Source organism: Rissa tridactyla, chromosome 8, assembly GCF_028500815.1.
Source record: "Rissa tridactyla isolate bRisTri1 chromosome 8, bRisTri1.patW.cur.20221130, whole genome shotgun sequence".
Taxonomy (NCBI): domain Eukaryota; kingdom Metazoa; phylum Chordata; class Aves; order Charadriiformes; family Laridae; genus Rissa; species Rissa tridactyla.
The window spans coordinates 30,762,386-30,883,740 of NC_071473.1; the positions used below are offsets into that span (position 1 = coordinate 30,762,386).

The 121,355-nt window shown below is 39.7% G+C and overlaps 1 protein-coding gene across 13 annotated transcripts; it reads left to right on the top strand.

The window, feature by feature from the left end:
* Positions 1-26,644: 26,644 nt before the first annotated feature.
* Positions 26,645-90,902, top strand: PTPRC (protein tyrosine phosphatase receptor type C). 13 transcript variants are annotated; one of them, XM_054211980.1, is made up of 33 exons: positions 26,645-26,729; positions 26,815-26,932; positions 60,315-60,410; positions 61,247-61,342; positions 61,705-61,731; positions 62,180-62,317; positions 63,130-63,216; positions 64,588-64,620; positions 65,348-65,563; positions 66,154-66,261; positions 67,111-67,257; positions 68,148-68,291; positions 69,693-69,866; positions 72,681-72,874; positions 75,254-75,314; positions 76,057-76,165; positions 77,379-77,410; positions 78,568-78,683; positions 79,226-79,316; positions 79,409-79,485; positions 79,716-79,752; positions 80,178-80,275; positions 81,245-81,370; positions 83,307-83,464; positions 83,954-84,089; positions 84,769-84,918; positions 85,361-85,451; positions 85,816-85,949; positions 86,859-86,993; positions 87,315-87,437; positions 87,858-88,036; positions 88,708-88,843; positions 89,617-90,902. In XM_054211980.1, exons 2-33 carry the CDS (start codon positions 26,866-26,868, stop codon positions 89,887-89,889), a joined length of 3,789 nt encoding a protein of 1,262 aa, XP_054067955.1. In that variant the 5' UTR covers positions 26,645-26,729; positions 26,815-26,865; the 3' UTR covers positions 89,890-90,902. The 13 variants fall into 13 exon arrangements, with proteins under 13 accessions (XP_054067955.1, XP_054067960.1, XP_054067963.1 ...); XM_054211985.1 differs by lacking the exon at positions 60,315-60,410; XM_054211981.1 differs by lacking the exon at positions 26,645-26,729 and having other exon boundaries at positions 26,748-26,932; positions 69,705-69,866.
* Positions 90,903-121,355: the final 30,453 nt, after the last annotated feature.

The window sequence follows — 121,355 nt, forward strand, 5'->3', positions numbered from 1 at the left end:
TTTGGACAAATGTCTGCTTGCTGTTGCTCAGATTGAGCCTTACCTAGCATGAATATAACAGCTTCTCAATCTGTCTGCCACTGAGCAGCACAGGCAGTGCTGTGGCATCCTTTTATTGTGGTTTAAGTGTGCGCAGGCTCTTCTGCATGTAGGAGGGCAGCAGGCAGAGTTTCCGCTGAAATGTGTTTAAGTTGAAGGTCTCCCGTGCATTGCCTCTGTGGTTGTATTTCCCAAAGCACATGTAGGGTTTTTTTTTTTAATCACTTTTTTATGACAAAAAATATTCTTTCCAAATGAGCTGCTATGACTGCTAAGTAGTACGCTTTGTTCAGGCTACAGCTTCAAAGTGGTGACATTGATTGAATGATAAAGCGTTAAAATCAGCAGCGCGGCAGGCAGGGCAGCTGGCACGGATGCTTCTGTGTGTCAGTGCGTGCCTTTTGTTTTCTTGCTCTAGAAAGGCCTAAGTAAGGAAAAGCAGGGCACACACCTGCATGGCTTCCTGCATCACGATGGGGACCGCTTTTCTCATGAAAATGGAGCACCTTCAAGTGGAGTAAGATCTATCATGTTGCGAAAGAGTAGTGGGCTCCTGTCAGCATTAATGTCAAAAGGTCTTTGTGCATAAATTAAAAATTATGCAGTGAAAACCACCACACATTTCTCAAAATCATGGCATTTCCTCTCTGAGTTCAGAAACCATGTTTGCTTATATAAAAAGAAAAATAGTTATGAACTGTGTACTGAAGTTGTAATTATGTCTGCAACCTAGGGTTCTCGCTACAGCGTTTTCTGACGGTGACGTTCTCTCTCTGTTGACATCAACGCAGTTGACCTCGGCACCCTGAACTTCACCCAGAGGCCCGTATTTTTCAATATGGGAACAAATAGGTAAGAAAAGATGAACAAATATTAAAATATTGCCAGAGGTGGGTTGCTGCCATACTGTCTGGGTGAGCTTATTGACTGCTGGCCAAGTCTGGCGCGTTCAGCTGGCATAGCAGTCTGCCTACCCTATATTGAACACCTACCTGTAAACCAACTCATATTTTTTCCTAAATTTGGCCTGCGTCTAGGTATGAGTAATTATGTTTGTAACTATACTTGGTTTGGCATTCAGAGAAAACCGGTGTATTTAATTTTATTTTCTTCTCTAAAAATCTCTTCAACTCCCAGGAGAAAAATTTAAAAAAAGTATGTATCTTTATGTATCTCCCCCCCCCCCCCCCCCCATATGATAATTCAGGCAAAGTAAATAATAAAAAAAAGTGTGGGGGGAAAAAAGGGCAAAAAAGCGCCACAGTCTCTAAAACTTCCAGGTTAATTTGTAACTTGACCATCAGTATGGTTGTGATGATTTCCTGTTCCCAGTGTATGGTGTGTTCACCCCAGCCAGCATGTAAGTGCCCCCCCCCAGCAGTTTGCTCACTCCCCCACAGGGGCATAGGGGAGATACTCAAAAGAGCAAAAGTGAGAAAACTTGTGGGTCAAGATAAAAACAGTTTAAAAAGCGAGGGGAAGGTGTGGGGGGAGGCAAAGTGATGCCAAGGCAGTTGCTCATCACCTCCCACAGGCAGACCAATGCCCAGTCAGCCTCCAAATAGCGGCTACTTTGGAAAGACCAAAATCCCCGGTTTTATTGCTGAGCCTGGCATTGCGTGGCATGCAATGTCCCGTCGGTCAGTCCGGGTTGCTGTCCTGGCTGTGTCCCCTCCAGCGTCTTGCACCCCCAGCCTGCTCCCTGCCGGGCAGAGTGAGGAGGAGAGAACGCCTTGACACCCTGCAAGGCACTGCTCAGCAACACTTCAAACATCGCTGTGCTATCAACACAATTGTAGTCACAAGACCACAAGGTGTGGGCTGCGATGAAGCAATTAACGCCATCCCAGCCAGACCCGGCACGCGTTGTTTCATTTCAAATTATGTTTCCTCTTTTTTCTTTTCCCAGTGTAGCTACTTGCTACCTTCTTTCCCACCCTTCTGCGCAAAGAGCGTGCCTCTTCCCTTACTACAGCCTCTTGACGGTTTTTAGTGCTGCCGCCTTCCCCAAAAGAAGCTTGCAGCCTCATCAGTGTATGTGTGTGGGGAGGGGAGCGAAGTGGGGAGTCGTGTCAGTGTATTTTGAACGGTGTAGGCTAACCAACAACTCGCAACAACTCACAGCTCAACATTCTCTTGAAGAAAACCGAATGTGGTAGATCAGAAAATTTCAGTGCTGTCTCAAATTAGATTTACCAAGATCAACAAAGATAGCACAAAGAAAATAGTTCAGCTTTGCAGCCCAGGGGAGCCGAACCTGTAGTCCTCTGTGCTGTACCTATGTGCTGCTGCTTTGTATAGAGCTCAAGGTCATTCAACCAATTTGCTGACCTTTGACAAAATCTTAATTTTCTACTCAGTCATTTCATTATATTTCATTCCAGCTCTCAGCAACACTGGCTTAAACTGAAAGTGAATAAAGGGAATAAGAAGAATTTCCTTTCTTCTATAAAAAGCCCCAATACTACAATAGGAAGAAGGAAAGCTTGTTTTTTTTTTTTAGTCCTCATAAACCAAGTGATTATTTGGAAAGGTAAGACACAAAACCTGGGGTGGAAAAATGATGAATACTGGCAATCTGTCTTTCAGACCAGAGCAGACGTTGCCTTAGCTAAGCTAGTCCCTGTAAAATTTCCTGACATTATTCCTGATACAATTATGAAGGTGATGGGCGTGTTTTTCTCCTTATTTTCTGAGACCTGCTTTTGAATTAGTGTTCCTAAAACAAGAAACGCATACTTATGCTAGTACACATGTACATACATAAGCATGTATTTGTGCATTGAGATTTAAAATCTCAATTTCTTCACTTTTCAGTGCCTTCTAGGATTTTTGGTTTAATAAAAAAAAATAGTAGAACTTACCCTCTGTTCATAAAAGAAATCAGAACATTAACTAATTTTAGCCTATTCACCACTTTACATCATGTCGCCGGTATTTCTGTTCTCTGTTTCTCTTGCTCCTCACGTGGCTGCAAGAATAGCAATTCTTGCATGTCAGGCAGTTCCTCATCTTAGAGGGGGAAGGACTTTTCTTGCCAAGCTTTCATGCAGTAAACACACTTTTTTTTTTTTTCTTTCCCTCAGTAACCCATAGGGGTTTGAGTTTTGCTTTGCAGAAAGTAATTCTGCTGGTAAGAATCTCTGTATGTTTTCTGTAAAGGATTTTGTCCCTCTTCCAGGCTTGGAAAAAAGGTTGAAATTCACCATTAGTGTTGTTTTTCTTTCAAACACTTCACTTGCAATTAATTTCAGAGCTTAGCTAAACTAAGGACAGTTACAGCATGTTGAATGTGTTCTGACTTTTAGTGTCAGACTTCTTTAAAAGCTGGTTGATTTATGCTGCTGCGTGCAGGATGTAAAAAATGCCAGCACGTCTGTGCACAGCATGCTTCATGTTTTCCTACCGTGAGGAATTTTACTGCTTTATAGAGCAAGGACGTGTATCTAAGGCCTTCCTGATAGATTATTCTTATATTTTCAGGGCTGCCACTGCAAAAATTGCATCAGATTATTTTCTCTAAGCCAGCTCTGGTGAATATTTTGGGCAATGGCGATGCATCAGATGGCAGACTTGTGAAGGAAAGCATGGGAACCACAATCAGAGAGTTATAGCTAGCTAATGCCTACAGCTGACAGAAGAGCAGCACTGTCCATGGCCGCGGGGCCTCGTACGTTGAACGTGTTCAGAGAAGGGCAATGAAGCTGGTGAGGGGTCTGGAGCACAAGTCTTACGAGGAGCAGCTGAGGGAGCTGAGGTTGTTTAGTCTGGAGAAAAGGAGGCTGAGGGGAGACCTTATCGCTCTCTACAACTGCCTGAAAGAAGGTTGTAGCCGTGTGGGTGGCATTCTCTTCTCCCAGGTAACAAGTGATATGATGAGAGGAAATGGCCTCAAGTTGCACCAGGGGAGGTTTAAACTGGATATTAGGAAAGATTTCTTCACGGAAAGGGTTGTCAAGCATTGGAACAGGCTGCCCAGGGAAGTGGTTGAGTCGCCATCCCTGGAGGCCTTTAAAAGACGTGTAGACGTGATGCTGAGGGACAAGGTTTAGTGATGGACTTGGCAGCGTTAGGTTAACATTTGGACTTGATGACCTTACAGGTCTGTTCCAACCATAACAATTCTATGAAGCTATTGCCACTGGATCCAAAGGCCACCACATAGATTGTCTGCTCTCGGTTAAATGCAGGAGATGACTAGTCTCACAGTAAGGCCCAGCAGAGACCCCCCTTCTCCTTGTGCTACTTGTGCCCATAGGCCACTAGCCCCCTGCTAGTCAGGCATCGAGCTGCCAGGGTAACCCAACAGGGAGGAAGATGTGAGGTGAGGGAGTCAGACAAGGGTTATGGGCCTGGTCTGAGGTAGGGGGATTGGGCTAGGAAGACAAAGCTGGCATGAGGCAGCTGCAGAGCAGTTGGGGCCCTCATAACAAGTTTTCAGAGGAAGGGTGAGGCTCTGCTCTAAACTTTGCTTTTGTCCCAGTGTTTGAGATTGTCCGTTGTGTGGGATGGAAAATAACGGGAGTGGTGATCCAGAGATAGGCCAAAGATGATGTGTATTGTTGTCCTGGAAGTGTCAGAGACTGAAAAGGAACATTTCTATCAGGAGTTGTGCTTTTAACAGTGCATCTTGGAGCAGGGGTCGCCATGGTAGAGCTCCTCGTATGTCTCCCTCGCAGCTCCTGTGTGAAGATGTTGGCTCTGTATTTCTGTGGCTATTGCACAGAAGTTTTATGGGTCAGACTTTGCGTGGGAGATGCAAAGAACAGAGAGGAACAAAGTATTGTACAGTAGGGAACTTTTTGGAAGTTCCTTGTCTATCCACAGGGAGTATTTTCCGGCTCTGTGGAGAACCACAAGATTTCTGGTATCACGCAGCATTTTAAAGGGGAACGTCTGACCACTGATCTCTGCTGTTTTGAAGTCATCACAAGAGAAAGGCAGATTACTTTTTTTTTAAATTATTTATATTTTTTTAATATAAAATGGAACATCATTAACATGCTGTTAATGTTAATATGAAAAGTTTTCTTCAGTAAATATATTGTCAGACAAGCTGCTGGAAACGACAACAGGGACAAAATATTATCAATAATAATTTGATTATTATTGATCAAATTATTATAGGACTGAGCAGATGCCTAATTCATCTTTGAGAAGATGAATTAGGCAGCGGCTGGAGAAAGAATTGGAATTGGACTACTATGAAAGCAGGAAACTATTCTCTGTATTTCTGTATAAGGATATTGTGAATATTTGCATTGGTCTTTTTTGGCACCATGGGTAACAGCAGAAGCAGCATGGATTAAACCTCCTCTCATAGAGCATGGCACAGGCTACAATAGAAGTCTCTCAAAAGGAAAAAAAAAAAATTGCTTTGAAAAACCTCAAAAGATACAGTAAAAAAAGAAGCTTCATGCTTATGGTAAGGTAACCCCTGATAAAAGGCTACGCAATATTGGCTCTCAAAACCCTCTTGAAATTAAATTAAATCTATTGAAATTCTTAGTAAAGACCTAACAAGTACTAGCTTTTATTCTGTCAGCGTGCCCTACTGTTCCTTACAAGCCACCTGAGATCTTCTTTTTAATAGCAGAGGTGATTGTAGAGATGTGTCCTAGAATTCAGAATATTACAGCAGTTCATCTGTCCATTTCCCTTATCCCCCTTTTCTAGGTAGGGCTGAACACCTTATGCCAAAGTACTGAGAATCTCAGAAATTGTTCTTTTTCTGCCTCTTTCTGACCACTTGACTCCTCCTTGCCTTGAGAACAAAATCAACTCAGGCTTTAGGAAACAGCCTGTGATAGTACGGAGAGCACCGCCTTCATTTCGTAGGTGCTGGCAGCTCCCTCTCAACACTGGCTGTTCAGGGCCTTGTGTCCAGTCCGACCTTCCGTCAGGCTTCTGCGCCCACCTGCACGCGTATCACTGCCAGCCCTTTCGCTTGCTGCTGCAGCTGCGTTTCTATGGACCCCACCTGAGAAGGAGGGGGATAGAAAGGGTGATGAAAAGACAAGGCTTTCCCCTTGCGGGGGGGAAGCACTCACCTGTGTGCATCAAATAACAGCATCAAGCTTTTTGGATGTTGTCCAAAGTCACTCTAATAGCAACAGGTTGATATATTTTTATAAGCGTGCATACTATGTCCTATATACTCCATAAAAAAATAAGAATGTGTTATTACACTGGGGACTGTTTTGAAGCAGTACAGGTAGAACACTGTCATTCCTCTGTAACTTCCCAGTATAAATTAGCTCCTCATTGTAATATCTTTGATAGCAGTGTGGTGTTCTGACCCTCTCACGTTTCTGTTTTTGCAGTTCTGCAGTATGTGAAGCGCTTGTTATTGCAGCAGTGATGATACTGAAGAAATAACAAGGCTCTACAGCATAGAAAGTTGTGTCAGTAGGTATGTGAATTAAAGGGTGGGAGGGAAACTGGCGGTAAGAAGTTCAGAAACCTGGTGCTTTACAGTAACTTCAACTTCCTCTATACAAATTTTCGCTGTTTTGAAGTTTGCAGATTAAAAATATAAAGGGAAGACTTGGTTATGGGAACTTTCCCCCTCCCCAGACAGTATCTGATAGGCTTGTTACCAATAAACCAAAGGTTCGTGTGGAAATATACTTACGCCTGTGGCTAGATGTACACTGTGCTGTTACTGGGCTCTCAAATCTTAATAACATTTTAGCAGGTTCCCTTGTCAAAGAATCTGTGTTTACTTCAGAAAACTGACCTGAAAAATAATTTTGCAAGGGGAACCCTCAGACTTCTCTGCAGAAACATGATTTGAGCATATTGAATCCCAGCAGCATTTGAGGGTGAGGATGCTTTAGTTCCTTGTCTACCAGCAGTTTGCTTGAGCTCTGAAGGACGTTAGTGGTGCAGCAAAGAGGCATCCTCAGTCCCCAGAGGTGGGAACTATGGATCCTATGGCATGACAGAACCTCTACCACACAGTCTACAGGCAGCCCATCTGTGTCCTGGCCTAGAGAGGATCCAAAGATAACCTAGTCCTTTCCTGTACTGCAGGATGTCTTTCAGGGTGTCTAACAGCCGCAGGCAGCAATGGGGAACAACCAGTGCACCCATGGTACTTTAATGACTGAAGTTCCATTTCTAGTGTTTGTTCAAGGGATGTCAAATGGGAAGCTGCTGCATACATCTAGTCTCCAAATGCTTCATAGAGCTAGCATTCTCTAGCTTGTACTAATATCCACGTGGGAAAATGGCCAGGCCACAGTATTTCCTCCTATGAAATCACCAGCTAAATGTTTTCAGGCCTATGTTTTTCAGTAATGTTACTAAATCACAGCCTCTGCACAGAAACCTTGAAGTGTCAGACTTTGAAATTTCAGCAAATGTAAGTCTAAGTATTGGGAAATGGCTGGAAGATTTCATTGCATTTACTGCAGTGATTACACAGGCTCTTAATGCCCAGAGTTTTAGTAGAATGTGAGTGGCAGTTGGCACTGTGTTTGGAGGAAACCCTCACATAAAAAGAATGTTTCAAAACAGAAATATTTCAGATTCCCATAAGAATGGAATGGCTGGGGGGAAAAAAGGTAGCTAGGGTCACTCCAGAGTGACATAAATGAAAATCTTTGCCTTACTTTTGAAATCATAAAGTAAAAAATTTCTTCTTCATAGGCTGCTCGTTCCAGAGGTGGGGTTTTTTGTTCTTGTTGTTTGTTTTCTAATGAAATGCCACAAAAATTGAAAGAATTTCTAACAGTTTCAGTATAGAATGTGCCTAGGTCTCTATTAGTGATTGACACTGACTTTAAAGATCATGTTACCTACCTTTCCCTCTACCTACAACTTGATTATTGTCTTGGGCTATTACCTTAGATTATATGCCAGGTTTAAGAGATTAGTTTTGAAAGCCTTTTTTTTTCCTGCTGCATAATTTGGTGTATCTAGAAGTTCCTCTGCTGTTTTTATATTATCATCCATGGTATCATTATTGACAAAATAAAGGCATCAGGAATACTTATATTTTGGAAACAAAATAAATACGGGTAATATTCTTAACTCCAAAACGCCATATCAAATAGGCAAGAAATATCTATCCAAAAATCAAAAGATCAAATTGGAGTTTATGGCAAAAAAGAAATGGAAAACATAGTATTGATCATGGACGACAGGCTTTTCAGGAAAAAAAAAAAAAAACAACAAAAAAATTAAAGTGCCCCAAAGAAACTTCATGCACAATTCTGCAAACTGCTTTCAATTATAGGTCTGTATGCAAATCTATAAACTCTAGATATTAAAAGAAAGCTGTATTCAGTTACTGATTCATAACTATCAGAATTCACCATCCAAGTGTCCACAAGAAGTAATGTCACTTCAGAGTCCTCGCATTTCAGAGCTAACTTGTTAATTATGCAGAGAATAATTAGGAGATACTTATGTATGTAAACTTCTTAGCTATGTAGATATTTGCAACTACAGAAGCTGGGGTTTTTTTCATAGCATTTGTATGCTGGGCATGATGTATAGAAAAATGGATTCTTATATTTTTGTTCTTCAAATACACGACGATTTTAAACAGTATGAAGCGTTGAGCTAGTGTAAACTGACTGATGGTTAGTAATATTTTAAAATTATTTAAGATAGCTTTAAAAATGAATCAAAATTTTAATTAATTAAAAATTCATAGTCACTAAAGGAGGTGAATGGGGATGAATGCTGATATTGGGTAGCCTTACCTTTTTAGGTGTTCTTGCCACGTTGGAAAGCATTGCCAGATTAAAATGTAAAATATATTATTGTGTGCAGGCTGAATGCTACTACCATGTTCATAGCGGGGAGACACTCCCTTGACGATGAAATCTAGAGAGCTGCTGAACAAAAATACCAGACACTTGTACCACACTTTGCAGTGTGGAATTTTCTTCAGTCCTTACAGGCAGCTACAGATCAGGGAAGAATCTTCAGTGGAAATGTGGTGGTTGGTGCGTACACGTGCACACATGTGTTGATGAAGACCTCTACCAGTCCTGCAAAAATAGTTTTAAAGTCTCTCCCTATCTCCCTGAAGCATCCTAGGGCTAATTCCAGAGATAATGAGAAACATAAATGTGGGGTGCAGAAGGCAGAAATATTTATGTATAAATCAGACGGGGGGGTGGGGGGGTGGAGGTGGGGAGGGGGGGAAATGTTTTTTAAAAGAAAAAACAAACATAAATGCAATGATCGCTTTGAATTGCCTAACTAGACACTACTGCTTATCTGTGTCTTTTATCTTTTCTACCCTTCTCTTCCTGAAATCCAGTTTTAATATGTTCACAAAGTTGATTTGAAACATGCCTCAATAAGAGACTACAGTGCACTATCTCGGGGAACTATTACCTAATGATACCAAAGAGTATGTAGGTTTCAATGTGTTATGACTAAAAATAAGAAGGGGTGGGCTTTTTAATCTGGATAGCTATATGCGGAACGAAGTGTGTGTGCCTACATGTGCATATATGTGCCTGTATAGACACATATAGATAGTTATACAAATGTCAGCAATAGTGTGAAAATTTCAAAGCTTCTCAGATACACTGTAATAGATCTCTAGTGTTTATAGGGTGCATTTTAAATGCGGTGTTCCTTTCCATATGGACTGCATTTTCAAGCTCCTTTTCTTTCTACCCTTCACCTCATTGGAGTATTCATTTTCTTTGTGCAGAAGACCAGCAGGAGGTCTGTAAAATGACCTTTTTTTTTTTTTAGTAAGGACTACAGGATTTGGCCTATAGTTTTAGTGTAGATGAAAGAAATAGTGGATTTCTTTGAAAAAACAAGGAAAATCAGGACCGTTTTGTTCAGTACTACACCACTGTTTCCAGTAATTGCCTTGTACAGTTTGCAAGTCTTTCCACTTTATGTAAATACTTTAACTTCTGAAAAAATCCCTTATAGCTGTGAGGTGGGGCCTTTTGAAGGAGGTGTTCTTTTGAAGGTTCGTGGGTCTCTTAAACACACATTTTTTTCTTCAAAGTAAATCTTGTAGACTCCCTGTCACAAATCCTTCTTGTTAGGAATTCTGCTTGAAGAACTGTTTGAATTTCAGTATCAGGTGTTTCAAACAAATACGTCTAATGCCTCAATACATTTTTCTTATGGTCAGTCAGTCGCCCTAAATAAGAAAGAGAACCTCTGATAATTTGAAATCTATTCCTAGCAACCCTTTGAAGAAAAAAAAACACAACCAAAACCCAAACCAATCTGAGGTTTTTATAGTTACTCCTGGAAACTAAGAAAGGGAAAGTAACTGTAAAGTAAACTTTAAATTTTTGAAGTTGTTGAAAACAAAAAAAAACCCAAACAGGCCCACCTTCTCCCCACCGCCATTCTCCCCCCAGATTTCAGAAACCAACTTCTCACCCCTTGGTGAGCACTTGGTGAAACTCTTCTGGTTCAGATTTATGTAATGGTGTTACAGACTAACCTAGGTTAGCAAAGCTCTCAGGACATCATCTGCCTGGTTTCCTTGCTTAGAGCAGGGCTTACTTCAATGTTAGTTGCTCACAGCCTTTTCTAATCCAGTTTTGGCTCTGAGGATGGATGCTCCACAGCTGCTCGGGGCAGCTCATTGCACTGGATGTCTGTCCTTGTGAAATTTTGGTTCTTAATAGAGAGTCATAATTCTGCTCTATGCGATTGGTGCCTGTTCCTTATCTTTTCATTTTGCACCTTTGAGAAGTGTTTGAATCTGTCTTCTCTACAACCACCCACCAGGTAGCTGAAGACAGAGCAATAACATCCCCTGGAGCTTTTTTTTGGTCTAGACTGACAAGCTTACTTTTCTCATTCTCTGCTGCTTCATCATGTGCTCCAAATCCCTATACTTTTATAAATAAGATAAATGAGAGGTGCAAAACTCTGTAGCAGAAAACAATGCAGATAACATATAGGTAGGCTTTTGACTCCTAGATAGAGGAAATAATTCATTACAAGCATGTCTGTCATTATCAGCTTAAGCTGCCAAGTGAATAAGTTGTATTGTAAGTTTTCTATAGTGAAATCCTATTCTAGAAGATTTTATTGTTTGCAGGACAAGGGGTCTGTTTTACACATTATTCAGGAGTGAGGCCATAAGGTTTTAAAGCATTCACCTCTGAATTTCTTTCTGTAGCTAAGAACGGCTATTTTGTTTGATATAATTTTGAAAATTCCAATATGCTATAGTGCAAAGGTTTTGTAGGCTCCAAATACGCAAAGAGAAAAGGAACTTTTAAAGTTGGGTGTGGAGAAAAAGAATATTATAATCTCAAATAAGCCTCATAATAAAAGCTAGAGGTTTTGCTCAGTGTCTCTATGCAGCTGTTGACATAAGGAAGTACATACCTCATCTTGAATTTAAAGCCTTTAGCTATAAGACGATTAAGGGAGCACACAGATTACTTGGAAGCTTGTCTGGTTTATGTGGAATTGTTGCAAGATACTTGCAGCTCAAGGGCACCATCTTGTTGGTTGGAAAACCAGAGGGTGAACTTGTGTCTTGAAGTGCAGCCTTGTTTTTAGGCAGGGTCTCCAGGAAGGAGAATCATAAATCTGGAATGTCATAAAATCTTTTCCCAGCATTCAAGGTCAAGCTATAAATCTAAGTTACCAGGTCTCCTGCTAGATATGTAATTTTTCTGGGTCTTAGAGCTTAAAGCTTCCAAGAAGTGACCCTTTAAATGCTATCAACATTAATTTTAGCGGCAAACGTGAACATTAACCTTGCTGAGCTGGGCAATATGAGTTGCTTAAAACTCATATGACCAAACGTTTTTGTGTAAGATGGAACACAAAACGTGTTCCATGTTACACAAACATAGAGCATGTAAAGGATGCCCTTAGCCTGATAACCCTTCCAGCTAAAAATGACAACTATTTTGCAACTTTGTACATGTGTGCATACTCATGTACATGTTCCTATCTACACCTACATACACACTGAGGATCCTGTGCATCATTGCCCCTATGGAACCCTCCTTTGAACTTCCTAAATACTTTTAGAGCTGAGTGTTGGGCACAATAACCTGACACCTAGATGGAGCTGGACATAGTGAAGCACATTGTACCAGCGTTTGTGCGTTCTCTGCTGAGATTATTACCAGCATCTTGCTTTCATCTGCAGTGTTCTGAGTGATCACCGCTTCTTACTTTATGATCTACTTTTCTCCTCTGTTCTCCTCCTCCCACTTCCTTCCCACACACATTTGCATTTTTCGTCCAGAATGTGTGTGCTGCACAGAGCTGGATCAATCAAAGTGTGCATTCCCCTGAACAGTGGTATGGTTAGGGGACATCCGGTGAAAAAAGACAGACTCTGTCACTGCTTGTCCCCAGCTTAGGAGGAGGACAACATAGATCTCTGCACTAGTAATATAGTACGTCTTCTAAAGATGAAAGTGTTCAAATTATTACGAAGAATGCTGCAGAAATGGCCATAAAGCAACAGCTATGGCTTTCTAAACATAGAAAACCCAACCTCGTGCCTCATTGGCTGGTAAGGAAAGGAGGAAATACTAGCAATTCAGTAAACAATAGGTAGATTGAAATGTACAGTTAAACTACACGCCAAAACACACTGACATAACACACATGCCATCGAACCTACTGCCGAAAAGGGGAATTAGGGAGGGCTATTTAATGGAGCATTTTGTTCCATACAACATGTTCAAGTCCTGTCTTGTCAACTGGAAGCCATCAACAAGCTGAAAGAGCTGAAAGGCAGAGCAAGAGATGTGCCCTCAGCACTTGGACTGGACAGAACTCGGAATTTCTGCACACTTCTGCAACCCCTCCACTGCCCCAGAGCAGGGTTCGTTGGTCCTGTGGGACCTGGGAGTCGGTGTCATGTATGCTTTAGTTCAGTGCAAACTTCAAATCACCCAATGTATCATGGCAAGAGCCAAGAAACCAGCTTATCAATTTAGAAGAACCTGGGGCACTGACTGAAAAAGTTTTGCTGAATCTTTAAAGTAGTCTTCAGATGATAAGAATTTGGGTAGTATTTATCTGTTACTGTATTTTTCTACTTCCAGTAAGAACATGCTGGCTCCTGTGGCACTTCAGATACAGCCAGACTTTGAGAAGGAGCTCGGTACGTCTGATACACTAAATGAAATCTAAGATATTAATTAGATTGTCCCCAAAGGACCAGCCTTTTCGCCCAAACAATCCAAAGGTAAGAAGGCATGCACTGACGTGAAGGTTTCAATATGTTAAGTTGAGGTTGGGGAGCTGGGGGCTGGATATCAACACTGTGTTTTCAGCTCGCAGAATATTTCTTAACTTCAGGAGCCTGGAGTGGGCTGCATCAAAACGCCTTCACTGATCTCCAGAAAGTCTGTCTTCAAAGAGATCTATGAGGAGCAACATGAGTGAAATTGTGGCTTCACCAATGTAGCTTGGATTTTACTTATCTGGAGAAGAAGGTTATATTCAGGCCCTCAGTTGTGTATTTTGCAACTCTGCCCCATTACTGGGCCTTGGTAATTATCGCACAGGAACCAGAAAGTGAAACCAGCTTGGAAAGCTGAGAGCAGCAGCGCTTTACAGGTCAAGCTGAGGCAAAAAGAGAAAGCAGCAGTCAGGAGTTTTTATTGTTTTTCAGTTACATCAACTTCAGTTATAGCTTTTTTTGGGTGTAATAGTCTTCACCTGAGAGTCTTGAAAACACTGCTGCTGATCTTTCATGGCATAATTGACAGTAAAGGCATTAAATGTATCTAAAGTTGCAGTTAAACAAAACTTGCTTCCAATACATAAACTAGTGATAAACACAGCATAAAAACTATTATCAGCAGTAAAGTAGTTTAAGTGGATATTTGCTTGGATTCAAGATAGATAATCTGTTTGACAGGACCTTTAGGTTTTGTTTTTCCTTTTGAGCTTTTACTTCATCGATAAGCAATTTTAAGAGGTTTTGAAGATTGTTGTAGATAGTTATAAAACTGGTTTTACACAATTTAACTATTGTAGATCAGGCAAAGCAAATGATTTTTTTTCCCTTAACTTGAATGGCAATGAAAGCATAAAACACCTTAAAATAGGTAAGTAAGTAAAGGTGCGTGATCTTCAGGGAATTCATGTGGTTGGATGGTTGTACAAAGAATATGTACATTTTCATAGAATCACAGAATGGTTCATGTTGGAAGGGACCTTAAAGATCATCTAGTTCCAACCCCCTGCCATGGGCAGGGACACCTCCCACTAGACCAGGCTGCTCAAAGCCCCATCCAGCCTGGCCTTAAAAACTTCCAGGGATCATTTCAGCCTGCTCAACTTTCCAACACTGACCTAGGACATATATCAAAACCAGACTTTCTCAAAAACACTTTTTCTGCTTCCCGTTACCCCGTGGACCAGAGCAGAGGCCGCTGTGGAAACAGCAGAGAAAAGCTCTTCCCATCTCATTTTGGAACTTCTCTTTTCTCACACTGCTTGTGTTCCTCATGCAGACAAAAGGGAATGAAGACTGAACTCCCCATCTCGCCCCAAACTCGAGGGTTTGATTGGAGCTCGGTTTCCTCAGGACTAGTATTTGGCACTCTCACTGTCCGAATATCGCAGTAGTGTGCAAAAGATATTATTTCCAGCTAGAAGGAAGTGTAAGCCTGACCTTAAACATTTATGTTTTAAGAAGGCGAGCTGTCTGTGAACAGAAGTGAGAAAGTTTAGACGTTGGTAGGTATTTTTTCAGGGTAATATGGGAAACTTGGAGAAAGGAAGGTTCCAAGGGCAAGGAATAGCACAAAGGATTTTCTGGGTCAGAGACAGTGGAGGGGAGGCTGGTCTTATTTTGTTTACTATCATTTTGTCTTTAAATTATGTTCCTGTTTACAGTAGAATTAGTAAAGGAAAATGAACAGATTAATTGCTTTTCTTAGAAAAAGCTTCTTTGTGAATCCATATTTTTCTATAGCGGTTGGTCTCTTCCACCTAAAATGACAGTGTGCTGGATGAGGGGGTAAAATCCGTCACAGAAACTTCACCCCTCCAGAATGAGTCTCCATACGGGGCAACTTGCTGAACATCAGCAAACTGAAAATGAAGGTGTGATGTCAAACTGAAATGAGGTTGATACCTTTCTGACTATACTTGTGTCTGAAGGAAAATCCTTATTTTTTGTTTACCAGTTTACAGGCTTGATAGATCGACTTTGCTCTAGGAACTGGCTACATTTAGCTAAGTTTTTCTTGTTGTGCATAAAAGCCGGTTTTAAATAATGCCTCTGTATTTTAACTCAGAATGTCACAAACTCTAAAGCTGATCTTATGAGAAGAAAAGGACAGACAAAGCCTCTTGCCTAATAATTGTGGCATGGAGTTTCATCTTCTGTGATATTTCCTAACTTACTAAGTATAGGAAATAACACTTGCTATAAGGCAGAAAGAGGATGTGCAAATATTTTTTGCTGATCCGGGGAGGGGGAGAGCACATTACCTCAGTTAGTATGTCAGCCTGAGCTTCATGTGGGAAAAATGAGCTGTTCTTGCTATGCCAGAATTTATATTGCTAATGCTTTATCACTTTTTAAAACAAATTGAAGAAACAATAGTGATACTAGGCCTTTTTTTTTTTTTTTGACAGAGACTAGATTTTTGGCAGCGTACACATGAGCACAAATTATAAAATTAGCTGTTGAGAAATTGTGATATTTCTTTGTGAGACACATGAGAGGGTTTGGGTTTTTTTCCCTGAACTGGAGGAATCTGATACTGTTTTACTCCTGTTGTGATTCAATTGTTTACATACTCTGAGAATTCCAGGTGTTTGGGGAATATTGCAGTGTGATAGACTCTACAAGCTTTCCCTCCTCCCTGTCCTCTTTTGGCTATTTTTGGCTATTCCATTGCATTGTATGCAGTAAACATATTGTTTGTGTTTATAAGGCCCCAGCAATATGTTTCTTGATCTTTTCTGATGCAATTAAAGTAGCCAATTTGTGCTAAATGTCTTTGAGTGTTTAGTACAAAATATCCTACAGTGAAATAGAAATAAGCTATAAAACAAAAGTAACGAAACAAATCTTTTTATTTCAGAGTTTAATTTCCCAGTGCTGCCTTTTCTCTTACCTGTCTTTAAATCGCTCAGCTGTTTCCTTGGCTCTCTGCCACAGTTTGTGTCTCCCACAAGAGCCTACTGATTACCTGGCTATTACTTTAAAAGTATGTATTTCCAATATTTCTGCACCTCTGTTAGCTGACTTTAATTGTGCCCATTATCAAGAAGTGATAGGGGAGCATTTGAAATTGCATAAATGACTTTGTATAATGCTCATTTTAATCCTTTTAATAAAATTGAAATGCTAAATTGAATCTCTCTCTCACTTTTGTTTAGGTTTACCTTCTGCAGTTCTCGTTCAGACTAGACATCTAAAAAGACCAGCCGCGTCCTAACTGCAGATCTTATTTTTCCTGAATAATCTAGCATTGTCTTCAGTTTTTCTCTTCCATTGTGATTTTCAATCTGCAGTAAGCTTTTTCTATGTCCCAGGACAAATAATATTCCTGACTAAAAGAAAGGATAAAATCAGTGTGGTGGTAGCAGAGAAAATGAGAAGGCTGATGGTTTGGTAAATTTGGATTTAACGTAACTACTATTGCAGACAACTAATCAATTTGAAATACTTTGATCGAGAGCTACACATAACATGCAGCAAGTAACCTTCTTTCCATGCTACTGCAGTGCATCTCATGTATTTTTATTTTTTTTTTTACTTCTGCCCCTTCCCCCCTTCCCTCAATTATTACCTGTATTGAGAAAATGATTTTATTTTTAACACTGACTCCTTTTATGTCAGTCAGGCAAGATGGGCGGTAATATCAGATTTTTTCAACACTTTTACTGAAGGAGCAAATAAGCAAGGTACATGGACATACACAAGACTGAATAGAAAGTGTTTCTGGGACAATACTTTAAAAATACTTCAAAAGTGTGTGTCCCAGGATGTGGCTTCATGGGATTTTCAATGTTACAGAAGTCTTCTAATGCAACAGAAATTTCTCATAAAATTTTATCTCCACTTATAGTGAACTATTTCTCAACGTTTCCTTCCAGTTTTGATAACTCTTTTTCTTTAAAGAAGCTTTGAATTTACTGCCTGTGTGAATTACCTTGTTGTGTTTATAGTGTGAGAATAAACAAAGACAACCAATATATCTTTAGACAGACTTTTTTCTGAGTATCAAATAGTGAACTTGCCACGTTTTAAGATGGCTCACAGTGCGTGTGTGTGTGAAACATAAATTGAAGACAGGGAGGGAAACTGAGGGACGTAGTTGTCACATAGACCTGAATGTCCAAGGTAAGTCTGTGGGATCAGTCTGGTTTCCTGTTTCAAATTCAAAGATGCATATTATGAGTTAAGATTATAGAAATCTTCTGGACTGTTTTAGTTTATAGCAGCAGTTTCTTGACAAGCCACTGAGGAAGAAGTAATGCCTGCCACATGCTTATCTTTGGAGACGTCTGTCTAACCCATTTGGACAGCCCCAGAGAGAAAAATCATGTCAAAATGTGGAGAAGATATGGGCTATCAGAAGATGACCGACAGCATCACTGTAAGCAGACCAGCCTTCTAGGTAAATATTTGTGGTTTATACTTGTATATGGATTGCTCATGGCCATTTTTGTGCTTCTATATCATAATGACTGCAATCAGCTGTGGGAATACATTTCCACCCAAAAAATAATCATAGTTTGGATGTTAAGAAAGCATTTCGTATAAAGTTATCTTATATCTTCTTGGAAAAATAAACACAAATACTCTTGGATTTAAGCACTGTCATCTGAGAGATAGCAAAACACCGGGAGAACTTGCAGACCACAGCTAATATGGTATGGCAATGAACCATCCTTGGTGGAAGCAGAACACAGTGCTAGAATCAAACAATTCATAAGTTGACATCACAGAAGATACTCACTTGGGAAAAACCGAAAAATGTACAGAAAATTCGCAGAAAGCAAGATGGTCTACTCATTTACGACACAGACTAACCAGCAGTTAGCTTAGAGCTGTCATATTGTAGAAAGATAGCCCAAAACACAGGTTCAGTAGCCTATCCTGACACTGGTCTTGGCTTGCTTCAGGTAAAGTTGTTTTTAAAAAAAAAAAAAAAAAATTTAAAAAAAATTAAAATCCCCGCCCTATTTGGTTATTTCAAGCACTAGCTTTAGAATAAACAGACATGTCTTCAAGTACGCTACAGACCACTCAGGAAACAACGTTCAAGGGATAAGGGAAGGCCCAGTGAACTGCAATGAGGCACATGAGTGCTATTTTGAAACCAGAATGTAAATACATTGGGAAAGATTGTTTCCGTAGGCATTTTACTTTTTTTTTTTTTTTTTTTCTCTCCCCTCCTGAGTGGGCTCTTTTGTGTTATTACTATTAGTAATTAGCAATAGTAATAGTGGTATTACTATTGCTTTCAGTCATGTTCTGTCAGGCCTTCTACAAATATGGCAGGACTATGGCTTTGGCATCTGTGTGGTGCAGGTAAGACAGCATTTACTACAGTGTGTCATATTGTTGTGTATAATTTTGCATATAATTTGGGAAAATTAACTTGCAGACACGGATTAGCTAATAGGAAGCAATCAGCAAGCAAGTAATCAGTTTCGCTAAAGGCAGGGTAGATTTGGTGAAGGTTATTGGGGGGAACGTGCACAGAGGGAGTTTATTTGACACCTCCAGCTGCGGTACAACTCCCGAGTTTCAGTGTGATTGCGCAGAGCACAGCTCCCTGCCTAACATTCAGCTCCCTGCTTTTTAAAGCTGCGGTTGTTCATTTGCTGAGACAAAGTTATATGAGTGTCTATAAGAAATCTAGAGGTTAGCACTAGTAGAAATGGAAATGGAAAACAAAGGAGAACTGGAGTAAGAGAAGGAAAAATCTGCCATGGTCCATGGGTAGCAAATGTTCAAATAAATGTTTTCCTTCCTTTTAATTTTCCCTTTCAAAATCATAGAATTATAGAATGGTTTGGGTTGCAAGGGACCTTAAAGACCATCTAGTTCCAACCCCCTGCCATGGGCAGGGACACCTCCCACTAGACCAGGCTGCTCAAAGCCCCATCCAGCCTGGCCTTGAACAGTTCCAGGGATGGGGCATCCACAACTTCTCTGGGCAACCTGTTCCAGTGCCTCACCACCCTCACAGGAAAGAATTTCTTACTGCTATCCAATCTAAATCTATCCTCTTTCAGTTTGAAACCATTAATGATGATAATGGATAATGATGATAATGATGATAATGGATGATGAAAGGATGATGGAAGGTTACGATGAAAAGACACTGTGTGTAAAAATGTTTATTTGATGTTTCATCATGTGAAGTGAACACATTCATTATGCAATGTTTGAATGCCGTATATCAGGCTAAATCCTGAGCTGTTCTCAGCATCCTGCACTCACTCAAAACCAGGCGGAGGAGCAGATGTTGAGCACAAATCTGGCTCAGTGCTTATGGGTATGCTACCACTGTCATAAGGGTAGCAAATTCTAAGGGGGCATGTTAAACAGAGCTATTCAAGAACACCCATTTCACAATAACTGTGCCTGGTGTTACCCTGGAATGATTTTATGTGTAAGCAAGAAGTAAGCGTCTGGCACTTCTGAGAGCTTATCATAGACTTACTGCTCATTTTGGGCCAGATTGTGAATAGTGCCTCAGGGATACCAAAATACGATCCCTGTCCTGAGCAGGTACAGCGTAGATCATGCAGGCAGCATATGAAGTGAAGATGTCAAATCATCATCGCCTGGGGGTTGATCGCAGCACAGCAGTATGCCTGCACAAAGAGCCGTATTGTTTACTCTTGACCTTAAAATAATTTGATCCAATATGACATATTAAGTAAAAATGTTTTCTTTCTTCAAGAAATCGTTCTTGGCAATTGCCAACAAGCCTGAAAAAGTATGTGCAAAATAAATTCCTTAGCAAATATTCAACATAAATTTAAGAGCATTATAATATGTATTCTTTAGCATGAACAATGTTTTCACAGTAAGGCTGTCAAGTTAAATTTACAGGATGAAATGCATAATGGAGGTACCTCCCTTGATCTAAACAGAGTTGCCCTTGGGATGAATTTATCCTGTGTCCATTAGTGTTTGCTAAGGTGTGTGCCTTCAGATTCTGTGGAACTGTTTAATTCTGATGTGCAGCCGTGGTGAATATCAGTGTAACTGAGCTGAGCCATAAGAGCTGACTTCTATGCAAGGATAATTATGCAAAACAAGGAAAGTGTGCATAACTTTAAATCCAAGCGATGTATGGAGTGTGTAGAGAATTTTTATTGAATTACATGCTCCGTACTTTATTCTTTCAAGGCCTCTGGACAAAAAGAAAACAAAGGTAGCTTCTTAAGAACGCATTTCTTGAGAAAACTAGTTTATAGAACACTTTGTAAATATGTTAATGCAAAACAGCAATCAGGTTTAGGTACCAGTGGAGAACACCATTTCCTGAATTAAAAAAAACAAAACAAAACAATAAACCTCAAAAAAATGCAACCCAGTTAAAATTCTTTCTGGCGAACACCAAAGTGTCGCTATAATGACTTTGAGAATCAGGACTTGAAAGTTGTGTTGGATGAGGAAGACAAATACCCCATCATTATTTGGCTAAACTGTTAGGGAATGACCATGGTGAAACCAAGAAGCATGAAATCATATGAAGAGAGAGCAAAAAGAGTGTGGTTTCACTGGCATCTTTTGGTCATGGTTCCTATGGCATTGAATGACAGTTTTTGGGTGGCACAGGCCCTGTAGGTGTTAGCGTGCAGGGTAAGCATGGCTATTACTTGATACCTGATGGCAGATACAGGGTCCGATCCTCTGGGGGCAACCCGTAACAATCCAACCTGAGGCACAAATTTATTTGACTTGTGACTGTATGAAAACGCTGCTCATACCCTAGTTAGTGTTACTCTTGCTTTCCCTCCATCTTTCCAGTCTGTTTCTTCCCAGCTCTGTGGTACCAGGCAGAGGTAGGGAACGGTTTTGGGAACGGTTTTGGGAACGCTGTGAGGTGGAAGAGGGGAGTCTCAATGTCTATGTGGATGAACAGTTTGTGCTCTCCCTGCCTCTAGGGTAGATAGTGCTGATTTTTATGGCTGTTCTCTACTTTCCTCTACCCTTCATTGGAATAGGAACCAGCTCCTTGGCTTTTCCCCTGAAGAACAGTAAGGGATTTTTTTAGCTGCATTAGCCTATGATGGAGTTGTTCAAGGGCGGAGGTGTCATGCGTCCGTACTTTCTCACACACACACACAGACAGATGTCACTGTTACTTGGGGGGAGGAAATAAGGCAGGAGTCTGTACTGAAAAGAGCGAGATGCCACACATCCTGAACTGTCCCCCTAGGAAAGCTATTGTAGAGCAAGGAGCTATGGAAAAGTGCTTGTGTTTATCTGGCCTACACGGGTACCTTTTTACTCCCCAGTTGTCGCTCATCCTTCTCTTTTCTTTGATGTATTTGAAAGTGCTGTGACCCTTTTTTGCAGGTTTACCACTTGAGTACAATTGCCTTAATGGGTGACTTCATTCCCTGTGAGCTCCTGCACAAGCAAGTACAGCCCAAGCTGTCCGTTTGGTTTTGTTTGAAAGTCAGTGAAATACTCTGAGAAATGAAATCTGCTTAACCACAGAATCAAGCACGTTCAGATGATTTTTTTCTTTCTCTGCCTTGGTTCTGCCTACACACCGTGATAAGACCTGGCCAAGCAGGACCACCGCTAAGCAAAGCTGCCTTCAGAAGCAAAAAATGTGAAATGCTTTGTGTAGTAGTGTTTGAGGATCACACCATGCCCAGTGCGCTCTTTAATCTGATGCCTTTGTGCAGCACAACTTACAAAACAGAGCTGCAGAAACGCCTTCTGGTAGAAAGGAAGCCGGCAGCGACTGTGGAGGCTATTAGAGATCTTGGTCTTTCTCAGCAAGCTCTAAGATTGTTTGAGATCTGGGCAGAGCTTTTGCACTATTAGGACCAGTCACTAACTAGAGCATTTTTGCCTGATGTGTTATGAGAGATTGCACAGGAGGATGGGCATGTGTAGCGTTTTGAGGATCACAACTCCCTGCTCTGATGCTGCAGTCTCATTAGCAGTGAGAGAACCAGACCTCCCTCCTGGCTTAACCAGGAGAACAGTTGCCTAGGCCCAGACCTAAGACTCAGCCCTGGGAGCAGGAACAGTTGCCCTTCCCCTGTTCAGGGAAACAGTTTAGGGCTGGCACTGAAATGTCCATCTGTGCTGAGCCTCCTCTTTGCATCTAACTCAAGTCACTCTGCCAAGAACAAGGATATGTGGTTAGGAGGGAAATACTTCCCTGCCAGAGGGGGACCCTTGCTTCAAGGGCTTGTATCAAATGCTGTGAGCATTTATTAGACCTGGCCAAGGACACAGAGGTGGGAGAGAAAGAAAACTGGGAATGAGGGTTGATGATATCTTTATCATCATCCCCTTATTCAACAACTATTATTCTCATGTGGGACATCTGGGTCATGTGTAAATCAATGCAAATCAAAAACTGTGGGAATTTTTATTGCTTCTTTCCATAGAATAACTTGATTTTCCTCCCTCCTTACATTATCTATTTCAGAATTCTATTGCAAAGGTAGAGTATCTGAGTATACAGAATCTAATAGTATGTTTCTTTGAGACTCTCACTCTTTCACTCTCACAGTAGAGCCAATCTTTTTTTTGGTGATTGTCAATCAAACCCAGTTATGTATTTTAGAGGTTGAAGCTGAATATAGCCTGCATATATTCCTCTAAACTACTAGCTAGTTCTGAAATGCAATTCATTTTATGTTTCTGTTATTTCTTGTGAGTTTTTCATTTGTTGTTTCCTTTTCCAATTTTTTTTTTTTTAAAAGTTTAGGTCTGGGATGGTTAATTTATCTGCAGATGTATGGTAGCTTCAGCATAGAAATATTTTCAAATGTAATAATTAGTGGTATAACAAACATTTATGTCACAAAACACTTGAAATTAATTAGAATGACTAATTATTTTATGATTATGTTTTCAATGTATTTTCATGCAAATTTATGTGAATTGCTTCATAACGATATTTGCAACTCATCTGGAGCAAGGACATATTGCTTTAATTCTTTCTACTTTGAATTCCCTTTTTTCCTCTATATTTCAAGGGCTCTATTCTATAAATTTTTGGTATGAAGCAGGAGACATCTATTTGTGATCTTTTCCAAAAGTTTCAGATGTAAATTGAAAGGAAAGCTGATTATTATTTGCACTTCATATTTTTAGAAATTTTTTGTAGTAGCGATATAATTGCCCTTTGAGCTGGTGTTTAACTGCACATAATATGGAGATGTTTATGGTAATTTAATAAATGTACCGTGTTGCAAGATAGGTGAATCAGAGAAGGAAAGATTCGTTTCTTACAGTGTTTTTTGTTTTGTGTACTTTGGCTCTTTTGATAACTTACAAAAGTGAGAGACTTCCAAACAGATGGGTAACTTAAGTATCTACACAGATTTTTTAAAACCATTTTAGAAATCCTTAATAGTAAAAATTGATGGTTCTGGCCTTGATTCTTTCCAGCTCAGGGGAAGCATACCACTATAGTCACATACTGACATAATCATTTGGCTGATTGAAAATTAAGGCCGTGTCCTAAGACAGGATTTATTTTAGTAGCCCATTGCTTAATCTGCAAGCAGAGTAAATGAATACCTTCCACTCCCCCAAAAGTGGCGTTTTGGGTTTATCCTTGGGAAGAAGACTGCGGTTTATATTTGGGAAAATACTTCATTTGTTCTAGTAGCCTTAAACACATTTGTGATTAATTCTGTCCGAGCCATGAATAGGAAATAATATGTAGGCTGTTAATACAGCGGTGTAGCCCTAATATATTAATCTATAGAAAGCTGCAGACTGAACCTATGTGATATGGAGCACAATATAAGTTGATGAGTGTAAAATCCAACTATAGCATCTTTAGAGTATCGCTTTCAGCACAGGTCTGAACCACACTGGAACTGAAATTTCCATACTTTGTAGTCTGTTCTTTGGCTTGCTCACAACACAGTGATCTTAGCTAGCAAAACCAAGCAATCTCTCCTTGACAGAAGAATGAAACAGAAAGGCTTATATCCTTTCCATCAGCCAACCCAACACTGTAGTAATTTCTCTTTCAAACCATCTTCTTTTCTTTCTTTTACCGGAGCAACTGCTTTTATGGACCACGCTTTCCACCCAGCAAGTCTGCACCAACCATTTCTTGACCTCCCCCATGGCTGAGAAGAACTAAACTGCCCTCCGTTGTTAACCAGCAGAGCTGAGACTGCTCTGTCAGTTCTGACACTAGCAGAGTATACTGATTCCCTTTGTCTGATTCTGTGTTTTTTGCTTAAATTTGAACTTTCTTTTGAGTAACTTCTAGCTTTGTGTATGTAGTTGACAATTACCTGCTTATTATGAGGGGAGAAATCTTGAGTTTGCTTCTTGTCACACAGTTCCCTGGAAGTTTTTAAGGCCAGGCTGGATGGGGCTTTGAGCAACCTGATCTAGTGGGAGGTGTCCCTGCCCATGGCAGGGGGGTTGGAACTAGATGATCTTTAAGGTCCCTTCCAACCCGAACCATTCTATGATTCCTGCCCCCTTCTTAGGCCAGCTTTGCAGCTGTTTTGAGGACTTTGTGACTAAAATGCACATGGTATCGCGTAGTAAAAATATTGGCTTCTTAATTAGAGTCTTTGAAAAGTCATTGTTTTAGTACCATGATATCCTTTATTTCTTCCTCAGTCATCCATATAGACAAATGTCAAATAGACAGATTACTGAGATTTGTATTTCAAATGCGCTGCAAGCTGATGGAATATTAAAACATCTGAGATTAATCTGAAATCAAAGATGCTATGTAATTTCTGGGAAGGTGTTCTCTCTCAGTTACAGGGTAATGGTTCATTGCCAGAAAATGGCACTGAAATAATTTGCTGATTGAAGGATCTGCTCTCAGAAAGAGATATTTTTCTTCTTAGCAGTTCACTGAGACTTACGATATACGGTTCAGGTCTCTGAATCCTCCATGAATTTCATTTGTAACTTTGGTCCATAATTTTAACAGTTGATGGTTTATGGTTTCTCAACTGTTAAATAAGTATAATAATATTATACCCAAATTGCATGATAGCTAGAGTGTGTGATGTTATCGCTAAATAGTATACATGATATGTTGTAATATTTAAGTGCTATGGAGACTTTGTAGATGTCACACAGCCAGTAAAAGTCCACTGTGCAGGAATTTGTCTTGGGGACACAGCTTGAAAAGTTGAGTGGAGGTTGTATAAAACTGCTGGGGAAGGGCACGTACAAATGGAGCCTGGCTCTTTTTGAGAGCCTTTATGTGAAATTCTCCACAGGATCTCATGCACTCTATTCATCAGAGGGCACACTTCAGCCCTTCTGTTATCCTGGTTTTGTCTTTGGTCTTTGGGACTAAGGTGCTGCAGACGGTGTATGGTTATAGTCCAAATTCAATTTGCGGCAACGCCAGGATGGTGAAGTTATTGTATATCAAAGTTGGAGTCTCTGGAACGTCAGAGTGATATCACTATATCAGTTTTGTTCTGAACACATTAACAGTATAATTATTATTACAGCCAGTTCGTATAGAGGCATACTGCTTAATGGAAGCTAAGATTTTGGCCTGTGTTATAAGACTTAAAGTTAGACTTGTAGAAGCTGTGTTTAATCTCATGAGGAGTTTGATTCACTCACATCATCTGTGAATTATTATGTGAATTTGTGCAACTTTTTCCTGTGTGATGCTTAGAAAGTCTCTGAAAGACTTATGATACAAAGAATAAGCACAAATATATTCTCTTCCCTTCTTTATCTGTCTTGTGACAGGGTTCTGCTGGTTCTTTTAAAACTTTTGAGACCTCCAATAAGAGAAGCAATCCCAACATTTATTCCCTTTGTAATCTACTGTATAATGAACACTTGTTGTCAAGTTGTTGAGTACTGTCTCTGTGCACGCAGCAAGGGAAAATATCTTTAGTGTACCTTGCATCAGCTCCAGGAAAGGGACCACAATCGTCTGGTACTATCATGGTAAAGAATTGCATTGAGCTACCTAACTAGGCACTGAATATTACAGAAAACAGACTGTCTCTATCCATTTGTTATGTATTACTGTCATACCTTGAATAGCATTCTTGCAGAAAGATTCAGAAGTATATCCGATGTTTAAAGGGTTTCCCTTTAATCAGCAGTCACTTCACTTCAGGATGCATCTTTTAATGAAGGCCTGGTTGCCAATATAAGGGTTTTGTTGACTAATGGTTTAGGTTTCTCTTTCTCTCAACAGGAATCTCAAGAAGCATCCATAACACAGAAGTTGGTGCATGTGTGCAATAGAAAGGTGAATACGAAGAGAAAGAATGACTGTTTGTTAAATCCAGTCCTTTGAAAAGTTAAGTCTTGTTGAGCTCCTCAGTAGAAAGAAATGGCTGAAAATGATCTATTTCGTTTGAATTAAGGAAGCTGAGCGTTACTGCAGCAACTTAAGAAAAACCCTCTTGACTTCCTGGAAACTGAAAGAATTTTTTTTGAAGAAGTAGTTGTCTCTGACATCACTAAACTGCATAGCGAGTTTGCGAGTGGTTAGTTCGGGGTAACAGAGGAAGCAACTCCCTCACAGATAAGCAGGCAGTGCAATGTACGTGCCTAGTTATTCTCCTTTTTGGTTCAAGTATTGCTGAGAAATTCTTTTGCAGACAGATAACACTTATTTTGCTTTCCAGAGAGAGACACATGCTGTTTCATAAGGATACGCCTGATTTCCAGAAGTAACCATGTTTTTGTGGCTTAAACTCTTAGCATTTGGTGTTGCATTTCTGAGACAGGATGCTTTTGTCAAAGGTAGGTAGTAATTGATATTTCTTTCTCTCATTTTGATCCTTTAATGTCCTCTGTACAAGTAAAACAAATGAAAAGTTTTGCAAAGTGGAGAAATAACATCTTTGTTGAGAAACTAGAATACAGTTGTATGCGATGGTGTCAGACCTAGATCAGGAAGATTGATGCGTAATGTACACGGCTAAAATGTCTTCCGCACGGTCATACGCGAGAGTTATAGGAACCATTTGAAAAGAAGTATTTGTAGTTGTATTTGAAAAAGAATACACCTGGATCTCTTATGTGAACCTATTCAATACAGTTTTTATGTTTGGTTTCATCTCATGATGCAGTACTCTGTTTTCTGCGTTTAAATCCTTCAAGAAAAAAATCTTTCCATCCATTTCAGCCACTCCCTGATTTCAGAATCTGCTTACAGTTCCTCAAATTTTGATTTTTACTGCAGTGGGGTTATCAAAAAAATCTAAACATCGTAAGTTACCCTCTACAGTTGGGAAATTACTTATTTTATATTAACTTTATAAAATACAAATTATTTATGTTATAAAAACTGCTTCTTAAAGAGCCTTCAAAATTTTTAATTGTCTAATTACCCCACTGCAGGTTAATTTGTTGCTTGACTTTTTTTAATTTTATAAGAGAAAGATAGAGCCCAAGAGGCTGATGTTGCAAAACGTGCTAGATGTGTCAGATAACTTGAGTAGCAAGAAAAGCAATTAATTTTGAGGTAACACTTTATACAAAGACAAAAAAATGGATATATGTTTAAGAAAATATTTTCTTGAAAAGAACATGCAGCATTCTACATATCTGTACTTTCCATCAGTTTAGCTAGCTAATGTAATTTGGGATAGTTAATGGCAGACACAAAAGCTGTTCTCTTAAGTAATGTTCACCCTAAAAAGTCACTTGAAACATATATTCTGAAATGGCAGCAAATTATATGCAGGGCTGAAACCTCTTTTCACATACATTGAATTTATGCATGCTTCTATCATCATGTCACTGTAGTAACTCCAGGTTTACACTGATGTAAGCAAGAAAATGATCTGCCTTTGGTTGATAACCAGCTAAGAAGACCATTTGAAGCCTGAGCATTAGTTCTCTTGTCCTTCAAAGTCTCTGAACAGAGGCAACGCTGAATAAATCTGGTTGGTAGCTGTTGGATATTGTAAGAAAACAAGTGAATGCTATACTGTAGAGGAAAAATCAAAAATCCCTTGCTTTTCCTGTAGGTTTTTTTTTTTTTAATCTGCTGTCCTACTTTCCATTTTTTAAGTCTTTCTGAGACTTCCCACCGCTCCCTTTTCTCCAGAAAGGGCAGGTTACTGTCTGCTCTCTCAGCCACCTCCACAGTCAGTCAATGTGTTAGCTGACAGACAGGGCTGGAAGACAGAAAGAGGCGTAGCAGTATTTTATTTCCAGTAATGGTTATTTTCTGTGTCCACACACAGTCGTCTAGCTCAGGCCAGGTCCTCTCTACATAATTCTACTAAACAGAAAAGCCTCAAGGAAATGATAAGTTTTGACTCCTCTCTAGTACACTTAAAGCAATTGGCAGTCTCGCACTGGAGTATCAAGTACTCAGCCTCACAGCCCTTGTTTTCACTGTGTAGTTTGGCATAGGGATTGATTGCCCTGTCAGGGCGACAGAACCATTGTACTTCATCTTTGCTGTGTAGGTTACTCTACCTCGTAGTCTGCCTGGGCAGCTGGGCAGTCTTCTAGGGAGGAGTTTGTTAATGGAGGAGCAACATTCGGAAAAGGTGGTGTAGGCTTTGGTTTTATGGCAAGAACAATTTTCAGGCACTTGTTAGTAAGTGTTGGGTGGGCTTCGGGATTTGTTTTGTTATTGCTATTATTATTACTATTGTATCTAGTGATTTTGAAGACCTAGCAGGAGAAATTTTAAGGTTGTCTGACTCCCACCACAAGCACAGACATCCTATAAAACATCTGTAATTTCTTGTAATCACCGAGCCACTTTTAAGAGCATCAAACTACGTTAAAACAAACAAAAAAGTTAGGAATATCTAGAGCCTCTACAAAGGCCTTTTCACTATGCAAATCCCCCAAATAAAGGAAATGTATCCAGCTGGTTATCCGGGTAAGAAATAGAAGACTAGTGGTATTTGTGGATGTAGCCATACGCACCAATATATGGTACCAATAAACACCAGACTTGGAGTTCAATCTGTCCTTGTAAACATTCGCAGTTCTGAAATATGCCATTAAATCCATCAGTGTTTTGTGCACTATTTGTTAGTCTTTCATCTCTGCCTACATGGAATAGCTATCTTTACTAAAATCTTTAGTTGCCAGATGTGTGCTTCTTAAAATCTTTAGTGTAAGATTGATAACATAACACCTTCTAATATCCAGGATGACTTCCCAATCAAAAAAGTTATGCTATTATACCTGCTACAATGCATCAATTCCTGTTTGTGGGGAAAAAAACCCACAACCCAGAACAAAACACCCCCCCCAAAACAACTCAATAAAAAAGAAAAAAAAAAAAACACCACCAAAAAAAAACCCCAAGACCCCACCCCGCAAAAAAATAACCCAAAAAACACAACAGGAAAAAACCTTCGCTTCCATTTAGAAAAAAGAAAAAGAAATGCTCGTAGGAAAAGCCCTTTTTTTTCCATGAGATCATTAATTCATGTTCCTTCCCCACCCTCCACAAAAGTATTAGCAATTTGACAGCTTTCAAAAGCCTTCACCCACTTCTGAGCCACTTCCTTTATTTCAGGAAACCAAATAATTGCTTGGTAGTTTGGGGTGTGACTTTTTTATTTTCCAGGTTAAAAGTACCAAGCTTTGGCAGGCACATGAAACCTGATGCCATGCAGTCTCCACGCCCAACAGCTGTGGAGGTTCCCACCTGGAAGTGCTATGTTTTCCTCACACAGCCATCAGCGTCAGTATAGCTCATCCTATGGCTTCGGCTGTCAGTGAAAAGCTTTTTCACAGATTGGTCTATCCCTTTGGAAAGAGTCTGGCAGACCTAGTTTTTAAGTAGCGTAACTTAGCAGTCTCGGCTCGTTCTGTGTGTAGGATGAAGGAGAAAGGGAATTTTTCTGGCAGGAGGATAGGTATTAAGGTAGAAGAAAGTGAACTGAAGGCTTTAGAGTACTGCCTCTGGTGTATTCCTCTTTTGGATGCCCCACTGCAGGTTCTGTTTAGGACCGTATCATATTTTTTTTTTATTTTTTAGTGATGTACTTAAGGCTTTCTGAAATATATACAACGGAGTTCCTGCGCTCAAAGGCCTCTTAATCATTTGAAACAAAGTGCCTGCTTTTCACACCTTGTGCAGTCCCAGTATTTTAACCAAAACCAACTGAGGCAGAGGGTTTGTGTATGGACCTGGCTGCAGGCAGTCCCGCTCGCTGCCTGGGCCGGCCGGACCCACGCCAGTTCTAAACTGGAAGCCGTTCTGTTTCATTTTGGTGGTGTACTTCAGCCACCAGCAGGACACACGTTAATGGGAGCACAGCAGCGCATCAGCGTAGCTACATGATTTCTGGACTACAATTAGCTACTGATTTGGACCAAACGTGTAATTTTCTTCACCCATTCAACTAGATGTGTACAAACATAAGGAGCAGATGGCCAGGTTGCTGATGTGGTATATTGATTGTAACTGCAGGCAGGGCAAGAGACATTGGTTCTGGACTAATGGGTCTTTCCTACATAGAAAAGACATTTGCTAGTCATTCCGTATTCACTCGCATCAGTGTATTAACATACTGAGAATGTTTTACAAGTACGGACCTAAAGCTGTAAAACTGCCATGCAGAGACCAGTTCTAAAGAAAATCCAGCTCTCAGTGGCGTGGTATGTTGGAACCAGTTCCTTTAGTTTTAGTTTTATTTTGGTGAACTGACATTTATATATGTAGGTTCTGAAGCTCAAATCCACAGTGAGTGGGTTAGAAACATTGCACGTATAGTGAGATAAGACAGAAGAAGCCGGGGGAGGACGCAGGATGAAGTGACTTCAAAATGTTCCTAGTATCAGGAATCAAGCTCTGTTTTTCTGACTCCTGTGACCTATCTGCAGAACTGCCCGCCTCCCCGGGAGTGTGTGTATGCATTAAACAAGTAGGCAGTCTACACACTGGAATTATGAATGCATTGTATATAGTGCACGAAAATTGTCCTGTTTTCCTTTCCTGTGCAGCTGCATTGTGGTATACACTGTACCATGCTGGGAGCAAGGAAACGAGAACAGCAGGCCATGAAAATGTTCTGGCCTCTGTTTACGTTCTTGATCTAGTTTTAAGAGTTAATATTCATAAGCATACCTCTGGCCCAGCAGGAAGGCAGAATAAATTAACCCACAACGAGCTCTCTGCTGCCATGGCTTGACTTCCCTTCGTACTCGTTCAACTACCTTGTTTAGAGTTAGCTTGGGTGTCTCTGCGTTACCCCATGTTGTGCCCTGAGCCTTGCCACTGTCGTTGCCCTTTGGGTGGCAGTTCCTCCCGTGCTGCCAGCCCTAGGAGTGAGGACGGGGGAGCTCAGGGCGGTGGGGGCTGCAGACCTGGACCCGAGACAGTGGAGGACTGGGAGGCACTGCAGGAGAGCATCATGTGCTGGGCAAGGCTTGCTAGCGTGAGTTCAGCTCTTTGTGGCTCCTTTCAAACCCTAGGAACAACATGTGCATTGCAGGAATGTGGCAGCTTAGATGGGGCTGTGCTGGACGTCCATGCCCTGCTTGGGACAGACGTGCCCTTGGAGGTGGCTGCTGGGGCCATGACTGCCAGCCCTGCCGGGGACACAGCGATGGTCCCTGAGCTCTGCTGCTTTCTGCACCCTGCAGAGATGTCCGTTGTTCACATTTGTTCATTTATAATCGTACATAACTAGAAATTAAGCAGTTACTTCTTCCAGGTAAAATTAGCAAATGCTGAACATCCAAAACATTTTTGGGGGAGTAGTTTACTCTCTCCAAAGCCCAATTTAGGCCCCGAAGCACTTCTGTGCAAAAAGTGGTAAAAAGCTTTAATGTGGCAAAACTCTGACTTCCTCCTGTAAATATCAAGATTAAAATAACAGATACAGTTGCGAAAGCTGTTTTTTTTCCCCTGAAACTTTACTGTCTCTCAGGCTGTTGTGCTGTGTGTCCTGATGTATTTCCAGGCTGTCCATACACTGGCAAACAGATCTTGTTCACTGCTGTTTCAGTAACTGTTACAGCATTTTATCTATTTCCAGGCTTCTTTCCCTTTCAAGTAAAGCAGTTTGGGGCCTCTAGTGCCAGGATTTTAGAAACTAGCTGTGAGCACTTCAGTGCCAGCTTATATTATCCATAGCGTTGTGTAGCTAACAGGATCCACTTCTCTTATTTTATACCACTACTTTGCAGTACTGCTCTTCCAGTTATTCCCTCTGTGTCAGTGCCGCCTCGGCTAGCCTGCTTGCTTAGGTTTCTATTCTCTAGTTTCAAAGACCCCTCTTACAATCTGTCTGTTCTTCATTCATAATCCCACCGCCCTGCACAGAGCTCTGGAGGTATCTTTTGTTGTGCATGAACGACTTTTTTTGTTGTTGCAAAAATGTGGATTCCATGGAGCAATATTTTTAATTCCCTTTCGAAATAAATTCTTTTCCTAAAACAAAAAATAAAAATAAAAAATACCAAATTATCTGTCTTAAGAGAAAAATGAAGCCATACAATGAAGCTTTGTGTACAACATATAAGGAAATTGCAATCTATTAAATGAAGCATATATGTACTAGATGACCTGGAAGATTTTACACTCTGGGAAATGGAGTACAATACAGAGCCTCAGTTGAGATGGTACAAAAATATAGGGCTAGTAAAGCCTTTCCAGGTAGTCATATACATTGCAGAAGCTGTGAATGAATATTTAAGATAGTATTAGTCCCTGAACTGTTTCTGGATCCTTGGGAGTTAAGACATTTGTAGGTGGAAAAAAGCATAAGATAAATGGCAGAGCAGAGTCGAGCTTCTAGAATAAGATCTAAGAGACGGAGGTCAGCTGCAGTCTAGGCTGTCTCAGAAACTCATGGTGTGAAATGTTAAGTCGTTTTCATTTCTCTAGATCTCAGTTTCGTCATCTGTTAAATTGTTGCAATATGTAGTCATAATCCTTCAAACATTCTGAGGGATGCTTGCTTCTTGCAACCTGTAAAGTACCAGACATTAATCTGAAGAAACTGGTTGTGCATTAGAGTATTTTGAATCGTGTGTCTGAGCAAAGAAAACTAAAAGTATGAAACAAATGACTTGTGCATAAATTACTGCCTTGTTCTCGCTCCTGAAGCACAGGTGTTGTCAATGGGGAGCTGATACCTTGTGCTGAGTAAGAACAACTCATACTGTGCTTAACGTCAGCAAATCTGAAATTCTCTAAAACACGATCACATCAACTGTAGTCTCCATTTTAACCAATTTTGGGTGAGGCACACAAAGAGTGCTGGCAGCTTTTTACTTTCCATGTCTGCAGATGAGATGAGAAGGTGTGCTAAACTGACCATGGCTGCAACAGGCTTCATGTTACAAAGCATCCTCCACACCTAGGGGTAAATATAATAGTGAGCCTCTCTAGTAAATTAGGTGGTTTAGGAGCCTGAGTGGTAGCATTTATAAACATAAACCAACCGTTCTAGAGAAATGCAGGCCAAGTTGATTCTATCAGCACACGATTTAAAAAGTATGCTCGCACATCGAGGGAAAGATAATCAATGTTGCTACTGCAGCAGTTTAGTTAATCTTCTTGAGATAGACCTCAGAGGTCTAAAATGAATGCAGAATCACATACATATACACCTTAGAGACATCTTTTGATTTTAATGAGTTTTGGATAGAGAATCTGGAGGATTTCTTTATTCGTATCACTCTTCCTTGGAAGAATTTAAATGATACTGAAACATATATTTTTAAAATTCTGTGTATTTTTTTTTCACTTGGTCCCTGATGGCAATGAGAGATTGTTGCCCTAGGTCTCTTGTAAGCAATATACAGTTCCCTCATCCCCAAATAATGTGTGTGAGGGTACGTGCTTGTGCCGTGTATCTGAGTGTGTGAGTGGAAGGCTAACTTTCATGATACTTGAGACTGCACAATAAATACACAAAAGTGCTCGGCCTTGTTTGTAGTTTCATTAATGCTTCTGTACTCAACTGTGCTGCCTCAACAGAACTGAAAGACTTTTCTACATCCTCCACACACCTGCAGTCTAGTGTGCTAGTCTGAAGTATGAAATGTGGTTGAGGTTTGAGGGAAAGATATGAAACAGCAGTAAGAAATATGCGTTAGTACAACTTAGTAGCATTTCTGATTTTGCTGTCCTAGTCTGCTAATCAAATGACTTAGAAATAAATGTTTCTGACAGTCACACAATGCACTCACTCACTTTTAGAAAATGTTAGGAATAATAACTGCTTAACCAAGTGTCAGCTTACATACTTGCAGTTCAGAAGGTTTACAGTGGAATGGTGCTGAACACAAGGCAGGCAGCTCAAGGAAATGAACAGGAGAACTATAAAGAGTTGATGTTAATGGATCAAGGTTTTGTTATACGTGGAGGTTTTGTAATACTCGGAGGTGAAACTTTCATAAAATCCAGTAATGTTTGGCCTCCCTAATTTAGCACTTCATGCTTTTCGGAAGGTTGGCCAGTTTGGCCATGAGGATTTAGAAGTGCTAAAATAGGTAAGTGTTAATCTGTAGTAAGATAGTATTTATAGAGGGATACTGTTTATGGAAATCTCGCCTACAGATGCCTTTTGAATCAACACAGGATGTATTAAGTTCATTAGAAATCATAGAAGAGTTCAGGAAGAATTCCAGGATTCGAGGATCAGATTATTTCAAAAGCTAACAAAAAAGTGACGGCTGCATTTTTCTTCCTGCTGCGATCAATGCTAGGCTTAAGGGCCTGCTAAGATGCAGTTTTGCACCACCCTGAATAAACAGACAAGCGTTTGGCGCAGTAACTGGTTCAAGTTTTTGCATTAATGTTGGGAAAACAGCCATTTACAACGTGGAAGTGATTCCGCTCCAGGCGTGTCAACAAGTGTGTCGTCATTGCAGAAGTGTGCCTTAAATGGCAAGGGAAGGATTGCTTGCAAACCACAGCTGCTAAAAACACTCTTCACTGAGCAAGGAAGACATTTTAATAACGCGGAACGTGTCAGATAGGCCATTTTCAGCTGCTCTCTCTGTAGTTGATGCTCTCTGTTTCTCTTCGCAACAGAACTGCTGCTTGCCTAAGTCTCACCTCAGTGGTGACGTCAGTGGAAAGTCTGAAAAGGCTTTCAAGTGTCTTACAGGATTTATTTTATCTTTGTGGGTTTTTTTTTTACTGTATTTTGTTGAATTTTCTTTGGCTTTATAGTAGAACAAGAAAATAAAGTCCACTTTTTTTTTTTTTTTTTTTTTTTAAACTTACTGGGGGTCTTCATCCTGAAAGTTCTGCTTTCCTGTTAGCTGTCCTGAGAGAGCTGTTTGGAGAAGACACCCCCAGTTTTTACTGTAAGCTCCAAAACACTTGAGAATTGTTTTTTCATGGAAGAAAATGATCAGGTTTTCAGAAGACCTCCATGTGTTGGTCACTGAGATGGTGTGAAAAATTGGAGTGTGCAGCCACAAGTTGATCTTTTCTGAAACTTTTTTCTGAAGTTGTGACTACTGAGCACTTGGAAAGTCAGGAAGGAGCTGCTGCTGTGCACGTGTGACTGCCTGACCTGTGTGTACGGTAGGGCTAATGGTCACAGCCATGACCATGCATTCTCATTGGGCCACGTGCTGTACAAACGTAGGATGAAATATGGTCTTGTCCTCAAATGGTTTAGGATCTGACTCTGGACATCACGGATACTTCTTAAAAAGGAACGGTTTAGAGGCAGGAGGAAAGACAGATAAGGCAAAAAGTAATAGTAGCGTGTGTGCCCAGCCAAAGAGCTTGCATAAGCCCCTGTGCTATTTATTTCCTTTTCTGAGAAAGGGACATACAACTTCTTATTCAAAGCAGCATACAGCTGAATAAATTATTCCCTGGATCCAAAATAAACTCTCCTACATAGGTCTGTGTATTGCAGGTCTCACGTTGTGTTCTTATAACTTCTTTACGTGACAACAACTGAGGCACACCTTCCTGGAAGATAACTCTTCATGATAAAACTGCTGCAGGCAAAAACTTACAGTGCTGCAAAGCTCCTCTCTTGCTATATAGAAACAATAAAGAATCAGGTCACATACAAAGGCACTATATTTATTTGCAATGATTATTTTCTCCAGCTGTTTAATCCTTTCATTAACATATTGCATTCTCTCACCAGTGAGTGAAATTCAGTAAACAAACAACAGAATGTGTAGATGATGTGTTACAAACACACGCGCACATTCACTCTGTTGTATGGGAGAGTGTATAATCTCACCCTTCTGATTCTCAATTCTTGTAGCAGAGACTTTATCTTCAGGAGATGAGCTAACATGGACACCATCTGTATATGAAAGAGAGGGACCACATTCTGGTCAGTTCAGTTAAGAAAATTTGTATGTTGTGTTCAGCATTCTCATAAATAGTAATAACAATAACAAATTAATTTTAACCTGTAATTGACCTAAAAATTTATTTGGACTAAAAAAAATAAATCACACTATAACTCTCTTCTCTTGAAAAAAACAAGGAGAAAGAAATACAGAACTTCTATTCAGGATTGCAGAGAATGACATTGTGTTTCCTCAATATCAGACAGCAAACTCTGTAGATGCAAGGTCTGGGAATTGCCTGCAATTAATTCGAGTGTGATCTGGATCCATATTACAGTATAGAAAATTTTTTGAAATATTTATTGAACTCTACAGAAGGATTTTTTTTTTTTCTGGAATTGGTTGTGATTCATTTGCTGAGTTGGAGTTCAGGGTCATGAGGACTTTTGGGTTCTAGATGGCTGCAAGTTTAAAAGAAAAGATTTTGTTGTGAAATGCTAAGGGTTTGGAATGGCTGTATTTTCTATTACAGCAGTTGATTGTAAGATACAGCTGTGAGTAGAGTCTTGAATGAAGCTGACGTATTGTGTAATAACTGTTTAATAATATTGTCTTTTGGTAAAATCTGAGCTCTGGTTTCTCAGCTTGTCCTTGTGTGGCAATGAGCAACCATAGGTAGCAGGAAACAGGTACGTAACTCTACATCCTTTTAAAAAAAATCACTTAAAGTCTTTATGATAGTCTTTGAAAAGCACTGCACTCATTGATAGTGTGATAAATCTTCTAATTTATGTCTGATACCAGAACTTTACAGTGTTAGTGGATGCAATACGTATCTCTCTACTGAAATTTTCTGCAGTTATAAGAATTAACATTCAGAAAGAAATTCTGATCAGATATGAAGCTGACTGAGGGGAGATCAATGTTGTGGGACAGGGAGTTAGGATGTGATGGTACAGCTATTGCTACCCCAGAGCATCAGAGGAAGGATGATGAAACTGGTTTAAGAGAAGAGATTGGATGCTGGGACTGAGATGGCAGCGGGGAAGAGAGCAGCTGAAAGGATGGGAAGAAAGACAGGAAAAACTGATAGGAAGCCTCTACATCTTGCTGCAAAGCCTGAAATAGCAGCCAAAGACCGTGCGTTTCACCACTTCTGTGCTGTCAGCAAATATCTGCAAAACTCATTGATGAAAGTCTTCTGGTGCTGTCCTACACAGAAGATGAAAATGTCGTAATGCTATCAGCACTCCCTTAGCCCCAAGGGGCAGATCCGAGCAACGAATACACGCACCCCAGTCCTGCTGATAAAGCCTGGGGAGAGCAGCACTGTGCCCTCTTGTAGAGTTTCTGTTGGTTTTTTTCTGGAGGATGTTTTTGAAAACTAAGAAATCACATGTGCGGAGTGGCATGAAGGTTATGAAGCTAAGTATCCAATTTTCAGGAAGCAGCTTTGTCTCTACATCTTATAGTAGTTTTTACTGTCACATACCATTTTTCCACTACAGGATTCTCTTCTCTGTGTAGAGAATAAAAATATTTTCAGGGTATTATTATATCTGTGTTTCTCAATGTATAGTTCAGGCCATATTTACAGAATTACTATTCAAAACTTTCTACAGCTAGAAATATTAGTTTCTTCTTAAGTTTTTTGATGATGGTGCTTGTCTTCTGTAGTTAAGTGCTACACACGTACGGATTTTCATATTTGTGATGACAAAATGATCCAAAGAGAAACACAATCTATTGATTCAGAAAGCTTAATCTGAGACAAGCACCATGCTTTTTAAAGCACCCCTTACTTCAGTTAATTTACAGTTTTGAAAGGTCACCACTTTTTCGAATCAGATTGATATAATTAAGATAAGAACTTGCTAAATGAAAACCAATTATTAACAACTGCTGTATAGAAAATTAGTATATGTAGATTTTGTATCATCATCCAAGAACTCTGTGACAAGAGCTGGAATCCTGTTACCTAAACCAGCGTTTTACTATTTATCTGTGAGATCTCCTTTCTTGTGGTCCTCTGCCTCACTAACTCCATGTCAAAAGGTATCTTCACCAGATACTCTGGTGCGTTTCTGTGCTGAGCCAAAAGAGCATTCTATGATCACAGAATGAAAGATCTTGGCGAGTGTTCGTAAGTGTTAGGAAAGGAAAATAACTAGGGCTTTGCACCAGCAACACAAATGGATGTTGGTAGTAAATTTAAGTGAAAAAATATTGTATAGAAGTATGTGACACTTTTTCTCAGGTGTGAGAGATGTTTGGGGAGAAAAAAGAAAGCAGAAAACAGATTTGTTGACTATTTAATCTTTCTATGTTAAGATGTCAAGCAAATTTTGTGTTACTGCTGTAATGCCAAGCTAAGAATTAAATAATAAAAGAAAATGTTTTGGTCTCTTTAGATCACATTAGGATCCCTGCAGCATAAACTGATTTTAGTCTTTCTGATAGCTGCTAGAACTAGGGCAGAGCTTAGCTCTGCTGAGTAGTTGGCCTCTACTGCTGATTTGCCACTTGGTCCCTTGTCTCCTGGCACTAGCTCCAAAGCCAGGGAAGAGCTAGATTTGGGGCCCACAGTAGAAGCAGCTGTGAAATCTGATAAGATTGAAATTCCGAGCACACTTATAGTCATGGAAATAATGTCCTTCATTTTCTTAGTGATTATATCTGATTCATTTTGAGGGAGAAGCACTAACACTCTTGAACTGATTCATCAAGATAGGTAGCATCTTTGTCTCTAGATGAGTATGGAAAATTACCTGACCTTTGATGGATATTTTGATAAAGGCAGACACACGGACTAGGCTGAGTTTCCAGGAAGTGTAGGCAGAATACTATCATTCTTCCACTTATAACAAAGACTAAAGAAAATTCTTAAAGAGGAGAGGGAGGAATTCTTGCTCAGAGAAGTCACTGAGAATATCTCTCTTCTCTAGGGAGTAAGCATATTGTGCAGAACGAATGCGAGGGGAAGAAGCAATGTCTAATTAAGAAAAATACATATTTTTTTTTTTCCAGTCAGGAAGGCATCTCATTCATATCTTAATAATGGTTAGAGCTGCATTACTGAAATGATTGTAGTGTTCCTTCAGAAAATTCTTACCTGGAGAAGCTTTCAAACTCTGTTTGTGAGAGTTTTGCCTGAGAAAAAATAGCTTGCCTTTAAAATAAATGTTACTAAAATTTTACTAGTTTTACTTATTTAAATCTGTGCCTTCAAGAGACCAGAGTTATTCATTAGTTTAAATTTGAGCCAACTTCATTGGGATTCTTTATAGTGAAAGTAAAATACATCACTGTCAGGCTAGACACACACGACTTGATCCCTTAGCCGCTACACAGCCACCGTTCCGGTTTCCCAAACAGTTAATGGGATAACAGTTCTTTGTAGTGTGTGGCGTCTTTGTAGCACCTTTCTAAATGCTGAATGGAATGTACCTGAACCTTGATTATTCCATACACGTCAGCAGAATGGCAGGAGCCTGTATATCCCCTCAGCTAGTTGCAGAAATTCCGGGTTAACCTTCTGCAAAAAGTAGTTGTCATGCTGCCAAAGGGTGGACACAAGAACTGAATCTGATATTCAGCAAAGACTAGTGGAGAAGACATGAGGGAAACCATTAGTCCTTCTTCCTGGGAGAAGATTGGTGTCAGCTTCAAAAGAAAAATTCTGCCTACTTCCAGGCAGGGGTATCAAATTGAAGTACAAATAAAGGGGTTGCTTGGACAGTTGGGTAAGATCAAATGGTGGCACCTTTCAGGTGTTCTGGAGCATAAGCAAGAGTAAATCAAGAGCAGGGAAATGACAATAACGCACTAGTAATTTTGCAGGAGGGGTTGGTACATTTAACAGCTGCATTTAATTTTATGATCAGGAATTACTGTGGTACTGCAGGAGGCAAAGGCAAATGAGAATTAACACGATCAGGACTATAATGATAGGTCTTAGTGAGGCAGATTTCTATAAAAGTTGCCATTTACTATCCTTGTAAAGAAATCCAAACCCAAAATCAAACCAGTTCAGCCTTGCTGGTGATGCAGGTTCCCAATCTATGTCTTGGGTCAGAGCGACACATCTCTTTGGTCCTGTTGCAATCTGCGCACGTATTATAGCGTTTGCGCTGGAGGTGGAAGGTGTTGCAGAGTGCGTGTGGTTGCAGTGTTGGTGCAGTCATAGAGGCAGATGAGAAGCCTCACAACAGGAAATGTGATCATTATGGAAATGATCTGTCACAAAATTCATTGTAATGCCACATTTCAGAACAAAAAGCGCTTCAAAGCTTTTAACTCAAAAACAAACTCAAAACCAAATCCCTATGACTTCTTCTCATACTGAGACAGGAGATTTCGCTCATAATGAAGAACGCTGGGAATGACTGACAGTGTGTGATGCTGAGTATTTGAAGTGTTAGATGTTGGTTTCTTGTTTGCAGATTCCATCCTGAAGCTTCACAATGCAGGTGCTGGAGAAGAAGCCAGTTTGATTGCAAATAGATCCTAGCTTGGTCTCTCTGCTCGTTATCTTTATGGTACACTCACTTTTCATATGCCTGCTGCTGTTATGATATCCAAAAATACTTTCTGAATTTCAGTTCTTTGATTCTTTGCTAAAAATTATTAGATTTAATATTATTTAAGTGTCCAGTGTTTACAGTCTTACTGGTGCAGGTTTTTGATATTGGTTTTGATGTATTTATTAATGTAATTATCCGATTAGTGAACACCAGCCCAGCTCCTGCCTTCTTCATAGATGAAGCCTTGCTACGAGGAAAATAGAGGAAGTCAAAAAGATTCCTTAGAGTTTCTCAATCTGGACAGGAGTTGTCTGCATGCTACAGAAAAAAAAAAAAGGTTTAAACAACAGTAGAGATTCTCCAGGTCTGGGGGATTCATAGGATTCTCTGGAGATGCAAGGGTTGTTCATCTCCTGCAAAACCCAATTCCTGACACTTTCTTGGCTTACAAGGCCAGAGGCATTTCAAGGACGCTTCCAGGTCCATTGCACTAGCTTTGTACTGTTGGCAGACTAGTAATTATTTGGGTTTTTTTTCTTTTTATTTAAAGAAACTGTTTGTATTGACAGGAATCTTTTTCAAAAGCTTAATAATGCAAGCTATGAAATAATAATAATAAAAATCCTTAAAAGTTATATGGTAGATAAGAAATATGATGTCAAATGCCCAGGTGTGAACATCTTTGCCTGGATCCCTACTGCAGGTGGTAATATGCTCTTAAGCTGCCCCGTGCAGCCTTGGCCCTCTGACTGTCCAGGGGGATGTCCTGGCACATGTCGCTGCTCCCTTCCCTCCTGCAGATTTAGGCTTCCTTCGTGTAGCAACCAGAGTATGGAAGATGGAGGTGCGCCACCTTTAGCGTCTGGTATGCTTGATCTGGACCTGTAATCTTGGAAGAATTTTCAGGTTTGTTAGTATAGAGATAATAATCCATTTGTATTGATGCACTAAAGATGAAATCTGAGGCCACTTGGGTATCTCTTATCAACCTGTTAGGCAAAGTATAATTTTTCCAGTGATTGCTCTCCTTACAGCGTCACCACTTTTTATCTAAATACAGACTTAGTTTAATGTCATGTTGTAACTGACACTTTTTTGCAGAGAATATTTTCTCCTTTAAGAAAAGCACAGGTAACAATATGCAGATGTGGTAATTTGTCTTTACCTCTGTCAATTTTAAAGTTGGTCTGAAAAATCCTTCTCCATTTAATTCCCAGTGCTTTGGAAATGCAAGGTAATCGAATTGGTATTCTTCCTTGTGAGGACAAGGGACACATTCATTGAGTCTTACTGCAACTACCAGTAAGTTAGACTGTAAAACCGGCATACGAAGAAATGAAATTAATTCATTCAGTTGTACCAAGCTGCCAGTATACCTAACCAAAGGACTCCTCACACAGTTTTAAGGCATTGGTACAGATTTATCATGAAGACCTCCTGTCATATAACTAGGTATTTGGAGTTAGTCTTATAAAAATCTATGCACACTTAGTATTAGAAAGTGAGAGATGTGAGGATGTTATATAAATGTAATGTCCTGAAAATAAATATGCTATCTTCTAGGTATAATTTAAACAGGCTAGAATTTACATCTCCTCTGAAATCCCCTGTGCTATTTCTGCAGAATAATGTTCTCTGACACGAGTGTTTGGAAGTTAGCTCTAGGAGAAAACATTTTAGAATGAACTGAAAGAAAATATATAAAAAAACCCAAAACCCAAAATGCCAGAACCTGTAGGGAAATTATGTTAACACACTGTGCAAGTGTGTGCCTGAGCCTAAATGGAGAGGGAGCAGTAAAGCCAGAGACAAAAATAAAAGCTGGGTTATGGGTGTTTGTTAAGGTACTAGAGGTGTTCTTCTGAAGCTGGAAATCCACCTGAAGTGCTGCTGACTAAAGTTAATATCAACTGCTGTCCTTACCAAAATGAAGAAGAAATTAATTAAGAAAATAACATAAACCATAATAAACTAACAAATTATTCCAATGTATGAGAAAAGTTATGAATAACTCTGGGTCTGCTCGATTGTTAAAAATAATAGGATCAATCAAACGGAAGACTACATCTGCCTTTTTTACAAAGTTTTCATGCTATTGGCCCTGGAGAGATTCCGCTTCACTGCTTGAAAGTACGAGGCAGTGTTGGAAACCAGGGTTGGCTACGATCTGTCAGTGGTGTGGGAAAGGGGGCACAGTGGTGTAATAGCACATGCCATTTGCCTCTGTGAGCAGTGGGGAAGAGAAGAAATGGGACCCGTTGCCTTTTTTTTTTTTTTTTTCAATGCCAGATTTTCTTTTAGTAAAGAAAAAGCATAAAGTTTGTTTATGTTGTCTTTAGGAAGTAAGCTTCAGAGCCGAATGATGTGGGATTCACCCAAAATTTCCTGAAGGACTAATGAGTATGAGCTTACAACAAAAACAAAAACCAGGTCCCTAAGCATCAGTGGCTAAGGTGGAGGTAGTCAGTGTACTACTGTCAACATCTTTTTAAAGGAGGCTCTTTGGGCTTTAGATAATCAACCTTCAGTAATTAAAGAATACTTGAAATAGCAATAGCAGAACTGTAAAAGGAAAAAGTACGTTGGGTGTTTTTACTGGGCAAATCAGATCATCCTAATCCAGGGCAGCCACTGGATCTCTGTGTACAGTGTAATGCTCATGCAAAATAAACTACAATCTTATTTCTTAGATAATAGCTGTCTCGTACCGTGATGTACCATGAGGCTTGTGTCATTGTAGAGGCTGCTTGTGTAGTGCTTTGTAGCTAAAGAAGAATGCTAAAAATGAAAGATGAGTCATTAGGGCAACTACACCTTCTGATAGTTTACTTTTGCAGAATTCTGTTTTCAAACGATGTAGGCTGAAGTGTTAGTATTTTTCTGCACTTCACCTTACCTCAGTGAGGAAGTTTGCTCACTTGTGGGTTGACAGGCAGCCTTGCCATGGGAACGGGTAGGCTCTTGCTTACAACGCAAACTGAGCGCTGGTTTGCTAAGTACGGACCGGTGCTCTGCAAAATGGAGATAAAATTAAAGCACCCACATCCTGTGACACCACATGGTTCTTGCAGGCTGCCATTTACCAGGAAACTGAAAGAAGTCCATTAATTCCAAACACTGTTAAAACACCAGAATGCTTGAAAAGTTGTGCTTGATTTCCCTTACACTCTGTACAGTTGTACCTAGCCTTGTGAGCTCCGTCTGCTGATGCAACACAGGCTCTTCCTGGGGGTGTCAGAGGAGAAGCAAAAACCAGGTCTGGCTACTCGGCTGCCAGATTAGTTTTGCAGGTGAACATGAGTACATCCCCATAATTTGTAGCTAATGCAACTCTTCTTGTACATCTATAATCATTATTTGCTGATAGTTCCCGTGTCTGTTCTTATCCTTGTTCAAAAAATGCTAAAAATGCTAAATACGCATTAAAAATGTTCAACTGTGTTCTATTTCTAGAACACATATACCTTTCAGTTGAAGTTACAGACTAGGTGGAAATGGACATTTTCTTTTTATTCTTGTGTTTGGCAGGAATAATGGAACTTAATTTTTTATTTATCTTTAACAATAAACTATTAAACGGAGCTGTCTATTTTGGAAATTCTTCTGAAATGAGTAGGTTATCATCTGAAAAGAAACATAAATTTTTATTAAGCTTGCTAGTTTATCTGAAGCCAAACAGTGTTGCCCCAGTGAAATCTGGTCAAGACTAGGAAGATAAACATAGTGTCATGGTCACACATCACGGGCTTGCTGGGCACGCAGATCTAAATTACTGTCTCTGTAGAAGACTGAACCAATCTCTTCGATCTTGTCACCTCTGAATCACAGAAATTCTGATCAATTTGGCAGAGAGATCACAAACTGTCAAGGCATCCCAAAATAGGCAACCTGTTGCCTATTTTTGAATGCCCAGGTTGGCAATTCTGAAGAAACTGCAAGTTCATAGTGAAACTCTGGTGTAAGAACAGGTCAGGGTTGAGGCTATGGATACCGGACACATCTTTTAGATGGGGATATTTGTGCTGTGGAGGCATCATTGGAGTTATGGACCAGTTTCCTGGAGCGTGACATAAGCAGATGCATGATGATAAGATAATGAACAGCACCAGACAGGAAGGGATCAGCCCCTTGAACACAGGACCGTTGCAGTTTAGAGGTAGGCTGCTGAAACTGCTTCAGAAGAAGCAGAGAATCAGGAACTTCTAGCCATCTGGGGGGTTGGCGGGAAGGCAGAAAAAAAAAAAAAGGCAAGAAGTAGCCAATCACATACGTCTTTTGCAATTTCAGTCTTCCCAGCAGAGAGTAGCATTGTCTGGTGCATGTGCAGAAATGGAGTGGAGCCCTGCAGGACCTGCAGCTAGCCCCAAACCCCTCTCTTAGCCCACTGGTGTATCAGCACTGCATCATGAGCTGTTGTAAGTGTCAACAGTAATGCAGAGCCTGGAAGGAACACATGAAGGCATTTTCTTGGACAAAGTTAACTACTAGACACCAACCACATTTAACAACAGTTTTGTTTCTTTTAAGTATTAGAATAATTCTTCTGCCCCTTCCTAGTGAGGTGGTGGATTGCAGTGGGTTTTATTTACTTTATGTGGTATCTCTATATCTCTGTCAAACCAGCATATGAAGAGTAAGCAAAACTTCAGGCTGACTAATGAGTAAATACCAACATTGACTTCTCAATTTTGTCCCCTGAGGTCCAAAGGCAGAACCTTAACAAGACAATGGGAACCCTCCCATGGTTAAGCCACTCAAATCTAAACTGATTTATACTGAAATGGAAGTTTGACCATGTGCCTGATTAACTGTAATGACTCATAGCCAAAAAGGATGTGACTACGGGATACAGCAAAGCAAGACGGAGAACAAGCAGTAGCACAACTAGTTGCAGAAGCAGGATTTTCACAACCACGTTTGGTAGCATAGTGTGAAAGTCCATTAACATGCATTAGGTAAAAGATAGCTTTCATTAGCAACTGCCAATAACTTAAAACTGAAAGACAAAACATGCTTGGTGATTAAGCCATTTTAGCATTGTGTACCTTTGCACAAGTAAAAGCACCTGCACTCCTGGCTGGAGAGCAGATGCTCTGTCAAGAGGCCCACATTCCTCATGTAATGTAGGCCTTTGTTCACATGGAGAAACCCATGGTCAAATAGAGTGTAATTGGCCTGATTTGAGAAGTTCCCCACGATACCAAGTGCAGTGAGATCCCACTCAGCCATCAGCCACTCACCTCTGCAGAGCCAGCTCCTCCTCTACAGCCAGTTTGCCAGTCCCCCATGATGGGGGGTTGAGCAGGGGGATGTCAGCTCATGCAAGAGATGATAGGGACCTCAGTGCCATTTCTTGCAATCTTTGGAGAATGCTTTCATAAAGTTCCATTTCCATTCATCAGAAAACCATATTCCTTTGTGGCAGCTATCTGCCCCAGATATCTGCCAAAATGAATTGACAGCCTTAATTCAATTGTCTTTTATACCATCTGCTGTGGACCTAGAGGATTGGCTACTCATCCCCTAACAGAAACACATAATGTCCTGGGTAGGGAGTTCCATTCCCTGATAACTGTATTCCTTATTTTCTTGAGAGTTCATTAATTTTTGTAAAGATTTTATTTGGCCCTGTCAACTTAAAGAAGGCTGGTGGTTTACTGCCTTATCTTTCACTACACTATTTCAGATTGCTTTACATCATCATCGCTGCAGGTGCTGTTGGTCTATCCTAAATTTCTTTGGGTCTTGGTTATGTAAACGAACATAAAGAACACAATTTATTTCCAAATGGAAAGACAGACATGGCATTGTGTTAACAATGCACAAATGATTGATTTTGCAGCAGGCTTTTCAATGGGCAGAGCATCATGCGTTCTTGACTATGGAATTTCCTACAAAACAACCTTGTTTGTTGGGAGTGGGAACCCAGAAGCCAGAATTTTACTTTTTTATAGATTTTTCCAACTTTCTGGATGTGAGGGTAATCTTGAAAATCACAACTGCAATGCTGCAGCCTCTTTCAGTCTTCGGGTAGAATGGTCTCAATTGCCTTGCTAATGCTGGGCACCATTAGAAATTGTCTTTCATAATTTTAATATGAGTGAAACTGTCTTGAAATTTTCAGTTTGCAGTATGAAGTGTTATTAAAACAGAGAAATTGACATAGAGCTGTGGGTGTTATAGATCCTGCAGGTTTTTGGCCATAGTTCGGTTTGTCCAAGTACTCCTAACAGCATGCATGTTGGTGCAGAGCAGCCCGTGGAAATCCAGGTGATTCCACACTGGAGCTGGTCTACGTGCACAAAGGGGCAGGCAGAGAAGAGGCTCACGTGCCTTCCTGAGCCAGCAGAGCTGAATGCTGAATTAAGCACTGTCAGTCCCCACTTCCTATTTGTAGTTGTTGCTGAAGTGGTATTGGGCATCTGTTACACGCTTACATGCCGGACTCTGTAGCAGTCCTGATTCAGAACGTTATCTTAATTCAAAATATTGGCTTAATTCCTACTGAAGTCAATGATGAATTTGTGTGCAGAAGTGCTTTCTTGAACATCTACCATAACTTTTTATCTTTTTTGTTTTGTTCATATTATTAAATTTGTGTGGCATATGTATGAAATGCTGTATTGGTGCTAAATAATATCTCCAAGTGTATTAATCTACGCAACTGAAAAATTTCTCATATGTTCCCTTAGTTAAATATGAAAGAGCAGTTAATATTACCAGGTCACATGCTTATAAATTAATCAGTATTTCAACCAAATGCTGTTATAGACCTCAAAAGAATAAAATCTTACCCACGTTTGCACATACTGTGTCTTTCTGCTTCAGCTTTTCCATCTGTCCTCACAGAAGACGTTGCACATGGTACTTCTGAACTGCTCTATCTATGTGTATGTGTATATACAAACTGGTACTTGTTTTACAGATCAAACTGGGTTTCTGACTTGCCACTTCCAAGTGGGAGTTGTTCTTGCTATTGTCGTAAGATGTGTAATGCCACTATGTACATCTTTCTTATTATCGGACATCAGAAATGTTTACAGGTCTGCTGAATTTCCTGACTTGTGCACTGCTGTGCCTATATAAAGAGCGCAAAATTATTTGGAGCATGAAATTGGATGTTCTCTTAGCTTTGGCCTGAGGGCTTTCCCTTGGTCCCTATACTTTGAAAGGTCCGTAAAATTCTTTTCCTAAATAAATTCTTTTCTAGCATCTTTATCTAGTATCTTTTATTTTACTTTTCTTTCCCAGAATGCTCACTTAATATTTTTTTAAAATAAAAAGGTATAATGAAAAATGGAAAAAAAAAGGAAAATATTTATGAAATGCTATTGAAAATTGCTTGTCACGTACAAAAGATGGAAGCACAGACTGTTTGTGTTCCTTTTGCCGTGAATTATTTAAAGCGATACTGAAATTAGTCTTGTTCAAATCCTGAGGAACACGAGCTTTAGATTTCTCAGGTTCTTTGCTGGAATATGGGGTACCACAGTCCCTGTGAGCAGAGTGGAGTCCTTCTGTTCGGAGCCTTTATTTTCATCTCCTATGACATTCTGCATATACTGTCTTTCAGAAAAGATTGGTAAGCACAGGATTTAAAGCAAAATCAGATGAACTGTTTTCCTCTCTTTTTGCTTATGATTATCAGATAGATTGTTAGTTAAAGTCTAATCTCACATCTCATGTTTGTTATAAAGAAAATAGCAAATGGAGAAAGAGAAAAAAAGCACGCATTTAAAACGCAGCTAACTGCCCAGAGTTGGGCACAAAAATTGACGATCTGGTTTTCAAAAAAAAAATAAAGAAGGAAAGGGGATTGAGAAACCACTTTCACTCAACATTTTTATTGAATTCAGGAGTTGTGCATGCTCAGCTCTCTTCTGAAATCTGTTCATCGTTGCTTCTGGCATGACATGAAGTACAGATCCCTTCTCGATAGCGTGGGCTCAGCTTCCCTGAAGGGTCAGAGCCCAGGTTTTGCAATCCAGATTTTGAGGTAGCGAGAGGCTTTTGCATGTGCGTGCATGGCATTCCGGGCAGCTCGAGTTCTAGGAGTTTCTCTCTCTGCAGCCCTACAACTGTTCCTGTTTATGCAATCAGACAGATGTGAGTGTTTTTTGGGGTTTTTTAATAGCACTTTCAGATCCCTTGTCTGCAAACTGTAAAATTTTTAATGAATTTCTAATTGCAATATGCCAGTTCAGTAGAATAGTGCCATTACCTCCACTTTGCAGGGGATGTTGCAGAGGCACAGAGATGGAGGTGTGTCCGACCACGCACACACTAGTAAAATGTGGAATCCCTGGGCAGGATTTGGTCACAGTCCCAGCTTCCCTCATGCTGGCCGAGTACAAGATGGATTTCAGGTTATACATCAAATACATAAAATTTTGGTTAATGTAAATACTGGTAGTTTTTGCTTTTTGATAAAAACATGAATGATTCCGTATTCATTTATATAGGAAATATACATAAATAATTTTTAACAGGCAGTTATTCTAAAACATATTGATGCGCTTCACTGAATGATTTACTTTTCCAATTATTTTTGCGTGAGTAATGGTAGTAGAATCTGACCCTTATATGGTGCTTCCTATCAACATTTTGTGTGTACATTTTACTGTGTTTTAAATTGCACCCTAACAATTATACCGTTGATTTAGCTGTTGATCAGTGAATAGTGTTTGTCACAATATTTTATGAACAACAAAAATGTTATTCAGTAGCATTTTTGATGAATGATATTCAATTCTGATCATTTCTGGCCTGAACGTCTGGAGGAAAAAATAAAATAGAATGAGGATAGTAACCAAGTAAAATCATTCTCCCTTGAAACACAAAGAGTTTGCTGGCTGCAGCTGGCAGCCCCGGGAGGGCGAGGAAGCTGCCCAGCAGGCAGAGTTGGTATGGGAACCGTTCTCCACTCAGCTGGCTGATTTTTATTTTTTTTTTTCCCCCTACGTACTCCCTATCCTTTTAAGAAACAGAAGCTAGATGTCTGTCAGCCAGTGCTGGTTAGGATCTTCTCTTAATGCTGGAAGAAATCTGGGTCATGAGAGATGGCTGAGACTAGCAGGATAGTTTAGAGCGATGCTGCTCGGAGATGTGAGGCTGGGACTTTGGCTCATGGAGCGCAGGGACTGCTGAGGGTCCTGTTAAGCTCGGAGCAAGCAGCTGTAGGAACACAAATGACAGATCACTGGAAAACGAAATTTTTGTGGAGGGTTTGCTATAGCCACATCTTTATTCTGATTTGTGCCCCCCTGCTGTGGTTTAAGGGTCTTTCAAAGGCTGGGGCTGTGCAGGCAGAGTAACAGCACAGTAAAAGCCAGCGCTGCGCACTGGAGGTACGGAGCGATGGCACGTGCGTTACTCTGCCGTGGAATAAGGCACCTAGTTTTCTTTAAGGCTGAACTGCACAATCGTCAGGGAATTCAATTAAGCAGTCACGTCATTCTTGTGAGCACATAACGTCAGATCCTCACTCTGACTCCAGTGTGCTCGTCTGAACCACGGGACCTGTTCTCATCACAGACAGCAGCTGACTCCCCCCAGCCCCGGCCTTGGGCTCTGTGACTGGGATGCTCCAGTAGCAGCAAACAGCACTGCAGTCCTCAGGTCACCGCTCCTGTGAGCCACTCGGCATCTCCTGCAAGTGTGAGAAATTCTGTATTCAGGGCAGTATCTGTGATTTTTGCAGCAATGCTGAATTACTGGGAGCTTCACCTTGGTGAGAGGGGAAGAACTGTCCTGTGGGAATGGTGCAGTTACTCCCTGTGCATTCACCTGTGTCACTACACCAGAGGTATTCTGTGACTGCAGCTTTGGGCTGTGTCTGTCCCCAGCCCCTACTGGTGAGGGTCTCGAGAGCCAGGTGCTGTCAGAGCAGTCCCCAGGAACAACCCGCTGCACCTTTGCAGCAGTGCTGAGTGTTGCACTCTGGTGGATCGCTGCTCTGTGGTTCATCATGCTCTGGTCTCTCTGGCATGGTGCCCTTTGCCACCACTCAGCCCTGCTTGGCCTGCCCTCAGCCCTTGGCCAAGGTGAAGTCATGGCACTCCTGTGGCACCTTTATATGTCCTTTTTCATTACAAAAACCCCACCAAACCAAACTGTGATGCATAGAAACCAAAGAAGTGGTTTGTTACGGACTAGCCACTTGTGATAGCGAAAGGATGGATTTGTGAATTTACCCAATGCTAGGTTGTTGTTTGGGGATCCTGTTTGTAACATAGACTTTGTCCACGAATTTGTGAAAGCCTGTCTCAAGTTTTGTGGTTTTCTGTTTAGTTTGTTTTTTAATCTTAGTATTCCCTTTCTAACACTGGAAATGTTGCTGTCCTTTTCTCCATCTTGTCTGACTGAAACTTTTCCAGGCCTAAGTTGTCTCATACAGCATCCATAGAACATAGCACCAAGCAGTTATGGTTAGGATTGAGGAATACTGATATTTCCGCATTATAAATAAAATTAAATTAAGAGGAAGCAGTCTCACCTTGAAAGTCAGGCTTTCATCTAAAACTCCTTACTGGCTCAGAATACAACACGCATCTAAGCTGCCCCCCAAAAAAGAAAAAGATTAAAGGAAATGTTATGGTCTCTTTTCAGAGGCTATGTTTTCTTTCCATTTGGATTGTGCTTTGATCCTATTTTGTAGAAAAGCTAAGTATTTGCAAATCCAGGTGATGTCAGTTGGAGACATAGATGTTCAGAGCACCTGAATATCAACTGTTTATCTCCGTCATCTGCACTCCTCCTTCAGCTCCCCCAGGCCTGTTAGCTACTTTTGTTTAGGTCTTTAACATAGCAGTAGATCAGAGAAAAATATTATTACGAAAATGAAAATCTCATAGACAGATGTCATTTCTTCATAGAAAAAAAAATGTTCATTTCTTTTTAAAAATCACTGCCTGCACCTCTTTGGAAATCACTGATTACAGTCCCCGCTGACATAATGCTCCCAGTAGGTAAAGAGCTGTTGATCTAAAGACTTCATGCTAATAGATCTCTACCAAACAGAAAATATTTCTGATTTCAACAGCCTTTATATTATCAGTGGCTAAAATACTGTTATTCATGCAGTACTAAACTGATTATGGTTTGACATTTGAGCTGATTCCAAGTTGTCTCTGTTTTGCAGAGCAAAGGACCCATTTTCTATTGCTGGCAAAATTATGTAAAAAGTAATGCGCAGTCAGGAAGAGATCTACAATACCAGATAATGCTTTTATCTTGAAGGAACTCAGAGATAGGTAGAGAAGCAAGCCAGATATTTAAATGAACCATGGTCCAATGAGATAGTCTGAGATGAAGAAGTTTGCCCCTGTCTCACACTCCCACCAATAGTCAGTTCTCAGCCGCAGCATTATGGCCAAAACTCTTGAGAACTGTGCTGCCTTCAGCTGTGCTCAGTAGCTCCCCAGCACGAATAGAGGTGGAAACTGCAAAAACATGTGAGTAGGGAATTGAGAGGACAATGCAAGGGCTGCACGTTCTTTCCTCCTTCTGTTTATCATAAACAGTATGTGTTCAGCAAATCCAGAACCAGCCCGTTGGTACCATTAAGCAGGGCAACATGGAGCAAGTGTTTCTATCTGCTCGTGGTGGATGTGGGAAAGGACTATCAAGGAAGGTATAGCAGGGCTAGAAAAGTCATAAATAAAGTTAGGGACCAGCCCTTGAGGACAGACAAGTTTATCACGGTATCTGTCTCTTGACTTTATACATGCACAAATACTGAAAATGTACAAAAGGCAAAGCAAACACAGCTTTTCTTTTGCAGGAAGCACAAAATTGCCAAGCAAATATCACAGACGGTCTTCCGTTCCTCATGTATAGGTGTTTCTTAATGACTGTGGATAGTAGCCAACGTTTCACAGTTGAAGTAACTGCTACATCGGGGTTTGATATTCTTCCCTCTTGGAGACAATTCACGTGGTGAAAAGTGCTCCCCACAAAACAGTCTGGATTGTATCCCAAAGATTGCCACCACCCACTGTACAACTAAAAATAATTACAAATGCAAATTTGGTGAAAAAGAGTTTAATAGGGAAATTTCACGACTGCACTAGAGAAGTTGTGGTTTAGCACGAAGATAGGTCTGATTGCTTGAGCATGTGGGTGCTATGGTAACTCTGTTTCACCATTTGGAAGCACTTAAGCTCTAAACCACAGTATGCTGCACCCTCTTCCTTTTGAGTAGGGTTCTGTAGAAGAAAAACAGAAGTAAACAGCATGAGAGAAACCACAGAGCAGCAAAGGCATCGTTAGCTGTAGTTGTACAAGTGGGTTACTGTAGTTAAAGTCCTCCTATGAAGACTGAGGATGTTATTTGAAGTGCAGTGCAATTGGTAGAAATGCCTGCCTTCTGCCTGCTAAATACACAATATTCCTGGATATTTATTTTAAGTTTGCACAGACTGTGTACAAGGCAAAAAGTATTTGAATTGCCGCTTTTAGTTTTTGTTCTACTTCAGGTCTATGGTTTTGAGAAATTCTAGATATCATGAAATCAGTATTTCTTGAGGGAAATTTCTGTTTTTCTCTGTGTTTTTATTTTTCTCTGGAAAAAATTAAACTCTTACATTTATTTTGCATAATCAGAATAAAAAAAGATTTATATTTTTTTTACATGCTCAGAAATATTTAATTTGATTTCAGGTTAGTTGAGAAAATATACTGTTTCAGTATTTTTCTTGTGCTTTTCTTTTTATCCTTTCCTTAAGATGGGCTCTGTATGTTAGTAGAAGTTATGCTTGGTATTAATTTGTTTTAGCTGATGAATGTTGACAAACTTTGGTGTTTGTACTTCCTCCTCTTTCCTGAGCCTGCAACATTGTGTTCCTCCTTGTATCTGACGGCTATAAATTCTTCTTAATTCCACCTCTTTCTTCTGGATGCTGCCCTTGTACTTGATATTGCTAGTTCGTTTTTTGCCTTCTCCAATGCTGTAAATGCTACTTAATGCTTATAGTGGACTCTGAAATTGTGGAGGAGAGAGACAACTCCCATCCTGGAAACTGGACAGCAAGGAGAGGGTCTTGGATGTTAGGAATCAAGAACAAGCATTAATTTCAGCTGTCAATTTGCATTAAAAAAAAAAAGACTGCATCCTCTTATATTTAGCTGCAGTGTAGACTATGCCTTCCACAATGCAATTCAGGTCTGAGTGCTTGTAGGTGTCTCGGGAGCGAAAAAGCCTTTGGCTCCCCAAGTATATCCTTCAACCAAAGGTTAAAGGTGGCAGGAAAGAGTGACAGGATCAGGCTCTTAAGCGATGTTTGCAGTGTGTTAAGGAGCTACTACGGGGGCAATTATTAACGGACTTGTATAAAAGGAAATATTTTCAGAAATTCAAATGGAAATTATTTTAATTATCATTTTGGACAGTCAGAATGATTATTACATCCTGATGCCAAAAGGAAACAATTAGCATTTCTCAATCAAAACATTTTAGAATTTCTGTCAAATTAAAATTTACAATTTCAACATTTTATCACTAATTTCTGGTGCGAATAATTATTGTAAATATTGCCTGTGGGAACAGAAATTCTAAAACTTATTTAGTGTTAATTCTCAGCTACAGTAACTGTATAGCATTCCTATGATTGCTGTAGGACTATGAAGATTTTTACCAATTAGATTATGGATTACATTGAAGTGATTTTGTGGCGGCATCTTCAATGACCAAAAGCATAGGCATTTTTTTAGGACCCTCTGAAATGTCCAAGTTACCCGAGAACTTTCTACAGATTAAACTCAACTGAGTAACTTGGTTTTTGACTCAGAGCATGAAAAAGTCACGTTTTTTTTTTTAATGTGAACTTTATATTTTTTATAATTTTCAAAAAGCAGGAGTTTGTTCAGAAACTGGAACAGTTTGGGGTTTTTTTTTTCCCCGGAGGTAGTGATAAAGAATAAAGTGTAATTCTGCAGTCTGTGATTATGAAAGCACTTCAGCACACATGATCCTACCTATAAAATTTGAGGGGTCCTCTGTGGTATAGAATTACTCGGATGTTTAAGTGTTTGCTAGCCTATTCATAGGTCTGCCCAGATGTATTTATAAAGTAGCAATGGATCCCTTTATTTTGTGTTTGCAGGAAAAAGAAGCAGTAACATCTCTGGCCCTGATGCTCATTTACTTTAAGGTCCCTTTAGCTGGTTCTGGCAGCACAAGGGAGCCTTAAACTAGGTGTGAATTACATCCTATCCCACTTGAAGTTTAAAAATAAATCAAAGGGCAGCTGGCAGCATTTTGTAAGGCTCCTTGCCTTACTCACCCTTCACCTCCCACCAGGAACTGTTCTTTTTTTCGCAATTTAGTATTGGCTTGCAGTGGAGCTGACTAATGTCCGTGCTGTTTGCTAGAAGACCCCCTCAAAGAGCTTTTACTCCATCTGAACAAGTAGACCACATCCTGTTGCTTTCTGTGCAGATGCGAAGAGCCCTGACCCCGCCGAAGAGGTGCCGTTCAGCTGTAAAAAGAGGGAAGACAGAATCTGGACCTACACTAGCTGCTTTGTGTGAAGTGCTGCTCGAGTGGGGGTTGCTGGGGTCTGTCCAATATGCCGAAGGGTGGAAAGAGCCTGGGAAAAGGGCAGCAGCTCTGCAGAATCACTAAGCTTTTTTCCTGGCAGAAAAAAAACAAACAACTGTCTGCCCCTGGTTTTGCAAACCTGATGCTGAGAGAAAGGATTACTTCCTCTGCCCCCTGCCCAGCTCTGGCAGAGACACGCTGAGCGCAGGTGGATGTGAAGAGCCAGCTGGTGTGGCACCAGGCTGGATTAAACACCAAACGCACTATTAGCAGAAAGGGATCCTCCTTTCCACGTTTCTCTGTGCTGTGTGGTCAAGGAATGCAATAGTGCAGCACTCCTGTGCTCAGAGGGGACAGCCGGAGCTGCTGGCGTGCAACTGCCCTCCCCTGGCCAGCCCAGCAGGAGATACAGGTCCCGGTCCGTTTTACCCACTGTGCAAATTAAGCAGCAGAATGGAGTTAAAAGGCACGTTCCCTGTCATCAGCTAATGTATTTTTGCCCATACAAACAGGATCGTGTTTTTAGGCTCTTAACGTAGATTCAACAGTATCTACATCTTATCAGCTGGAGTTTCCTTTAATAACATGCAGGCACAGGAAATGTGCACTGGCACTTCCTTCTGCTCGAGAAGATCAGAGCCTGGACTTACTTGGAACACAGTGTCTTTTAGCATATCCTAGGTCTGAGTTGTCTTCTGTTGAGTCGCTTGGTCCTACCAAAGGGAAAGCACTTTCACTTTATTCTGTCTTTCCTGAGAGGACAGTTGCGAGCCGTAACTTCTTATATGGGTGCAACCGCAGTTCGTTACTGCAGCAGCGATACAGCAGCTCCGGTACCTCCGAATGTGACCCGTAGAGCCTGCTGTCCTTGGGGTTTGAAGTGTTTGGATTTTCTTTGTGGCCTGGCTTCTCTCGCAGTTTTTCCATTTACTCTTCTTGTTGAACATTGAAACGTTTCTTCAAACTATGGTAGTCCCACATTTTGCTCCCAGGCCCTGTTTATCTTTGAGCTTTCAGGAGAAAGGGTGGTCAGCTCATCCGTTTTAGGTGTATTTCATTGACAGCCTGTCACCCCGTCTAAAACCTTTCTTTCAAGCAGCAGCTGCACTCCGTCTGCCAACTGGTAGCCAGAGAGGAAAGGGAACGAAAGCCTTAGCCAAGCTCTCATCCCCCCATGGGATGTGCTGGTTGTATCTTTTTGCAGGGCACCTCAAACGTTACTGCTGGGTTGCAAATCTTTCGGGTAAGTGAGCAGGAACCAACTGGTGGCCAAATCAAAAGAAGGGAAAGGGAAGCTTAGTAAAGTAGTAGTAGTTCCTTCAGTAGTAGGAAATTTTTGTACACTTTAATTCTTCCACGTGGGTTGTCTGAGCCTATTGTATGCATATTATCTTAAAAATGTCTCATGGCTGGATGCAGTTTAAGATTTGAGAAGAGGTTTGGGATAGCTCCTGTTTAAACCCAGATCAATTTGCTTAGTTTGGTAATCACCAGGCCTTCCTACCGCACAGCATGTTTTTGGGGGGTTGGACATCCTTATTAAATTTTAAAGACAGGCTTAGATTTCAGCCTTCAGGATTCCAGAGATATGTTTTGGAATATAAACATGAGCAGACAGGTTTGACTTTGAGGTTAACTTTCTTAACCCAAGGTGAACTCAGACATATTTGTTCACTGCGGGACATTTTTTTGAAAAATAAGTTAATTGTAGCAATATGCCTATTAATATTGGAGTAACACAGTCTGGTGTGTTGGGATCCTTCTTTATTTTCTTTCCGCTTACCTCTCAGTAAGGTTGGGGAAACGTAGCCGCTTTGTTGTTTGAGTGGAGTTTTTTAGTGTTCTGGTGCCACCTATTGAATTCTTTTCAACTGCATCTTATTCCATTGCTATAATAAATCATATAATAGAATGGTGTCATAGAAGAGCAGGAGACCTTTAAAATGCTTATAAGGGCATAAAACTGCCATGAAATGTTAAAATGTCGGTAATTATTTGGAAGGAAAAAATGGGAAATCCAGGACTATTATTTCCCAAACTGTTTTAAGAAGTGATCTGCTCTAGTTGACGCTGGCCTGAGCAGGGCAGTTGGACTAGACAGTCTCTTGAGGTCACTTCCAACCTTGAGTTCTATGACCGTGTGTAACATTTAGCCTCTGTGACTGGGAGTGAGCAGTAAACCTCACGTTATATTTAAGCTGGTAGCATTTTTCCTAACTTTACAAGGGAGAAGACAGGGAAATGACTTTAACAGGAATCTTAAGGAATTGAATGCGGCAATCATAAATACAACACTGTGACAGCCTTTTGAGCCCTCTTTTGCTCATGTTATATTACTTCACTTGGAAGAGGGACTCTTGAAATATGTATTTTTGTCTCCATCACGTCTGCATTAGAGAACAGTAAATAGAACAGGTATTTCTAAATGTTTCACTGATCTCTGAGCAGTGTTTCATTTAGGAATTTTTCTGCAACTCCTTTTATTCTTTTCTTGGAAACAGTTATTTAAGTGAATGTTGGTCTGTGTAGATGCTCACAGAAAGTTAATTTTGAGCTTGAGGTACATTTAACGTGCTCAACCAAAGTAAGATTTGGGAAGGAGGGGGAATAATTGATTCTTCAGCTGATAAGCCAGTTGAAGAAAGAAAAATATATTACGGAATTTAGAGTGACCAACTGCCTGCTTTAAAACAATGAATTTAAAAAATCATGAAGATACATTGAAAACTAATTGCTCGTGGGAAATATGAATGAATACACGGGTTAGCTTTTACAAGATTCCTTGGCAGTTTAATGTGTACTGTTACATTATACAATTGCTGTTAATAAATGTTCCAGTCCTTACCGGAGATTTCAGATGCTGAAGATACATTGATAATTCAAAAGATCATCTATGTTTTTGTTTCTTATCTGTAACATCTCTCAGGTTAGGAAGCTTCATCTGCTAACGTTCTGTAGCTCTGAGGAATATAGGTGGTCCTGTGTTTCAGTGGAGATATACATAGATAAATGGGTTAGGATACTAGTGCTGTTACTGTAGTGGCTTCTTAACCCGTGGTATTCAGTCTGCTGTTAGTGTACTACATTTTTTACGGGTTATATCCTTACAATTAAGAGCAATTTTATTTTGACAGTTTCAAATGATTTCAGACAAACTGTAGGCAGGCCCGTATCCTCATCTCATGGACCAGGTTTTAGGCAACACACCTCCCCACTTCTATAAATGAAGGATGAAGTAGCTAGCTCTGCATTACTAATTTTAGCCGAGCTTCATGTCACTTCTGTTGGTACTTTTTTTTTAAAATATCAGACTACTGGCTTTTTCCAATTCAAATATGTGGGAAGATATCTGAAATAATGTACAGTCCACAACAAATTCAACTACTCACTAGAAAAGTATTTACAAGACTTTAGCTTTTGTTTACATTCATTTTTATATCATGTCTTATACACATTTCATGACAGTTGGGAGTGTAAAGAAATTGCTCACTCTCTACAGGTGACTTTGTTGTCACTGCTCGTGCTTTTTTTAATGGCTGTTGTTGGTCTTCTGAACTGTCCATACGGGGTGCAGAATCCGTGGTGGCTATTGACCAGCCAACACGTGTGCTGCTGCTTGTTAGGTCGATAAAGAGAAAATCTTTGGAGTCCCGGGAGATCTGCCTATGTTGAGCTTCTGTGTCAGAGATGAGAGACATGGTTTTGACCCTGGCGCATGTAAAGGGCAACAGAACACGTATCCTTCATAAGTATTGCAGTTTTCCACATGAACCTGGATTTTTGTTTTAAAGGCTGAAGGAGTTCATTTTCAAAAGCGTAGAGCTACAACAGTTGTGAAGTACCATGTAGGGAAGCGGAAGTAACAGAGAAATTGTAAACAGTGAAGTACTGTCTGAAAAACACACATGACAAAAAAAAATTAAAAAATTCCACATAGTGGGAAAGAACTAGTAGAAAAAGGGAGAGAAAGGAAGAGCCAAACAGGTGGATGGAAGTTTGTGGACAGTCACAACAAGGAATGTGTGAACAAGTGGAAGTTTATTCCTTGCTGCAAGTGTAGCAGGCGGTGTTAGAGAGAGACATCTTGAGGGAACAAGCATGTTTTTGGGATGGCTTTCAGGATTCTTATGCCAAAATGGAAGCTTCTAATCCTCTAAATGAGTAAAGGATATAGTGATAAGAACAAACTCGTGGTTCCAGCCATTGCCATTTATTTTTGTCTCTCTTTCTCACAACAGAAATTTTACATTACACAAATGCAAAGTGTTTTGGGTCAGGATTTCATAGCAGAGTGTAAAAATGAGGCTTGTTTTTATAGGTGTGAAAAGATAATAGTTCCCAGCTCCAGTCAGGAGGTAATTTATAACCTGGACATAAGAGTTGTTTGGAGAGATTCTTAAATATCAGCAGGATGGTCCAGGAAGGGTGCTGCCATTTAGAAATTAATATTAGGGAAAGTAAACAGCTTTCAGGAATGCCTAGGCCTGGCTTTCCAGCTCTTTTATAGTGAACATTATAGACAGGTAGGATTTTTCTTGACAACAGAATCAGTGTTGGTAGCTCTTCTTACCAATATGGTCATTCTTCATTCAGCAAAAAGCCACACTCTATTTGTTGATATTGCTTGTACTTGTATACACTGCTGTGTGATGATGTGAAAGACTTTGAGGGTTTTAGCTTCTTGGTATTGCAAAATACATTGTTAAGCATAAAAATGTATCCCCCAGTCAAATCTGTCCTGAGAAGCATTGTTCAGAGAAAGCCATACAAGCCATTGGCCTTTTTCTGCTATAGATGAACCTCTTACCTTCACGCATTGCTCACCTGATGATATTTTTTCCCCACTGTGCAGCAGGAGAAGAAAATCTGGCAACTACCAGCTCTCCCTCCCCTCTGTCACCTCCACCTGCACGCTCCACATCACTCTCACCTCCAGGCACTGCTGAAGGTAACGGTGGATTCAGGACCGTGGCATTGCTGCTCTTCTCCTGTTTCAGCTCAACTGGCATCTACTTCTATCATACATGGGTTAACTCCAACACTGTTAAAGCAATATTGTGATTTATGTTGTGTGAGGTCAATTATGTTACCGCAAAATTTGTTGATGTGATGGAGACTTACTGAGTTGGGTTTTTTTTCTTTTAATCAAATCAAAGGTGGGGATTTGAAGCACACTTTTCAAAGAAAGCAGTTAGAATTCAAGCTATAACATGCTGCTGTTATGAGTTCATGTTTTCCTTATGGACACCCCTTCCCCTTGCGCTCTCAAATGAGAGTTTCAGGCTGAGCTGTCACAGTGGCGCTTTCCTGCAATTCACACAGAGCTCCTCAGGCACCACAGCAGTATCTGATGACTGCGGGAAGAGGGTCCTTCCTGGGTCAACAACACAGAACAAAAACACCCCAGTCGGTCTGGGCTTTTTGTGAGCTGCACATTAATTCACCCCCTTCAGCTGGTGTTTTCAAACAACTAAAATCGGTGCAGCCCCCACACCTTGCTAAAGGATGATTAAATCTCTTCGCCACAAAGGCGTCCTGGACAAATTGGTGGGAATTTGGAATTAGGGTCTTGCAGACCTAATCGCAAGCTATGCTCTTGCAATACATCCAAGCAGATGTGTTGCACAGCCTGTGCGCAAGCTGGAGAGCAATGTCAATGTGTTCTTTTTGCCAGTGCTGGAGGGAGAAATACAATTTGGACAGCAGCTGGCACCTTTCGGGTTCCAATGAACTTCTCACCTTCACGCATTGCTCACCTGATGATATTTTTTCCCCACTGTGCAGCAGGAGATGAAAATCTGGCAAATACCAGCTCTCCTTCCTCTATGTCACCTCCACCTGCACGCTCCACATCACTCTCACCTCCAGGCACCGCTGAAGGTAACGGTGAATTTGGGACCATGGCATTGCTGCTCTTCTCCTGTTTCAGGTGAATGGGCATCCACCGCAGCCTTCCTGATGCTGTCTCCACCCCGAAGGCTGCACAGCACAGACTCCTGGCTCAAGGAAAAGTGATTTTTAATGTGGCCAATATCAATCCGCATATCATATGCTTGGTATTTTGAGGTTCCGGTTGTTGCTACATGATACTAAAAATTACTTAAGGATGTGTAATTCCCTGGGGAAAGCTTAGCTGATAGTTGGGAGGAAGGCATGTTTCTTTTTTTTATTTTTGACACATGATTGTGTTTAATTCCTTGAAAGTTTAATTTATACTTTCTCCCTCTCTTTCTCTTTTTAAGGAGAGAAGTCATCATTGACTACACCTGGTAAGAAACTTTTAATTTACATGCCAGAACTGCATTGATGGTTTTTTTCTGATCATTTCTTCTTTCCTTTTCTTGTACACTGTTATCTCGCAGAGTATGTAATGCCTTTTCATTCAGCCCAATGAAATGAAATACGCTGTCTTAAGAGGCAAGAATATCAGACAAGTCTGGTTTTGAGTCATGAATTTGAGTATATTTTGAAACACAACATTTAGCATTAAAGAAGTGCCAAAAAAAGGCTTATACTTACACATAAGGTGTCAGCTGACACCTGTTGGACCCCCGAACACCTTGAGTGTTCGGTGTGCCTTTGCTTGGTGACAGAGTCACAGTGCCTCAGTACGAGAGCGCACCAGCACAGCAGCCCTGTGTTGTCTGCAGCTCTGTGTCCCTCCTTGACCGGGCAGCCTCCAAAACATTAATGAAAATGCCGTACCTCTCGCCACAGGTGTCTCTCCTGCAGACAGCACACACCTCTCCACGCACGCAGGCTCCGTCCCTGCCATGGGACTCAGCAACTCGCCACGCAGCAGCACTGCTGCCCTCACCACACGCACTCCCATTGCCTTCGAGAATGCTTCATCAGGTTTGCCGTCTTCCTTTAGACGCCACTCACTGCTCTCTGAACTGTAGGGGAAAACTAAGTAATTACTGTAGGGGAAAACTAAATAATTCATCCTTAGGATAGCTTTGCCAGCTTATGGTCCATCACATAGAAAAGGTATCTGCAATTTGGCATAGTGGCAATACCGGATTTAATTCCAGGGTCTGGTATCTGATGGCCAAGTCTTGTAGTCATCACAGTACTGTCAAAAAGCTAGCTGCTGTCAATGAGGCTGTTGCCAAAGAGCAATAGGAATGGACCTAAAAGAGAACGTTGAATCCTGTCAGTGGTTTATAAGCAGGGAGGTAAATACTGAGATATAGTCGGTAATATAGTGAGGAAGTTATGTGATCTGGCAAATGAACGCTACTGGAATGCTTGTTTCTGAAAGAGCACAAGCACTATTTGTGATTGTGTTTTCCTGTAAGAACATAGTAAAATGTTTTAGATTTTCTGAGTTCACAATTATTAACACCATTTTTATGTTGACTCCAACCTGGATTATGCATAAATGACAAAAAAAACCCCAAACTGTCCTTGTACATTGCAAAATTCATTAGTCAGTGGTATATTCCTAAAATTTTGCTTTCTATTTAAATACTCATTTTCTGTTTTATTTGATGTATTTATGTGATTTTTCTGTCAGCACTCTTCTCTAAATACAAAATTCCCAGAAGAAAAAGAAAAAAAAGCAGAGAAGGGAGGGCTGTAGCGTAAGATATTTCTGATGGCATAGCCATACGAAATAATGAATTTTACTTTTTAATGCTGATATGTTGTTTATTTCCTTACAGATGATTACAGTTCAGCATCCTTGCACAGCACCACCTCACCAGTCAGCACGCCACCAAACACTGGGACCACCCCCACTCATGCAATAGGTGACAAACTTGCACACAGTTATTGCAATTATGATGATACTGCAACCACGGAAAATGTGTTAGAATGAGGGAATTCATTTCAAATTTCATTTATCAAACTTAAGCATACAAATTAGGCATACAGCTGCATTAAACTTAAGGGTGTTTTTAGGAATCTTATTAATAGTTTATGAGTAATATTAAAGATACCAAATTTGCTACTTGTCAGGCAAGTGAAAATAGAAATTATTTCCACACACTGGCATAGTAGGAGGGTAAATCTGTCAATTACTATGTCAGTACTCCTCTTGATATTCACAGAAATTTGCCCAAGCAGCAAAGAAGTATGAATACATCCACAGATCTGTGTGCTTCTCTGTTTTTCGGTGGCTTCCCTTTCATTTCAGTCAGCATTAACGTTTTCTTGGGATCCAATATTGCAAGCACATTATTATTGCAATTGGGCTGTAAGGAATTACTCAGGTCAGTAATATGTGTGTGCTTGAGCAAAGTACGTCCAGGTGTTGGACTCTTACCGTCTTTGTAACTGCCCTTCAAGTAGCTGTAAGCTGCTGTCAGCTCTTTGACAGACTGAGCTTAGCTTTTACTTGTGGGTCTTCTGCCCCTAACCATCTTGTTAAGTCTCCACTGGACTCATTTTACCCTCTCATTAGGGGCACTACTCAGCCAGATGACTCCCAACCCACAGGCATGCAATTCTAGGGCCTGTCTTTTATGAAAAAAGAAAAATCAGATATCAGTATCTTTTGGTAATACTTATACCTCAGTATATTTTAAGTAATTATTTTCAGGGTGAAGTTCTTTGCTCAAGCTTCTGTGCAGGTTTTCTAAATACCAGCTTGTAATTTCTTCTGGCTATTTCAGTGTAAAAATAGTTGTAAAATGATCTCTGCTCTTCCGTAAATCTCCTTCCAAAGGTAAGAGTAGCTGTGCAAAAAAGTAGGTAAATTTTGTGTCTTTAGTGACATTGCATACTGTTCAGTTAGCCGTTCCAAAGGATATGTATTCTGGGAAACTGCTATAGATCAGTATACCTCTATAAAATAGTGTGATTTTGGAATATTCTTGTGTAACTTTGTATGCAGAAATTCTATTAATAACCAGCTCGATTTGTAGTCAGTGATGTCATTGGAAAGTGACGAAAGACATGTGATCCCTAAAATAATTAGTTAAAAAATGGGGTTCTATGTAGCTGATGTTTTCTTCCCCTTTTAAAATTTAAGTGGGGCGCTAAATAACATTCCTTGTACTGAGTATATTGAAGAAAGAGTTTGGGCAGCACCAGTCACCCTCCTCTAATGCTCTGTGAAAAAAACCCCAACAAACCAGACCTGCTGACCTACAACTTTATTTTGTTTTCTTTTCTTACAGGATCTTCCACAGCAACAACTGAAGCACCTTGTGGTAAGAACCAAACCCCTTATTTTTCTCAGTCCTGACATCTGAACGAATCAGTAAACTCAAATAAAGAAAACTGATCAGTAAAACTGATTAGTTTGCATCTCAGGTTATTTTATAAACTGTCTTCCGATTCTGGAAGAATAGGATTAAACATATTACATTTCTGGTCTGCTCATCTCCACTTACAGTTCTGTCAAATCGCCCTGCACTAGGCTGTTGATATCAGGGCTGCAGAAAAGATCTGCCTTCATTCCACTAGGCCCTCTCTAATTTTTCCCCATCATGCTGATAATGACATGCTGCAAACTGCAATTCATAACTAAAGTAAAACTAAAGTTTGGACGTTGGTTTATATCTCTGCAGAATTAGAGACCTCTCCTTTCTAATTTTCAGGAATAGGCTATAGCCATTATTTACTGGATGGTTGTGAAATGCTTTGAATAAGAAAACTTGACATTTCTGTTCAAACAAATGATCCAATGTGTCAAAACAAACTATTTCACTTTGAACTGACATTTTAAATTAAAGCATGTTTCTGGAATGTTCATCTTCTTAATTCTTTATTTTCCCTAACTAGAGAATTATTTAAAATAATATTTTCCTAAGGAATTTTTCTGTTGTATTTTCTGATTCTTAAAACACATACGGTGCTGGGGCTGTCATAAACCATTTAACGGTTCTTAAAAAATGCCATAAAATAATTGTTTGATATTTTATCTTTTTCTTTTAGATACTCGTATTGAATATGAGTCAATTAAAAGTGTAAAAGATGAGAAAAACATGGCTGACGTTACACTGAAAAATCTCAGAGAAAACAGAGAATATTTTATTTTGGGGGTTAACAAAACCTTCAGTGTGAATTCCAGCAGAATAAAACTTCAGAGATGCAAGAGATATGAAGTTGAAGTTAAAAATTGCAGCAATGCTTTACTTTGTATTCCGCCTGGTAGGTATAGAAGGGCTGTAGTAGATTTTTTTGGTTTTTTTTTTTTTTTTTTTTTTTGACATGCAGTAATTCAGTTTTCCAGGATTTCTTAGTCTGTTCTTGTTTCTTGTCAGAGAATCAGACAGAAGGTTTTCATACTTTGTGCTTGGTTTGCAAGATACTTTGCATTTTAAAGTTGCACCTTAAAACGTCACAGTATATTTTTAAAGTAGAATGTAAAAAAAAAGTAAAACATGTAAAACATGTTAAAAAAATAAGGGAGCTTTAACTACATTGGCCATATGCAGCGTGGTTAGCAATAGCAAGACCAGCCAGCACTTGAAAACTACTATTTATGCTGGATGTTTTGTTCACTAAAGAGATTGTTGGATTAAATTTTCATTTATTATTTGAATAGCAGCATTGTCTTTATCTCATGTAGGCTTCTTCAATTTTTACGTTCCATTTATTGTTAAATTCTTTGTATATTATTCTCTGCCAATTGTATCTTCATATTGCAGAATAAGTCAGCAAATATAAAAGAACAAACGTCTATTTAAAGAATCAATATAGCCAATGTCACAGTCACATATAATATTAATCCTTTTCAGAAAAAAACAACAATCCTTTCAAAGTTGTGGAAAATACCAGTACATCTGCAAAGTTATGTGCTGACGAGTCATTTGGCTGTGCTGATACGCCTGAACTTATTTGCGACGGTAAGACACTTCTAAGATATTTTAAAATTTATTTATTTATTTATTCATTTGTTTTTAAAAGCAATGTTGATGTTACCTTTTTGATGAGAGATTGGCAGATTTAAATTAATTGTGCCAGTTTGAAGGAAGGGCTGTTCAGAATTTCTGGGATCGCCAGGTTGGGGACCGCCAGCCCCAGGCGCTGTGGGATCTGGGGAGAGTTCAAACCCGGAGAGCTCACTTCCTCCCTTTACCAGCTTCACGATTGCAGACTTCTGAAGGTTTTGAGGTTCTGCTTGATGGTCTGAAGGGGAGCTAAGAGTTTGGAAATCTGGCAACCTGTGGGTCTGCAGTGAGCTGATCCCCACTTGCAGACTACCCAGGCAGCTGTCTTTGCAGGCTGCTGGATAGCGAGAGTCCAGGCTCTCTGCTCTTGGAACCAGCCAGTCAGTGTGGTAATGAAGGAATGATATGGATGCTGGATGTCCGCATGAGTCCCAGAAAAATGCATGATGAATGTCTGGGGCTGGAGATTTCATGTTTCGGGGAGCTGAAGAGCTATGAAGCCACTCCAGGGTTCTGCCAGACTCCCATGACATGTTTTGATTTCTGCAGGAAAACTGTTTTCCTAGAAAGTCAAATCATATGAGTTTTACTGGTGAAAAGTAAAGATCTACGCAAACTAAGTTAGTATAAAAGAACCTAAAACCTAGTCATTGGATTAGGTTGTACACTTTTCTGTTCAGAATTTTATGATAGCATATTACATATTATATTGAATAAATATGGCAGAGAAAATCCCAGTTAAAATGGTACCAGGTACTTTTGGAGTTATGAAAAATATTGATATAACTCTTTCTGTGTCTACAGGTGTAACAAACATTACAAAATTAAATGAAACCTGTGTAGAGCTGAACACTTTATCACCCAACCGTGAGTACAACTGCCATGGTAACATATGGTTTTGTGAAGAGGACATTCGCACCCCAAACTTCACAGTAACAACAGATTATGGTGGTAAGTGTAATTCTTATTTTTGCTTTATGTTCCACATATTTCTGGAAGAACCTCCTAGGAATTCCACTATCTGTGTTTCCTGGGGTTGAAGATATATTTTGAGCAGCATGCTCAGCCACTCTCAGGTTGTCCTCCAGCTCCTCCCACCGGCAATCCTGCCCTTGTGGTTGTTCTTTGGCTGCAGTCATAGTCTTCCTTTTACTCTCCAGCCCTAGTCTCAGTCTTCCAGTCTGATGCCCTCCTCTCCTTCGCTCAGAGATTGGGATTATTTTTTTTTTTTTGAGGGTGAGAAGATGGCCAAATGTAAGGTTGTTTGAAAAATTAAAAAAAAAAAAAAAGTGCAGGCCTAGCCAAAAACAAGTGTTAAATTCTTGATTTGAAGAAATGTGTGATAGAATAATTGCAAAGAATGTCTCCAGATAAAATGATGTGTTATTCCAAAACATTGGCCTTGGAAATAGCTTAGCTTTTTTTTTTCTGAATTAAAAAGGAAATCAACCGATATCAAGTAACCTGCAAATAAAAATTCCGGCCAAGCATTTAAAGTTTGTTAAAATTATAAAGAAATCAAAACAATGTATAAAATTTGGAAATGTTGGACAATTTTAGTAATATGTGATATTGCTGTATTCACCTTGTCCTGATTAATTAATTAATTAATAATTAATTAAATTTATGAAGTTACTCTAATATGAGGCTTTTACATATATTCAGTTTATACTGATGTAAAATTTCTTTGAATGAAATAGACTACAAAAAATATTACCTATTGTTGGTGTCTTGCTTTAGTACTCAATGAAATTTAATTTAATCAAAGTAGGTAAAAAGGAATATTTTGCATTTTCATTCAAACGTTTCCTTCCCTCCCCATTATTTTTCTTTTACAACAGATCCAGATGCACCAGAAAATCTTACAGTAGTTTGTGGTGCCAGAGATGTATCAGTTGCATGGAAGAATCCTAGCAACACTTCAAAGGGTCCTATAGATGGCTATAACGTGACATGCAGAAATGAAACAGGCAAAGAGCAGAAAGGTGATTACAAAGTATATGCCCCTTCATTATTAAATAATTCATTGCATGTTTTAATATTTACAGAGCACCAAGCATGATGCACTGTCAAACCTTATTGGAATCTCTTCAAACTGTGCGGATTTTTTTTGGTTAAGTTTCTTTCCTTTGATGTTCTTCCAGTTGAACCATGTGGTTATTCAGTTAACCATTTCAAGGCACAGCTCTGTCACCCTTCATTCTTGTCTTAAGAAAAAGTTATGACAACATCATCAGCTGTCTGATCAGTTTGTGGCATGGCGCTCTGTCTCAGAAAATGCTGCAATGGATGGTTAATATATCCTCTGAGAAGGCAGGGACCTGCCTTCTGAATAACTACAATGTACGTAAAAGACAGGGGTCCCAAGTATGGCAGTTAACATATATGCGTTTAGATAGGTAAAGCCAGGTGGTTGTCTCCTAGTTAAACGGTCACTCCTTTAAACTCCTGCTGGTTTAGGCCACCTTGCATTTAGATAGCTAAGGCTGCATCCATTATACTGGGACCATGTTTTCCAGGTGTGAGCTTTTCTTCAAAACAAGGACTGGAAAATGATGTTTTGAAAATGAAGAGCCTGATACATGATTCCGGGAAATACATGTCAGGTTTAAGCTAGTCCTGGATTAACTCGTTCTTTCTGCTCACATACTGCATGTTTTGTAAAACTGGACGGTTACAGGATGTGCTCCCCAGATACAAATAAATCTCTCCCACTCTCCATGCCCCGTATTTGTCCGCTACCCACAGGGGTGGCAGCCCCACGCACCAGTTCCTGTGGTCAGTTCGGGGTGGCCAGCGTAGGAGACCGAGGTAGTGTGCTGGGGTGTGGGGAGGTCACATCTGAGGCAGCCAGAGGGACACATGGAAAGGCCATTGCTCCCCAGTTCCCCAAGCCACCAAAGCCCCAGCTGCAGTGTGGGTAATAGTCTTGCCCATGTTGCTTCTTGTGCAAGTCCTTTCTGTCTTCCTTGCCACTACCTGCCTGCACACGACGTCTCTCGTGTCGTACCGTAACAGACTTGCTCAGTGTGCAGAGTGACTTTTGTCAGCTGTCTACTAGCCCCTTCCCAAGCAGAACACAGAAGAATCAGCCTCTCTTTATCAATACACTTTATGTTAGTTTTTAATTATACCCGTTTTAATGACACACTGAGAAAGTAAAAAATAAAACAGACAACCCCTCAACTTTCTTGCTTTTTGATTGGGGAATATATTTTTTCCTCTTCTTGAGCCTTCACTTAGCATTAGTAAGCAAGACAAAATAGCCAAGTACAAAGTAATTAAAATTGAAGTACAGATGACAGTGGTTTCAGGTAGCTCTGATGAAGTGTAGGAGTTCCTGTGCTCCTAACATAAATTTCATTAATTTCAATAATTAATTTCAGGTTTTCTTACAGGGCATGTCACAGTGAGAAAAGATTACATGAGCTTTAATTGCTCTGTATTCAAACCTTTCACCACGGGTGAGGTATTTGTGACTCCATATACGAAGAGCAGATATAATAATGAAATATTTATGGGAAAACCTGGAAAGAAGAACTTTACAACAAAGTCAGCAGGTAAGTCTCTTGTTTGCTAACTGTTATGAACAAAGTTGGTACTAACACAGGGAATATATACTTTCTTATTGTACTTCATTGTATTTTATATATGTTATTACTATTAGCCATTACTATTAAACTGATTAACATTAAAAGAATTTCATTGAAATTCATATAATTAGTGTTTTTTTAATTACTTAATGTTAATCTATTTTTAATTATGTATTTAGTATTAGTATTATGTTATATATACACATTTTTTTTAAAAAAAACCCTGCATTCATTTGAAATTCTTGATAAAAGATTTTAGAAAACATTATGTCCCAATCTAAAGGAAAGATTCAAATTAAATAAAAGGAGAACGAAAACCATCAGCTTTTTCTTTGTGGCATGACAGCCACAAGGATGTGCAGAACGTACCTACCTTCTGTTCTGTAGTTGCCTGTTTGCTCAAAGCAGAGTTGAGTTACCCAGGCTACACCAAGACTGATGGCTGTACTGGGCTTCGGTTAGCTTGGATGTACATACACACGGTCAGCTTCTAAGACTCCGCATTAGGTCAAAGCTAGATGTGTGCCGACCCTTGTGCTGTCAGAAAGGTCTGTGCACCTTTTTGGCTACACTTTCAAAAACTTACCCCCATGGTCCTGATTCTTTGTTTGCCGTACATGTTCAATTCATAGAACTACAAGAAAAGTTAAAAAAACCCAACCAAACCCAACAGACTTTTAATCTTCAGATGTAGAGCATCATACTGTTTTAATTTCTTCTTTGAGAGATAAAAAACAAAATGAAAACCACCCCAAAAAAACACGTTTATCTAATTTCTTCCAGTACTTTTTTAGCTCTAGTTCCACCACCTCCAGACTCAGCTAGTATAGAGATACAGCTATAGGGAAACTATAATGTTTTATACCTGGTAAGATACTAAATTAATATTGCCTTTAATGTCACTGAATAAGCAAAAGATTTTTATTTTTTTTTAAATAAAATATTATTTTTGTGCTAGTGATGTAATCATAATTTAAAGTGGTGACTTATTTCCCCAATAGCAGGAATAAGTAAATCTTTCTTTGCTTTTAGCACTCTGAAAAGTATGCAGAAACGGATATATAAGAACATTAAATCTGACTGCTTGTTTTAGTAAACGTTTTTCTGTAGAGCTTGGGGAAATACAGGGGCTTCTGTCAGACTATTGTTTTGAATTTGAATCCTAGCTTTCAGTGGAATATACAGAGCATTTTTATGAAGTTTTGTAGGCAGTCCGTTAAAACATTGGCATCTCCCTACTACTCTGGGTCATTGAGCTAACAGAATTTAGTTTATAGGTGGAAGAATACAGGAATTAAAATTATCACCTGAAGCCCCATGGAAAAAAAAAAAAGCTGGTAAACGAATTGATTGATCATGTAAACCACTTGATCAGAGACTTAAACGTAACACAAATTGAAAAATGTCTTTAAGTTTTAGACAGCCCTAATTTGAGCATGATCATGGTTTTTCTTTCTATGATAATCTAGTTTGAGCACATCAAATTTTGGAGCCCCCCGCTTTCTGCGGCTCCACTCATGTGTTAATAACTCAGGTGAAGATTACAGTCCACAATATAAGATTACGGGTCTGGAAAAGGGAACCTCAGTTCCCTTATTTTTTGAGAAAATAACAAGCTGCCTGACTTCATGAATTAATGGTATTTGTTAAACCTTCTCCAACTGTTACAGCAGTTGATGACATGATCAAGCAGATAGTGGAAGAGTTTTATGGCTTCTTGAACAAGAGAATATATCAGTAGAGCACAACTCCTCGGAAGTACAAAAATCCTACGTTTTATAACGTATTTTTTCATCTTCAACAAACACATTGCCTCCAGAAATGTTCACTTTCTCCCTGTCACAGCTTTTTCAGTATTATGCTGAAAAGGAATCTAACAAATCTGCCCTCTGGATAAAAATGAGCAGATACATCGTAATCACACACTCAGACAAGTAAAATATCCTGCCACTCCCCAGTGGGATATTTCATCTGCTCATAAAGCCTCACACATCTTAGCTCTTCATATGAAGAAAAAAGCAACTGCCTTTTACTTTTCTTTTTTCATATGCTAGCTTGCAAATTGAAGTGACTGTTTTGAAGAAATTTCCATGGTGGTGTTCTACTGAAACGTGGCTAATGGAGCTGTCTTACCCAGAAGGTTATTTACTTTCTGAAAGGTTTTATAAACTCTCAATAAAGGTCCCTTGGGCTGTGCCCCAAGGCTGAAACCCATTTGCTACAACATACAGAATTAGAGTTAGAAAGCACAGATTAGATTTCACAGATTCCTGATAATTAAAAAGTAAAAAGTTTTTGTGGTTTTAGGCCGACTTTAAGACAATGTGACAGTTTAAGCAAAAGGATACTATTGCAAATATTAAAATATACTAGTAAATCCTGGTAGGAAATTTCATTTACAGAAGTTTTGAAACCTACACTCACACAGAAAACTGTTTGCTCCCCTGTCTTGCCTATTGTCCCACATTCCTCAAATGAGAAAGTGGTGTCAGACACAAGAGAGTTGCCATCGCATTATCTCTGCAGGCTGGCTGTCAGTAGAGCTCTGGTCTTCCCAGCTTTTTCAGTTCCACTTCACATCTTTTCCAGTTCAGATAAGCCTACGGTTAACTCAAAATTGATTTTATTTATCTTGTTAAATAGGGACTAAAATTTTTAAGGCAAAAAATGTATGAAATTATTAAGAGAGAAGGTAACAAGCAGACATGAACACATACAGCTGTTGAAATGTTTGGGTTGAAATGATAAGAACGGAACCAGTAACGCTTCTTTTGTGAACAGAACCGGAGCCAGTGACTGATGTTAATGCAGCGCTGACAGCCGATAATGCTGTCCAAATTACGTGCAAAAGCCAGGAAGCGCATGGACCAAAAAAAATATTTGAATTGTTTTGGGAAAATGATCAAAATATGACTTCCGATGCTTGTAATTTTAAAAAAGAAAATCTCTTGTACTTGACAAAGTATACATTTTCGGTAAGTAGGCTTATTAAATTAAATATATAAAATATTGCTGTATTTTCATTGTTTAAGCATATCATACTTGATTTTAGGAAAAAAGGCAAATATGGTGGCAGAGGAGTTAATCTATGGATCTGCAGGCGCAGATGTAAAGAAGTAGCAATTACCTCAGAAATAAAACGCACATGTGCCTAGCCTATCAATCAGTCCCTTGTGTGCTATTCCACGTAGGCTCTGACAGCATGGAAAATACAAGCTGAATAGGTTGTTTGTACTTGGGACAGAGAGAAATTTGGGGTTTCCATAAGTTTTAAAATAAGTTTAGTGTTTAAAGCACACCTCATTTAATGAATATGTGTCTGTCCATCAGAGGATAACAGTGGGATTTAAGTCTTGAGATAATTGCTCAGAAAGAAATTGTTCAGAATTTTTCACTGTGAAGATTTTGAAGCCTCAGGGGCTAGTTAGTGTAAACCCCTTCAGATCCTTTCACATGTCCTTACATCAGCCTTTTACAAGGCTGTTTCCATACAAAATATATCATCCTCTGTTTCTGAGCTTCACTTTCCTGAAGGCCTGCTGCTACCTTCTCTTCCTACAGGCATTTCACCCTTTGGACGTTTGTTGCTTGCAAAGCCAATGATCTTGTGTGATCCCCTTAATGTAGGAATATGTTTTATATTCTGATAGCTCCTCTCAGTAAAGTTTAGGTAAGAAAGTAACCAGAAGGAATGATGGAGTTTTATTACTTTTAGGAACCAGTTTCACTCATTTTCCACAGTCTTTTCCTCTTTTCTCTGTGTCTTTCTGAGGAAATGCAGTATCAGAGAACCTGAGTAGTCTGGGTTTTGTTCCAAGGTTTTGTCAGTATTTGTCCAACAGATTCTGCTCAGAAAGCTTTGTATTTGGAAAATAAAGACGAGGTCCTGTAGGAGAAAAAGACACTTGGATTGCCCCTATAGTATGAGTCCCCTCCACTCCAGCAAGCTTTTTGCACACCACTTGCGGTGAGCAGTTTGCCGTACAGAAGAAATTGGCTGCTGCTTGGCTCTAAACCCTGGCTTCTGCTTCAAACTTATCTTGCCCAATTCTTACTGGAAAAACAGAGAAAGCTTTATGCTCTTAACTAGTAATGAAAGGATTCTGGGTCAAGTTAGGGAAGGCTCAAGAAAAAAACCCAACCAGATCACCTGTGAGAGTTGGCAGATGTCGCAGTTCTCTTCTGTCTGCACACTGAATTGTTCAGGGAATAAAGAGGAGCCTACCCAGCATACTTTCTGGTTTGGCGATGTTTTGACCGCGACTGCTGCACTAGGTTTCTGGCTTTTGCTATTTGAGAAGCTTCTTGCTAATTTCTGCCCCCTCTGCTACTCCTCTGGATGTTGCCACCGACCATGGCTGTCTTCCCAGGTGCAGAATGCAGAAACCACCAACCCCCTGAACACATCGGCCTTTTAGAGCAGAGGCTGGGAGCTGGGGCACAGTCCTCAGAGTCTTCAGGAGAGGTTTCTCTTAAGGGATCGGGTAGGCTCAGTAAGAACTCAGCCCGCAGTCAGCAAGGGTGCTGAAAGCCCTTCTCCTTCCCTTTTGGATGATTTGCAGCAGGAGAATATTACTATTAAAATTGCTATTATTCAATCCTGTTAGTATTCTCCACTGTTTAGTATTAAATTTTTAAGTTTAATCCTAAGATTAATTTTTCTTCACAAGAAAAGTGTGAAATATTTGACGTACAAACTTCAAGCTGCCTATTAGATCTGATAGGAATTTCTATTAAGGAAATTTAAAAGACTGGATAAATGTAAAATATATTATGAAATATAAACACATCTAAACAAAGTTAGTAATTTAACACTAGGTAAAATAGTTAATGTTGCAAAAAAGCAGCTTATTTAAAAGTTTATTTTGGCTTCTATAATTTAACCTTTTATGGATTACTTCTCACACAGGAACTTGCATTCAAATATCCAGTTCATTTGACTATTTGTGTTGAAGCAAATAAAATAATGATGTTTTATTACATATTACATGGTTAATTTTTTGATTTGAGAAATTTGATTTAGATCTGGTAAGAGATAAATTTGATTTTTTCCTTGAGATACATCAGATTTTGATTTTGTAAAATGCGTCTCCTATTTCACTAACTTTTTTTTCAGTCATCTACTCTTTTTTTGGATCCAGATCTTGCTGTAACTTAGGTGAAAACCTGAGCTGCATTATATGTGCCTATACAAAGACTGACAGCAGATCCTGCTGTCAATGAGGCCGATTCATGGAAAATAGATGGATGTATTTCAAGGATCCATTGTGTTTTGCTTTTTTAAAAAAATATAATGCAGAAATTTTTACTTGTTAAATCTTAATATCTCTATTATTCTCACCCACTGTGTGCAGATCTTAATGTCTAATGGAGACCATAAAGGGCAACCAGTAACGAAAAGTATAAAAACCAGATGTAAGTAAATATATACACATTTTTACTTTTAGAATTTAACATAGTATAGAGTAATACTGTAAACTGTGAATTCCATTACAGTTGCTCCTAAGTAAAAATCATAACTGCCTCTTTTTATAGTTAATAGCTTATCTGCATTTGCAAAAATAATATTCTCATTCAGCATTAATGTAACAGATCATGTTGACAAGTCATTGACCATAATTCAGAATTATTACACAGCTGTGGTTTCTTCAGGCAAAATTCGAATGCCACTAGAAATTAATTTCTCTCACTTAAATTTTTCACTTTAAGATTCTTTTCTGGTGTTCAGATCCTGCATTTCAGGAGCTGAATATCTGTGACTTGTCAGGGGTTCCCAGCTCTCAGATCAGGAGCAGCTGAGAGCTCCACCGCTCAGGTGTGCAGGCCACGCAGAGCAGGAGACAACCACGGTAATGCCCAAGCAGTGAGTGAGTTGTGGCATTTTGACAGGTGGACCAAGGGAGTTGAAGTGAAAATTTTCTTAGTGAAGAAATAAATTCCCTCCTTTGCTTTAAGCTTAAAAGTTTTTGGCACTTTGGAATAAGAAACTTAAACTAAACAATTAAAAAGAATTATTTAGTTCTTTTACAACAAAATCAATCAGCCTTGGCCCTAGGAGGTATACAGATTAAAAAAAAATAAGGGAAAAAAGAATTGTTTAAAATGCCATTAATTACGTATTCAAGAAATAATAAATATTTTCTTTTTCTGCTGCTAGATAATTCTAAAGCCCTGATTATATTCTTGGCATTCTTGATTGTTGTGACATCAATTGCTTTACTACTGGTTCTGTACAAAATCTATGATCTTCACCAAAAAAAGCTTGGGTAAGCTTCATGTTTCTCTCCCTCTCTCATATAAACGGGGGAGAACGGGGGAGGAGGTTTTCTGGTTTTCCACAATATTTCCCAGTGGGTAGTGCAAAAATGTTACAAGTTTGATATTTCATTAATATTGGGAAAAGACATCCTTTTCCCTTTTAATCCTTTTGAAAGAAACTCAATTTTTGGTGTTTTGTCTGGAAATGCAAATACAATAAAATAGATTTAAAATCTCTCTGCTATACCCTTCCTCAAGGCACAGAAGAACTGATCTGATGATAGAACAAAATGTTTTGTCACTAGTTTGGTGAAATAATATTCACGAATATCTGGAAAACCTTTCCTCCCTGATTTAAGTTAAAAGCAATGAAATTAATACACACTTTCTTGGAAGGCTTTCAAATGCTTATTCGCCCAAAACAGCATCTCAGGGAGGCTTCGTTTATTATAGTCATCTCTAGGTGACTTGGCAGTTCTGTAGGACAGTGGATTGCCATAAAAGAACAGTCAGTGCCAGAGCCCTGGAAAGCCAAGCTGACTGTGGCTGTTGCCGCAAAGGGAGGTGATGCAATGTGTGAGGGGGCATTAGCTGCTGGTAGAAGTGGAGAAGTTAAGGCAATTTCTTTAGAAACCTCTCAGCCCTCTGGCAACAGCAGAACTTGGGGACTCGTCTCGTCCAACCCCTCTTCTCCCCCTGCTCTTCCCCTTAGGGAGACAAGGAGCTGCTCATGCTCAGATTGCAAACTTTTCTGCTTAGAGAAGCAAAACTAATTTTTCTTATACAGCTCCAGAGAGTCTGGCTTGTTCTCGGCTACTTAGCATTTAAACTTAATTTCATTATATTTTATGTGCGTGTTAGTTTTTTGTCACTTATTTAGCAAGAGAAACAAAGATGGCGTGAGCAGTAACTCCAGTGAAGAAATTAAAGACATGTTTGCTGCAGGTGGTATGGAGAAATTAATGCAAGCGGTAAAGCTGTTTGATGTGGTTCCCTTGCTTCTCCCTCTCAATAGTGCCCAGAGTAGGAAGACAAGCGTCCCAACCACCTCTGCGTAGGGCCTGTAAGCCCCAGTTGTAGCATTCTTGTTTCACAGCGAGCTTCTAATGTGATCATTATGAGCAGTCTTGGTGTTTACAGATGAAACTGCTTTTATTTAACTCATTACCATATCTGTGTCTTATTAGTCAAAGCTTTTACAGATGCTTTTGCTTCTTACAGCAATTCTTCTGAAGGCGTGAACCTTGTTGCAGGTGAGTGTCTTTATATATTTGGCAAGCAAATAAAATTAGTCACACGTCTCACTGTCACCTTTGGATTGATTACATTCTAGATTGTATATATAGAGTACAGATATCCACATGATAACACCTCATTTGGAGAAAAAAATACTTCAGTAAATACATAGCAGAAGTATTTATACTTAAATGAACTGAAAGGTTGTCAGTGTTTGAAAAACTCTCATTTATTATTTAATTACAAACACAATTGTGTTGTCCCAGACAATGGTTGCGATATGTTTAGACCTGAGAGTAAGTCCAGAGTCAAATACAGCTTCAGCCAGAATTTACTTCTCCTGTGCACCTCTTTCAAAGCAAGAATTTAAACATAAGCCGATTGTTTTTTACAGAAAAATTTTGAAGGCTTTCAAATCTCAAAGACTGAAACCAAACATTATATGCAACTTTTTGCACAAGATTTCAAAGCCTACAAAGAAAGACAGAATCAGTCACTATCAGAAAGCTTCAAGAAAAAAATAACTTATGACATTCAAGAAATTAACTACATTAAATGGAAGTAATACTGTGTTGGTATTCAAATCCAGTTGCGAAAAAAAGAAGTCTCTTCAATGTAAATGAAAAATGAATAAATGTCTAGTTAGAGATGTTAAAACTTGTTCAATCACTGCTTTATCATTAAAGATGGTATCACAGATTATTCCAACTCAGAGAATAAACTGGAGAAAATTTGGGAAAGTAGGCAATACATGTTTTTACATTTGTAGGCTGTTTGCACAGTAATCCATTTTACCACTGACGATAAATGGTCAGAATTGAAGTAGAGGGCAAGACTGTGTAACTGTTGTGGGTGTTGGGGCTGTTGCTGTGACCTGAATGTGACAATGGCCACTTGGTACAAAAGCGCTATGACTGCAACGTCCCATCACATGGCCTCCTCCTGAGGTGTTTCCAGTCGGGCAGCAGAGGTGAACAAGTTCTTTTATTGCCAGGGCCTGTTCACTCATAGCTGGCTCAGGCAACACCATTTTTTTAAAAAATAAACATCTTTAGTTCAAATAAAGAGATTTGTCCTTTTGGTAATTTATCTGACAATTTGAGAATCACATTTACTGAAATGTAATTTACATTTTCAAAGTCAGTCGTGATAAATGTTCGACATATTTACACAGTTAAAGATGATGACAGGCAACTTCTGAACATAGAGCCAATTCCTTCAGAGCACTTGCTGGACACGTACAAGAGGAAGATTGCTGATGAAGGAAGACTTTTCTTGGATGAATTTCAGGTTTGTCATTAGCTCAAAAGATATCAAGATTTGTAGAGAGGTGGTTGAAAGAATTCTGTTCAAGAGCATGATTGAAGTATATGTACTGGTTATAAATAAATAAAAAAAAACAGAATCTGGAAAATTGAGTGAATTCTCATCTAAGGTCAGAAAGACTTCAGTTAATTTTCCTAACAAGCTCTCATTCAAAGATGATGGTACGTTTTGGTTTTTTTTTTCCCTGAAGGTGTTTTTCAGCAAAAGCATAAAATACAGTCTAAATACTTCTCATTTTAAACTACCTTTCAATGCATATTTTCAATACTCTCTCTTACTGCATAGACATGGGGATGTAAATAATACATAACTGTGGAGATATATATTATTTATATTAAAGGAAAAGAAATTTGTTTATTTTAGATGTAAGAAATACACGAAATAGCATCATATGAAACAGAGTGTCATCTTCCAGACTCAGTAGTATCTTCCATATGCATTTGACTGTCAGTAGAAGCTATTTTAAATATATGCTTGCCTAATAAAAGAAACATTGTATTTTACAGAGCATTCCTAGAGTTTTCACTAAATTTTCCATAAAGGAAGCCAAAAAAAGCCATAATCAGAACAAAAACCGTTACATCGATATCCTTCCATGTGAGTATTTGTTACAATTTTTGCATGTTTTATAAATACTTTCTCAGTGCCTTGAGATAATATAATTATTTTGTTTTAAATTATTTAAACAGATGATCATAACCGTGTTGAGCTCTCAGAGATCCCAGGAGACCCAGGATCAGACTATATCAATGCAAGTTATATCGATGTGAGTGACATCTACTTCAAAAAAAGTCTTAGGCACTATTGAAGAAATTCTGTAGTCTCTACATTTCATGCATCAAACACCTTTGAGGATTTTCATTTGAGTTCTTTCCATCTTTGTCAAGTGTTCGGTGTTATTGGACTGTTGCATATTGAATTTATTTTTAAAATTGCAAGTCTTTTAAATTGTTCATGCTTCCTTTCTAAAAGTTGATAACATTGTACTTTTTATAGGGCTTCAAAGAACCAAGAAAATACATTGCCGCACAAGGTAATTTTTAACCTCAAAAGAGTATGTTTTATTCATTCACCCATTTTTTGTTAGAGTATTAGTAAATTTAAAGAAAAACAGAAAATCTGACATTTTGAAATTTAATATGAAAAAGTTACCAATGAGCTTTTTCTTAGGGAATTTTGTGAAGATGAATAAATTTTACTTCAAAGGCAGATTTCTCATGTTGTATAATTTTATACTAAAAGTTTTCAGATTTCACAGCTAGGCACTAAAGATATATAGGAGGCCTTTAAAATGCTGTAGCCTAATGGCAGCAGTCATAATGAAATCAAGTGTGTGGCTTTTATTTGCGTGATCTCTGGTTAGCTTTTCAGACTGTATGGCTAAGCATGTCAAGAAGGCAGGTGTTTTTTCATGCAGTTGCACTCTTCGAAAAACTCCCTTAAAATATCTCCCGTTAGGCCCCAAGGATGAAACCACAGACGATTTCTGGAGAATGATCTGGGAACAGAAGGCAACAATTATTGTCATGGTGACTCGCTGTGAGGAAGGAAAGAGGGTGAGAAATATCCAACCATCCACCCACCCATCCATCCATCCATTCATACATCTTTCCATCCTTCCATCCTTCTTTTGTCTGAAACAGAATGGGTTGCTGTGCTGTGGTGAATTACATTATCTTCTTAGTACTCTGTTGTCGTTCTTTGTTCTCCTGTTGTGGCAGAACCTATGTTGGAAATCATGCCAAAACAGTGTTGCCTTGTGGAATTACCACTCTTATCAGAAAATGTCGCTTTAGTCACAGCTGTAAGTAGCAGAGGATGAGCTTCCAAATTACAGCTAATAAACACAGAGAAAGGCTCAAGGTAGAACTCTAGCTCTTTACAGACCTGTCATAAAACATATGGTTTGTATTTTTCTCCTGTCTATTATCTTCTGATATCCTGGCAATGCCCTCAGTAAATCCTAGGCAGAATATTTTTATCATCTGTTGTCTTTGCCCTTTAACTGGAAGGTTGGGTGCTTCTGGCTTGCTTTTGTTCCTCATTCCAGTTACAGCAGGAAGAAGGGGAACTAGTGTTTTAACTGCTTTTAAAGGTTAAAAGGTTGGCAGCATGCAGATTTACGGTATCCCCAAGTCGATGTTATAGGCAGGCAGGAGCAACATCCCTCATGAAGACTAAAGAAGTAGTCATAGAAGTAGCTGCAAACTTTTCTACAGGCTTCAGGCAACAGCAACAGTAGCTGTTCACGTTTTCAACTAGTGTACAGGATTTTTTTGCCACTTTATGTTTCAAGTTAAATTCAGTGGGCATAAACTTCAGGTCAGAGACCTGAGTTGTTGGGTATTTGGAATTATTTAGCATTGACATCCTAACCAGTGACAGCCTTTTCAGGAGAGGACAAGGCCTGTGAGAAGTTAGGAATACTACACCGAGTTGCTGTCTATTTTAAATCAGCCTTTCTCATAGCTCCCAGCTCTCTGCCACTTCTGTCATGCCACTCACCTAACTTCCTATCTTCATAGAACAAATGTGCCCAGTACTGGCCATCAATGGAGAACGGCTCTGCAACATATGGGGGCATCGTTGTGAAGATCAACGAAAGTAAAACGTGTCCAGATTATGTCATTCAGAAACTACACATCACGAACGTAAGTTGATTTAAATGTGCAAGACTGACTGGAATTGGAGTGTCTATTTGGAGTCCGTAGGTATCATTGAGAGATCCTTTTAAGTGGCTATCAATGGAAGATACTCTGCTGCTTTTCCCTGACCAACATATAGTTTAAGAGAAAACTTCTTAGATGTAGGTGTCATTCCTTAAAAGAAATAGGAGTTAGACATATATTTCCCAACTTAAAAATGTATTTTCCTTAGTACTCTGGAATCTACATTTAAGAAGAAACGGTTAATATGCTGTTAAGTATGGAAAACTTAATACACTGTGGTTTCCTTAGGTATTTAGCTTATTCTTCAACACAGAAATTTTGTGGTTTATGTGTATCTCAGCGTAACCTTCTGCAAGTAAAATCAGTGTAACTCATAGAGCACCATTATCTTCCCTCAGGATAATCGTACAGTGGGACAATTACAAATTCTGGTAAACTCAAGTGCATTTATAAAAAAAAGTGTTTTAAAATTACAATTTGGCTACGTATAGAATCATTCAAGCTGGTTAATTCTCTTTTATACATCTGAAATCACATTAGTTGCTCTATGTGTAATTGAGAACAAAATTTGCTGTCTAAGGCTAAATGCTCCTTTCAGGCCCTTTGCAAAAAGGTTTCAGTGAAGGTAAATGGAGCATAAGTCATAGCTAAAAGCATTAAGACTCAAAGAGTAAATCTGCTGACAGATCTTCGGCAACATAGTGAATCAACAGAGCTTGATCTATGATTCCAGCTGGAAATTTCTGTCTGTTTCTTTCCTATTCTTCTTCCTATTAATGCATGTTGTGTTAAAATTTACTCAGGAAGTGGTCTGATTAAAAGACAGTTGTAACTTAGCGTGAAGACAGTGAGAATATCAAGATGTTAAGAATTAACTATTAACAGACATTGCTCTGTAACTAGGACAATCTGACAGTAGAAATGAGAGATTTCTGCAGGTTGAGGACTGATATTTTTAGAGCTGTCTGCTCTCTGTTCGGCTGACATCATATTAATGTAGACAAAACTGATATTGGTTGTGGAATTTAAGAGTGGTCCCTAGTGAGAAAGTGGAGGCCTCTGCAGTTCTGGTGGAATAGCGATGTATAATTACTGAAAAGGTGGCAAATAACTCTGTGAATAACTGTGGCACAACTGGATAATTAAATTTTGAGTAAGAATTTGGGGGTTAGTTGCTGGGGAAGTGCCTGTATAGTCATACTAAAACTTGGCCAGCAAAAGAATGCCATTTAGATGTCTTTCTCATTTTGTTTTATAATCATGGTTATCAAAATATATGTCCTCTCTTCTAATCTAACAACAACATTTGAAAGTAGGACTCAAGATTTGAAATGCTTTAAGCTTTAATCAAGAGACTTAAGAGGGTCACTCTCATTGAAAGTCATAGGTTTTCTTCTGTCTACTTCTAGACCATAGAATTCTGAGTTACAGTTTAAATGTTTGTTGTTTGTTAGTTTGTGTTTCTTTTTTCTTAAAATCTGTTGTACCCTCAGCAGGCTACTCCTAGGAAACATAAGAGAATTACCAACCTGTACCCTTGGAGTAAGCAGAGCTATACACTGGCCAAGTTGTTTATAAGTACAGTGGAGAGACCTATTATTCTCTGGATCACAGGCCAACCTGAGAAAAAAGTATTTTTAGCAACGCTTTGAACCTCCTGCTCATCCTCTGTTGGAGTCATTGTGTATTCCTGATTCATGGATAATTTTTAATTAAAATTTAATATGAAAACTGTTGTAACCTGAGAGGCCGTTTGGATTACATTATAACACACTGTTTGAAATTTCTGTTTCACCATTTGAGGACTGTTGCCCTTATTTTTTTCTGCTTTGTCTATCTGCACCTCATTTTGGCTTTGTGTGTATGTGTGTGTATATATATATATATACATATATAAACCCCACTTCACTTTGTCTAGGCAAGAGAAAGGACAGCTGGAAGAGACGTCACTCATATCCAGTTCACAAGCTGGCCAGACCATGGAGTCCCTGAGGATCCTCATCTCCTTCTCAAACTCCGACGCAGAGTTAATGCTCTCAGCAACTTTTTTAGTGGCCCAATAGTGGTTCATTGCAGGTAAATATATATTTTTTTTTTTTTAAATCTCTTAATGTTAAATGAACATGAAGTGAACCTATTCAGAAAAGGGACCTGGCAAACGTATTTGCCTGATCCCAAATTTTATGACTTGATTACTTGAGAGTGAGGCAACTAAATATGCATAATAAAGCCTGTTTTCTGAACGTTATTCAGGTTGTTAAAATCTGAGGATACATAGACCTTTGGGCTTTCAGAAAGCAGCCGGGTAAATGTCAGGCTACACTGGCTATATGCAATATTGGCCTTACTTTTATTAAAAGATATTCAAAATACAAACTCCTCCTTGTTTCAGTGGCCAATTAATTTACAGCAAGAACGGTTTCCATATCCCGTTGTTACACATTTTCACTTTCGCTCTCTCACTGGTCTCTCCCTCTCTCTCTCGCTCTCTCACTGTTCCCCTCCCAGACTGGGACCGGGAGATGCCATTCCCTCTCCATAACCAAATCCCTTTGTGCTTTGCAGTGCTGGTGTTGGGCGCACCGGGACGTATATAGGAATTGATGCCATGCTGGAGGGGCTGGATGCAGAAGGCAGAGTGGATGTTTATGGCTATGTTGTAAAGCTGCGTCGGCAGCGGTGCCTCATGGTTCAAGTAGAGGTATCTCACTAAAACTCCTCTCACTTTAGGACTCTCCTCTGCTAGGGCTTCTTCAGTATTTCTCAGAAGTGCACTGCTCAGTCTTGGGTACTGCTACAGTCCAATGGAAGTTGTTCATAGAAAATATAGCTCGGAAAAATATTAAGAGAGAGAAAAACTTCCAACACAGTTTTTCAGTTTTAGTAACTTCAACTTTTTAAGTTTAGGCTTTAAAAAAAGAAGCCAAGACGAACATTATAGATTTGATAATCCAGCTTTTGGCATAAAATTCACAAATGCAAAATTGAGCTTGCATAGTCAAACTTAATTTTCAAATTCTAAAAACTGTCTGTCTACGTGAGATTTTCAGTTGTGTTGAGGGTACGACGAAAGTCACGCACTGCAATGCCCGTTTTTAATTTATTTAACCGTTTTGCAAATCTTTCAAATCTCAATTGCATATTTCTTGAATGACATTACATTTATTTGCAGAACACTTCCTCCAACACACTAAATGTGCTCTAAAATGTCTAATTTGTGTATATTTAATGTCCATTTAATGTTAATGTTTAATATTATTAACAGTAATAACATCATGGGAGTAATAGTTTCTTATAATGGTTTTAAAAAGTGATATGACTTTTTTTTTTTTAACTCTTTAAAAACTTCATTTTTAAACCCTTCAAATGGGAAACACCAGTCACAGTACATCCTTATCCATCAAGCGCTAGTGGAATACAATCAGTATGGAGAAACAGAGGTCAGTCTCTCGGAACTGCATTCCTATCTTAACAATCTGAAAAGAAAAGATCCTCCGAGTGATCCCTCTCTGCTGGAGGCAGAGTTTCAGGTAAATAAGCATTGCATTCTAGTGCCTTTACCTCCCACTTACATTAGAAAGTGCCTTGCACAATAGTCATAAGGCAGAGATACCATGCGCAATAGATCACTTCTGTGCTGTTTTTTTTTTCTGGCACAGAAACAGTTTCTTTGCTTTCATGAAAAAAAGTTGTAAATTAATGAGATTTTATTCCTGCTTTTGATGTTAATGTTATTTTGCAAAGATGGGGAGCACACAACAATTACTTGTGTCTATGTGCATGATTTCCTGTGCCATTGTACATGGTATAGCAGGCATTTTTAAACTATAGTCCAGATGTGACCAAAGTTTAAAGAATTAAAGTAAGAAGTGAGGCGCTGAGAGATGAAGACTGGGAGTGGGTGTCCAGAGGGAACAATGATCCCAGGAAACACTTTCATCAAGAATAATACCAAACGTCCTCTTTCTTTAGAGATTACCTTCCTATAAGGGGTGGCGGACACAGAACACTGGGAATCGTGAGGAAAATAAAAGCAAAAATAGGAATGCCAACATAATTCCATGTAAGTATTTTCCATTAACCTTCTTATTTTATCTGTTATCTCCTGTAAGGAAACCTAGTAAATTTTTAAAAAATGAGGACAGTAAATAATAACCTTAATGACATTTATTTTATTAATTTTCTCAACACTAAAATTAGAAACTTCTCATAGTGTTTTTAAAAAAGAAGAGATGAGTTTTTAAAAATATTAATTATTGGGAGTACTTAAGTTTATTTCAAATGAAGTGGCCTTCCTTCTGCAGTCTGTTGTGAAAAAACTGGTCTTTTTCTATCTCTTTTCCCCCCTGCATGTGCAGGGACAGCCCCTCTCTAATGCTATCCCTGAGCTGCAGTGTGGTGTGACAGTGACACTTTGTCTCATGCAGATGACTTTAACCGAGTGCCGATCAGGCACGAAGATGAATGCAGAAAGGAGGGTGAACATGATTCAGATGATTCCTCAGATGAGGACAGTGACTGTGAGGAATCAAGCAAATACATCAATGCTTCCTTCATAACTGTATGTATTTAGGGGATCCAATATAAGTATTTCACAAGCTTTCCGCTAAAACTGTATTCTAGCTTGAGCTCTGATTCTCTCATTGGCTTCACAAATAGAATAGGATTTACCTGAATAAGGGAGAAACATCTGACAGTCGACTGGCAAATCCATTTGTAGTTTTAATCATCAAAATCTTCTACCTTTTGCTGCAGTAATAAATCTTTTCCCCTTACATGGTCTTAGACAGTGCAATCTCAAATAATGACACTAAACATAGAAACACTTTTTTTTTTGCACGTGTGTGTGTTATGATTAAAACCACTAGCTTTCAGACTGGCCTCATGATAACGTGTATTTCTATCGGTAAGCATCTGCCTGCGTACAAGTTGATCCATATTAATTTTTTCCCCTGTTAGTGAAATGGGGGTATAGTTATTCACATATACAAAACCCTACTAGTGAAAATTGGGGGCATCAGGGTTTTTTTGTATAATATATACCTCCAAAAGGAGAGAAGGTATCGGTCACTAATGAAGTAATTGATTTTAATGGAATTAGTAGTTAAATTCAATTTACCTGAATCCTTTAAAATGCTGCACAGTTAGGATATCTATTCAGAGTAAATGTATTTTTACTTTTGGATAGCTTGGTGTGAAATGACTTGTGCACCAACTTTGTGTGGTATAAAGTCAATTTCTTACTGGTCAAATTAAGCAGCTGTGTAGAATTAATTTTTGAGTTTAATGTCATTTGGCTAATAGAATTCCTGTAAGACCATTACGTACTGTGGTAGGCATGTTTTCCCATAAACTAAAGGGTTCGTTAGTTTATTTCACTGGGTATTCTTTAAATGACAATGAGTTCTGTTGCATGGAAATCACATTTCAAATGAATTTAAGAAAATAATATTGAAAATTTCTTTTATAGGGTTACTGGGGTCCGAAAGCCATGATTGCAACACAGGGACCACTGCAGGAAACTATCTCTGACTTCTGGCAAATGGTCTTCCAAAGAAAAGTCAAAGTCATTGTTATGCTGACGGAGCTGAAAGAAGGAGATCAGGTGAGGGCACCATCTTGACGCTGACGTATTAAGGGTCCTCTATATGCAAAGAAAACTCTGCACTGCACTCTCTCATTCCCTTCCTCCAGTTAAGCGTGTTTCATAGGATGAGGAATTGGATTTCCAACATCATTTGTTCTATTATTTACCTCTTTAATTTACTTCCTAATGAATTTTTGAGGGGAAGAGTGTATGCTATATTTTAAAATACAGTGACAATCCTGCTACTTTAAAGTCTATACATTCTGTAAGTGCATGTGAAAGATAAAATAAAAAGAGGTTTGAATGGCATACACTGACTTGTACTTTTATCCATTTTAGGAACTCTGTGCACAGTACTGGGGAGAAGGAAAACAAACGTATGATGGCATAGAAGTTCAAATGACAGATGTCAACTGTTGTCCTAGCTATACCATACGTGCATTTGATGTTACACATCTGAAGGTAAAAGCTTCTTTTCAAATTCTAAAAGGAAGTTTTAAATTTGTTTCCCTGTTATAAACTTAGCCTAAAGAAAGAGAAGGGACAGTTCCTACTGCATTTACCTCCTGCTCTAAGAAATGGAAATATTTTTATCTTCCAGACCAGCATCCAACCACGATAAATGCTATAAAATAGCTCAAATTTCCCATTTAGTGAGTTGCTGAGATGGTGGTAGTGGAGTCTTGGGAGGTCAGCTGTCTGTTGTACTTTGAGGGAAGTTTGGATGTCTACCTACCTCATATTCATGAGGTAGAACTCACATCACCATGTGCAGTTCCTCAGGAATACAGTTTTTCTTTTGTAAATTAGCTGCAATAGACGTATTACTTACATCTTTATTTTAACCTGAATATTGACTACATCTCCACTGATGTTTTTCAGACAAAAGAAACACAGAAGGTGTACCAGTATCAGTATCACAAGTGGAGTGGCTTGGATGTTCCAGAAAACCCCAAGGATTTAGTCAGCATGATTCTCAACCTTAAACAAAAAGTCCCAGCCAGACCAGTCACTGAGGACAGCAGGAGTACCCGCAGCGTCCCGCTTGTTGTCCACTGCCGGTGGGTCTGAAGTCAGCGTATACCTTAACCTATCTCTAAGGTCTGGATATACGTAACAATCACAATTTTGGGATGCCTACCTTTTCCCACAAGCCTTTCCATATGTCTGGAGACAGCTCTGCCTAGAAGATTCCTTGAACTGTTCAAGCTTAACCTTTTTGGTTGTGGTGCTGAAAAGTGAGCACGCTTCTCTTCGGCAAGCGTGGGTGCGGAGCAGATGGTCAGAGCTAGCTGCTCTCGCCTGGTACACATATTCTGAGAAGAAATGCTTGGTCCAGCTGCTCTCGTAGCATACTACTAATGAGGATCCAGCAGAGCTTTTAGGTTCATCTCTCACTCCAGTACCTAAGCCCACTTTTTTACGACAATTTCCAGGAACAGCCTTGCATAACATCTAAACTAGAGGATAATCCAATTGTTGAGACTGTAACTCTGAAGTTTCTGGTTTCTCTCTTACCCCTTAAATGGTCACATGGGATCCAGGTAGCCTCTAGATAAACTCTCCTGTGTGTGTCCTAGAGATATTCTTAATTGTAACAATTTCAGACCAGTAAAAAATGTTTTGGAAATGTAATTCATTATGTAATCTTTGAAATAAATCTAACATTTAATCAGAAGACTCACCGATTTTACATTTTAAATTTACATGTACATTTTACATCATCTTCTAGTGATGGATCACGGCAGACTGGTGTATTTTGTGCTTTAATGACCCTCTTGGAAAGCGCAGAAATAGAAGAAGTAATAGATGTTTTTCAAGTAGTAAAAGCTCTTCGTCGCACCAGGCTGGGAGTGGTTTCCACCTTTGTAAGTAAATCTTACGAATTACCAGAAAAAACGTTGAGATTACTTATCATGGTCACTAATATCCTGATAACCTTACCCCTCATTTCTGCATAGGGAACACTAATTGTAATCAGGACATTCACAGCCGCTCACTACTACTTGCCAGTTGGCTGTTGCTGATAAGAATGAAGAGGTCTGTGAGATGTCCGGAGCTGCAATTCTGTAACACCTTTGTGGAAGGGTGGATATGATAAAATTACAAATTGCATAAATTGATGTTTCTGCAGTTGCTTCAGGGATGTACGGGTACAGTGTCCCTTAACTTCTGCAGAGTTAGGAGGTTAACTCCATTTCACAGGCTTGTTTTGTTTAACTCCTTCCAGAGGAACTGTGTCTTTATGGCATACAAACACACACTGATAAACCAGACCTAAGCGGCATTGATGGGGGGCAGGTTATTAGATGACTTTCCTAGACTCCTTACAACATGTGTTGTTTACAGCTTAGGTACTGTAAAAAACATATTTGGGGGATTTTGTGAACCAAGAGGGTACTGAGTGACAACTTGGAACTGTCTGATGCAGGCAGTTACAGAGACTTTCCAAAACATGAAATCAGAATAAACCATAAAAGCAACACTCTGTACACCAAAAATTCTGGAAGCTACTTCATATGCAGTCTTCCGTGTTCAACTACATGTTACATTTTAAAATTTAAGAAAATGGAGAAAGAATGGGTTTATTCTTGAGCTCTGAGGGTTCCATTCATGCTAACCTCTTTTCTTTATATTTAAGGAACATTACCAATTTCTGTATGACACCATCGCCAGTATCTACCCTGCACAGAATGGTCAAATAAAGAAGAACAGCCAGCAGGAAGATAAAGTTGAATTTTGCAGTGAAGTAGAAAAAACTAATCCGGAAACTGATTTGATCACTATTGATCTTACCCCACCAACGCCAGAGGGAAATGAGGCTTCTGAAGTATGTGATGATTCTAAGGCTGCAGATGGCATTAAGGGAACAGAAAGCTCTACAAACGGGCCCACAACTCCAGTTCTAACTTAGAGGCTATACTAAAAAAAAAAAAAAAGTGCTTTGTCATGTGCAAAATATCTAAGGCAAATAAGAAGTATAAGGTTTCTTCCTCTTCCCACCTTTTTTTTTGGAAATTGTTTACTGTTATATCAGTTTTTCAAAGGTACAAATTTAAAGAAATACTTGAAACTTGTAGAGTGCAACAACGAACTGTGAAAGTTTAACTTTTGTGTAGATTTGCATTTAATACTTCTTCAGAAACCTTTTCACTATTTTTATACTTTTTCTTTTAAAAATATGTACAGTATTATACTATGCTGAGCAGTGGGAAGAAAGTTTTTTGACTTCTGTGACAAGGAGAAAAGCAACTCAGAACAAGATCAGTGTGTTGCAAAACCAGGTCTGTCTTCAAAACTATTAGCAAGTACATTAACCTAATTGGTAAGCATACACTGTAGCATTTCAGGAGTGATGACCAAGCGCTGCTTTAATAATACTCTGTGGAACCTGTGGGACTTTGGCAAACAGTTTTAAGAGCTTATCATTTACATCATGTGGCAATTCCAAGGAATTCAGATTTATGGAAAATCTGTGAATCCTCCCATATCAACGTGGAATAGAAATTTTTTGCATTTTTCTGACTCGCCTCAAGGTGTCCTTGTTGCTCCACGTATATTAATCTGAGATTTCAATGTTAGACTCAAAGAAGAGTTTGGAGATGGGCATTCGAATGATTGCAACAATTCTGATAGAAAACACATTCTGTTTACTCTTAGAGCTTAAAATACTGCATGCTTGCACATCTATTTCTTATGCTTACTGTTATTTAAAGGGACTGCTTCCATGAATGCATCTGACCTGTTTTCAGAATTGGAAAATACTTAGAGGTTTTTCCTCCAAACCTTGTAGATTTTAATTGGTACAGGATTTTTTTTTTTCATTATGCGGTGTTGTAAGTTACAGTTGTGATATTTTTACTATTTCTTGCTGGATTTTAGCCTGCTGTCTCAAGAACAAATAAAAAGATAATTAATAGTCGACAAGGTACAAATTATTTTCTTCTATTGGACTCTGCAAACTGGTAATTTTCTGCTAAATGAACAGAATATCATCCTATCCCATCTGTTGATAAAATTTACAAATTTCAGTAGGAAAACACACCATTGAATTCTTATGAAACTGTGCACGAACCCAGGTAAGTGTCATCATTCTCTCATAGAGGAAGGAAATTTCATTTTTATTTTGCTCGAAGTCATTAAAGAAAGAGTCACTCAACAGATTCAGTCCTCCTACTTTATCACTGCATACTCCTCACGTCTCTTTACAAAACATAATTGAAAATACTTAGAGAGCCATGTAAAACAACACGTACAGTCACACTTGGTTTAAACATTAATTTAATTTTGCTGTTACTCTAGATCAAATATTTCACTTACAATTATCAGCTCAGACAAGCACTTCCTGGCAGTATTGCTTGAGTAAGTGGCAGCAAACAGTGACAGAGGCAATGAGTTCCCCTCGACTACCAGCCGAACTGCCTTTTCAGGTGAAGTTGTGCTAAGTGATAAACTAACAAAGCTGAGGGGGTCACCTGTGGAGAAAAAGCTCTTGAGACTAAACGTGAACATAATCAAAAAAGGTTGTAGGCCCAAAGCCTGGTGGGTATTTTTAGAGCAACATGTCAAAATTGCAAATTTTTTTTGGAGATCAAAAGAGCCTTGGATGCAGATCCACTCACTGGTGCTCACTGGATGACAGAGAACAACTAATTTCTTTTTCTTCTTCTAAGACTTGGCTGCTGTAAAGCCTCTCTAGCTCATTCAGGTAGTAAAATAAAGCGGGCAGTGCAGCTACTAAGAGTAGCTTAGTAGTGGAGACAGAGAATAGTCACACTTTTAGGAGTAACAGAAAATGTTTCCCGAACCAAAAATTAGGCACAAATTTTCATTTGTGTAAATCTGAGGGCACTCATGCACTTCACTTCCTTGAAAACTGGTTCTGCAGCTTTTTAAGATCCTGCAGCACCTGGGCTGTAAAAATTCTGGAGGATTTTGTTTGCTTAAATTGTTTTCTAGAATAATTTCAATGTTTTTTTGACTGCATATTTTTTTTTAAAAATGCCTGACAGGTTAACACTTGATTTGTGAATGTATTTTGAAAGAAAAGTCCTGAACTATGTTAAATTTTGCCTCATGCATGTCTTAATTATTAGCCCAATCAGAGAAACAGAGCCTTCCATTAAAACTGCCCTCATGTGCCTAGTGTAAACCACTTTTGGAATAAAGTTCTATATAGTCACAAGGGGATAACCTGAGCTCTTGGCTTTTAATTATTTTAAAATTAAATAACACTTCATACAATTAAATCTCATTAAATCCCAGTGTGACAACTGAGGGAATCTATCTTAACATAGCTTAGAAGTTCCAATTGCTTCTAGGAACTCTCTGTGTATGTACCAGGGATGGTTTTTTTCCCTCTCTATTGTCATTTGAATTTCAGAAATCCACAAGGTGGTGACACAGAGCTTGTAGAAGGTGGTCATTATGATGGATGCTCCATAGTCACTTTGGCTTATTCACTTGTAGGCTTAATTTTATGTCTCCCAGGAATGCAGTGAAGCATATTACAGGCGAGCCATGAAGCCCAAGTTAATAAGCTCTGCTTTGTTAGGCCTTTGTTTGGCCTGGCTTTGTTAGGGCAAGAGCATCACTGTAGCAGGCTGGAGATGGCATGGCCTAAAAGCTGAGAAACAGACATGCAAAGGAAGGTGCAAAAATTTTATTTTATCAAGTAGAGCTATGCTGCAGAAAGGCTGCTAACCACTGGCCTCAAGCTAAGAGTTAGCTGTTGTTTGAAAGTGTTTTATAATCTGAAGTCCAGGATAAAAGTAACTAAGCAAGAGGTCAGCTGGGAGAGAACTTAGAGCAACAAACGAGGGTAATCAAGGGCTGATGTGACCAAAGGGACTGGATTGCTCACACAGTTTGCCAGGTATGGAAAAGTGACAGTGCTGCGTTAGCAGAGTCCAGGGTGGGAAGACAGGAAGAGGGAGGATCCCAGATTCTCCACAAGATTCTGCTTGGTCAGGTAACTGCAGTGGGGAATGAATCGAGTGCTTGCTTTTGTTTAGATTTTTATAAGTTTCTTGTGCTCTGTAATGAAAAAAGGCAGTTACATTAAAATCTTTTTCAGAGACTGTAAATTAGGAATATCAGCCACATCCTGATTCTTGAGATAAATGGCCAGTGCACTGAGCCGTGGTGGTCAGGGATGCTGTTCAAGGAGATGACAAAAGCCTTGCCGCTTTCCCGTACCCCAGGTTCCACTGCCGCATTTGAGCTCTTGCAGGGCACGTTTGTGCCTGCTCCTTTTCCGACCCGTAGATGCAACTGGTGTCCATGAACCCTCCCTCAGCTGAGGCAGCTGATGCTGTCAGAGCCTGCAGCCCCCACCTGCAGGGATCTCTCTTCCCGCTGGGGAAGGGAGCACTTCCCTCCCCTCGCTCTAAACTGATATGCTGGGAAGGAGCTGGTGGGCACATGCAGGAGATCGAGAGGCTGGACCAGGCCCAGAGGGCCTCCACCTGCCTGATCTCTCACTGCCACCATTAGGATATCACCTGGGAGGGGGGTAAAGTTTGCCAGAGGAGTGTAGAAAGCAGTGGGTTTCGAGCTTTGCTGCAGGACGGGAAACCCAAGTTAAATCTTGTGTGAGAGGCACAAGCAGAGCCGGCTAGCCAGTCTGTGACACATGGCAGCGTGGAAGCGAGGAGCTACAAAGGGAAATGAAATATTAACATCATGAGTCATTTGTTTGTGTGAGATGGCAAAGAAAGTAAGAAAGAATAGTGGCTCAAGACAGGTGTCTCATTAAGCTGGAAATTATATCTTTTATTTAATGTTCCTCAGAAAAACTCTGCAGTAGCAATGCCTATCTCTTTGACAAGGCATCTTGCTTTTGTAAAGGCCCAGTTTTTTTGACGTTGTACATTCTCCAGATCGCCTCTAAAAGAACATCAGAAATTTCCTGAGGGCTCTACACAGCTGTACCCCAGCTATTTTTCCATACATAAAGGAACTGTTTGCCAAGAGCCAGCGTGCTGTGTTTTAGACTAGGGAAAACCAAAATAAAAGAAAAGGAAAGTTTCAGTTACAGAGTACAGCACATATCTATATGCATCAACTCTACTTCAGAAAAAAAGTAAGTCTTCTGAAGAAGAACAGAATCCAAAAATTTTAAAGGTACAGCAAGGTAGAAATAAATTTTTATACAAAAGCTTTGTAAGTCAATCTTCCTTTTCAAAGCAAATGAAAGGAAGATGATGACTACAAAAGTACCTAGCAAATTTATACTAGAAGATCTCTTTCCTAGGGACAAAAAAATAATTATTTAGGAAGGATACTTAGTACAAATTATTGTAAAATAGTAGTCTCATAGTTTTAACCTTAGTGAAAAACAGGATTTTATTAAATAGTTATGTCCTCAGACTCGGGAATCAGCATCAGCAATGCCTGATGTTACTGAATTTTTTAAATTAGCATTATAGACCTTTTTCAGAGGAATAGGCATATAACTATTTACAGCTGGGTTGTCTCTTGAATCCTACAGCTGCACACCACCATGGCTGGCAGTACTAATGTAGTCATAAGTGTGACAGTCTAACATATGAAGGAAAAAATAAAAAGGAAATTTACTTTGGACCAATTTTAGCTCTCGGTATCAAATTTTTCGTTTTGGAGATGAAACCTCATGACCTTGCCTGGCAGTAGTCGAGACCCAGAACTTGCACATACCAACACTCCACAGAGTCCTTGGGGTGGACCTGGTGTATTTTCAGAGTTTACCCGCCAGGCTGCGCCGAAACTCTTCAAATGCCTTTTGCTCTGCTCAGAGCACTACTGCAATGCATTCAGCTTGCTCCATTTCAGTAACGCGGAGCCATTTGAGGTAACGAAGATGACATTTGTTTACATAGAACTGCAGAGATTGTGTCTATCCAAGACCAAGCACCAGTTCAGAGCATATGTGTGCGCTTTAGCCAAACTCTACATACTTAGCCTCGATAGTTTGGGTGTGTGCGTCATTCATAGCCTTAAGTGTGAGTTCACATTCCCAACCAGAAATCGGGGAGTTGTTGACTTGGCAGCTGCTCAGCATAAAAGAAAAACAGGAGAAACAGGGATGACGTGGTGGGCCTCTGCTAACTTTTTTATGGGGCAATACAGCACTGAAACAATATTGGATTTTGTGGCTGATGGGCTTCATGAGAGTGGTTTTCAAAAATGAATTTGCAAAAAGCAAACTACAGATGAGATACAGGAGACTGCATGCATGCATACAGAATGCTCATGTTGTCACAGACTAAATCAGTGCTGGCATCTGTGCCTACTAAAAATTATTTTTCGTCTCTCCTGGTGTTGCCATAGAAGTCAATGTGCATGTTCTTCAACTGCAGAGAAAAATGGTAAAAAAATTACAATAGAAAGTTATCACTGGAAGATGGAGTTCTTGCCAAATGCAGACATTTGGCAAGAAGTATCGACTTTGATTATTTTTTGGGGGGGGATAAACAAAGTATGAATCATTTAATCCTATTTTACTAATGTCAATGTGTCGTTTTGAGAATAACTATCTTGTTCTAAGTTTAGCACTGTACTTCCTTTTACTCCTACTCTTTTCTGAAATATTTAAATATATTATTTTTATTATATAATTATGTCACTGAAACCACTTCAAGAGTAGAGCAGTTCAGTACCATTGTTTCCTTTTTCTATGCTGCTTTCTTCATATAATGTCTATTCAGCAACAAAATGAAATTCTGACTTCATGTATTGATTTAACATAAATAAAATTCTCATGGAACAGGAATTCAATTTCTTAAATGGCATTAATAAAGTATTCCATAAGGAGTTATGCCTCCTTCCAAAGAGGGCGAGGCATTTCCACTACCAAATAGTGCCTTGCCCTGCTCCAGTCACAGTGGAAAGACTTTCTGTGGCCAGGCCCGGTGGTCAGGGCTCGCAGCTCCGCCCCCACCCACAGATAGCCCTACTCTCCTCTCCACAGTACAATTAGTCAAAGTCTCTGCCTTTCCTTTTCCAGCTCTTGCTTCAGTTACTGAACGGTGGCCTCTTGTTTGAATATTTATATCAACTTCTAGGTTTTCTTATCATTTGGGATATACAGCATTGTGTTGACTTGAAGAGCTATTTGTTTTCTGCAACAGCCTTCCTGTCCCATCCCAGTCTCTACACGCATCCTCCCTGCCCCTTTCTCCCCCCATCCTGGGTGCCAGGAAGCAGCAAGAGCCAGCTGCCCTGATAGGGAAGCGGAGCCCAGCTCAAGGGTGAAGCAAAGCAGGCAGGGGAGTGATGGCACCCACATGGGCAAAGTCCTACAGTGCCCAAATAAGGTGAGCAGAGCAGGTCTGGTGACAGTAACCAGCATCGGACAGCAGTTGACTGCTCGCCAGCCAGGTACGAAGTGATGAAGCAGGTCTGAGGCCAAGGAGTCACGGTGGTGAGTCATGCTCAGCCATTAGCATGGCCAGGTACAGGTAGACCTGCGAAATAAGTCTATGCAGGGCTCCTTACCTTAATGCCTCTCGTTTCCTAGCCTATGTCAAGATACAAGTTTCTGTTACATCTTCTTTCTCATGGTCTTGGACTCCACTTTGGAGTTGCTGGCTGTGTAAAGTGCCCATGCTACCTGGCAGATGTCGATTACTTGTCACGGCATGGCATTTGTTGGAGCCTGTGACACACTGACTCATGAAGACCTCATACCAGGTTGGTAAGGTAGGAGATGTCAGTATGGTGTCTCAGCAGCTGAAATGTTGTATCACGGGATGTGATTCCATGGGCTCTGCTTTATCATTTCTGAAGACTGATGATACATTTGGTCTTATATGTTTAGATGACAGGAAATCCATTGACCCCTGTAAAATCAATGCCGCAGACTGAGTGCCAACTGAATATTTTCCCTAAAACTTGAAACTTTATTGATAAAAAGTATTAGTTTACGATGATCTGTGCAGAATTTAAAGTTAAGTGTTAAATATAGAGAGGTGAGAGAAAAGCAAGTTAGCTGAGTTCATTGACTTACAGATAGGATGCTCATGTATATTTTCATTCAAGGCCCATATCTACTGTGTGAGCTACATCTGCATCTTCTGCATCCTAAGTGAATCCTCCCATCATTTGATCAGCTGAGGTTTTATTTTGAAAGTTCATCTTAGGCTAGGAAAGAAATAGCCACAAATCAGATATCTTGTTCTCAACATTTCCATCTTGCAGGAACAACTTTCTGACAGTGTTTTGTGAGAGTCACAGTTTCAAGCTTGCTAATCTTGCATTCCTAATTCAGTACTCCTCGAAATCATGAACTGTGCACTGCTGCACAGAAATGTATTAACAAGCTCCACGTCTCATTTTCTGGTCTCTTGTTGAAGGACAAAGCTATATACTGTGCTGTACAATTGCTGCTGTTTCCTGAGAGATTTGCCTCTCTCTTTTGTTTCTAACAAATGAGAGAGTTCAGATGCAAGTTACTCCTCCTTTTTTCTCACCTATGCCCAAACAAGGAGGAAAAGGTTCCTTGTCCCAATAGATATATGTATCCAGACAACATTACAACTCATGACAACCTACACTACAAACAGGTGGTTAAGTTTTGGCTACAGCAAATTTTTGGTCTTAGCTGTTTTGTGTTTTAAAGACCTTGAAGCCTAGGCCGCTGTTCTAGTCTAAACCTGAGTGACAGGCACTATTATGACATGACAACATGTGTGGAACCGTGGTCTCAGTCCTATTCATTTGGGAAAAGTCTGTTTCACTGTTAGGGTAATAGCAGCCCTCTGCAAATTAAATGGCTTGCCATACATACAAATTAACAAAATGAATGAAGATTGGTTTCAAGAATATTGGTGCCATTGATTAAGTTTTGTGTACTAGTAAATCTCTTCTTTGGTACATACACTCCATAGCCTTCCTGTAGGCTCCTCTTCGTAGTGAGGAGCTTCATTAAGCCAAAACAGCGCAGGCATGAATCCAGCAGTGGTGCTAGCTGCATGACAGAACACTTCTAGCAGGAGGCACTGTCGGGGAAGGAGTAAGGCAGCTTGAACTGAGATGGCCCCACACTCTCATACTCTTTTTATAAAGAAATGCTCAGGAGTCATCAAACGAATGCTATTCAACAGCCACGTCAATCTCTTCTCCCTTTTCTTCTCCAAAGTGTTTGGATGGAGCAGGTGGGTATGTTTTTCCTTATATTTATGGATTTTTCTTTTGCTTTGGTTCCTTTCTGCTTTGCATTTTTTAAAATTGCATCTAGCACTCTATTACTTAACTTCAAGCTTTTGCTTGTAGCTAAAAATATAAATAAATCAGGAGTTTGTTTAGTTTAATTCCTGGTGCTGCGATTTTTTTCATCCGACTGTCATTATGAATTAGTCAATTCTTTGCTCAAAACCATCAAGTACAACAGCACCCAAGGTAAATACTTCAATTGATCAAGTTTGATAAATTAAATAGTTTTAACTTCAAAAATCTAAGATAAATAGGAAGGAGAGAATGTTTTTATAAGGTTTATTCAGGTTTCCTTGGCAAGAGCTTGATCTACAGTAGACATCCCAGCCAGTACTTTCCCCTGCAACCTGACACTCTTGGCTGAGAGACATCACAAACACAAACGAGTGACCGTGTGATGGTAACTGCTCTGAGCAGCTACAGCTGTGTGCTGATGGCTCCTCTGAAGTGGTTCACAGGCAGAGATCACATACAAAGGGCTGTTAGAAGGTAGCATGAGTAATCCAGCCCAGAAGCTAGAATGGATTATGCCTCCATGTCAGGGAAGTGGACTGTATGCAAAAAATAAATGCAGGTGTCCGGCTGTTCTGCTGGACTTCTAAATTGGAAAAGGGTACACCAGATTTAGCAATTAAGGTATTTTTAGCCAATTATATCATTTTATAGCAGCATTTAAGGGAAAAATTTCAGCATGCGCTAATCATTTCTACGGCAAATTAATAAAATCATGTGATAGGAAGGAACATGTTCAGTCCCTTTCCTCCTTCATACTGGTTCCCTACTTGTTGTCCTCTAAAACTGAAGCATACATATTCTGTAAGGCTGCCCCCTGGTCCTCAAATGATCAAGGTAGCTTTCTCATAGAGGACTGACCTATGCAGGGCCAGCAGTACGTTATAACAAATAGCTGAGCATCCATTGTTTATCAAGGACTAAGGAGAGCAGAAGGTTATATTAAAGAAGGTCATATTAAAGAAAAAAGAGCAAATCTTCCTACTGTGATTACTTTCAGGTAAAGGATGAGCCCAGTGTCTCAGAGTTCAGCGCTGAAGAGGAGAGCTCTGGAAACTGAGGATGTCTTTTTCTGTCCAAAGAGGGGAAGCTGTGACAGTAAGTGTGTCATCTTAGTCCTCCGTTAAAGAGCATTTTTGATGACGTTAACCAGACTTCGGAGGGCAGCTGTTATGCAGCGCAGCTCAAGAAACTGTGCTGCCTCAAGGCCTTGGAGCAGCCTTTTTACTTTTATGTCTTGGCTAATGAACAGACTGCCCTTTGGCATCTGTTATATAAGCCAAGAGCTTTTTAAGCCCAATGCATTTCACATTCTCCTGAAAAACAAAATTTTTGACCCAATAGGATAATGCGTAAGCAATTCCCTGAGTTCCCTGAGTTTTCCCAATGTGGGTTTTTGCTCCACAAAGCATATTGTGAGCACGGGGAAAGCACTTCCATGGACAAATGGCTTTTACGAAGTTGCTTAAATGTGTCCAGTGATGTCAATGTGATCCCACCATTCTTCTGAGCCAGGACTCTGTCCTACATCAACTGAAATTAGTGGGATTTCTTCCAATGATTTTGCTATGCAGTAAGTTGGGGCTTAAATAAGAGAAGCAAGTATGAATAGATTACATTCAATATATATATTTTTTCCCCTTCAGTACCAGAGATACTGACACTCACAAATACTGCCTCTATGCAGAATGTTTCCATTCTGTAATAAGCTCTTTCTTCTCCCCCAAAACAAGGGGAAAACAGAGGTCAGCTACATAAAAATGTGCATTTGGCACAACACTGTGCCTTGGAACAATTCAGTTCTTGGATACTACTGCCCTGTAAGTGGAGAACAGCACAGGGTATGTTTGTGGTAGACTCAGTATTAACTTTCACATTCTACCTCTTTAAGGAAAAAAAGGTACAAATAAGAATTTGTCTTGATTTTACCTGGAGCCCACTGTTAAATTGGTCCTCAGCCAATGGCAATCTAAGAATATGCTTTCCTGCTAATTTGGTTCAGTGATAAGATCCCCGCCAGCAGTATATAGTGGGGAAACTGCATGTGGTTAGCCTTGATTCCCTGGCAAAGAGGCACACAATTTGAACAGCAAGTGGGAAACTCCTATCGACCTGCTTATATTACTTTCCAGTTTTGCACCTGTTTCTTTTTCAATGCTCTCTTCCTCTGCGTCAGCTGTTTCTTGGGATTTTTGTTGTGCGTGTAAAAGATCGAAGCAAGAAGGGACATCAATTTGCTCTTAAAAGTGGCTTCTGTTACATCAAAATTCAGTCCAGTAGATTAAAAATGGGCACGTAATCAAAAAAATCCCCCAAACCATCATCACAGATACAACTTCTTCTACCTCATGGTTTATTTTTGGATAGGGTCAATTTCATGAGCATAGTTGGAGGACACACAAGTACCTGTTACACTGTCAGAGTTAAGCAACAGGGAAGTGTAATTAAATGTGCTGTTCTGGTGGGCTTGAAACTATTTGCAATCAAGGAAACCATTGAGCTTTTCAGCAGATTTGGCACTGTCCCCTTAGAAGAGGTCCAGTACTGGGACAGCAGCCATGTTTCACTGCCACTCCTGACTGAGGTGCATTGACAGAGACTTGTGGGAGTTTACACAGGGTCCGCTCGCACCAAACCTTGCTCTGGCCCAGATTAATCTCTAAGTTTTATGAGCACTAAATTTCACCAACATTTACCCCCAAATTAAAAAACTAACAAGAATGTATTACTAAAGCAAACAGACTTTGCTTTTTCTGCATAAATAAAGCGGAGTCTTATTTAATCTTTGTTGCCTTGGGCGAGGAGAACATGGTATTACGTGCCAAACCTTTCATGGCCTCCTGCATGTACCTGAAATTGACTCTTTGAGAGGAAAATGGAAGTGACGAGTCACACATTGGTTTGCAGTTTCTTTTTATCTCCCATATAACTAGGATGAAACTGTCAAAAGCTGGAATGTTATTAAGAGTCTACGTGAACAATGTATGTTCACTGAAATGAGGGTATCTGAAGGCATCATACAGTGGTGCGCAGCGTAGGATTTCCTCAGCTAATGCTGAATCATTGAACTTGGAGCCATGAATCAGATGCAGTGTAGCAATGTTATTCCAGCAGTCTCATCAGAATTAGCCTGGCTGAGAGGCAGGACAGATTTGCCTGGGCAGACTGCAAAGACAGAGCAGCTATAGTGCCTGGTACCTGAATGAGTTTATTTGGGGCAATACGGAAGTGCTCTCAGTGCTGAGAAAATCGTACTGACTTAAATGGGTGCCAGAACACACTGTTTATTAGACTAGTTGTCTCAAAGACACATGCACATGTATCTGAAACAAATAGTTTTGCTCTGTGTTTTTCCTTTTTCGTATAGCTTCCAGAGAAGCAAGAGTCCGAGCACGATTGCTTGAAAAGCCATTCTCTATGAATTCAGCAAAAAAGGTAAAGTTGTAGTAAAGCAATTCCCTTTCATAGAATCACAGAGTCATAGAATGGTTTGGGTTACAAGGGACCTTAAAGATCATCTAGTTGCAACCCCCCTGCCATGGGCAGGGACACCTCCCACTAGACCAGGCTGCTCAAAGCCCCATCCAGCCTGGCCTTGAACACTTCCAGGGATGGGGCATCCACAACTTCTCTGGGCAACCAGTTCCAGTGTCTCACCATCCTCACTGCAAAGAATTTTTTCCTAATATTTAATCTAAATCTACCCTCTTTCTGTTTAAAATCATTAGTCCTTGCCCTATCACTACACTCCCTGATAAAGAGTCCCTCCCCATCTTTCCTGTAGGCCCCCTTCAGGTACTGGAAGGCCGTTATAAGGTCTCCTCGGAGCCTTCTCTTCTCCAGACTGATCAATCTCAACTGTCTCAGCCTGTCTTCATAGGAGTGGTGCTCCAGCCCTTTGATCATCTTCACGGCCCTCCTCTGGACTCGGTCCAACAGGTCCATGTCCTTCTTTTGCTGGGGGCACCAGAGCTGGATGCAGTGCTCCAGGTGGGGTCTCACAAGAGCAGAGTAGAGGGGGAGAATCACCTCCCTCAACCTGCTGCCCATGCTTCTTTTGATGCAGTCCAAGACGTGGTTGGCTTTCTGGGCTGCAAAAGCGCATTGCTGGGTCATGTTGAGCTTCTCTTCCCCCAACACTCCCAAGTCCTTTTCAAGGAATCAGTGTCAAATGCTTTGCAGAAGTCCAGGTAGATGATATCAGTTGCTCTTCCTTATCCACCAATGCTGTAACCCGGTTGCTGAAGGACACCAAGTTTGTCAGACGTGATTTGCCCTTAGTGAAGCCATATTGACTGTCACCAGTCACTTCCTTATTTTCCATGTGCCTTATACATATGTATATAGTATAGTTTCCAGGAGGATCTGCTCCATGATCTTTCTGGGCACAGAGGTGAGACTGACTGGCCTGTAGTTCCCCAGGTCTTCCTTTTTTCCCCTTTCAAAAATGGGGGTTATGTTTCCCCTTTTACAGTTAGCAGGAACTTCACCAGACTGACACGACTTCTCAAATATGAGAAGCCACTATCCAGTGGCTTAGCAACTTCATCTGCCAGTTCCCTCAGGACCTGCAGATGCATCTCATCAGGTCCCATGGACTTGTGCACCTTCAGGTTCCTTAGATGGTGTTGGACCTGATCTTCACCTACAGTGGGCGGTTCCTCATTCTCCCAGTCTCTGCCTTTGCCTTCTGCGACTTGGGCAGTGTGGCTAGAGCACTTGCCAGTGAAGACTGAGGCAAAAAGGTCATTCAGTACCTCAAAAAGTTCCCCATATCCTGGGTAAACAGGTCTCCCATTTCCTTCCAGAGAGGACCCACATTTTCCCTACTCTTCTTTTTGTCACTGATGTGCCTATAGAAGCTTTTCTTGTTGCCCTTGACATCCCTTTCCCATCTCATACGCACGTACAAATAATAAGAATGGAAACAGAAGTAGGAACACATAGATATGTATCAAAGTGGAGATCTCTTCTAAGATTGATCTGTATTCTCACTAATCTATAATAATTAGATTTTACTTTAGTAGAATCCTTTAAATTAATGTTTGGTAAACAGTATGTCTGTACTTTATTTCTGAAGTCTAAATAGCTAAGTGATAGTTAAACATATGAACTCACATGCATTAGCTTCCAAGGAAAGGAATTTGGGAACATAATCCAATGTTAAGACCTTTCTAGGTAATGTGAGCCTTTCATCTAATGGGGTTCTCTTGGATCAGACCCGTTATTGCCAGGCACTGTAACTCCAGCTTCGAGGAAATAAGAGTAACCTGGAGAGGTGTATAATCACCAGGGAACACTGATGGAGGCTTAACTCCTTCCCCTGCCATAGCCTTCCTGTGTGATTCCGGGCAAGTCTCTCTGGGAAATAACACACAAAGGCTATTTGGAAAGTTAGGAATATAATACTTTGAAATAATGTTAAGTTATTGTGAGATAAAAAGGCATTGAAAGACTGTGATATTATCTTCAGTAATGGGGAACAAACAAGGATTTTAGGAAAAAAAAAACCTGTTATGTGGCTTGTTTTTATGGGAATGCAGGATGTGCATAAGAGAAAGTGCTTTACATATGTACCTAGAACTGATGGGATAAGTAAAGAGGATTTGCTCTGGCAGGCTAATCCCCACCCATATCCTTCACATTGTGCAGTTATATCTAGATCCTACAACAAAGTCTGTGTTTCATAGGTGAGACTTCTGTACAGCTGTATATGCCACACAGCTGCTGCTGTACTATAAAGTACTCTGGGCTAGATGCTGCAGTAGTTTGGCAGAGTGAGTACAGAATAGGAATTAGGACTTTCAGAGCTATCCATTAAATTCATATGTCTCTTTCCGTTCAGTTAATAGAATAAAAATGGAAGGCTGAAGATCTCAACCAGGAATCTCTGGAGAAATACAAGGTAGGTAGCTCAGAAAGTAGCAGATAATGTCCACATTTTGCTGAGCAAAAATGTGTTGTGCATGTTCTGTGTTAAAAAAAACAAAAACCACAACGAACCCAAACATTTTTATGAGAAGCAGCACTAATGGGGAGAGATGTTAACAGGAGTGCTGATTCATATCATTAATGTGGGCAGGCAGGAACTGTGGAGAGTGAAAGAACTGTTGGAACATGCTTTTCTTGTGAACACACCTAAATTAAGAGGCTGTCAGAGACATGTGTTTCATAGCGTTGGCAACCCAGGTGTATGACTATTAGTGAGTACTAACGGCTAAAAAAGCATTTCTAATTTCTTAGTGAAAATGGAGTCTTAAGTGTCAAGAGGAACCAGGGACTGTAATCAGAAGTGAAGGTCAGTTGGGATACACATGCAAAGTAATGCTTATTAGCAGGGAAAACATAAAGGACTTCCAGACATGATGGGATTCAAATCAAGTGATGTGGTTTAAGAAAAAGAACCAGTAATGGAGAGAGTGGAAAGATCATCTTATACTTTCTTACTGAAGAACTTTTTTGCTTTCTGTGTGAAGCTTTATGTCTTGGACAGTGGATCTTGGATCTGGTTTGGTATGGCAATTCCTTTCTTCCTGTATTTGCTTTTCTTTTGATATATTTTAGAATAACGTTAATTTCACTGGGAAAAAACACACACAACCTCCTATTATTTTCCTTTTCTGAGTGCTACATTGTTTTTCATTTATGGATAAGTTTCTTACTGTAATGGAATCAAAGATATGATAGGATTTTATTTACTGGATGTAATTGATCAATGCCTGAAAAAAATACTTTTTTATGTCAATGCAATGTGCAATAAGTTTCAGTAGATATTTGAGCAATTCTTGGAATCTGTACCTGTGGTGTTTTCTGGGGAAGAGATGGCATCAGAAATGAAATTACAATCTACTATGTTGTATTGGGTTTGTGTGGTAAGATATTGGTAGCAGGGGGACTACAGGGGTGGCTTCTGTGAGAAGCTGCTAGAAGCTTCCCCCATGTCAAATGGAGCCAATGCCATCTGGCTCCAAGATAACCCGCCACTGGCCAAAGCTGAGCCCATCAGCAGCAGTGGTAGCACCTCTGGGATAACATATTTCAGAAGGGAGGAAAAAACTTACTGCACAACACAGCAACTGCAGCCGAAGAGAGGAGTGAGAATATGTGAGAGAAACAACTCTGCAGATGCCAAGGTCAGTGAAGGAGGAGGTGTTCCAGGTGCCAGAGCAGAGATTCCCCTGCAGCCCGTGGTGAAGACCACAGTGAAGCAGGCTGTCCCATGAAGGTCCATAGTGGAGCAGATATTATCCACCTACAGCCTGTAGAGGACCCCATGCTGGAGCAGGTGGTTGCCTGAAGGAGGCTGTGACCCGTGGGAAGCCTGTGCTGTAGCAGGTTCCTGGAAGGACCTGTAGACCCATGGAGAGAGAGAAGCCCATGCTGGCAGGACTTGTGACCCTGTGGGGGGCCCATGCTGGAGCAGTCTGTTCCTGAAGGACTGCACCCCAATGGAAGGGACCCACGTTGGAGCAGTTCACGAAGAACTGCAGCCTGTGGGAAGGACTCACATTGGAGAAGTTCATGAAGGATTGTCTCCCATGGGAGGGACTCCATGCTGGAGAAGGGGAAGAGTGTGAGGAGTCCTCCTGAGGAGGAAGGAGAGGCAGAAATTACAAGTGATGAACTGACACAAGCCCCATTCCTCATCCCAATTAAACCCAGAAAGAAGGGAGGGGTGGGGGAAAGGTGTTTTAAGATTTGTTTTTATTTCTCATTACCCTACTCTGGATTTGATTGGGAATAAATTAAGTTAATTTCTCCAAGTTGAGTCTGTTTTGTCCATGACGGTAATTGCTGAGGGGGTCTCCCTGTCCTTATCTCAACCCACAAGCCTCATGTCATGTTTTCTGTCCCCTGTCCAGCTGAGGAGGGGAGTGATGGAGTGCTTTGGTGGGCACTTGGCATCCAGCCAGGGTCAACCCACCACATATGTATATCTGACCACTTAAAAAGAATTTGCTGATGTTGTCTTGGGTAGATAGACAGTAGAGGACTTCCAGGTCCTAATCTTTCCTCTATTTTCTAGATAACACTTGTCATGACTGACTCCTTCTGGTGTCTGTGTCAGGCTTGCAGAACCTTCTGAACCCATGGCTATTCTTTTAGATGTACACGCAAATCATGGTGTGACAGAATAACCTTTTTTTCTGCCCTAGGGTACAGTTTTATGCTGCGTCTGCCCTGCCCATCTCACAGAGGCTTTCTTCAAACCAAATGCCTTTGTTATTCATGGAGTTTAGAGCTTGAACTGCTGTTGGCCACAGCAAGAATAACTAGCTGGAAAAGAAAGCAAAAGGCAAGACGAGTTTGTAATGGCTGCAGTGTGCCCTCTTAAGCAGTCTGGGCAGCCCAAAACAAAGGAGAGCCCTCACCTGCCTATGAGTAAGGAAAGCAGAAGTACATGGTCCTAGACAAAAGTAAAAGCTTTTGGCTATTGCCAGGAAGTTTATATCACTCACTGATTGGTGTTACATCTGTTCAGTGTTTGTCCTAGGACCTTAGCTACAGGATTTATCCCTTACAAAGAAACGGCAGCTCCCAAGTAGCAACATTGGCAACATTCACCTCTGCTGCAGGCATGGGTAGTCCAGGAGAGTGCTGGCAGGACACCCAGCCCCTCTTCCTAGGCAAAAAGGGCTCAGCAGGCAACATTTAAATCAGGCAGGGGTCAGGAGATGAGTCAGGATCAAGTCAAAGACTAGAAATTATGCAGGCTGACTGTGGAGCAAACACCATGCCTGATGTTCTCAGTGTGGATGTGTTTCGGATGCCCTAAGGCTCCAGACTCGAAAGTATTTTATAGGGATTGTATGATATATCCCTTCTAGTACTTTATGAAGCTATTTATAATAGTTGAATGTCAGGAGTTTGGGATTTTTTTAAAAGCAAAGCAATTACAGAGGTAGCCTTTCTCCAATCTTGTGTTTTTATGGCAGACGTATAACATGGAGTAGTCATATTACTATTTCAAATTGGTGTGTTCTATTAAAAATGAGTCAGGAGCTACCCTGTAATACCACCTGAATCCAAAGGAGCTCATGCAGATTTACGCTAATATTACTGAGAGAAGAAACTGGCCATTTTTGGACATCAACATTTTCTAAGTAAAGGGATATGTTGTATCTCCAATAAGGCTTCATAACCCCTCATTAATGGGATTTATGGAACTTGAGGAGAAAATGGACTGCTGGGCAACAACTTTATTCTTTGCAATCTGTGCAAAGTAAAAAAGCTAGGGATACATGCCTGTTATATTTAAAAATAAAATACCTGCCTGGAGCACTTTTTACACTTTTGCTTGTATGTGCATTGTCTGAGTCTTTTATTTCTATCAGATAGCTATACTGTCTGTAATATGGTATGTTACACATGAAGAGTTTTTACAGTGCTTAGTAAAGTTCTGTCTCCCTGAAATTGGATTTTGGAGTTCTCAAGTAGGGCATTTTCTGCAAAAACTTTCCATCATCCCTTCCAACATTCTTTGTCTCTTTTGAAAATCATGGCTGATTAAAAGTCTAATGCAACAGCTGTTTGTGATCATATGATTGATATGTTTTCTAGACAGATGCTGAGTATTAGAAGCAGAAACATTCTGAATTCTTTGCAGTGCTCAAAAAATTTTGAATTGATACTTTTTAAAGTCACAGTAGGATAGAGCTGCCAGGCAAAACAGATTCTTTACGTATTTAATTACAAATTGGTGCAACTCAAAAGACTGATCACACCATAAAAAAAACCCCAACCCATAGACATGACTTTAGGAGGTAAAATTCTGTATTTGCATGGATCAAAAAGTGCTCTGAAAACTTTTAACAACTCACTATACTCATAGACTATTGTGCAATTTATTTTTTTGCTGTTTAATATCAGAAGTGAAGTCCCCTTGTAAAAAAGCATGCTCATTAGCTAGCGTTAGCTGACCACAACATCACAGCTAGCTGAAGGGTGGTGAAACCAGCAGAAGTTGCTGGCGGAGTGTAGGTAGTGATATGGCATTTAATTTGCAGTATGGAAGACATTAGGCTTTGTAATTGCCTTTAAAATAATCAACCCCCTTGTGGTCAATCAAGGGTGGAAACATCCCTGATGCCTGTTTTATTCGTCTCTGAAGAGTAAGCAAGCCGCAGAGGCAGACCCCTGCTCCCACCCCTTCGGTGACATGTCCCCAGTTAGGTAACGTGCACGGATCCATCCCTAAGGCTGGCAGAGCAAGCAGCTTCTTCTGAGGCCTGTTCTGGGCATTTTCTCCTCCCAGGTGGCTGCACATTTAGCAGCCTGGTGGCTCTTCTGGTCCCTGCAGACAGTTCCCATTTAGGCACTTCAAGTAAATGGCCGAATTCCTCTCCCTGTATTTCCCCCTCATGACCACCACGATGGCTGACAGGAGCCCTCTCCCTACAGCTGCTGTCGGGGGAGGGGGGGGAAGGCCTCACGATGCATGGCCTAACTGCTTGCTGCCCTGATGGCTGCAGGCTGGGGAGGCATTTCAGAGCACCAATGTGCTCTTATGGCCAAAAAGGCCAATTGTATCCCAGGGTGCATTAAAAAGAACGTGGCCAGCAGGTTGAGGGGGGTCATGCTCCCCCTCTGCTCTGCCCTGGTGAAGCCACACCTGGAGTCCTGTGTCCGGTTCTGGGCTCCCTGGACAAGACAAGACAAGGAACTACTGGAGAGAGTCCAGCGGAGGGCTACGAAGATGACCAGGGGACTGGAGCATCTCTCTTAGGAGGAAAGGCTGAGAGATCTGGGGCTGTTTAGCCTGGAGAAGAGAAGGCGGAGGGGGGATCTTAACAATGCTTATAAATACCTAAAGGGCAGGTGTCCAGTGGATGGGGCCAGACTCTTTTCAGTGGTGCCAAGTGACAGGACAAGGGGCAATGGAAACAAGCTAGAACACAGGAAATTCCACCTCATTAAAAGGAAAAACTTCCCTGCTTTGAGGGTGACAGAGCACTGGAACAGGCTGCCCAGAGAGGTGGTAGAGTCTCCTTCTCTGGAGATATTCAAAACCCTCCTGGATGTGTTCCTATCCAATCTGGTCTATTTGAAAATGCTTTGGCGGGGGGTGGGGGTGTGTGGAGTAGGTGATCTCTGAGGGCCTCTACTGGCCCTTAGCCCTCTGTGATTCTGTGACCCTCTGTGGACATCCCCTGCCTGGGCTGATGCACAGCACCTGGGCCTGGGCTGAGGGCCTGCACCTGGGCTCAGCACCTCCCCCTTGGCAGAAGCTGTACAGGGCCAGCCTCTGGCCAGCAGCTGGAGGGACAACTTCTGGGGAAGGTGCTCAGGCAGCGCCTCAGGAAAGAGTTGATGCACTCAGGTGGGTTGTTTCTGTTAATATCCCTTACAGCCCTGACCTGCTGTTGGAGTAGTTTTGTGGGTGGTGGGAGCAAGGGGAAGGGAAGGTTTCCTTCTTGGAAGGTGACTTGGAGGTCTGAAATTTTTAAATGCTCTTGCACCACATTGATGGTAAGGTCGTTCTTGTTGCAGTCATGTACATTTGTGAAAACTTCCTTGTGTAAATGGAGTCTATGCACTGCTGTTCCCAGGGTCTTTGTTTCGCTCAGCTGCCCTTGTAGTTTGAGGACAGTGTGGCTACGCGTGGGTGCCATGATGCAGAGAGGAGGCTTGTGCCCTTATGTGGTATTTATAGGGAAAGTGAGGAAAGGTTTTGATGAAGGTGTGCTCTAATTGCAGGGTGATGTGATTCCTAAAATACGTTCATGAGGGAAGGCTGGTGCCATTATTTGGTGCAACTCATGAGGGTTCCCATATCTCTTGTACGTGCTCTTGGTATCACCGGTTGTCTCAGAAGGATTTGTTTTTCTGGTGGTGTCACAGTTCATAAGCTGGGGTAAGACATTCTTCCTATACCAAACTGGCCTCTGAAAAGTAGCTGAAGGTGTTTAATGCTTTTTAGGGAGGAGAAATCTTCAGTGGTGTGCCTTTCCTTCTGGAAGTTGTATAATGTTGACAGTCCACTTGTACATACAAATTGCCTTTCTTGGTACTAGGAAGATTTTCCTTTCTTTTTCTTTCCTTACCAGTAGGACCAGAAGCTCTACTTGGATGGCAAAATTTTCAACATTTACCTCTGCAGCACAGACAAAGAAATGTAAAGTAAATGCATAGCTTGCACTCACTTTCTATCAGAGCTGCACCTTAAATCAGCTATTGGCAGTTACTTGGATTAAGGGCAGGAAGGAGGGGGAAGCAAGTTTATTCCAATTTGTGGAGTTAAATTCTCTCTCTGGTATTTTTTTTTACACCAAGACTAAGGTCAACATAAAGTGAAGTTTGAGAACCCAGTTTTACAAACAATCAAAAACTTAAGGTGGTGTTTAACCACTTGTTATTTTTACAGGAACATCACTTTTTTTTTATTGATAGAAGAATTCAGTCATAAAATGATTGTTACATAAATTAGAGAAGTAAAAGCAACACAGTAGTTAACAGAGATAGGCAGTGAACTTTGATTCTGAGAATAGTACAATAATTTATGCTCTCAACCATTAAACATTGTGTGTTTGTAGGGGAACAAATAATAAACAGTATATGAAAGTGACTTATTCCTTGTAATATGCAAGACAAATGTCCCATGTATGTTAAATCTGTGTCTCTTTAATACAGAGCTTGAAGAAAATTTCTGTTGGGAATCTACCTCTTGTAGTTGGTGTTGAGCCCAGTTTGTCAGTGATGGCTTTAAAAGTCTGACTCAAGTGCAAAAACAAATAAACTTGTTTTCTGCTTAGGAGAAATTAAAGGAAAAGAATAGGACTCAGCACCTGAAGAGGGACAGAAATGGGCATTGAAAAAAGAGGGGGCAGGGATAACGAAGTCAAATATGTAACTTGAGTATTCCTACATTTGTGAAAGCATGCTTTTTGGGACAGAAAGGGTTGTGTTTCTTCCATAACTATTGTAAGTTTCCCTCTAACTAGAAACTGGTTATAAAAACAAACATACAAAAATTTGTGTTTTGTTTGTCTCAGTGTTCCAGCCCCTTATGGTAAAGGATGGTCAAAAAAATTTAGCCAGGAAGTTGAACTACTGCATCAACACATACAAAAATATCCTAAACTAAATACCAATTAAAGATTTCATATTGTTTGCTACAAAGGAGAGCAATAGATTTAGATCAGTTCAGAAGATCTCAAAAACAAGCTATCAAATGTGTATGAACTGCAAGGACCCATATATCAAGTGGCTCTTGACATATTTGTTCGTTAGATTGCCTACTTCGTTATACAGGGTGGAAATATTTGTATAGTTTCCTAAGCTACAAAATATTCTCAAACTTGGGCCTAAGTGATGCATTAATGGAAATACTTGTAGTAAACCATTTTAGAAGCATATGCTGATTTTGGCATTAGCTGATTTTTTTTTTTTTGTATTTTCTTTAGGTATTTCTGCTTATGTTAGTAATGTGCCACAGTTTTCACTTTGTTATATCACACACTTAGTTTGCCTTCAATATCAGGAACAAAGAAAACGGGCAGCTATGTAACCTGAATGATGTCACTGAATTCAGGCTGTGTGACTAGAATAGTGTGTAATATGTAACTGGAGCCCCTGTAAAGCCAACAGAGCACTGCCTTTCTTGGTCTTGAGAAGCCCCTTCAGAAAAGAGAAGGCCAAGCTGTACAACAAATTACATAAAGCATATCTTCCCTGTAAAAGTTTCAACAGCTTAACTTCAGTTAACTTCTTCCGTGCTTCATCAGGATAATTTCTTTTAGGCATGGATGCAATTGAATTTTTTTACAAATTCATGGGACCACTGTGGATAGATGAAATACAGTAAGTTTGGGGGTTGTTTTCCATGTGGAGTATCCATTAATTTTAAAATTCTCACAACACAATCAGGGTTGATTAGCTGGTTGATTAGTTATCTTCTAAAGGAGCATGTAAACATCTGGGGAAACAGGTGGTGCCTCTCCTAAATGCATCTGCAAGAACTGGAAAGCTGCATCAAATGTCTGCCCTGCTTGAATCCAGAGACTTTGTCTTTGACTGCCCATTAGCATTTTCCTGTAGCTGGTCCCAGCTTCTGACTCAAGCAGGATTGTGTCTGTATCTGGCGTTGTAACTATTTGATGTGCCACCCGTGTTCCTGGTGCCATGGTAAGATCTCCAATGGTTAAAACTTGAAAGGCCTCTTCCCAAGAGCTTTCTTAACCCCTAGTGGATTAGATTCAAAACAATTTAAAGCAGATATTGGATTTAGAACATGGATGGTCAAGCTGAAGAGGAATAAGAGATCCACAGCTATATCCCCACAGAGGAGATGGCTAAACTGATGTGAAATTAAGTGTTGTATCACGAGGCATCCTTCTGACAGTAGTCTCTAATTTATATATATGTATATTCTGGTAATATGGGTGTAGATGTAGTTTGCCACACAGCTTTCCTTATTAAGCAAATGTGTTTTTTGGGGGAGATCTAACATTATGTTTGTAAAGACAGCTTTGCTATAAAGCTGACTCGGGGAATTTAGGGCATATGTTTGTTTATTAATGGTGTACTTTGTACTAGGTATATAAAGAAAGGCCATCAAAAAGTCCATTTTTGATTTGTTGCTTGAAATTCAGATCTTTAATAAAGTTTATTTCTGTGCCAAATATTTACTCATAAAGATATATGGGTTTGTGTGCAGTTTAGGTACTCTGAGATTAAACTAGTGAAAAGAGGCAAGCTTGACTGCTTTGTTTATTAATGGGCAAAAGCACTGTCTGAAATTTTACAATAGAAGAGTAGTTCTAGACAGACAGCAAGGCACCACTGTGGGAGCTGAATGCTTGTTATATTTATAGATAAGCATAGAAGCAATGTGTGAAAGATTGCTTTAAGGGGTGAAGTTTTCTAGTATATGATATGAAGTACCAATCGCTGTTTCTGAGAGCTGTCGAGAATACATATTTAGAAATGGGATCCTGTCTTTAACAGCTGCTTAAAGATACAAAGTGAGAATTCTTTCTTTTTAAAGGCTTTTTTTTTTAAATCTGTAACAGCTCTTGTTATATGAGTGAGGACTTTCTTAATTAGCACCTAACTCTGCATGCCTGATGAGTGGTGAGGAGCTTGTGAGCTTTTGAATAAAGGTTTATCAGAATGTTGTATGATCTAATATCTGGGGTTGATAATCAGCAGTAATTTGACTTAACCTAATTTATTCTTTAATTTACTTTAAATAATGTCCATTTGAAGCCTGGTGGGCAAGTCAACAAAGAGCTGGCTTTCCACTCAACCAGTTCAACGCATCATGTATTTAGATGATACTTGAAAGCTGGATGATCAGCATTATATCTGTGTTTTAACAGGGTCACTTTCTGTGCTTGGAAAGTTCTTAGGCTTATCAAAGAACAGTAATTTATTTTTTAAGAAGAAGCCTTATGTAGCATTAAGTATGATTTTTGAGACTTCAGACTGTAATTTCCATACTTTATTGAACATAACATGATTAATTCAACTTAAACTTTTTTCTGAATCTTACATAGCTTTAAAATTGCTGTAGATGACACTTAGAAATGTTTTAGAAATGTATATTTTCTCTTTTCAACTCTGCTTACTATGTGCGTTTTTCAGCCACTTCTGTAGGGAAAGGCTATTCAGGAATATCTTTGTCCTCCAATGATGTGTTAAAATATAGGCTTAAGAATAATATATGACACAATTACTCTTGTTCCAAAATTAAAATTATGAATTTGATATTTGCTCTTTTTTCAATAGGTCTGTTACATGTTTGAAGTTTGTTACAGTATCATCTAAGTTATAAGATTGTGTGGTTTCCTTTTTTAAAATCTTAGAGACTTTCTCTAGAATGCAAGCTGCCAGCTTTATCACCTCTTGCAGCTTGTGAGCTGAGTGGAAGGTTAGCAAACCCAAATGTGTTGAAGTGCCAGTGGTATCACTGATGGACTGAAATGGACGCCTTCCAGCAATGCATCTGCAGAACCCTTTCCTGTTTCGTGTAGGGGTTGTGATAGGTATAGCAAAAGGATGACAGTTAGCAACATCCTATATTGGTTTTTTTTTGATCTCCACTTTCGTAAGGTCACCGCTTGCTGTGGTTCCTTAGTAATGTTGTGTTTTTTTCTTGCAATATGAAGAAGGTGGCCCAAACTGCAAAGTTATGTCCTTAGCTTCCCTGAATGCCCAGGGTGTTTGGGTGCTGGCTTGCCTAGTCTCTAAGGGCAAACTCTCAGATAACATCATCTGTTCTGCTGAAACCACAACAGGCACACTCGTTTATACCTGCGGCCACCCTTAAGTATCAGCAATGAATAAAAGCAGTGTTCTAAGATTAAAAATCTTATTCTGTGTAAGTTTGGAGAATTTCACAGCTTCTGTAATGAGATAATACGCAATAAGTATGCGTGATAAATTTTGCACTGCAACCCAGGTTTGAGAAAATTTTCTAATGTCTGACTTCTGTCACTTTTGCACATCTTATTTTCAGTATGTGTTAAGGAATTAAAGTTGCTTTTGGTATATTTCATTTTGAAGCATTCTGTGCTTTCGTTTGCCAAAGAAGCTGTACCGGGAATCCTGTGTCCTAATCTTAAAAAACACCAACCCCCCCTAAAAAAAAAAAAAAACACTCAACAAAAAACCAACCAAACAAAAACTCCAAAAACAACCCCACATCCAAAAAACCATCAAACTGCAAGTTACATTAACCAAGACGTAAATTCTAGTCCAGATTTCTGATCAGTTCATGCTCTCTTCTGCTGTGCAGATTTAGCTGTTCTATGTTCAAATGTGCTATCATTTTGGCATTTTCATATCAAAATCATTCAGATGGAATATTGAATTGGGTATTAAACATCAGGAAAAAACATCTTCCAGAGGCAGTGATGAAAGAGGTATTACTGATCTCATTTCAGTTTCCATTTTTAGGGTAAGGGTAACAGCTCTGGAATGAGACTGAATAGGGCATTTTTGCCTTTATAATGAAAAGCGAACTGGTCATCCTGCCAGGTTTCCAGTACCTGAGCAATTACCTGGGTGGAAAAAAGCAAATACTGGATCCTCAGAGCTAAAATAGTGGATTGCATTTATCAAGATTTTGCTTGTTTGCTTTATTATTACTTGAATTTTTCAAAGGTGACTTAAGGTAGTCATGTATTCAGTTTTCACTCCTAAAACATTGAAAACCCCAGCCCAAAAAGTAACTGAACAAACTAGCAGCAAGTTTTCTGTGTCTCACACAGACCTTCATGGGAGTTGAAATTACCCTACAAAATATTTCTTAATTTGACACATTTCAAAATTGGACCATTGGATTTCATTCTTTATCTAGGGTAGATTCAGACTAGATATAAGGAAGAAACTTTTTACAATGAGGGTGGTGAAACATTGGAACGTGTTGCCTAGAGAGATAGCAGGTGCCCTGTCTCTGGAAACATTCACGGTCATGTTGGATGGGGCTCTGAGCAACCTGATCTAGTTGAAGATATCCCTGCTCATTGTATGGGGGTTGGACTAGATGGCCTTTAAATGTCTCTTCCAACCCAAACTATTCTATGATCTGACACAGCAGAAGCCTGGTTGCCTGCAAATAGCTTTGTGAGGCATGTTTCTCTGCTTCTTGTGAATGATAAAACTTAGCTCACTCTCATAAGTACCCTACTTCTTCTAACTTCTTAAACCTAGCAAATATAGAAACCACATTAATTTTGGACAAGCTGCAAGTGAATAAAAATGCTGCTTTATATCACCTTGTGCAGTGCAACCCTGCCTCAACCTTGAAGATCCATGTCACAGTTAATAGACGCTATGTAGTTTGACCAGGCCTCTCAGATTTTTGAATAAAGATTCATACAGGAAGGAGAGACTGGCTTCTCAATATGCCTGGAAATTTTTGGAAGGCAAAGACTGGTAATGGGGGGTTACTGAGTGTCATAATTTATCATTATATCATCACATTTTTGTTGTCATTGCCTTTCCTGCACACTGTTTTGGACTTTATTATGAGTAAGTACTATTTTGTGTATTACTATTCTGGTAATGCCTGAGTGTGAGGGAAAGTTGAAACATTGCAGGAAATTCTTTCTGCTTTGTCACCATCTCTTTTTGCTCATGCTTCTGTGCTTGTATATAATGTTGATGAAGCAAACAGGCATCTGCTTCCCTTTCCTCAATTGTAGTCTTTGGATACAATGAAACAGCTTTTACCATACAATATATTTGTATAAGTGAGAATAGTTCTGTCTATTGATGGTTCTTGTGCTTTTGGAGGTACTGCATGTCTTTTTGGGTGAAAAAGAGACAATTTGGGGCTCAGAACTGTCACGGCGGCAGCAAGGGTGCCTTCCTGACAATAGCAGTAAAGCCTAGTGGAGTGGAAGGAGTGTAAAGGGCGCAAGAAAATGACTGAGTTTTGTCTGAATTTATTTTGTAGCAGGTTCCCTGAAGTGATGGTTTGTCCGCAACCAAATTTTTTCTTTAGTGGTGTCAAGAGAAAATTAGTATGGATTCTGTCCCCAGCCTACCAGTTTAGTGTATGACCACTGACATCACCAAATAAAATCCTAACAAATTTAAAGGTGTTCCTTGCAATATGAAATACTGCTTAGCAAAAGGCTTTGCGATATTCCAGTTATGTATGTGCATCAAAGCACAGATGTTAAATAAAGCTGGACTTTTTCAGTTCAGTGATTGAATTAATGCATTTGAAAGGAAGAGAGGGGGAAATGGTTTCAGGACAAACCAAACCAGATGGGAGAAGGTGGGGGTTAGCTTTCCCATCAATTTCTCTTGGGTGAACCCAAATATGCGGTCTGAAATTAATGTTTTAATGTAGGAGTTATTTTATATTTGTTTAATCTATATTAAGAGAGAGGATTCTTTTAGACGAAAAATGTTCAATGTTTTTACTTGAAAATACTGAAACAAATTACTCTGTGGTCCCAGTTTTGTCCCCTATCTGTTCTGATTTGCATTGATCATGCAATTTAGCTGGAAATCACAAAAGGCTTGTTCTTCTGAGCAAATTTATTTTATTGTTAATTCATTATTTTATTGGGGGTGGGGCAGCGAAGTCCAGATGTTATAATAAACGCTTTGGCTTGTTTATTGCATGTTTAGCTGCTGTTATATGTTCCTCAGGATTGTGAGCTGAGAAGTATGATTTCTAAGCTGGAGTTGCACTGAATGTTAGGTCTGTCCATATCAAATGTTACAAAAAATGAACCTGTCATACAACCTTATTTAAATTTTCCCAGATGTCTCATTGGTGGGAATTGAGTTTTTTCCCTCAATATTCTTTTTAAAAATTTATTGAAATACCAAATTAATGTCTCTTCCCTACATTGTGTACAGTAATATTAGATTTAGAAGCATTCATTTTTTATTTCAAATAGAATTTTTGATGAGAAAAGAGATGTTAAATCTTTCAGATCAGCAGAAATACCCACTGTAATTCTAATTTTGGAATCTTGCATGGTTAGATGATAAAGTCAGTATTCACACATGTTAGTTGATGGAGCTATTTTGATCCCAGCCATAAAAGACTCCACAGACTGATGCTATATATTACTTCATTTACCTAGAGGATGATGTGTGTGGACAGTTAGAAAGGTTAGTGCTGTGGTTACTGTACTGAATTTTGTAGGGGACTCTGTAAATAGAGATGTAAAAGAGCTACACAGATTGTTTCAAATAGCAGTGAATTCCGTGGTTTTGGCTCAACACATTTATGCCTTTTTAGATGAAAGTAGAATATAAGTTTGCTGGAAGCCAGAAGATTTTTTTTTATGAACTCTAACTGTCTTAGAGAAAAAAAAAAAAAAAAATGTTGGCTCAAAGAAAAGAAAAATGAGATGAAAAAAAATAACTCCTGGAAACCAGTTTTTGCCACTTGCAAGAATATCACAAATGCCTTCATTGTTCATGTGTTCCTACATTCTTGCTAAGTTTTGAAGCAGAAAGCAACAGCAGCCTGACTTCTAATGTCATAGGACAGAGAAATTTCAAAATAGTATTTCAACTTGTTGTCTAAAGCCAATGGGGTTTCACAGGATATGCTTTCTGGATGAGGCCAATCCTCTTGTGCATATAAAACCATCACAAAATAAAGAGTTGTTATAAGAGAAGTCTAACTTGTGAACATCAATAATTACTACAGTCACAGTCCAAAAAGATACTTATTTCTTAAAACAAGAGAAATGAAAAAATATTGATTAACCAAATTGTGGAACAAATAGTTGGAAAATTTATTACTTGTTCTGATGTGGCAGTGATGACAACTGCACTGTGAGATGTTGAATCAACTGCTGTGCATGGGCATAGCTGTCTGAGGGTGCTAGCAGGAATGGCATGTTCATCTTCAAAAAAATCCACACAGGGAAAAAAAATTTTTCAATAAATAGAAACAGCAATGAAATGTTTAAGGATTTTATACTGGATCTGGCTGCAAAAAGAAGAATATTTATTTGCCAGAATTCACAATAAATTTGAGACACTATTTTCCTTCAAAACAACTAAACCCTTCAATTTGAAAAAGACACAAAGTGTGTGTGTGTTGGGGGTGGGGCAGGACCCAGTAGCTATACAAGCAAACTTTAACTATATTTTTGATCCATCTAATGCTCAGTTCCTATTGCAATAGTAGAAATAGGAAAGCTTATTTTGAAAGTGAGTTAGCAAAGATTCTTTTATGTATGTGCTACGTTCCTAAATATCTTATTCAGGGAGCAGGGGGAGTAGGACAGAACTCTTTAGCTGTGAGTAAGGGAATAAGGCAAATGACACGCTAGACATTGACAGCCTGTGATCCAGTATAAGCCTACCTTTGTGGTGGATCCCATTCCAGTGTCTGATTTGTAGAATCGCAGCAAGACAGCTCAGCCAGATTGCTAACTTAGAAAACGAGGTGGTCTGGAAAAGGTGGGTATCTGGTTTTGTAGAACTATCCATGCAGATGTAAGCCCAGATGGATGTCAGTGTCATCTTTTTTAAAACCATTAAATGGATAAATGATTGCAAAGCGCTGTTAGCAAATATGGAAGTGAGCAAGAGGTGGGGTACAACAGCTGCATACCATTTATTGCATGTCCCTCCATGCTCCTTTTCCTGATACATTTGTTGACTTGTTTTCCCCATTCCTGCAAAATGTCTCACCTCCTCTTGCTGAATTATATTTTGATCTATACTGAGACACCATCTGATGCTTCTGTATTCTCTCTTTTATGGCTTTTTTTAAGATTTCATTTCACCAACCTTTCCAAAATTTTCCTCTCTGTAATTTGTCTATGAAGTGCTCTTTTCATATCTGTCAGCACTGCACTTCCTTCATCCTGATCATGCCTCCTCCTTCCACTGTTGCTACCTGACCTGATCCCCAAGGTCATCCAACTGTATGATCAGTGTCCAAGTCATGCAATCACATCTCTACTGTCCCAAAGCAAGGCTACATAAGACCAGCAATGATGCCTTCTTTCAGGCTTGGACCATACTAAATTTCACTTGTTCTGTTTTACTGTTTGTCTGTAGTGAGAAACTGGGTCATGTATTTCTGTTGCAAGTTTTTCTTCAGTTCTGGTATACTTCTGCTCAAGTAATTTTTCTCTTTCACTGCCAAGTGTCCTGTGCTTACAATGTCAATCATCTGTAAAACTCCCTAGTTTCTCTCCAGAATTTTTTCCTGAAAAAACGCCTGAAAGATGTGCTTCCAAGGAAAGCTCTAAAAGCTTTGTGGAGGACAGATGATGGCTAGAAAGAAAAAGAGTCTTTTCCATCTTTAAGAATTGAGAACAGGGTGAGAGGAGTCACAGAACTGTCAGTCTGCTGGCTGAAATTAAATTCCTTGAATTAATATTGGAATAAATGGTCCAGCTTTTTAAAAACTCTTGAAATGTGAGGAGAATGAGAGTTACCATGGATTTCTAAGGAGCAAACTCTCAAATCAATATCTATTACAATGGGATAATAGGACTTGTAGAAAACAGAGGGGCAACAACTCTTATTCTTCTATTAGTAAGGTTCCCAGTAGTTGTCAGATATTCGCTCTCAAAATGAAAAGATATTGAATGGTGGAATAGAAGGTTCTGTCCCAAGTCCAGGACTATTCAACAGCTTCACTAAAAACCTGGTGTTGAACTTGAGCATCTCCACTAGTTTTACAAATAAGAATTAAATTGGGAGAAGAGGGTCTGCAAGCATGTTGGGGGAACTGAGGAAACAGTCAGAAAGTGTATCTGCTGTAGTCAGCAGTGGCAAAGTGCCATTCAAATTACTTCATAAAATCTTGGATGTGCCACTTCCAGAAAGGTTGAGATTCTAAAAAGATGTTGAAAATTATCAGATATCTACACTGGAAGAATCTGAGTGCTTTGGTATAAGACAAGAAAACGGAGGGGAAAGTCTTAAGATATGAGAACTTCCTTCATATAGGAAGAGAATATTTTCAGAAGGATATGAGGCTTAATTGCAGCATGAGAAGTGTTGATGGGCTTGATATGACTTCTCAATTTCTCTTACGGTTTCAAAATGTCATATTCTGGTAAAAATGTAGGGTAAAGAATTATTTTAGGTGAAAACATGACTACATACATTGTACAGAATAAAGGGAACAGCTATTATTAGATTTTTTTGTTGTTGCTGATGTGATTGTTGTATTGGACCATACATCATTAACGCTATTGAACCCTTGTGAGTGAGGGGTGTAGCTGGACATACACATTGCAGCTGATGATCTGCAGCTTTGAGGTATTAGGCCACTGCCTTAGTCTCTAAAGCAGCTGAATTAATGTTTTGAGCACACATGCATTTTGTTCTTCTAACGTAGCATCTGTATGGATCTGAAAAGAGAATTCAACTGTATAGTTACAACCACCTTCTTCCCACTGAAAAATATATGCTTACTTATTTTAACGTAGGTGGATTAATCTGAATCTATAATCTGAATACCTCTAAAGTTTGGAGTGGAACACCAAACTCATGTTTGGGGTTTTTTTTCCCCCAAATCCTTCATGGACTAACATTAAAGCCTTTTGAACTTTTGAATGCATGTTTAAAGTTGTAATTTATTTTAGGCCAGTCCCATGCCTAAGATGTCAGAAATGCCTAAATGTCAGAAAGTTGCTACTGCTGACTTATACAATGTATATCTATTTCATTTTACATTACAGTAAAGTGAATACATTTTAAAATGATTTTCTCTTCTTATGTGCC

Excerpts from the sequence above, each read along its gene's own strand:
- PTPRC (XM_054211980.1), top strand. The coding sequence starts at position 26,866 with ATGTTTTTGTGGCTTAAACTCTTAGCATTTGGTGTTGCATTTCTGAGA. Across the intron at positions 65,564-66,153 it reads TTTACTTTGTATTCCGCCTG|AAAAAAACAACAATCCTTTC; the intron begins GTAGGTATAGAA and ends AATCCTTTTCAG. Across the intron at positions 72,875-75,253 it reads TGACAAAGTATACATTTTCG|ATCTTAATGTCTAATGGAGA; the intron begins GTAAGTAGGCTT and ends CACTGTGTGCAG.